Source organism: Ranitomeya variabilis, chromosome 1, assembly GCF_051348905.1.
Source record: "Ranitomeya variabilis isolate aRanVar5 chromosome 1, aRanVar5.hap1, whole genome shotgun sequence".
NCBI lineage: Eukaryota > Metazoa > Chordata > Amphibia > Anura > Dendrobatidae > Ranitomeya > Ranitomeya variabilis.
This window is the reverse complement of record NC_135232.1, coordinates 728,387,719-728,531,897: the sequence shown is the minus strand read 5'-3', so window position 1 is coordinate 728,531,897 and position 144,179 is coordinate 728,387,719. Positions and strand designations below refer to the sequence as shown.

General features: G+C 46.4%; 1 pseudogene across 1 annotated transcript; it reads left to right on the top strand.

The window, feature by feature from the left end:
* Nucleotides 1-2,652: 2,652 nt before the first annotated feature.
* LOC143798639 (alpha-1-antiproteinase 2-like) lies at nucleotides 2,653-3,952 on the top strand (annotated as a pseudogene). The gene is made up of 2 exons (XR_013220529.1): nucleotides 2,653-3,346; nucleotides 3,619-3,952. The product of XR_013220529.1 is annotated as an alpha-1-antiproteinase 2-like (transcript).
* Nucleotides 3,953-144,179: the final 140,227 nt, after the last annotated feature.

The window sequence follows — 144,179 nt, the reverse complement described above, 5'->3', positions numbered from 1 at the left end:
ACTCTCAGGTCCTGGCAATAAACAAATGATACCATGTAAACACAAATTACAGCAGACCTGGTCAGATAGCAAAATATCATAGATACCTATTGGGGATGTGAAACAAGATCATAAAAATTCCCCAGGGGAATCTATAGCAGCAGGTGGGAGAATCCCACCATGATGGCACCAGGAGACCGCTGGTCTATACTCCTCAGACCCCTCATTATGAATGCATGACACATGTCTCCTAGGCGGCACTTACCAGCGCATGAATTCCACTTGCTATGGTACATGTTGGCTGCTGCCAATTTGTGACATTTACCCAGTAATGGAGCATGCATAACATGATGTCACAGCTGGTTACTGCATTCTGCCGACCGGAAGTGCTCAATTGTACTTCAACGGTGCATAGGTTTAAACGCGGCAATCTATCTAAAACAGCATAATGCCTGAATTTACTGCGTATTGGTCTGAGGAGTATAGACCAGCGGTCTCCTGGTACCATCATGGTGGCATTATCCCACCTGCTACTATAGACTCCCCTGAGGAATTTTTATGAAAAGAAACACGTTGGGAGCAGCGCTCTTTATCTTGTTTCACATCCCCAATGGACAAAACCGTGACAACACATGTTACCTGAGCGGGTGAGAGAGTTCCATGTTATGTCTCTGTCTTACGCATGGTCTCATTAATAGGGATTGTTTCATGACTGCTGGGTCAGATTGCTTACTATCTGATGAATAATTCTGATTGAATGGATCTATGATAGCAATATATCTGACCAGGTCTACTGGAATTTGTGTTTACATGGTGTCATTTGTTTATTGCCAGGACCTGAAAGTCCTATATATTGGTCAATATATTGGTCAATGTTGATGACACTACATGTTTGAGCGATTGCTGTTCATAGAATGCACTATTTTCTGTACTTTTTAGTCCAGCTGGATTATACTTATGGAATGCCCTTTTTTAGCTTTTTTGAAGTTAAGTTTTATTTCCCTCTAATTGCTACCTTACAGAGAACAAAACCTTCACAATAGGAAAAAGCCGAAGTCCTATACAAAATCATCTGTGACACTGAAGCCACCTGCAAAGTCTGGAGGATCTGGAAACACTGAGAATAGAAAGATGGTTTACATAATGGATGTTTTTCCCATTTGCAACATTGTCGACTCTGAAGAATTTTCTCGTGTTTTTCTTCTATTTTCTGTCTCTATGATAAGAATCATTGAATCCAATGGTTTTCTGATGACCCATATCTGTCTACTCTACCTTAGTGTCAGGTGAAGATATAGCAGAGCTTAATATGTCTTTAACCTGCATTTAGAACTAGGTGACATGTATTTTATGATGTCCACAATATTTAAAGGGGATTTCTTCTTTGAACAGTGCATATTGTTAGAAGGATGAAACAATGGGGGACTTAAGGTATTACATTGGGGTCTATGGAAACATTTAGGCTGTCCTAAAAATGCACTGATGGACAAAGTAATTAAAGCACCCAAATCCACATGTCATATCCTGCAATTACTGGAGATATCTGGGACTATAAACAATGTGCCTAATCACCAACAGGCATGTAGTAGCTAACAGAGGCAACTACTTGCATGTTGTACCCAGTGCCAGTCATTGACCACTCCTGCGAGAGATACAGCTTGCTCCCTATCAACAGAGCAGTGCGTTCTCTTCCTGTTGCCAGGGCAGGACTACTCTTCTCATGCTGATTGACAGCCAGCTTCCCCCAATTAAGCAGCGGGGAACCGGCTGTCAATCAACATACCAGTAGTCCGGTCTTGTTAACAGGAAAATAAACTGCAGCTCTGTTGACATGCCATCAGCTGAAGTCTGTGATGGTGGAAAACGGCGCGGGGAACAACATGCAAGTGAGTAGCAACTAGAGATGAGCGAACCTGAATAGTGAAGGGGTAATTACATCTCAGTGGACACCAGTTGTATAATTATTTTTTTTACCTCCACACCTACAATGGCCCGTACGTCTTATGTTACTTCTCAGCAGGATCATGCAGAAGCGCAAACCCCGAGCACAAAGGGCCTAATTTATTATTGCATATGCACTTTTTTAACTACATTTTGGTGTTTTTCACCTGTTTTTCATTTATACTTTAATTCTTCTGTCAATTTGCACCTTTTTTGCAAGTCTTTTTTTGTATTTGCTCACCTGTTTTTCTTTTGTTCGTTATCATTGGCATGATTTGGGGTTTATAGCTTTTTTTAAAAAAAAATCACAATACTTTTGAGCAATCATGCGCCAGCCCCATCCTCATCCAGTGATATTATGCACGTCAGAATTTTTTTCGCAAATTTGTTACATTTTAGTGGAAAATACAACTTTTTGAGCTTGAAAGTTGGAAAAAAGTTTACAGTCCAATATATGGAAAAAAAAAATTATTTTTCCTAAAACTCATAAACCGCATGCCCCATTTTGAAGAATTTAACAAAAAAAAGTCAAGAAATATCAGAAGGCAAACAGAAAAAAGTTAAAATAAAAAAATGCAAATGATGAATCGGGCTCAATTTGTTCCAACAGCCAAAACAAAAATGTCTAAATAATACAATAATATACCCCATTGCTAAGTGATTAATGCCAGGTGATATGGATGGCATGTAGATGACATTTTTGATATTTATTATAATCCGGCTAATAGTGAAATGTTCTTTCAAAAACATGAGGTTCTCGCTGTTTTGGGAGTGGCTCTACCTTTCACACTGGCTTTTGCTGATCATCATGATAGCGATCATAAACATAACAATGACCACCATGATCACAAAGATGGCCATATTGAGAAAAGGGAAAACCAAGGCAAGGAGCACCATCAACACCATAACAAATCCATGCTTAGCCACAAGGTATTTCAATACTATTCAAAATTTTCTTTTGACCTGTATCAGCAGGTGGCTCTAGATCATCCTTCTGAGAACACTTTCTGCTTCCCTGTCAGTGTTTCTATTGAGTTTGCTGTTCTGTCTTCTAGTGTTAATGCTCAGACTCACTCACAGATCATTGAAGGGCTCAATTTCAACATTTTGGAGACCTTAGAACAAGAAATCCATGAAGGTTTCCACCATCTTCTAGATCTCCTTAATAATGCACATAGTGAGTTAAAGCTAAGTGGTGAGAACGCACTCTTCATCTCCAAGGAACAAAAGATTCTCCAGACATTCTTAGATGAGGCCAAGAAGCTCTACTACTCTGAGGCGTTCTCTACTGACTACAAAACTGAAGAAGCAAAAAATCAGATCAACAGTTATGTGGAGAAGAACACCCATGGCATGATCACCAAGCTGCTGGACAGCGTAGACCAGGACGCCATTAAGGTCCTCATCAACTACATTTATTTCAGAGGTAATTATAATGTAACACATCAGCCACCACACACTCAGAAGGGCCCATGTTGGAGACTTCCTCTAAGAGGGAAATGTTGAAACAAGAACCTTTTCAGCATTAGTAAACCATAATGTGCTATCAATGGGTCGTTACACTAACAATTGGGTAAAGTTTTATTATACGCCACAGTTAGACAATTCTTTGATTTTAAGTAATACCTGCAACATAATATCAAAGCCACCATCATCCCAAACAGTAATATAATCCGTTATCTTTTTATTTCTTCATAGGGAAATGGAAATAACCATTTGAAGAAGACTGTGCAGAAGAGGGAGGTTTTCATGTCAGTGAAAACACAACTGTGAAAGTGCCATTTATGACCAGAATAGGATCTTACGATGTGGTTTTTACTGATGAGGCCACAGTGGTCTCCATACCTTATGAAGGAGATGTCAATGCCTTATTCATCCTGCTGAAGATGGGAAAGTTACCTGAAACAGAGCAGAAATTTAATAAAGAAACAATTCTAAAGTTGAAGAAATCGATGAACAGGTGGTAGGGAAAAAAGTGTCCACCTGTCTTTTATCTTGTTGGCATATGCAACAGATTAGGACTTATTATAAGTGAAAGGAGGACTTTATACTAACCAGACAGCAGATGGCGATAGTGTGTAAAGTTATATACTTGCTGTAATGTGGGGAGGGAAACTCTCAGTTGTTGGTTGTTTTTCTTACTTCCTGATTCTTCCTGTATATTCTTTCTTCTTCTTGAATGTATTATATGCCTCAGTGCACGGATTGTGTGACACTGAATTGTATCTCATGCTTACCAGTATGAAGTAAATACTGTTTACTCAAGATATCTTGCTGATTGAAGCTCTCATAACTACAGCGGTGACTGCAAGAAGACGCACTCTGCAACATATCTCACATGTTTCTACAGTGTTTACATATTTCTCTATCACATACTGAGTTTTGCCCATTTAGAGATAGCATTAGTATGTAATTTAAAGCTGATTTTCTAACTAAAAGGAGTTGTAAATGACAAAATACTGACTGGCACTTCCAAGCTAATGTGAACAGGTGCATACTAGGAGCAGCCTTCTCCATATACAATAAACAAAAAAATTTCACTGTAGTGCTAAAGCATGTCAACATGAAATATATGAATAAACCTACAAACACCTACAAACACAAGGCTTAAATTAAAGGAACTTTCCAAATTAGTAATAAATCCAAACAGAGCAAGGAAGTAAATGCCAAAAAAAGTAAAATAAAATCATCTTTATTAACAAAAAATCTAAAATAGAGTAAAAATAGAGATACAAATACAAAAGAGTTTCTGCCTAACAGTGTAGTACACCCATATGTAACTTGACTAGTGTCATCATAGAAGGCCTATCTGTATACTTTAGTTACCATATCAATACAAGCCTGTCTGTAAGCTTTAATTACCGTATTAATGCCACAGGAGTAATCCAAATAGCCCTTACACAAGGTTAAACTACAGGGTTGGCCATATATATGGATACACCTAAAAAAATAGGAATGGTTGATGATATCAACTTCCTGTTTGTGGCACATTAGCAGGGCCGCCATTACTGCCCTGACTGGCGTATGGGGCCAGGTGGGCAGAGGGGGCCCGCATCGGGCCCCGTCTCATCTGCCCATAGAGCCCGGACCCGGGCCCCAGCAGCAGGCTTCTGACGGTACACTGAATCTGCATCTAAGACGCAGGTTCAGTGTCCTCTTTTGCCTTGCAGGCCTGCAAGGCAGTAGTTGAGCCGCCAGCCAATCGGAGGCTAGCAGCTGACGTCAGCGCGCACATTGCCGGCGTATGATGTCATTGTCATTCACCGGCGAGTCCGCGCTGAAATGCCTGGACTGGACATCGGCGCTGGACAGCGGACAGGTAAGAAGAAAGGTGTTATTTTATTTTTACTGAATGCGGCAAGCCCGGGGCATGATAAAGACAAGAGGGCAGGATTCGAGACAGGGGCTTGATAAAGGCCCTTAGGGCCGAAACGTTGCTGTTGTATGGCAAAATAAAAACTTCTTTTTTATACTACACACCTGGATGGAGCGCTGTTCTTCTATTGCTTGAAATTTCTATGGTCCTGGATGGTTCCCTGGACTTGGACGGGCGCCCCAGCTAGTGAGTGCTTTCAGCCTTCTGTTTATTTCAGGGGCTTGATGGAGACACGGGGGCAGGAATGAAAACAACACTGGGGGCAGCTATGAAAACAACACAGGGGGCAGAATGTGAGGCACAGGGCAGGAATGGAAACAACACAGGGTGCAGAATGTGAGGCACGGAGTAGGAATGGAAACAACACAGGTGGCAGGAATAGAAACAAGACAAGAGGCAGGAATGGAAACAATTATATACCACAGTAACACTGGCGCTCGGCACCAGTGCCCACCACGTGAGTGGGACTAACTACTATAATCACCCAGCTGCTGGTATACTCAGAAACTGTGCCACTTTCTGTATGAAACAATAAATATGCTGATAAATGATACCGCGCTAGGGTGAGTATGGTGACCTCTCCCTGACTACAGGGATACGATATACCTAAATGCCCTAATAAATGGTAAACAGAACACGCTACAGATGGTGGTATAACCAATGGTAAGCTAGTGGTGTATATGTACGCTACCAGCGGTGTGTCCTAGTGTGAACCAGAGGATAATATGGTCCCCCACGAGACAGACATAAACAATTGTGGCAAGTGCAGTCAGCGCATAAAGAATAAGTGCTGTGTACGGCTCTTACCAAGTGCTGCGCTAGGTGTCCGCTAAGCTGTTCCTGGTGCATTGCTCCGTGAGTAGTAGTGGCAGATGTAGGGGCAACTGGCTTCCAGGGAGTAGCGGGCAGGTGGGCGCGTGTACTCTGATACCGCGACCCGTGCGAGGTATCGCTGCTGAGTGTAGAGCCAGGGACCGTTCCGGCCGGAGACGTCCCTGGTTGCACTAGGAAAAAAAAAGATGGCCGCCGCTGTCAAACAGCGTGTGACGTCACAGGCCTATGGAGCCTCGCTAGGACCAAAAAGCAAACCGACGCGTTTCGAAGGGTAAATGCCCTTCTTCATCAAGGAATGGAAACAACACAGGGACAGAATGTGAGACACGGGGTAAGAATGGAAACAACACAGGCGGTAGGAATGGAAACAACACAGTGGGCAGGAATGGAAACAACACAGGAGCAGAATGTGAGACACGGGGCAGGAATGGAGACAACACAGGGGGCAGAATGTGAGACACATGGGGCAGGAATGGAAAAACAAAGGGCAGGAATGGAAACAACACCGGGCAGAATGTGAGGCACGGGGCAGGAATGGAAACAACACGGGGTCAGAATGTGAGACACAGGGGGCAGGAATGGAAACAACACAGGGGCAGGAATGGAAACAACACAGCGGGCAGAAATGGAAGCAACACAAGGGGCATGAATGGAAACAACACAGGGGGTAGGAATGGAAACAACACAAGGGGCAGGAATGGAAACAACATGGGGTAGGAATGGAAACAACACAAATGGCAGGAATGGAAACAACAAAGGGGGCAGAATGTGTGAAATGGGGCAGAATGTGAGACATGGGGCAAAATGTGAGACACAGGGGGCAGAATGTGAGACACAGGGGGCAGAATGTGAGATACGGGGCAGGACGTGAGACACGGGGCAGAATGTGAGATGGGGTAGGATGTTAGGTGGGGCAGAATGTGAGACACAGGGGGCAGGATGTGAGATATGGGGCAGGCTGGGAGACTGGGCAGGATGGAGACAAATGGGGCAGGAACATGGGGCAGGAAGGAGACAGATGGGGCAGGAATATGGGGCAGAATGGAGGCAGATGGGGCTGGATGGAGACAGATGGGGCAGGATCATGGTGCAGGATGGAGACATGGTACAGGATCATGGGGCAGGATGGATACGATGGAGACAGATGGGGCAGCAGGATCATGGGACAGATGGGGCGGCAGGATCATGGGACAGATAGGGCAGGATGGGGAGATCATATGGGGGCAGAATGGATACTCATGAGGGCAGGATGTGAGAACATATGGCTGGAGCCAGGAATGAGATACACCTTGTCCAGGATGGGGATATTATTACCATAGGGGCTAATTAAGGGATATTATTACTGCAGTGATGTATTTATTTTATTTTTTGAGGATACTGCTTTAAATGGGGGGGCTGTCCTATTACTGTACAGAGCGACACTGTCGCCTTCTTTTCTTCATCTGGTGTAGTGTTGACGTTGGGAAAAAATTAAGCAATGTGTTCTGCAAGCGGAGCTCTAGATAACTGTTTTATTTCCTGCAGAGACGAGCCCTGGCTGGAAGACATGATGGTGGTCTGTGCTGGATGAAGATAGAAAGCGAGGCTGAAGGACTTCATCTAGAGATATCACTGGTGAGTCAGTGTGTTACCTGTACACAGACACTGCATACTAAGTACAGATCCCCTGTGTATAATGGCACTTATGGTGATAGTTGTGTTTCTTTTTATTAATGATCAGTATTGCAGTATTCCATCACTATGTGTTAGGGGTCGAATTCCCTCCTCTGCACAGGGGGAATCTCGGTCCATCTCCGCTGCGGTCTCCTATTCTTCTCCTGCCGCAGTGGAGCCTGCTCAGCGGAGACGTCGGTCCCAGCGTCTCACTCAGTCTCACTCTGTGCTAAGAGTTACTGCTGCCTTTCCTGCTTCTGCCATTGAAGTCGGTGCTGGGTAGCGGCGAGCAGACACTTCTGGGTCTAAGTCCTGCTTTGCTCGTTCTGAGCATGCCCAGAGTAAGATCTCTCAGTGGAGATCGAGGGTCACATGATCTGATACTGCAGCTAAGGTCATTGGATCCTTCAGGAAGGTCCTGTAGGTGCTCACGCTCTGGTATAGCTTCTCATTGGTCCTTCTAGGAAGGTCCTGTATGTGCTGCAGCTTTTTATGGTTCGCATGACCGCACGGCCATGCGCTTGTATTGTTCTTTGTTAAGTGCTTTGCGCCAGTGTGGTCACGAGAGTATGTGTTCAGGGACCCGGCTGAAATAAGCCCCTAGAATGCTGGCACCTCCGGCGAGGAGTTTGTGTTTGAATGTGTTCAGGGACCCGGCTGAAATAAGCCCCTAGAATGCTGGCACCTCCGGCGAGGAGTTTGTGTTTGAATGTGTTCAGGGCCCGGCTGAAATAAGGCCCTAGAATGCTGGCACCTCCGGCAAGGAGTTTTGTGTGCATGCGTGACCACTGACTTCTCTCTGTGTGGGCAGTTAGCCTGTGCCTCTGTGAAGTCTAACAGGGCACAGTGCTTTTCTTTCACAACTACTCGGTGAAGTAACTGAGTTAGTCCATACCGCCATATCGTGCCGCCGTTGCTAGCAGCAGGTACTCCTGCACAGTGGACCCCGGGCTGCGAACGCACCAATATCAATAAAAACATCTCTATTTATTCGGTGCGTTCCGCTAGCCGTAACACTATGTGGCGGTAATATGTGATCTGGACATGGTGTGATGATGTTTGTCCCTTGTATGTGCTATTATTCGGTCACTGTGATGGTAATATGTGATCTGGACATGGTGCGGTGGTATTTGCCCCTTGTATGTGATATTATTGGTAATTTTAAAAATTGAAAAATAAATAAAAATATTCCGAAATTGTATTGCATATTTTAACAAATTTTTTAATAGGTTAGCGTAGAATAGGGCCCGGCTGAAAGAGTCTATCTTGTTGTGGTGGCAGATTAGAAAAATCTTTTGGCCAAAACAAAAGCTGCTGGCTATATGTGTGATCTGGTGATGGGAACTGTTAATGTGTGATTGGTGAGAAGTGGAGTTTTTCCAAGAGAGAGCCGTGGGACTGTGAATAGTTCAAGGGCTGGAAGCAGAGCTGGGGTGAAGACTAAGTGGAGTCTCAATGGGGCCCCGAAATTCCTAGTGGCAGCCCTGATCACGTCCATAGCTAGCACATAACTAGTTATATCATGTCCATAGCTGCCACATAACTAGTTACAGGGATGCCACTAGGAATTTCAGGGCCACATACTGGCAAAAATTTTGGGCCCCCTTGAGACTCTGCCCAGGCTTCACCCAAGCCCCGCCTTCACCCCTCAAACCTTCCATAGTCCCACCACCCACTCTTTTGAAATGTAAAAAAAATTATATCTGGTTTTCTAAATATTTCAGAAATATTAATCTGATTTTTTTTTCATTTGTATTCAGCTCCCCTGAATAAGTACATTGTAGGACCACCTGTCTTTGCTGTAGTCTTTTGGGGTCTGTCTCTCCATATTTTTCTTCTGCAGTCTTTTGGGGTCTGTTTCTCCCAGCCTTCTCTGCTGCAGTCAATTTGGGTCTGCCTCCCAGGTATGTCTGCAGTCTTTTGGGGTCTGTCTCTCTATCTTTCTCTGCTGCTGTCTTTTGGGGTCTGTTTCTCCCAGCCTTCTCTGCAGCAGCCTTTTGGGGTCTGTCTCTCCCAGCTTTCTCTGCAGTCTTTTGGGGTCTGTCTCTCCAGCCTTCTGTGTTGCAGTCTTTTGGGGTCTGTCTCTCCCAGCTTTCTCTGCAGTCTTTTGAGTTCTGTCTCTCCAGCTTTCTTTGCTGCAGTTTTTTGGGGTCTGTCTCTCCCACTTTTCTCCGCTGCATTCTTTTGGGGTCTTTCCCCAACTTTCTCTGCTGCAGTCTTTTAGGGTCTGTCTCTCCAGCTTACTTTGCTGCATTCTTTTGGGGTCTCTCTCTCCCCACCTTTCTCTGCTGCAGTCTTTTAGGATTTGTCTCTCCAGCTTCCTCTGCTCCATTCTTATGGGGTCTGTCTCTCCAGGTTTGCACATCTACAGTACTGTAGCTCACAGTCCTGGAGTCTCTGCATTTGCCCAAACCTCAGAATGCTGCTCATTGTAATATTAAAACAATGCATAAGCGAAATATATACAATCATTAGTTGTTGAGGACTGATATTGATACCACAGGTGTGTTACAGACTTTTATACCATTGGGGCATTGGGGAGTGAAGAAAAACTAATTTACATTTTTACCACCACGATTGTGTGTTAGCCCCAAGTTTTATATTTTCACACTGGGAAATGAGAAAAAAATGGCGCCAGAATTTGTCCCACAATTTCTGCTGAATGTAGAAATACCCCATATGTGGCTGTACAGTACTACTTGCTCAACCCCTGCTTCTGGAGACACGCACCGGTAAAATAGGCAGGCTCTCATCACTACAGAAATGCCAAACATATGGGTACTAAATGTTGTTTAGACACACTGGGGCTCAGAAGAAAGGAGGGGCATTTGGATTTGGGAGCAGAGAATTTGCTGAATTTCTTTTTTTGGGCGAGGAGCCATTTAGCCTTTCCAGAGCCTTTGTGCTACCAGTAACAGTAACATGGAAGCCCCCTATATTTCTGTTAACAGATGGCAGACCTTAGTGGGCACTTGCTTTTTTTGTGGATTGAGTTGAAGCTTTTATTGGAAACATTTTACATAACATTTGGGATCGCATTTATCCTGCTTTCTATGTTGAGCACTTACTTTAGGGTTTCCACCTAAATCTCTGAGTGACGTGATTCAGATGAAACCACCAAGGGATCCATTCACTATAATGAGGCAGCAGGTTTACTCTGGACTCCAACTGGCCTCTGTTTAGTGGTGTCCTTTTTAGAAGTGCACAAAGCTGTGGCCGATGACACTTTTATACAATCCTAAAAAAATGGACACTGCTGGATCACAGGTGCTATGGTATCCACATTGCTTCCATCTGCCTCATTATAGGGAATCTTCCACCAGGGGTTCTGTCTGTATCACATATTTCAGAGATTTACACGGAAACCTCGGTGTAAGCGCTCAGTGCAGAGCACAGGATAAATGTGCGTCAAACCTTACTGTGATCTTTGGGATGCAGAATGAAATAATCAACAGCATGTGAAGAATTGGCTTTGTTTATTTTTTACATCGTTCCTTATGTGGTATAAGTGATTAGGCAACTTTATTCTTCGGATCAGTGCGATTAAAGCGATACCAGATTTATAAGGGGTTTTTATGTTTGGCTTCTGTCACATACTAAACGATGCTTTTCATTGCGAAAAATAGTTTTTGCATCACCATACTTGGAGAGTTATAATTTTTCCATATATTGGCCGACAGTCATGTGAGTGCTTGCTGTTTGCGGGATGAGCTGACATTTTTATTGGTATCATTTTAGGGTACATGACATTCAGTGGGGGAAATAAGCATTTGATCCCTTGCTGATTTTGTAAGTATGCCCACTGACAAAGATATGAACGGCCTATAATTTTAAGGGTAGGTTAACTTTAACATTGATATAATATCAAAAATAAAATCCAGAAAATCACATTCTATAAATTACATAAATTTATTTGCATTTTGTAGTGAGAAATAAGTATTTGATTCCTCTGGCAAACAAGACTTAATACTTGGTGGCAAAACCCTTGTTGGCAAGCACAGCAGTTACAAATTTTTTGTAGTTGATTATGAGGTTTGCGCACATGTCAGGAGTAATTTTGATCCACTCCTCCTTGCAGATCATATCTAAATCATTAAGATTTTGAGGCTGTTGCTTAGCAACTCAGAGCTTCAACTCCCACCATAAGTTTTTTAAGGTCTGGATACTGGCTAGGCCACTCCATGATCTTAATGTGCTTCTTTTTGAGTCACTCCTTTGTTTCCTTGGCTGTATGTTTTGGATCATTGTCTTGCTGGAAGACCCAGCCACAACCCATTTTTAATTTCCTGGAGGAGGGAAGGAGGTTGCCACTTTTGAATTTTACGGTACATGGCTCCATCCATTCTCCCATTGGTGCAGTGAAGTAGTCCTGTGCCATTAGCAGAGAAACACCCCCAAAGCATAATGTTGCCACCTCTATGCTTGACAGTGGGTTTTGCATAGTTTGGTCACAGAAGAAACTTGTGAGAAGATTATATGGGGTAATTCAACTTTTATCTTCACAGAACATGAGATACATGCATCAGCTTCTTAATACAGCATAACAGGAAGTCTGAAGGATGTTTTATCAGAGAGAAAGTGAAACCAAAGTACAACAAGTATATGCATTACACTCAACTAAGCATATAACAGTAACAACATCGTCATCTACTGTCAGAAAAGTGTAGACTCCTCCTGCACACAAATAAGTCTGTATCTGTTGCATATCTGCCAACACACTTTCTCAACAGGACTTATTTGGTTAAGCCTAATTTTTTCATCAGTCTCTGATGTCTTTCAGCATTCAATGCCTTTGTGAAAATATCTGATGTCGTATCTTCACTTGGGCAGTGCTCTAAATTTAGGATTCCTTGTTCCTGGTGATCTCTCAAGAAGTGAAACTTCACATAAATGTGTTTAGTTTTTGGATTAACTCTTTTAATCTGAGCAAGAACTAGACATCCTTGATTGTACCTAGGAATGCAGATAGAAAGAGAAGATGAGTTTCCTTCTTAATCAAAATCACATGATTCAAGACATAATCGAAACATTTGGATTGAAAGATGCAAAACCAGCAAAAGTCTCCAATGGAAATCAGCTATCTGAAGGAAATAAATAGTGAACAGAATCTAGTACCGAATAATGAACAACACAGAAAGGCAATCTGAAAATTATTATATCTTGCGACTGTTACAAGGCCAGACATTGCAGCAGCAGTAGGAATTTTGAGCAGGAAGGTGTCAAAGCCAAACAAAATGGATTGGAATGCAGTGAAGAGAGTAATCCTTTATTTGAAAGGGACTAGCAGTCTGAAACTGAAACTACCTGCAAGTGAGAAATGCATTTTAACCGGATACGTTTATGCAGACTGGGCTGGAGAGCCAGTTGACAGGAAATCTACCAGTGGCTATCTTTTCTTGCTCTCAGGTGGACCAATTACAGTTATATGAAAAAGTTTGGGCACCCCTATTAATCTTAAGCTTAATGTTTTATAAAAATTGTTTTTTTTGCAACAGCTATTTCAGTTTCATATATCTAATAACTGTTGGACACAGTAATGTTTCTGCCTTGAAATGAGTTTTATTGTACTAACAGAAAATGTGCAATCTGCATATAAACAAAATTTGACAGGTGCATAAGTATGGGCACCCTTATCATTTTCTTGTTTAAAATACTCCTACCTACTTTTTACTGACTTACTAAAGCACTTTTTTTGGTTTTGTAACCTCATTGAGCTTTGAACTTTATAGCCAGGTGTATGCAATCATGAGAAAAGCTACTTAAAGTGTCCACTTGCAAGTTGTTCTCCTGTTTGAATCTCCTCTGAAGAGTAGCATCATGGGCTCCTCAAAACAACTGTCAAATGATCTGAAAACAAAGATTATTCAACATAGCTGTTCAGGGGAAGGATACAAAAAGCTGTCTAAGAGATTTAACCTGTCAATTTCCACTGTGAGGAACATAGTAAGGAAATGGAAGAACACAGGTACAGTTCTTGTTAAGGCCAGAAGTGGCAGGCCAAGAAAAACATCAGAAAGGCAGAGAAGAAGAATGGTGAGATCAGTCAAGGACAATCCTCACACCACCTCCAGAGAGCTGCAGCATCAACTTGCTGCAGATGGTGTCACTGTGCATCGGTCAACTATACAACGCACTGTGTTTTTTGCCACCATGCATAACGCCTTTTTGTATGACCAAACAACTCAATCTTGGTTTCATCAGTCCACAGGACCATCTTCCAAAAAGAAATTGGCTTCTCCAAATGTGCTTTTGCATACCTCAGCTGACTCTGTTTGTGGCGTGCTTGCAGAAACGGCTTCTTTCACATCACTCTCCCATACAGCTTCTCCTTGTGCAAAGTGTGTTGTATAGTTGACCGATGCACAGTGACACCATCTGCAGCAAGTTGATGCTGCAGCTCTCTGGAGGTGGTCTGAGGATTGTCCTTGACTGATCTCACCATTCTTCTTCTCTGCCTTTCTGATGTTTTTCTTGGCCTGCCACTTCTGGCCTTAACAAGAACTGTACCTGTGTTCTTCCATTTCCTTACTATGTTCCTCACAGTAGAAATTGACAGGTTAAATCTCTGAGACAGCTTTTTGTATCCTTCCCCTGAACGACTATGTTGAATAATCTTTGTTTTCAGATCATTTGACAGTTGTTTTGAGGAGCCCATGATGCCACTCTTCAGAGGAGATTCAAACAGGAGAACGCCTTGCAAGTGGCCACTTTAAGTAGCTTTTCTCATGATTGCATACACCTGGCTGTGAAGTTCAAAGCTCAATGAGGTTACAAAACCAAAACAAGTGCTTTAGTAAGTCAGTAAAAAGTAGGTAGCAGTATTTAAAACAAGAAAATGATAAGGGTGCCCATACTTATGCACCTGTCAAATTTTGTTTGAATGCAGATTGCACATTTTCTGTTAGTACAATAAAACTCATTTCAAGGCAGAAACATTACTGTGTCCAACAGTTATTAGATATATGAAACTGAAATAGCTGTTGCAAAAAAAACAATTTTTATAAAACATTAAGCTTAAGATTAATAGGGGTGCCCAAACTTTTTCATATAACTGTAGTTGTACTAGTAAGAAACAATCTATAGTAACACTGTTGTCAACAGAAGCTGAATATGTCGCCGCAGCACATGCCAGTCAAGTTCTATGGTTAAGTCAACTGCGAACAGACTTAGGACAACAACTATTCAGACCAACAAAGTTGTATATACCTGCTGAAGCAGGCCCAAACCATGATGCTGCCACCACCATGTTTGACAGTTGGGATGGTGTGTTCAGGGTGATAAGCTGTGTTGCCTTTACGCCAAACATATCGTTTGGCATTGTTGCCAAAACGTTTGATTTTGGTTTCATCTGACCAGAGCACCTTCTTCCACATGTTTGGTGTATTTCCCAGGTGTTGCAAACCTTAAGCAACACTTTTTATGGATATCTTTGAGAAATGGCTTTCTTCTTGCCACTCTTCCATAAAGGCCAGATTTGTGCAGTGTGCGACTGATTGTTGTCCTATGGACAGACTGTCCCACCTCAGCTGTAGATCTCTGCCGTTCATCCATAGTGATAATGGGCCTCTTGGCTGCATCTCTGATCAGTCTTCTCTTTGTTTGAGATGAAAGTTTAGAGCGACGGCTGGGTCTTGGTAGATTTGTAGTGGTATGATACTCCTTTCATTTTAATATGATCGCTTGCACAGTGCTCCTTGGGATGTTTAAAGTTTTGGAAATCATTTTGTATCCAAATCCGGCTTTAAACTTCTACAGTATCACAGACATGCCTGTTGTGTTCCTTGGTCTTCATGATGCTCTCTGTGCTTCAAACAGAACCCTGAGACTATCACAGACCAGATGCATTTATACGGAGACTTGATTACACACAGGTGGATTATATTTATCATCATTAGGCATTTAGGACAACATTGGATCATTCAGAGATCCACAATGAACTTCTGGAGCGAGTTTGCTGCACTGAAAGTAAAGGTGCCGAATAATATTGCACGCCCCACTTTTCAGTTTTTGAATTTCCACAAAAATTTAAAATAACCAATAAAATTTGTTCAACTTTACAATTGTGTTCCACTTGTTGATTCTTCACCAAAAATTTACATTTGGTCTCTTTATGTTTGAAGCATGATATGTGGGAAAAGGTTGAAAAGTTCCAGCTAGCCGAATACTTTGGCAAGGCACTGTAAGTAGCTGTCATTGCTGCTTCACCCCAGTATTTCTCTGGTAGTTTGGAGTCTGTTAACATACATCTTTTTTCAGTCAGAGTTCTATTTTTCCTTTCTGCTACCCTGTTCTGTTCAGGTGGGTATGGAACAGTCTTTTGATGCTCTATTCCATTCTGTCTTAAGCAGTTTTCTATTTGATGTCCTGTAAATTCACCTCCATTATCACTTCTGATGATGATTGGCTTCCTCTGAAACTTGTTATTTGACTTTGTCACATAGTCTTCTAATATTTCAAAAACTTCACTTTTGTTCTTTATCAGGACATGACTGTTTATCTTGAGTAGTCATCTATGAAGGTCACCATATATCTAATCAACCTGCAAAGAAAGGGCAAGGCAGTGGATAGGTAGATAATGTCAGGGCAATATACTGCCGTTCACAAATTCGTTGTGTACAAAATCCATGCCAAAATAGGGGTTAATAATTAAGTATAACAAATTTTATTTCAAAAGATAAATATTCACATAGACAAAATAAACAGTGGATGAGTGATAGCAACTAAAATATACCCGGTGTACCTAGATGTTACAAAGATAATGTACGTAAGTCCGCAAGGACAGGGTCCTCTCCCCTCTGTACCAGTCTGACACTGTAAACGGGTTTACTATAAACTATATCTGTAACTCTGTATGTAACCCTCTCATGTACAGCACCATGGAATTAATGGTGCTATATATATATAAATAAATAAATAATAATAATAATAATAAACAGAATTATCCTGCTGCAACACTTGCAATGCACTAAGCTAAATCATCGTAGATGGAGTAGTCGTATGCAGAGAGGACATACTAAGGAAATTACTTGGCTACATAGCCTACCGATAATCCACTTATTTATTTATCCTGACAGCACGCCTGCACTTTTCTGCTAAGATGTCCCAAGGTATGAATACTTAGCCATTATCGGCACAGATTGATGATTGACTACTTTGGACTATAGCCATTATTAGTTGCACTAGTGGACTATCGGTAGGCTATGTAGCCAAGTAATTTCCTTAGTATGCCCTCTCTGCATACGACTACTCCATCTACGATGATTTAGCTTAGTGCATTGCAGGTGTTGCAGCAGGATAATTCTGTTTATTACCTGTGTACCGATATTATCCTTGTAACATCAAGGTACACCGGGTATATTTTAGTTTCTATCACTCATCCACTGTTTATTTTGTCTATGTGAATATTTATCGTTTGAAAAAAAATTTGTTATACTTAATTATTAACCCCTATACTGGCATGGATTTTGTACACAATGAATTTGTGAACGGCGGTATATTACCCTGACTATCTACCTATCCACTGCCTTGCCCTTTCTTTGCGGGTTGAATAGTTATGGCCTAGGGGCTTTCTTTCCTCTGTTGGCCTATAGGTATTCTTTTTGTAGGTGTAACACCATATATCTATTACCTCCTGATGTGATCACTTTCATGGGTCCACATACATCAGTGTATACCAATTCTTGTGATCATGTGTACATAACTTCATCTGTTCCTTTAATGTGTTTAGATGATATAATTGTTCACCTGCTTTGACATTAATTATTACCTTATTTTTACAGTAAGTCCTTTGGTTGTCAGACGCTTTACGGATAACAATCCCCTTCTAGTCCTGGAACATATAATACATCCTTTACTAATAATTTTAAATTATGCCCAAATTTATCAGGACAGATTAACTTTCCTTGTCCAATACCTTCTGCGGTTATTTTACTTCTATCTGCAAGATAAATTGCTTCCTTCAAGTTCAGTAAAGAAGTTTTTATCACCATTCATGTGACTTGTTGCTCCCGAGTCAATAAACCAGCCTGACGATGACTCTTTATCAGTTACTTTAAATGTGCCATTCAGTGATCTGCATGTGGGTTATAAATTGTGCTTTTTGCTTGCTGTTTATTCTCCTTTTGGTGTAATTTCTGTTGTTCTGCTTTCCATATAGTACAATATTTCTTTAAATGTCCCTTTTTCTTACATCTGAAACATTCTCTTGTCTCTGTATTATGGGACTTCTTGTTTGTCGCTTTAAGAGCATTTTCACTATCCATTTCAGTGTAATCGTTTGTTTGCTCTTTCCATTTATGATATTCATCTATAAGTCTGGTCTTTACAAACTCTAGTGTAATGTCTGCTTCAGGTCTTGTCTCTAGTGCATTTATCAGAGCAGTGTATGAATCTGGTAAACTGCACAATAATATTGCTGCTGTATTGTTTTCCTTAATATCTTTACCGACTGATCTCAGCTTTGTTACCACCTCCATCATGGAGTTTATATGCTCTTGCATGTCTATTTTAACCAAAAAAATTCCGGCCTAGTGAAATGCACTTCCAATTGCACAATTCCTACAAAAAAGGGAAGCATATGCCAAGATAGAAAAAACTAAAATATATTTTTATTAAACATAGATGTACAATATATTTAAGAGTAAAAGGGATACAATACAAAATAACTGCACTCACAGTGCATTGCACTCCAAATAAATGAACGGTTATTGATAATTAAACACCAGTACACAAAATGTAATTTATATTCAAGGCTTAATAGTTAAGGATATTCTAAGAGAATAATATAAACTAAGTGGCTTTTGCACAGAATCAGAACAGAAAGCCTGATGGTATCCAACCTAGTGATCATATAAATGCCAAGAGAGACAAGTCAATTCGTGGGCACTAAGCCAACCCCATTAAAGTGTCTAGTGCTTGAAACAGGTGAAGAAAATTCATTCTACCAAATGTTTAGCACTAAGACTAGGTAACACATATCAAATGATATCAATGGTGAGATTAATTAACCCTAGTTAAGAAACACTGCAGATGGCTGCCCTATATCTAATAAAGGCAAAAATGAATGCACAGTGCTGATTTGTAACAAGATTAGTAACTAGCTGCCATATACAGGAGCTCATACAAATAAGTAGAACAAAATTATGAAAGTGACAAGTGACTCATAATTAGTGATGAGCATTCCGATACCGCAAGTATCGGGTATCGGCCGATATTCGATACTTGCGGCATAGGAATTCCGATACCGAGTTCCGATATTTTCAGTATATCGGATACCCGAATCGGAAGTTCCCACAATTCAAAGTGCCCGAATTCAGCCAATGAGGAATGATTAGAAGTGTGGTCACATCCTGTTCTGCATGGTGGGCATGGAAGTACTGGCATGGTTGTGATTGGCTGCTGAAATTATGTCATGATGCACTATAAAAATCGCTGCCGCCATTTAGGGCTCACTCTGCTGTGAATTCAGTTAGGGACAGGACGCTGTGTTCTGACTGAGGGCCAGTTTAGAGATAGCGATTTGCTTCATTGTGCTTTACCAAGGCTAATTTAGCAACTGCTGTGTGAGATCCTTGCTTTTGCCTTGCAGCGCTGTTCACAGCTGTCTGCAAGGTCTCTGTGTGTGTGAGTGCACATCGCTCTGTAGTCTGTCGGCAGCCACAGCCGGTTGGAGTCAGCTCAGAGTGCATCACTGCCTCATATTGTTCTATCCATTGTCCTTTTTTGCAATTAGTGCAGCCTGCTGCACATTTTTTCAAATATTTCCTATTAGTGGCTTTCCATCTGTATCCAGCAAAATTGTGGAAAAACACTACATAGGATTATATAGAGCAGCTTTTTTTGGCCTTGCAGTGCCGTTTACAGCTGTCTGCATGGTCTCTGTGTGAGTGCACATCGCTCTGTAGTCTGTTGGCAGCCACAGCCGGTTGCAGTCAGCTCAAGGTGCGTGACTGCCTCATACCGTTCAATCCATTGTCCTTTTTTGCAATTAGTGCAGCCTGCTGCACATTTTTTCAAATATTTCCTATTAGTGGCTTTCCATCCGTATCCAGCAAAATTGTGGAAAAACACTACATAGGATTACATAGAGCAGCTTTTTTTGGCCTTGCAGCGCCGTGTACGGCTGTCTGCACGGTCTCTGTGTGAGTGCACATGGCTCTGTAGTCTGTCTGCAGCCACAGCCGGTTGTAGTCAGCTCAGGGTGAGTGACTGCCTCATACCGTTCCATTGTCTGTTTCTCAATTAGTGCAGCCTGCTGCACATTTTTTCAAATGTATCCTATTAGTGGCTTTCCCTCCGTATCCTGCTAGATTGTGGAAAAACACTATATAGGATTACATAGAGGAGCTTGTTTTGGCCTTGCAGCGCCGTTCACGGCTGTCTGCACGGTCTGTGTTCAGCTCACTCTGTAGTCAGTTCTGCAAAAAAAATTTTGAAAAAGTTCACCAAACACACCACTTTACAGTTGTGTAGGCCACATTAGCTCATATTAAAGTCTAGTCCACACTTTAGAAAATTAGTGTTTCTTATACCTGTTAGGAGCTGTTCAGGAATAAGCACACTAAGCCCTTAGTACTTTTCTGCTTATCTTTATCAGTCAACCAAGATGAAGAAGGCAGGGAGTAAGGCACATGGTCATGGGTGCGGAGCAGGGAGAGGACGTGGGGATTCTGTGCCTGCTGCGGGCACCGGTGACTCATCATCACCCAGTTTCAGCAGGGAACAGTCCTTCATGCGCAGCTTTGCAGGAGATCGCCGTACGCCGCTGCTGAGTGAAGAACAAATTGAAGCCGTTGTCGGATGGATGGCAGCTAACACATCGACTTCAATTAGTACCACATCCTCTCAGGCATAGAGCACTGGAGAGCACCCATCTGTCTCTTCACCACCTGCCAAATTGCCCAGGCAGTCAGAGAGACCAGGACATGATCCATCTCTACTTCTGTTCTCTGAATCTCTTGGCTTGGAAACAGGGGGCCAGCCAAGTAGCATTGGAGAAATGGAATAAGAGGCAGTATGCAGCGATGCCCAACAGCTTTGTCTCTCTGACTCTGAAGAGATGGGTGGGCCAGTGCCTCCGGTCACCACACCGCAGTACGCATCTGATGATGAGACTCAGGTGCCACTTTCTGGTGCGTACTGTGCTGCCGAGACTACCCAGGATAAGCAGTTGGTGGCAGAGGGTAGTGTAGATGATGAGGTCCTTGACCCATCGTGGCGTGAAGTACAGGAAGGTGGTGGGAGCAGCTCTGAGGAAGAGATTCCCCGAACGGGCCAAAGAGGGAGAGGGAGGGGGAAGACTGCGGTTCCTGTAGCCTCCACTTCAGCACCCGTTAGGAGCATGCCTCTTCCAAAAGCCAAAACAGGCACTCCAAAGACTTGCAGTGCCTGGTCCTTTTTTGATACAGTTGCAGATGACATTTGCTTTGTCAAATGCAAGGTGTGTCATCAGAAAGTCAAAACAGGAAAAAATGTCAGCAACCTCAATACCACAAATATGTGGAAACCTGTCATGAATCCCAATGGCTAGGGATAGCACAGGACAAGCAAAGTACAAATAAATAACGGACGAGCTCTAGGGTGATGGAACCTGGGCTGACCGCTGCCCTACGCCTGACAAACGCAACTAGAGATAGCCAGGGAGCGTGCCTACGTTGGTTCTAGACACCACGCACCAGCCTAAGAGCTAACTAGCACTGCAGAGAAAATAAAGACCTCACTTGCCTCCAGAGGAATGAACCCCAAAAGGTATAGTTGCCCCCCACATGTATTGACGGTGAAATGAGAGGAAGGCACACACATAGAGATGATATATATAGGTTTAGCAAATTGAGGCCCGCTGTAAACTAGAAAGCAGAACGATACAAAAGGGGTCTGAGCGGTCAGCAAAAAACCCTAATCAAAAAACCATCCTGAGATTACAAGAACCCATGTGCCAACTCATGGCACATGGGGAGAACCTCAGTCCACTAGAGCTACCAGCTAGCATAGAGATATAATAAGCAAGCTGGACAAAAAAACCAAACAACTGAAAATCAGCACTTAGCTTATCCTGAAAGATCTGGGAGCAGGTAGGCAGGAACCAAACAGAGCACATCTGAATACATTGATAGCCGGCAAGGGAAAGACAGAAAGGCCAGGTAAAATAGGAAACACCCAGCCTCTGATGGACAGGTGGAAACCAGAGGCCGCAACCCACCAGTCACCCAGTACCAGCCGTAACCACCAGAGGGAGCCCACAAACAGAATCCACAACAGTACCCCCCCCTTGAGGAGGGGTCACCGAACCCTCACGAGAACCCCCAGGGCGATCAGGGTGAGCTCTATGGAAGGCGCGGACCAAATCAGTCGCATGAACATCGTAGGCGACCTCCCAGGAATTATCCTCCTGACCATAACCCTTCCACTTAACCAAATACTGGAGTTTGCGTCTGGAAACACGAGAATCCAAGATCTTCTCAACAACATACTCCAATTCTCCCTCCACCAGCACCGGAGCAGGAGGCTCAACCGAAGGAACAATGGGCACCTCATACCACCGCAACAACGACCGATGGAACACATTATGAATAGCAAACGATGCTGGGAGATCCAAACGAAAAGATACAGGGTTAAGAATCTCCGAGATCCTATAAGGACCGATGAACCGAGGCTTGAACTTAGGAGAAGAGACCTTCATAGGGACAAAACGAGAAGACAACCACACCAAATCCCCAACAAGAAGTCGGGGACCCACGCGGCGACGGCGATTAGCAAACTGCTGAGTCTTCTCCTGAGATAACTTCAAATTGTCCACCACCTGATTCCAAATCTGATGTAGCCTGTCCACCACCACGTCCACTCCAGGACAATCCGAAGACTCCACCTGACCAGAGGAAAAACGAGGATGAAACCCCGAATTACAAAAAAAAGGAGAGACCAACGTGGCAGAACTAGCCCGATTATTAAGAGCAAATTCGGCCAGTGGCAAAAAAGCAACCCAGTCATCTTGATCAGCAGAAACAAAACACCTCAAATAAGTTTCCAAGGTCTGATTAGTTCGCTCCGTCTGGCCATTCGTCTGAGGATGGAATGCAGACGAGAAAGACATATCAATGCCCATCTTGGCACAAAACGTCCGCCAAAATCTAGACACAAACTGGGATCCCCTGTCAGAAACGATATTCTCCGGAATCCCATGCAAACGAACCACGTTCTGAAAAAATAAAGGGACCAACTCAGATGAGGAAGGCAACTTAGGCAAGGGCACCAAATGAACCATCTTAGAAAAGCGGTCACACACAACCCAGATAACGGACATTTTCTGTGAAACCGGGAGATCAGAAATAAAATCCATGGAAATGTGCGTCCAAGGCCTCTTCGGGATGGGCAAGGATAACAACAACCCACTGGCCCGAGAACAGCAAGGCTTAGCTCGAGCACACACTTCACAAGACTGCACAAAGGTGCGCACATCCCTAGACAAGGAAGGCCACCAAAAAGACCTGGCCACCAAGTCTCTAGTACCAAATATTCCAGGATGACCAGCCAACACAGAAGAATGGACCTCGGAGATGACTCTACTGGTCCAATCATCCGGAACAAACAGTCTTTCTGGTGGACAAGGATCAGGTTTATCCACCTGAAACTCCTGCAATGCACGTCGCAAGTCTGGGGATACGGCGGACAATATTACCCCATCGCTAAGGATACCAGTAGGCCCAGAGTCTCCAGGAGAGTCAGGCACAAAACTCCTGGAAAGAGCATGCTGATATAACATGAGCTGAATCACCACAATAAAAACACAATCCATTTTTCCGCCTATAATTTTGCCGTTCACTTCTGGACTGAATTCTATCACATTGCATAGTCTCAGGTGCCTGTTCAGAAGACACCGCCAACTGGTGCACGGGTTTGCGCTCCCGTAAACGCCGATCAATCTGAATGGCCATAGCCATAGACTCATTCAGACCTGTAGGCATAGGGAACCCCACCATAATATCCTTAATGGCATCAGAAAGACCATTTCTGAAGTTTGCAGCCAGGGCGCACTCATTCCACTGAGTAAGCACCGACCATTTCCGAAATTTTTGACAATATATTTCCGCTTCATCATGCCCCTGAGAGAGGGCTAGTAAAGCCTTTTCAGCCTGAATCTCCAGGTTAGGTTCCTCATAGAGCAATCCCAATGCCAGAAAAAACGCATCCACACTAAGCAATGCAGGATCCCCTGGTGCCAATGCAAATGCCCAATTCTGAGGGTCGCCCCGCAGGAAAGATATTACAATCTTGACCTGTTGAGCAGGGTCTCCAGAGGAGCGAGATCTTAAAGAAAGAAAAATTTACAATTGTTCCTGAAATTCAGGAAGGTAGATCTATCTCCAGAAAAGAACTCTGGAATAGGAATTCTAGGTTCAGACATGGGAGTGTGAACAACAAAATCCTGTATGTTTTGAACTTTTGCCGCGAGATTACTCAGGCTGGAAGCCAAACTCTGGACATCCATGTTAAACAGCTAAGATCAGAGCCATTCAAGGGTTAAGAGGAGGTAAGAAGCAGCTAGACAGCAATTAAGGGCTAGGCAGCAAAACTCTGAAGGGAAAAAAAAAAAAATTTCCCTTAAACACTTCTTTTTCTCCTGCTTCAGCCTAAACAATTAACACTTTGTGGGCCGGCTATACAGTCATGAATCCCAATGGCTAGGGATAGCACAGGACAAGCAAAGTACAAATAAATAACGGACGAGCTCTAGGGTGATGGAACCTGGGCTGACCGCTGCCCTACGCCTGACAAACGCAACTAGAGATAGCCAGGGAGCGTGCCTACGTTGGTTCTAGACGCCACGCACCAGCCTAAGAGCTAACTAGCACTGCAGAGAAAATAAAGACCTCACTTGCCTCCAGAGGAATGAACCCCAAAAGGTATAGTTGCCCCCCACATGTATTGACGGTGAAATGAGAGGAAGGCACACACATAGAGATGATATATATAGGTTTAGCAAATTGAGGCCCGCTGTAAACTAGAAAGCAGAACGATACAAAAGGGGTCTGAGCGGTCAGCAAAAAACCCTAATCAAAAAACCATCCTGAGATTACAAGAACCCATGTGCCAACTCATGGCACATGGGGAGAACCTCAGTCCACTAGAGCTACCAGCTAGCATAGAGACATAATAAGCAAGCTGGACAAAAAAACCAAACAACTGAAAATCAGCACTTAGCTTATCCTGAAAGATCTGGGAGCAGGTAGGCAGGAACCAAACAGAGCACATCTGAATACATTGATAGCCGGCAAGGGAAAGACAGAAAGGCCAGGTAAAATAGGAAACACCCAGCCTCTGATGGACAGGTGGAAACCAGAGGCCGCAACCCACCAGTCACCCAGTACCAGCCGTAACCACCAGAGGGAGCCCACAAACAGAATCCACAACAGTACCCCCCCCTTGAGGAGGGGTCACCGAACCCTCACGAGAACCCCCAGGGCGATCAGGGTGAGCTCTATGGAAGGCGCGGACCAAATCAGTCGCATGAACATCGTAGGCGACCTCCCAGGAATTATCCTCCTGACCATAACCCTTCCACTTAACCAAATACTGGAGTTTGCGTCTGGAAACACGAGAATCCAAGATCTTCTCAACAACATACTCCAATTCTCCCTCCACCAGCACCGGAGCAGGAGGCTCAACCGAAGGAACAATGGGCACCTCATACCACCGCAACAACGACCGATGGAACACATTATGAATAGCAAACGATGCTGGGAGATCCAAACGAAAAGATACAGGGTTAAGAATCTCCGAGATCCTATAAGGACCGATGAACCGAGGCTTAAACTTAGGAGAAGAGACCTTCATAGGGACAAAACGAGAAGACAACCACACCAAATCCCCAACAAGAAGTCGGGGACCCACGCGGCGACGGCGATTAGCAAACTGCTGAGTCTTCTCCTGAGATAACTTCAAATTGTCCACCACCTGATTCCAAATCTGATGTAGCCTGTCCACCACCACGTCCACTCCAGGACAATCCGAAGACTCCACCTGACCAGAGGAAAAACGAGGATGAAACCCCGAATTACAAAAAAAAGGAGAGACCAACGTGGCAGAACTAGCCCGATTATTAAGAGCAAATTCGGCCAGTGGCAAAAAAGCAACCCAGTCATCTTGATCAGCAGAAACAAAACACCTCAAATAAGTTTCCAAGGTCTGATTAGTTCGCTCCGTCTGGCCATTCGTCTGAGGATGGAATGCAGACGAGAAAGACATATCAATGCCCATCTTGGCACAAAACGTCCGCCAAAATCTAGACACAAACTGGGATCCCCTGTCAGAAACGATATTCTCCGGAATCCCATGCAAACGAACCACGTTCTGAAAAAATAAAGGGACCAACTCAGATGAGGAAGGCAACTTAGGCAAGGGCACCAAATGAACCATCTTAGAAAAGCGGTCACACACAACCCAGATAACGGACATTTTCTGTGAAACCGGGAGATCAGAAATAAAATCCATGGAAATGTGCGTCCAAGGCCTCTTCGGGATGGGCAAGGATAACAACAACCCACTGGCCCGAGAACAGCAAGGCTTAGCTCGAGCACACACTTCACAAGACTGCACAAAGGTGCGCACATCCCTAGACAAGGAAGGCCACCAAAAAGACCTGGCCACCAAGTCTCTAGTACCAAATATTCCAGGATGACCAGCCAACACAGAAGAATGGACCTCGGAGATGACTCTACTGGTCCAATCATCCGGAACAAACAGTCTTTCTGGTGGACAAGGATCAGGTTTATCCACCTGAAACTCCTGCAATGCACGTCGCAAGTCTGGGGATACGGCGGACAATATTACCCCATCGCTAAGGATACCAGTAGGCCCAGAGTCTCCAGGAGAGTCAGGCACAAAACTCCTGGAAAGAGCATGCTGATATAACATGAGCTGAATCACCACAATAAAAACACAATCCATTTTTCCGCCTATAATTTTGCCGTTCACTTCTGGACTGAATTCTATCACATTGCATAGTCTCAGGTGCCTGTTCAGAAGACACCGCCAACTGGTGCACGGGTTTGCGCTCCCGTAAACGCCGATCAATCTGAATGGCCATAGCCATAGACTCATTCAGACCTGTAGGCATAGGGAACCCCACCATAATATCCTTAATGGCATCAGAAAGACCATTTCTGAAGTTTGCAGCCAGGGCGCACTCATTCCACTGAGTAAGCACCGACCATTTCCGAAATTTTTGACAATATATTTCCGCTTCATCATGCCCCTGAGAGAGGGCTAGTAAAGCCTTTTCAGCCTGAATCTCCAGGTTAGGTTCCTCATAGAGCAATCCCAATGCCAGAAAAAACGCATCCACACTAAGCAATGCAGGATCCCCTGGTGCCAATGCAAATGCCCAATTCTGAGGGTCGCCCCGCAGGAAAGATATTACAATCTTGACCTGTTGAGCAGGGTCTCCAGAGGAGCGAGATCTTAAAGAAAGAAAAATTTACAATTGTTCCTGAAATTCAGGAAGGTAGATCTATCTCCAGAAAAGAACTCTGGAATAGGAATTCTAGGTTCAGACATGGGAGTGTGAACAACAAAATCCTGTATGTTTTGAACTTTTGCCGCGAGATTACTCAGGCTGGAAGCCAAACTCTGGACATCCATGTTAAACAGCTAAGATCAGAGCCATTCAAGGGTTAAGAGGAGGTAAGAAGCAGCTAGACAGCAATTAAGGGCTAGGCAGCAAAACTCTGAAGGGAAAAAAAAAAAAAATTTCCCTTAAACACTTCTTTTTCTCCTGCTTCAGCCCAAACAATTAACACTTTGTGGGCCGGCTATACAGTCATGAATCCCAATGGCTAGGGATAGCACAGGACAAGCAAAGTACAAATAAATAACGGACGAGCTCTAGGGTGATGGAACCTGGGCTGACCGCTGCCCTACGCCTGACAAACGCAACTAGAGATAGCCAGGGAGCGTGCCTACGTTGGTTCTAGACACCACGCACCAGCCTAAGAGCTAACTAGCACTGCAGAGAAAATAAAGACCTCACTTGCCTCCAGAGGAATGAACCCCAAAAGGTATAGTTGCCCCCCACATGTATTGACGGTGAAATAAGAGGAAGGCACACACATAGAGATGATATATATAGGTTTAGCAAATTGAGGCCCGCTGTAAACTAGAAAGCAGAACGATACAAAAGGGGTCTGAGCGGTCAGCAAAAAACCCTAATCAAAAAACCATCCTGAGATTACAAGAACCCATGTGCCAACTCATGGCACATGGGGAGAACCTCAGTCCACTAGAGCTACCAGCTAGCATAGAGACATAATAAGCAAGCTGGACAAAAAAACCAAACAACTGAAAATCAGCACTTAGCTTATCCTGAAAGATCTGGGAGCAGGTAGGCAGGAACCAAACAGAGCACATCTGAATACATTGATAGCCGGCAAGGGAATGACAGAAAGGCCAGGTAAAATAGGAAACACCCAGCCTCTGATGGACAGGTGGAAACCAGAGGCCGCAACCCACCAAAGTCACCCAGTACCAGCCGTAACCACCAGAGGGAGCCCACAAACAGAATCCACAACAGAAACCTGTGCGGACCAAGCATGCGGTGGAGTTACAAAAACACACCGAAGACCTAGGCCAACCAAAAGCGGCACCTACCACCTCTTCAGCTCGTGTTGTTGCCTCTTCCTCCAGCTCACACACAGCTGATTCGGCTTCTTCACAGGATCGCCATAGAAGAACCTCTGGCACTGTTGTCCACAGACCCAGTGTAATTCCACCCACAGCACCACGTTCCCAGTCATCCTCACACTCCCAGCCCAGTCTACAGCCATCGGTAGCACAGACATGGGAGAAAAGGTGGCCTTTCTCGGCACACCACCCTCGAGCACAGGCTCTGAATGCTGGCATTGCAAAACTACTGTCCCTTGAAATGCTGTCATTCAGGCTGGTGGAGACTGACAGCTTCCGTAACTTGATGGCATTGGCAGTCCCACAATACAATGTGCCCAGTCGCTTTTATTTCAGCAGGCAAGCCGTCCCTGCCCTGCACAAGCATGTGGAGGGACACATAAAACACGCGCTACTGAACGCCGTCAGTAGCAAGGTCCACCTCACCACCGATGCGTGGACCAGTCACCATGGACAGGGGTGATACCTTTCCCTCACTGCCCATTGGGTTAATGTTGTTGAGCCTGGTACAGATCATGCGAGTGGCGCAGGACGTGTTCTGCCAACTCCAAGGATTGCAGGAATCCAGTCTGTACGCATTGACTCCTCATACACAAGTTCCTCAGAATCATCGCTGCAGGAGCCGTCACAGTCCACCTCCACATGGACCCGTGAACGTTTACCTGTTACGACCGACATGAGCACAGCCGTGGCCAAACGTCAACAGGCCGTCTTGAAATTAATTTCTTTGGGCAATCGTAGCCACACAGCGCAGGAGCTCTGGAATGCCATCAAGCAGGAGAGCGATGTGTGGTTTGTGCCAGCGAATCTCCAGCCAGGCATGGTAGTGTGTGATAATGGCCGAAATCTGGTGGCAGCTCTGGGCCTCGGCAACCTCACTCACATTCCATGTCTGGCACATGTGCTGAACTTGGTCGTGCAGAGTTTTTTGAGGGACTATCCGGATCTTGATGCACTGCGGCACAAGGTCCGCCTAGAGTGTGCTCACTTGCAGCGTTCCAGCATGGCAAGATCGCGTATTGCAGCTCTGCAGCGCCGATTCCGCCTTCCGGAACATCGCATCTTATGTGACCTACCCACCAGGTGGAATTCCACGTTACATATGTTGGAGCGGTTGTGTGAGCAGCAGCCAGCAGTAATGGAGTACCAGCTGCATCAGGCGCAAAGAAATTGCACTCCGCGCTGTTCAGACTTCACAATTACTGAGTGGGCCACTATGAAGGACGTCTGCCAGGGTTGCGTTCCTTCGATGATTCCTCGCGTATGGCGAGTGCAGATGATGCACTAGTCAGCATGACTGTCCCCCTTATCTGTCTGCTTCAACAAACACTGCAAGCGCTAAGGGATGATGTTGTGGAAGAGGTGGAGGATGAGGATTCACCAATTCCATCAGCTTCTGGACAGTCAGCGCTACGTGGTTCCTCACAAAGCCCTAGGCAGGGGACAGTTTGTGAGGAGGATGAGGAGGAGTCAATGGAGGAGGAAGACATCGGTCCAGAGGAGTGAGTTACACAATTCTCCAGTAGTCAGTGTGTAGAGAGAGGGTGGGGTGATGCAGAGCAGGCAGAGATCACGCCTCAAGCAGGGGACAGCGTTTTTTGGCCATTTGGCAGTCTGCAGCACATGGCTGATTACATGCTGCAGTGCCTGAGAAATGACCGCCGCATTGCCCACATTCTCAACACTGCTGATTATCGGGTGTACACCCTCCTAGATCCTTGCTACTGGGACAACTTACAAAGCCTCATAACACCGTTGAACCGGGAGCGTAAAATGCGGGAGTACCAAGACACACTGGTGAATTCCATCATCTTCTCCAGTCCAACTGAGAGCAGTGCTGCTAGTGCTTTGCAAAGCAGCTCAGTGCGTCGAGGCAGTGGAGGAAGCTCTGCACAAAGAGGGAGCAGAAGCAGTGCCTCAGCACAAGGCAAGACCAGTATGGACCAACTTTGGCACAGTTTTGTGTGCCCGCCACACATGTCTACACCATCACAGACGGCTCCAGTCAGCAGGAGGTAACGGTTCCGTCAGATGGTGACAGACTACATGTCTTGCCCTCTTGCTGTACTCCCAGACGGCTCTTCCCCTTTCAAGTTTTGGGTCTCAAAGCTGGATACATGGCCAGAGCTAAGCCAGTATGCATTGGAGGTGCTGGCTTGCCCTGCGGCTAGTGTATTATCAGAACGCGTCTTTAGTGCTGCAGGTGGTGTACTAACTGACCGTCGCATGCGACTATCCTCCGATAACGTTGACCGGCTTACTTTTCTGAAAATGAATAAGGCCTGGATCTCGCAGGAATTGGCCACTCCTCTTCCAGATTAAATAATTGGTTGGCTACAGTATCCAGGTCTCCTGTTGCGTTCATGTTTCTACCACCTGAACTGTAATCCCTGGGCTCCAACACCGCCAGTTGATGCTCAGAAGTGCCGTCTGCACAGTCAACACTTGCTGCCGTGTTATTGGGGTTCAGTAACGTCAGCTGATCCCCAGCTGTGTATCCAGCAATGTGTCCTGCGACCGCCACGCTGACACAACAACTGAAATGTATGGGAACCTGTCCCCCCCCAGGCGTTTGTTACTGAAAGAGCCACCTTGTGCAGCAGTAATGCTGCACAAGGAAAAGGTAGCGCTTTTAGTTTTGCTCCTTGCACACGCTGAACTTAACACTTATAAAATGTGTTCCCTGATACCGTAAAACCGTCCCGGAGGTGGGACTTTCCTTCGTAATGTGACGCAGCACAGCCATCATCCCTACCCCCTTGGCGCTGTGCGCCGCCTCCTTAGCGTTGTTTGAATCTGTCCCGTAGCCTGCGCTGTTTTGTTCGACCTTGGCCATGCGCAGTTAGCGCATCCCATCTTATGACATCATTTGGTGTCAGGCAGACTGGGCCTGTGTGGCCGCGCTGCCCTAGATCCCGCCTCGCAGTCTCTTCTGATTTAAACATACTGCGGGCCTGGGATCCATGGGCATGCGCAGTGCATATCTTCACCTCAGGCTCTCACTCATCTCCCTCCGCCTTCTTCAGACTGTGCGCCGTCAGCTGATCCCTACTAGCATGCCACGGCCGTGACGCCGCACAGTCTGAAGAAGCCGAAAGGAGGTGAGTGAGAGGCGAAGATATGCACTGCGCATGCCCATGGATCCCAGGCCTGTAGTGTGATTACATTAGACGACACTGCAAGGCGGGATCTCTGGCAGCGCGGCCGCACAGGCCCAGTCCGCCTGACACCAAATGATGTCAGAAGACGGGCAGCGCAAACTGCGCAAGGCCAAGGTTGAACAAAACAGCGCAGGCTACGTGAAAGATTCAAACAACGCTAAGGAGGCAGCGCACAGTGCCAAGTGGGTAGGAATAATGGCTGTGCTGCGTCCCATTATGAAGGAAAGTCCCACCTCCGGGATGGTTTCACTGTATCAGGGGACACATTTTATGAGTGTTTAGTTCTGCGTTTGCAAGGAGCATAATTAAAAGAGACACCTTTTCCTTTTGCAGCATTAGTGCTGCACAAGTTGGCTTTTTCAGTTACAAACGCCTGGGGGGGGTTAAAGGTTACCTTTCAACTTGATCCAATTAGGCCTCAGCCTACACTCTGCTCCTCCTGCTATCCCTGGGCTCTAACACCACCAGTTGGTGCTCGGAAGTGCTGTCTGCACAGTTAACAGTTGCTCCTCTGTTATTGGGGTTCAGTAACGCCAGCTGCTCACCTGCTGTGTTGCGGCAATAACTCTAGCCTGCTCCTCCTGCATTCCCTGGGCTCAAACACCGCCAGTTGCTGTCTGGAAGTGCTGTCTGCACAGTCAACAGTTGCTCCTCTGTTATTGGGGTTCAGCAACGCCAGCTGCTCCCCTGCTGTGTTGCGGCAATAAATCTAGCCTGCTCCTCTTGCATTCCCTGGGCTCCAACACCGCCAGTTGCTGTCCGGAAGTGCTGTCTGCACAGTCAACAGTTGCTCCTCTGTTATTGGGGTTCAGTAACGCCAGCTGCTCCCCTGTTGTGTTGCGGCAATAACTCTAGCCTGCTCCTCCTGCATTCCCTGGGCTCTAACACCGCCAATTGGTGCTCGGAAGTGCTGTCTGCACAGTTAACAGTTGCTCCTCTGTTATTGGGGTTCAGTAATGCCAGTTGCTCCCCTGCTGTGTTGCGGCAATAACTCTAGCCTGCTCGTCCTGCATTCCCTGGGCTCCAACACCGCCAGTTGCTGTCCAGAAGTGCTGTCTGCACAGTAAACAGTTGCTCCTCTGTTATTGGGGTTCAGTAACACCAGCTGCTCCCCTGCTGTGTTGCGGCAATGTGTCCTGCGAACGCCATGCTGACACCACAACTGAAATTTAAGGGATCCTGTCCCCCCCCCCAGGCGTTTGTTACTGAAAGAGCCACCTTGTGCAGCAGTAATGCTGCACAAGGAAAAGGTGCCTCTTTTTGTTGTGCTCCTTGCATATGCTGAACCTAACACTTATGAATTGTGTCCCCTCACACCGTGAAACCATCCCGGAGGTGGGACTTTCCTTCGTAATGGGAAGCAGCACAGCCGTCATTCCTACCCCCTTGGTGCCGTGCGCCGCCTCCTCAGTGTTGTTTGATTCTGTCCCGTAGCCTGCGCTGTTATGTTCAACCTTGGCCATGCGCATTTAGAGCTGCCCGTCTTCTGACATCATTTGTTGTCAGGCTGCCTGCGCCTGTGCGGCCGCGCTGCCCGAGATCCCGCCTCGCAGTCTCTTCTGATTTAGTCACACTGCGGGCCTGGGATCCATGGGCATGCGCAGTGCATATCTTCACCTCAGGCTCTCACTCATCTCCCTCTGCCTTCTTCAGACTGTGCGCCGTCAGCTGATCCCTAATAGCATGCCAAGGCCATGATGCCACACAGTCTGAAGAAGCCGGAAGGAGGGGAGTGAGAGGCAAAGATATGCACTGCACATGCCCAGGGATCCCAGGCCCGCAGTGTGATTACATTAGACGACACTGCCAGGCGGGATCTCGGGCAGCACGTCTGCACAGGCACAGCCAGCCTGACACCAAATGATGTCAGAAGACGGGCTGCGCTAACTGCGCATGGCCAAGGTTGAACATAACAGCGCAGGCTAGGGGACAGATTCAAACAACGCTGAGGAGGCGGTGCACGGCGCCAAGGGGGTAGGAATGACAGCTGTGCTGCATCCCATTTTGAAGGACAGTCCCACCTCCGGGATGGTTTCACGGTATCATGGGACACATTTTATAAGTGTTTAGTTCTGCGTTTGCAAGGAGCATAATTAAAAGACCTTTTCCTTTTGCATCCTTTGTAGCTGAAATAGCCATCTTGTGCAGCACTAACGCCTTGGGGGGAGTTAAAGGTTCCCTTTCAACTTCCTCCAATCAGGCTTCGGCCTACACTCTGTTCCTCCTTGATTCCCTGGGCTCTAACACCGCCAGTTGGTGCTCGGAAGTGCTGGCTGCACAGAGAAAAACACTCGCCACTGTGTCAGTGGGGTTCAGTAACGTCAGCTGTTCCCCTGCTGTGTAGCCGGCAATGTGTCCTGCAAACGCCACGCAGACACAGCAGACAATAAGCTGCCTCCAGTGCAGGCTTCGGCCTACACTCTGCTCCTCCTGCTGACCCTGGGCTACAACACCGCTAGTTGCTGCTCGGAAGTGCTGGCTGCACAGAGAAAAACACTCGCCACTGTGTCAGTGGGGTTCAGTAACGTCAGCTGTTCCCCTGCTGTGTATCCGGCAACGTGTCCTACAAACGCAACGCAGACACAACAGACAGTAAGCTGCCTCCAGTGCAGGCTTTGGCCTACACTCTACTCCTCTGCTCCTCCTTGATTCCCTGGGCTCTAACACCGCCAGTTGGTGCTTGGAAGTGCTGGCTGCACAGAGAAAAACACTCGCCACTGTGTCAGTGGGGTTCAGTAATGCCAGCTGTTCCCCTGCTGTGTAGCCGGCAATGTGTCCTGCAAATGCCACGCAGACACAACAGACAATAAGCTGCCTCCAGTGCAGGCTTCGGCCTACACTCTGCTCCTCCTGCTGACCCTGGGCTACAACACTGCTAGTTGCTGCTCAGAAGTGCTGGCTGCACAGAGAAAAACACTCGCCACTGTGTCAGTGGGGTTCAGTAACGCCAGCTGTTCCCCTGCGGTGTAGCCGGCAACGTGTCCTGCAAACGCCAGGAAGACACAACAGACAGTAAGCTGCCTCCAGTGCAGGCTTCGGCCTACACTCTGCTCCTCCTTGATTCCCTGGGCTCTAACACCACCAGTTGGTGCCCGGAAGTGCTGGCTGCACAGAGAAAAACACTCGCCACTGTGTCAGTGGGGTTCAGTAACGTCAGCTGTTCCCCTGCTGTGTAGCCAGCAACGTGTCCTGCAAACGCCACACAGACACAACAGACACTAAGCTGCCTCCAGTGCAGGCTTCGGCCTACACTCTGCTCCCCATGCTGACCCTTGGCTCCAACACCGCTAGTTGGGGCTCTAGGAAGACAATCTTGAATAGGTCCCCCTGGTTCCAGTACCATCAGCTGGTTCTGGGCAGAGCCTTTGGCTTACGTGCCTCCTTCTGGGTATCTGAGTTCCACTAACGTCAGGTGGTCCTTGGTAGTGCTTTTTGGCACGGGTACCTCCTGCTTAGTAACCGGGTTCCAGTAACGTCAGCTGGTCCTCGGTAGTTCCATTGGCTCTTGTACCTTCGGCTACCCATCCGGGTTCCAGTACCGTCAGTTGGTTCTCGGCAGTGTCTTTTGCTCTTGTACCTTCTTGTTGTGAATTCCGTCCTTGGGCTCCCTCCTGTGGTTGTGAATGGTACTTTTGTGAGTTCTGCCCTTGGGCTCCCTCTGGTGGGTTCGAGTGGAACTGCTGCTCCTTTAGTTTAGCTGTAGCAGCTGCTTTCACTGATCGTCTCTCCTGGCTTTGCTATTTAACCTGGCTCTGGTCTTCAGTTCATGCCAGCTGCCAAAGTTTCTGGTTTGGGATTCAGATCTCTCCTTGGATTTCTCTGATGGCCTGTCCATTTCAGCAAAAGATAAGTTTTTGCTAGTTCTTTGTTGTCCATTTGCTTTGGACTTTATTGCTCAGCTCATGTTATGTTTCCTTTTGTCCAGCTTGTCATGATGATATATTCAGGCTAGCTGGAAGCTCTGGCGAAGCAGATTTGCCCTCCACACCGTGAGTCGGTGTGGAGATCATTTTTGTAAACTCTGCGTGGATTTTTAGTTTTTAATACTGACCGCACAGTATCCTTTCCTATTCTGTCTATTTAGATTAGTATTGGCCTCCTTTGCTAAAATCTGTTTTCATTTCTGTGTATGTTATTTCCCTCTCCACTCACAGTCAATATTTGTGGGGGGCTATCTTTCCTTTTGGGAATTTCTCTGAGGCAAGATAGCTTTCTGTTTCCATCTTTAGGGGTAGTTAGTTCTCAGGCTGTGACGAGGTGTCTAGGGAGAGACAGGAACACTCCACGGCTATTTCTACTGTTGGTGTTAGGATTAGGAACTGTGGTCAGTAAAGATACCACCTTTTCAGAGCTTGTCCCATGTTGCTCTTTAACCACCAGGTCATATCAGTGTTGCTCCTTAACCACCAGGTTATAACACCTTCTGCTCCCCATCCTGGTTCCAGTACAGTCAGCTGGTTCCGGGCAGAGCCTTAGGCTTAGGTGCCTCCTTCTGGGTATCCGAGTTCCACCAACGTCAGGTGGCCCTTGCTAGTGCTTTCTGGCCCCGGTACCTCTTGCTTAGTAACCGGGTTCCAGTAATGTCAGCTGGTCCTCGGTAGTTCCATTGGCTCTTGTACCTTCGGCTACCCATCCGGGTTCCAGTACCATCAGCTGGTTCTCGACAGTGTCTTTTGCTCTTGTACCTTCTGCTCCCCATCCTGGTTCCAGTACCGTCAGCTGGTTCCGGGCAGAGCCTTTGGCTTAGGTGCCTCCTTCTGGGTATCTGAGTTCCACCAACGTTAGGTGGTCCTTGGTAGTGCTTTCTGGCACGGGAACCTCCTGCTTAGTAACTAGGTTCCAGTAACGTCAGCTGGTCCTTGGTAGTTCTATTGGCTCTTGTACCTTCGGCTACCCATCCGGGTTACAGTTCCATCAGCTGGTTCTCGGCATTTTCTCAGCCTTCTTGTACCTTCTGCTACATTTCCAAGTTCAAGACCCTAAAGACGACGACCCGGAAGACCGAGAAGCAGAAGAACAAGAGGCTGCAGAACAAAGAGCAGAAGAACATTAAGCATAAGACTAAACATCAGAGCAAAATATATTATCTAAATTATGAGCAGAAGAAGACTAAGCAGTGTATGGGGGTGAGTCCGTTCCTCCTCGTGGTGCCCCTGGAAAAAGCCTGCTGCTGCAGGCCTAACTGAACGCGGACAAATCCTGTTGTAACTCTTTTGTGACAGGCAGAACGTAAGGTGTAATCTTCAAACTGTTATAGATAACAACTACAGGAATGCCTGTCACAAATAAGAATATGAAGAAGAAGTAGAATATGAAGAAGAATAGTAGTTTAATAAAAAGAATATGAAGAATGTAACAAAAAAAAAATATAGGTAGAAGATAAAGAAGAAGAATAGAAGATGAATAAGGTGAAGAAGAAGTTGATGTCAAAGATGCTGCTGCTGAGGATGATGAAGAAGAAAATGTCGAAGAAGTAAAAAAGAAGGTGAAGGGCATGGAAGTAGTGAAACATCAATATATGACAAAATAAAAAAAAATCTTAACATAGCCAATATCTTTGTAATTCCGAACGTCTTTAAAAAAAAAAAAGAAAATTCCTGCTATTCTATTTGATTGGGCTAAACCTCTATGCCTTTAATGTCTCCGCCATCTCCCCCAATACATCCTACATTATTCTTAGTTGTTTTCCTTCATGTAGAATGAACTTACAAGGAAAGAAAGGGTTTATTTTAATTCCAATATTTTGGTCCCATTGACTTGCATTGGTATCGGGTATTGGTATCGGCGATATCCGATATTTTTGGAATATCGGCTGATCCAATCCGATATCGATACTTTCCGATATCGGAAGGTATCGCTCAACACTACTCATAATACCAAACTGATAAGAGGCAACAATAAAGTATAATATTAAATCATAATTTAAAGTTATAACACAGTGCCCCACGGTAAATACATAGCTGCATAGTGCAGAAATAAAAGGGTCAGCAGGGTCAGTATTACAGAGTTAAAGTGCCAAGTGACAAATAGCAGCAATTAAATACAGAGTGCAAGAATGCAAACAAAAGGAGGCTAGAGATGGAGGCAGTACATGACCTGTGATAGCAGTGCAGATCCCCAACGCTCGTTTCACATATGCTTCTTCCTTAGGGGGTTATCGTATGAAGGAAAGATGGATAGAGAGTCCTTATATACCTTTAACTTCAGTGGTGGCAACGGCATGTCTGCAGCTCTTCCGTCGGAGGGAAGATCCATCCACATCCAAATGGAGGGAAGATCCATCCACATTCAGGCTACAGGTGATTAATCTATCTGATATAAATTTAACCGAAGCACAATTAGAAGTATTAAGTCTAGGCCTGAGCTTCTCACCTACTGCCTCATTTGATTTTTTCCTTGGATTGAAAGACTTAAACCTGTTTGCACGAAAATTGGTTTTAAAAAAGCTCCATGAAAATCCCCAATTTGGGAGAAGTTTGGACAGAGTAAGAATTAGAAGCAGGAACGTAACTACCGCGGTCGCAGCGGTCGCCGCTGCGACCGGGCCCGGCGGGTCAGGGGCCCGGCAGGTCAGAGCAGTGCCGTATCCGGGGGGGCAGCTGGGGCTTGTGCCCTGGGCTGTTGTGAATTCTGCTTTTGGGCTCCCTCCGGTGGTTGTAGGTGGTAATGCAGTAGCCCCTGAGTTGCAGCCCTGGTCAGGTGTATCTGCTGATTGCAGTTCTGACTGGGGTATTTAGGCGTGCAGGATTCATTTGTCCTTGCCAGTTGTCAATTGTTCTTGGGAGGTTATGGACCTCTGCCTGGTTCCTCCTGCCTTTCTGCCAAATCAGCAAAGATAAGTGTCTGGGGTTTTTTCTGTGGCACACATGCTGTGTGCTTCACAATTCAGTGCTATTCTTTGTGTTTTCTTGTCCAGCTTAGATTGTGTCAGTATTTTCTCAGTCTTGTTGGATTCTCTGGAGTGGCAGATATACATTCCATGTCTTTAGCTAGATTGTGGAACTTTTTGTATTATCTGCTGTGGATATTTTTGGAAGGGTTTTAATACTGACCGCCTAGTAATCTGTCCTATCCTTTCCTATTTAGCTAGAGTGGCCTCTTTTGCTAAATCCTGTTTTCTACCTGCGTGTGTCTATTCTTCTCCTACTCAAAGTCATTATTCGTGGGGGGCTGCCTATCCTTTGGGGGTCTGCTCTGAGGCAAGATAGCATTCCTATTTCCATCTATAGGGGTATTTAGTCCTCCGGCTGTGTCGAGGTGTCTAGGTTCGTGTTAGGCACACCCCACGGCTACTTCTAGTTGCGGTGTTAGTTCAGGATTTGCGGTCAGTATAGGTTCCACCAACTCCAGAGAAAGTTTCATGCGGCTCCAAGGTCACCGGATCATAACAGTACAACTGGCCAATAATGAGTTAAATGCATCTCAGAAGAAGGGAAGAAAGGTGATGAGCAATTTTTTTTTCTGTAGTCTGTTTTTGTTTTTTTTCCCCTCTTTATCTATGGGTGGCTGAGGAGTCTTGTGCCAGCATGGATGTTCAGGAATTAGCTTCTCGTGTAGACCAGCTTGCTGCTAGGGTACAGGGTATTTCTGATTATATTGTTCAGACTCCTGCTTTAGAGCCGAAGATTCCTACTCCTGATTTTTTTTTTGGTGATAGGTCCAAATTTTTGGGTTTTAAAAACAATTGTAAACTGTTTTTTGCTCTGAGACCGAGATCCTCCGGTGATTCTATTCAGCAGGTTAAAATTGTCATCTCCCTGCTACGTGGCGATCCTCAGGATTGGGCATTTTCCCTGGAATCTGGGAATCCTGCCTTGCTTAATGTAGATTCCTTTTTTCAGGCTTTAGGATTATTATATAATGAACCGAATTCTGTGGATCAAGTGGAGAAAACCTTGTTGGCCCTGTCTCAGGGTCAAGAGGCGGCAGAATTGTATTGTCAGAAATTTAGAAAATGGTCTGTGTTGACTAAATGGAATGATGATGCTTTGGTGGCAATTTTCAGAAAGGGTCTTTCTGAATCCGTTAAAGATGTTATGGTGGGGTTTCCCACGCCTTCCGGTCTGAGTGATTCTATGTCTCTGGCCATTCAGATTGATCGGCGCTTGCGGGAGCGTCAAACTGCACGCGCTGTGGCGTCGTCCTTAGAGCAAAGTCATTGTGGCGATGCTTCTCATGTCATTTCAGTCTGCCCTAAGCGGACAAAAAAAATCGCTAGTTCATTTACTATCAGTACTGTACAACCTAAATTTCTGTTATCGGTGTCCCTGATCTGCTCATTATCTTCATTTTCTGTCATGGCATTTGTGGATTCAGGCGCCGCCTTGAACTTAATGGATTTTGAGTTTGCCAGGCGTTGTGGTTTTCCCTTGCAGCCTTTGCAGAACCCTATCCCTTTAAGGGGGATTGATGCTACACCTTTGGCTAAAAATAAGCCCCAGTTTTGGACACAGGTGACCATGCACATGGCGCCAGCCCATCAGGAAGATTGTCGATTTCTGGTGTTGCATAATTTGCATGATGTTATCGTGCTGGGTTTCCCATGGTTGCAGGTACATAATCCTGTGTTGGATTGGAAATCTATGTCTGTGACTAGTTGGGGTTGTCAGGGGGTTCATAATGATGTTCCGTTGATGTCAATCTCCTCTTCTTCCTCTTCTGAAATTCCAGAGTTTTTGTCTGATTTTCAGTATGTATTTGATGAGCCCAAGTCCAGTTCCCTTCCATCGCACAGGGACTGTGATTGTGCGATAGACTTGATTCCTGGCAGTAAGTTTCCTAAGGGCCGACTTTTCAACCTGTCTGTGCCTGAACATACCGCCATGCGGAGTTATGTTAAGGAGTCTTTGGAGAAAGGGCATATTCGGCCATCTTCTTCACCGTTGGGAGCAGGTTTTTTCTTTTTTCTTTGTTGCTAAGAAGGATGGCTCCTTGAGACCTTGTATTGATTATCGCCTCTTGAATAAGATCACGGTCAAGTTTCAATACCCTTTACCTTTGCTTTCCGATTTGTTTGTTTACGAAGATTGACCTTCGGGGGGCATATAATCTTGTTCGTATTAAGCAGGGTGATGAATGGAAAACTGCGTTTAATACGCCCGAAGGCCATTTTGAATACCTTGTGATTAGTGTTGAGCGATACCGTCCGATACTTGAAAGTATCGGTATCGGAAAGTATCGGCCGATATCGGCAAAGTATCGGATCTGATCCGATACCGATACCCGATACCAACAACTAGTATCGGAAGGTATCCCTGATGGTTCCCAGGGTCTGAAGGAGAGGAAACTCTCCTTCAGGCCCTGGGATCCATATTAATGTGTAAAATAAAGAATTAAAATAAAAAATATTGATATACTCACCTCTCCGACGCAGCCTGGACCTTACCGCTGTGAACCGGCAACCTTCTTTGCTTAAAATGAGCGCGTTCAGTACCTTCCATGACGTCATGGCTTCTGATTGGTTGCGTGCCGCTCATGTGACCGCCACGCGACCAATCAGAAGGGAATTTAGGACCTGAGGGATGACGTCGCGGCTTGTGATTGGTCGCGTGGCGGTCACATGAGCGGCACGCGACCAATCAGAAGCCGTGACGTCATGGAAGGTGCTGAACGCACTCATTTTAAGCAAAGAAGGCTGCCGGTTACTACCAGGGCGCGTCCGAGGGTGAGTATATCCCTATTTTTTATTTTAATTCTTTCTTTTTTACATGGATATGGATCCCAGGGCCTGAAGGAGAATTTTCTCTCCTTCAGACCCTGGGAACCATACACTGGGAACTTCCGATTCCGATTCCCGATACCACAAAAGTATCGGATCTCGGTATCGGAATTCCGATACAGCAAATATCGGCCGATACCCGATACTTGCGGTATCGGAATGCTCAACACTACTTGTGATGCCATTCGGGCTCACTAACGCTCCATCTGTTTTTCAGTCCTTCATGCATGATATCTTCCGGACTTATATTGATAAATTCTTGATTGTATATTTGGACGATATTTTGATTTTCTCTGATGATTGGAAGTCTCATGTGGAACAGGTCAGGATGGTATTTCAGATCCTTCGTGACAATGCTTTGTTTGTGAAGGGGTCTAAGTGTCTCTTTGGGGTGCAGAAGGTTTCTTTTTTGGGCTTTATTTTTTCTCCCTCATCTATGGAGATGGATCCTGTTAAGGTTCAGGCTATTCATGATTGGATTCAACCTACATCCGTGAAGAGCCTTCAGAAATTTTTGGGTTTTGCAAATTTATTTTTATCGCCGTTTCATTGCTAACTTCTCCAGCGTGGTTAAACCCTTGACTGATTTGACGAAAAAAGGCGCTGATGTGACGAATTGGTCCTCTGCGGCTGTCTCTGCCTTTCAGGAGCTTAAACGCCGATTTACTTCTGCTCCGGTGTTGCACCAACAAGATGTTTCTCTTCCGTTTCAGGTTGAGGTTGACGCTTCTGAGATTGGGGCAGGGGCCGTTTTATCTCAGAGGGATTCTGTTGGTTCTTTGATGAAACCATGTGCCTTTTTCTCCCGCAAGTTTTCGCCTGCTGAACGCAATTATGATGTCGGCAATCGGGAGTTGTTGGCTATGAAGTGGGCGTTTGAGGAGTGGCGACATTGGCTTGAGGGAACTAAGCACCGTATTGTGGTCCTGACCGATCATAAGAATTTGATTTACCTCGAGTCTGCCAAACGGCTGAGTCCTAGAGAGGCTCGATGGTCCTTGTTTTTTTCCCGTTTTGATTTCGTGGTTTCGTATCTTCCGGGTTCTAAGAATATTAAGGCTGTTGCCCTTTCTAGGAGTTTTTTGCCTGATTCTCCTGAGGTCCTTGAACCGGTCGGCATTCTGAAAGAAGGGGTGGTCCTTTCTGCCATTTCCCCTGTTTTACGGCGGGTTATTCAGGAATTTCAGGCTGATAGACCTGACCGCTGTCCTGTGGGGAAATTGTTTGTTCCTGACAGATGGACTAGTAGAGTGATTTCTGAGGTTCACTGTTCTGTGTTGGCTGGTCATCCTGGTATTTTTGGTACCAGAGATTTGGTTGGTAGGTCCTTTTGGTGGCCTTCGTTGTCACGTGATGTGCGTTCTTTTGTGCAGTCCTGTGGGACTTGTGCGCGGGCCAAGCCTTGTTGTTCCCGTGCTAGTGGGTTGCTTTTGCCTTTGCCGATCCCTGAGAGGCCCTGGACGCATATTTCTATGGATTTTATTTCAGATCTTCCGGTTTCCCAGAGGATGTCGGTTATCTGGGTGGTTTGTGACCGGTTTTCTAAGATGGTTCATTTGGTACCTTTGCCTAAATTGCCTTCCTCTTCTGATTTGGTTCCGTTGTTTTTTTCAGCATGTGGTTCGTTTGCATGGCTTTCCGGAGAATATTGTGTCCGACAGAGGTTCCCAGTTTGTTTCTAGGTTTTGGCGGGCCTTTTGTGCTAGGCTGTGCATTGATTTGTCTTTTTCTTCTGCATTTCATCCTCAGACAAATGGCCAGACCAAGCGAACTAATCAGACTTTGGAGACTTATTTGAGATGCTTTGTGTCTGCCGATCAGGATGATTGGGTGGCCTTTTTGCCATTGGCCGAGTTTGCCCTTAATAATCGGGCTAGTTCGGCTACTTTGGTTTCACCTTTTTTTTGTAATTTTGGTTTTCATCCTCGTTTTTCTTCTGGGCAGGTTGAGCCTTCCGACTGTCCTGGTGTGGATTCTGTGGTTGACAGGTTGCAGCAGATTTGGGCTCATGTGGTGGACAATTTGGTGTTGTCTCAGGAGGAGGCTCAACGTTTTGCTAACCGTCGTCGGTGTGTTGGTTCCCCGCTTCGGGTTGGGGATTTGGTTTGGTTGTCTTCCCGTCATGTTCCTATGAAGGTCTCTTCCCCTAAGTTTAAGCCTCGGTTTATTGGTCCTTATAGGATTTCTGAGATTATTAATCCGGTGTCTTTTCGATTGGCGCTTCCGGCCTCTTTTGCTATCCATAATGTCTTCCATAGATCTTTATTGCGGAAATATGTGGTGCCCGTTGTTCCCTCCGGCCCCTGTTTTGGTTGATGGGGAGTTGGAGTATGTGGTTGAGAAGATTTTGGATTCTCGTTTTTCGAGGCGGAGGCTTCAGTACCTTGTCAAATGGAAGGGTTATGGCCAGGAGGATAATTCTTGGGTTTTTGCTTCTGATGTCCATGCTGCTGATTTGGTCCGTGCCTTTCATCTGGCTCGTCCTGATCGGCCTGGGGGCGCTAGTGAAGGTTCGGTGATCCCTCCTCAAGGGGGGTACTGTTGTGAATTCTGCTTTTGGGCTCCCTCCGGTGGTTGTAGGTGGTGATGCAGTTGCCCCTGAGTTGCAGCCCTGGTCAGGTGTATCTGCTGATTGCAGTTCTGACTGGGGTATTTAGGCGTGCAGGATTCATTTGTCCTTGCCAGTTGTCAATTGTTCTTGGGAGGTTATGGACCTCTGCCTGGTTCCTCCTGCCTTTCTGCCAAATCAGCAAAGATAAGTGTCTGGGTTTTTTTTCTGTGGCACACATGCTGTGTGCTTCACAATTCAGTGCTATTCTTTGTGTTTTCTTGTCCAGCTTAGATTGTGTCAGTATTTTCTCAGTCTTGTTGGATTCTCTGGAGTGGCAGATATACATTCCATGTCTTTAGTTAGATTGTGGAACTTTTTGTATTATCTGCTGTGGATATTTTTGGAAGGGTTTTAATACTGACCGCCTAGTAATCTGTCCTATCCTTTCCTATTTAGCTAGAGTGGCCTCTTTTGCTAAATCCTGTTTTCTACCTGCGTGTGTCTATTCTTCTCCTACTTACAGTCATTGTTCGTGGGGGGCTGCCTATCCTTTGGGGGTCTGCTCTGAGGCAAGATAGCATTCCTATTTCCATCTATAGGGGTATTTAGTCCTCCGGCTGTGTCGAGGTGTCTAGGTTCGTGTTAGGCACACCCCACGGCTACTTCTAGTTGCGGTGTTAGTTCAGGATTTGCGGTCAGTATAGGTTCCACCAACTCCAGAGAAAGTTTCATGCGGCTCCAAGGTCACCGGATCATAACAGTACAACTGGCCAATAATGAGTTAAATGCATCTCAGAAGAAGGGAAGAAAGGTGATAAGCCATTTTTTTTTCTGTAGTCTGTTTTTGTTTTTTTTCCCCTCTTTATCTATGGGTGGCTGAGGAGTCTTGTGCCAGCATGGATGTTCAGGAATTAGCTTCTCGTGTAGACCAGCTTGCTGCTAGGGTACAGGGTATTTCTGATTATATTGTTCAGACTCCTGCTTTAGAGCCGAAGATTCCTACTCCTGATTTTTTTTTTGGTGATAGGTCCAAATTTTTGGGTTTTAAAAACAATTGTAAACTGTTTTTTGCTCTGAGACCGCGATCCTCCGGTGATTCTATTCAGCAGGTTAAAATTGTCATCTCCCTGCTGCGTGGCGATCCTCCGGATTGGGCATTTTCCCTGGAATCTGGGAATCCTGCCTTGCTTAATGTAGATTCCTTTTTTCAGGCTTTAGGATTATTATATGATGAACCGAATTCTGTGGATCAAGTGGAGAAAACCTTGATGGCCCTGTCTCAGGGTCAAGAGGCGGCAGAATTGTATTGTCAGAAATTTAGAAAATGGTCTGTGTTGACTAAATGGAATGATGATGCTTCGGCGGCAATTTTCAGAAAGGGTCTTTCTGAATCCGTTAAAGATGTTATGGTGGGGTTTCCCACGCCTTCCGGTCTGAGTGATTCTATGTCTCTGGCCATTCAGATTGATCGGCGCTTGCGGGAGCGTCAAACTGCACGCGCTGTGGCATCGTCCTTAGAGCAAAGTCATTGTGGCGGCGCTTCTCATGTCATTTCAGTCTGCCTTAAGCGGACAAAAAGGATCGCTAGTTCATTTACTATCAGTACTGTACAACCTAAATTTCTGTTATCGGTGTCCCTGATCTGCTCATTATCTTCATTTTCTGTCATGGCGTTTGTGGATTCAGGCGCCGCCTTGAACTTAATGGATTTTGAGTTTGCCAGGCGTTGTGGTTTTCCCTTGCAGCCTTTGCAGAACCCTATCCCTTTAAGGGGGATTGATGCTACACCTTTGGCTAAAAATAAGCCCCAGTTTTGGACACAGGTGACCATGCACATGGCGCCAGCCCATCAGGAAGATTGTCGATTTCTGGTGTTGCATAATTTGCATGATGTTATCGTGCTGGGTTTCCCGTGGTTGCAGGTACATAATCCTGTGTTGAATTGGAAATCTATGTCTGTGACTAGTTGGGGTTGTCAGGGGGTTCATAATGATGTTCCATTGATGTCAATCTCCTCTTCTTCCTCTTCTGAAATTCCAGAGTTTTTGTCTGATTTTCAGGATGTATTTGATGAGCCCAAGTCCAGTTCCCTTCCACCGCACAGGGACTGTGATTGTGCGATAGACTTGATTCCTGTCAGTAAGTTTCCTAAGGGCCGACTTTTCAACCTGTCTGTGCCTGAACATACCGCCATGCGGAGTTATGTTAAGGAGTCTTTGGAGAAAGGGCATATTCGGCCATCTTCTTCACTGTTGGGAGCAGGTTTTTTCTTTGTTGCTAAGAAGGATGGCTCCTTGAGACCTTGTATTGATTATCGCCTCTTGAATAAGATCACGGTCAAGTTTCAATACCCTTTACCTTTGCTTTCCGATTTGTTTGTTTACGAAGATTGACCTTCGGGGGGCATATAATCTTGTTCGTATTAAGCAGGGTGATGAATGGAAAACTGCGTTTAATACGCCCGAAGGCCATTTTGAATACCTTGTGATTAGTGTTGAGCGATACCGTCCGATACTTGAAAGTATCGGTATCGGAAAGTATCGGCTGATACCGGCAAAGTTTCGGATCTGATCCAATACCGATACCCAATACCAATACAAGTGAATGGGACTCAAGTATCGGAAGGTATCCCTGATGGTTCCCAGGGTCTGAAGGAGAGGAAACTCTCCTTCAGGCCCTGGGATCCATATTAATGTGTAAAATAAAGAATTAAAATAAAAAATATTGATATACTCACCTCTCCGACGCAGCCTGGACCTTACCGCTGTGAACCGGCAGCCTTCTTTGCTTAAAATGAGCGCGTTCAGTACCTTCCATGACGTCACGGCTTCTGATTGGTCGCGTGCCGCTCATGTGACCGCCACGCGACCAATCACAAGCCGTGACGTCATCCCTCAGGTCCTAAATTCCTAGAATTCCGTTTCAGGTTGAGGTTGACGCTTCTGAGATTGGGGCAGGGGCCGTTTTGTCTCAGAGGGATTCTGTTGGTTCTTTGATGAAACCGTGTGCCTTCTTCTCCCGCAAGTTTTCACCTGCTGATCGCAATTATGATGTCGGCAATCGGGAGTTGTTGGCTATGAAGTGGGCGTTTGAGGAGTGGCGACATTGGCTTGAGGGAGCTAAGCACCGTATTGTGGTCCTGACCGATCATAAGAATTTGATTTACCTCGAGTCTGCCAAACGGCTAAGTCCTAGAGAGGTTCGATGGTCCTTGTTTTTTTCCCGTTTTGATTTCATGGTTTCGTATCTTCCGGGTTCTAAGAATATTAAGGCTGTTGCCCTTTCTAGGATTTTTTTGCCTGATTCTCCTGAGGTCCTTGAACCGGTCGGCATTCTGAAAGAAGGGGTGGTCCTTTCTGCCATTTCCCCTGATTTACGGCGGGTTCTTCAGGAATTTCAGGCTGATAGACCTGACCGCTGTCCTGTGGGGAAATTGTTTGTTCCTGACAGATGGACTAGTAGAGTGATTTCTGAGGTTCACTGTTCTGTGTTGGCTGGTCATCCTGGTATTTTTGGTACCAGAGATTTGGTTGGTAGGTCCTTTTGGTGGCCTTCGTTGTCACGTGATGTCCGTTCTTTTGTGCAGTCCTGTGGGACTTGTGCGCGGGCCAAGCCTTGTTGTTCCCGTGCTAGTGGGTTGCTTTTGCCTTTGCCGATCCCTGAGAGGCCCTGGACGCATATTTCTATGGATTTTATTTAAGATCTTCCGGTTTCCCAGAGGATGTCGGTTATCTGGGTGGTTTGTGACCGGTTTTCTAAGATGGTTCATTTGGTACCTTTGCCTAAATTGCCTTCCTCTTCTGATTTGGTTCCATTGTTTTTTTCAGCATGTGGTTCGTTTGCATGGCATTCCGGAGAATATTGTGTCCGACAGAGGTTCCCAGTTTGTTTCTAGGTTTTGGCGGGCCTTTTGTGCTAGGCTGTGCATTGATTTGTCTTTTTCTTCTGCATTTCATCCTCAGACAAATGGCCAGACCAAGCGAACTAATCAGACTTTGGAGACTTATTTGAGATGCTTTGTGTCTGCCGATCAGGATGATTGGGTGGCCTTTTTGCCATTGGCCGAGTTTGCCCTTAATAATCGGGCTAGTTCGGCTACTTTGGTTTCACCTTTTTTTTGTAATTTTGGTTTTCATCCTCGTTTTTCTTCTGGGCAGGTTGAGCCTTCCCACTGTCCTGGTGTGGATTCTGTGGTTGACAGGTTGCAGCAGATTTGGGCTCATGTGGTGGACAATTTAGTGTTGTCTCAGGAGGAGGCTCAACGTTTTGCTAACCGTCGTCGGTGTGTTGGTTCCCGGCTTCGGGTTGGGGATTTGGTTTGGTTGTCTTCCCGTCATGTTCCTATGAAGGTCTCTTCCCCTAAGTTTAAGCCTCGGTTTATTGGTCCTTATAGGATTTCTGAGATTATTAATCCGGTGTCTTTTCGATTGGCGCTTCCGGCCTCTTTTGCTATCCATAATGTCTTCCATAGATCTTTATTGCGGAAATATGTGGTGCCCGTTGTTCCCTCCGGCCCCTGTTTTGGTTGATGGGGAGTTGGAGTATGTGGTTGAGAAGATTTTGGATTCTCGTTTTTCGAGGCGGAGGCTTCAGTACCTTGTCAAATGGAAGGGTTATGGCCAGGAGGATAATTCTTGGGTTTTTGCTTCTGATGTCCATGCTGCTGATTTGGTCCGTGCCTTTCATCTGGCTCATCCTGATCGGCCTGGGGGCGCTAGTGAGGGTTCGGTGATCCCTCCTCAAGGGGGGGTACTGTTGTGAATTCTGCTTTTGGGCTCCCCCCGGTGGTTGTAGGTGGTAATGCAGTTGCCCCTGAGTTGCAGCCCTGGTCAGGTGTATCTGCTGATTGCAGTTCTGACTGGGGTATTTAGGCGTGCAGGATTCATTTGTCCTTGCCAGTTGTCAATTGTTCTTGGGAGGTTATGGACCTCTGCCTGGTTCCTCCTGCCTTTCTGCCAAATCAGCAAAGATAAGTGTCTGGGGTTTTTTTCTGTGGCACACATGCTGTGTGCTTCACAATTCAGTGCTATTCTTTGTGTTTTCTTGTCCAGCTTAGATTGTGTCAGTATTTTCTCAGTCTTGTTGGATTCTCTGGAGTGGCAGATATATATTCCATGTCTTTAGTTAGATTGTGGAACTTTTTGTATTATCTGCTGTGGATATTTTTGGAAGGGTTTTAATACTGACCGCCTAGTAATCTGTCCTATCCTTTCCTATTTTACCTATATGGGGGCCATAATGTTTGTGCAGCACTATATGGGGGCCATAACGTTTGTGCAGCACTATATGGGGGTCATAATGTTTGTGCAGCACTACATGGGGGCCATAACGTTTGTGCAGCACTATATGGGGGGACCATAACATTTGTGCGGGCCATAACATTTGTGCAACACTATATTGGGGCCATAACATTTGTGCAGCACTATATGGGGCCATAACGTTTGTGCTGCACTATATGGGGGGCATAATGTTTGTGCAGCACTATATGGGGGCCATAATGTTTGTGCAGCACTGTATGGGGGCAATAACGTTTGTGCAGCACTATATGGGGGCCATAATGTTTGTGCAGCACTATATGGGGGCCATAACGTTTGTGCAGCACTATATGGGGGCCATAATATTTGTGCGGGCCATAACGTTTGTGCAGCACTATATGGGGGCCATAACGTTTGTGCAGCACTATATGGGGCCATAACGTTTGTGCAGCACTATATGGGGGCCATAACATTTGTGCAGCACTATAATGGGGCAAGTGTCTGTATGGAGCATCTATGGGGCCATAACATTTGTGCAGCACTATATGGGGCAAGTGTCCATATGGAGCATCTTATGGGGCCATAATCAACGTTTCTGCAGCATTATATTGGGCAAATGTGTCTATGGGGCGTCTTATGGGGCCATTATTAACCTTTATGCAGCATTATATGGGGCATATTTTAATATGGAGCTTCTTATAGGCCCATCATGAACTGTATGGAGCATTATATGGGGCTCCTGATTCAATATGGATATTCAAAAACACTTAACCTACTGATGTCTCAATTAATTTTACTTTTATTGGTGTCTATTTTAACATTATGGAGATTCAGGAATGTACCTTGGCTTGGTCATTCAGTTTCAATAGAGTTAAGGTTCAAATGGGGGAGGTTTTGGGGAAGGGGGAGGTTTTTTTGGGGGGGCGCCAAACTGATCCTTTGCCCCGGGTGCAGGAAAGACTAGATACACCTCTGGGTCAGAGGCACCCAACACCATGTTGCAGTGCCGGAGATTCCTCCTGCACGGCAACAGTGCGAGGCGTATCTAGGGGGAGGGGGCAGCCGGGGTATGTGAGAGATAGGAAGCAGCTCCAGTCAGCACGGTGAGACAGCTTCTCAAGCTCTGCAGCTCCGGGACAGAAGGCGAGAGCAGGGGGAGGTGCGGGACAGAGCTGCTGTAAGCAGGAAAAGTTGAGGAGCTGCAGGTTTATATCAGCATCCCCTGTACCAGAGAGGAGTGTGAGATGTGTATATGAGCTGGTATCTGGTGTGTGTGTGTCTGATATCTGTAGTATGTGTGTGTGTGTGTGTGTGTGTGTGATATCTGTAGTATGTGTGTGTGTGTGATATCTGTAGTGTGTGTGTGTGATATCTGTAGTATGTGTGTGTGATATCTGTAGTGTGTGTGTGTGTGTGTGATATCTGTAGTGTGTGTGTGATATCTGTAGTGTGTGTGATATCTGTAGTATGTGTGTGTGTGTAATATCTGTTGTGTGTGTGTAAGGCAGGAACGTAACTACCACGGTCGCAGCGGTCGCCGCTGCAAGCGGCTCTGGCAGGTCAGGGGACCATGTGTCCCCTTGAGCTTGTCTCCTTGTCCCCTTATGCTTGTGTCCCTTGTCCCCGTGTGCCAGTCTCCCTTGCCCATTAGTCCCTGTGTGTCCCCATGTGCCTGTCTCCTTTGTCCCCTTCTGCTTGTGTCAGTCTCCTTTGTCCCCTTCTGCTTGTGTCAGTCTCCTTTGTCCCCTTGTGCTTGTGTCAGTCTCCCTTGCCCACTAGTCCCTGTGTGTCAGTCTCCCTTTCCCACTTGTCCCTGTGTGTCCCCTTGTGCTTGTATCCCTTGTCCCCATGTACCCCTTGTGTCAAGCTCCCTTGCCCACTAGTCCCAGTGTGTCCCCTTGTGTCAGTCTCCCTTGTCCCCTTGTGTCAGTCTCCCTTGCCCACTAGTCCCCTTGTAACCTTCCCCCCTGCCTCTTAGCCCCCATGTTACCCTTGTGCCTGTCTCCCCTAGCCCCCTTGTACCCTCTCCCCTGCCCCCTCGTCACCATTTGCTCTTGTCTTTCTCACTGCCCCTGTATGGAGGGGCTGCATTATACTATGAGGGGGGCTGCATTATATCCTATGGGGGTTACATTGAATTGTATGGCAGGGCTGCAGTATAATCTGTGGGGTGGCTGCATTATCCTCTGTGGGGTGGCTGCATTATACTCTGGGGTGGCTGCATTATACTATGTGTGGGCTGCATTATACTGAATCGAGGACTATGGGGAATATATTATACTATATGAAGAACTATGGGGTGCATTATACTGTGGGAAGTGAATTGTGCGACATGGATGACGATGGCGGTGCATTATACTATATGGAGCTCTATGAGGAGTGTATTATACTATATGGAGGACTGAGCAGTGTATTTTAATATATGGAGGACTATGTGGAGTGTATAATACTAAATGGAGGACTGAGGAGTGTATTATACTGTATGGAGGACTATGAGGGTGCATTATACTATATGGAGCACTATGAGCAGTGTATTATACTATATGGAGGACTGAGGAGTGTATTATACTATATAGAGGACTGAGCAGTGTATTATACTATATGGAGGACTGAGCAGTGTATTATACTATATGGAGCACTATGAGGAGTGTATTATGCTATATGGAGCACTATGAGGAGTGTATTTTAATATATGGAGGACTATGAGGAGTGTATTGTACTATATGGAGGACTGAGGAGTGTACAATACTATATGGAGGACTATGGGGAGTGTATTATACTATAAGGAGGACTATGGGGAGTGTATTATACTATAAGGAGGACTATGGGGAGTGCATTATACTATAAGGAGGACTATGGGGGTGCATTATACTTCTTATATGGATCCCCATGACTTCTATGTTAGCCCCTGATGAGTATAATGGTTTATTTTCTTTTATACATTACATAACAATGGTAGTACAGGGGAAAAATATATCCCAGGATGGGGCATCGGATAGTTATTCAACTGAGTTCACACTATACAACTTTGCAATAAGGCTATAGTGTGCAAAATTAAAAGGGAAAATATGAATTTGGGAGGAAAATATATTTTTTTTTTGGGGGGGTGGCGTTTGAAAGTTCGCATCGGGGCCCATAACTTTGTAGTTACGCCACTGATTAGAAGCCATCTCTACTCTTGAGGAATTGAGCAGTGAACAGGAACTGGCAGTGAGTACTAGTAAATTTATACCTCCAACCCCTAAAAAATTCCCCCCATGAACCTTTATCCTAATATTGAGCTCTTTGTCAAAATGGTAACCAGTGAGCTTCCAAAAATTCGACCAAAAATGAATAATGACAATCTATCATCATGTCAAAGGAAGGCCCTTAAAGAATTGAGGGATCTAAGGGAAATTATAATAAAACCAGCAGATAAAGGGGGAAATGTGGTAGAGTGGCCTGTCGGACTATATGAAAAAGAATCATTGAGGCAACTGAGGGATCCAGTTCATTACAAGAGACTTGCTTTTAATTCAACTTTAAATTTTCTTAGTGATTTGCAGGAAATCCTTGAGGAGGCATAATTTTTGCTAACGCTGGTAACGCTGAAAATGTAATCTTGTCCTGCAAAAACAAGAGCTCATACAACTCCATCAGCGGAAAAGTAGAAAAGTTATTTTTCTCAGAATAAAGCGATGGAAAAATAACTATTTTTTCTATAAAATAGTTTTTATTATATAAAAGTGCCAAAACATAAAAAAATATATAAATGCGGTAGCTCTGTAATTCTACTGACCCAGAGAATAAAACTGCCTTATCAATTTTAACACACACGGAACGGTATAAACGCCCCCCCACAAAGAAATTCATGATTTGCTGGTTTTTGCTCATTCTGGCTCCCAAAAATCGGAATAGAAAGCGATCAAAAAATGTCATGTGCCCGAAAATGGTACCAATAAAAATGTCAGCTCGTCCTGCAAAAAAACAAGACCTCACATGACTCTGTAGGCCAAATATGGAAAATTATAGCTCTCAAAATATGATGATGCAAAAACTATTTTTTGCAATAAAAAGCGTCTATTAGCGTGTGACGGCAGCCAAACATAAAAAGCCGCTGTAAGGCCTCTTTCAAGGGTCCTGATATTTCTGGTACCGGAGATGTCAGTGTCTGTGTGTGTAATACTTGCGGCACACGGGTGGCATGCGTGTGTCGCATCAGTACCACACTGATGGGCGCCAGGGAAGAAGCAGTACAGTAAGCGCTGTTCCACCTCGCCGGGTGCTGAACACGGCTCTCATTATTCTCTCCTGCTCTGCCGGCGATCGGTGAGCTATATTTAAGCAATAAAAGAGACAGCCGGCGGCGGCTGATGGGTCTATTATTCCTATCAGTCTATCGCTGCTGCTGCTGCTAATAACAGTGACAGCAGGAGCAGCGGATGGGCGTATTCATATGCTGCCCCTGCGCTGTAAATAAATAAAATAAAAAAAAATGGCATGGGCTCCCCCCTATTTTTGATAACCAGTCAGACAAAACTCTTATCTGGTGGCTGCAATCCACAGCTGTCAGCTTCATCAAGGATGGTTATCAACAATAGAGGGGTCCCCATGCTGTTTTTTTAATTATTTAAATAAATAATTAAAAAAAAACGGCATGGGGTCCCCCCCCCCTTTTTGACAACCAGCCTTGCTAAAGCTCACAGCTAGGGGGTTGGTATTCTCACACTGATAAGGGGCCATGGATATTGACCCCCCCTCCAGCCCAAAAATAGCAGCCTGCAGCTGCCCAGAAAAGGCACATCTATTAGATGCAACTTTTCTGGTGCTTTGCCCTGCTCTTCCCACTTGCCCTCTTCCAGGTGACATCAAGCACACGGCTTAGTAATGGAGAGGCGTCTATAAGACAGCCATCCATTACTAATCCTATAGTTATATTGTTTGTAAATAAATACACAGCCAGAATAAAGTCCTTCATTTGAAAAAAAAAATGACAGATTTCTTTTCAATCTCAATTAAAGCATACTTACAACCACGCCTAATCCAAGCAAAGCCCTCGATCTCCTGTAATAAAAATAAAATAAAAAAGCATATATACCATACCTGTCTGTCATAGTGTCCCATGCTGTAATCCATATCTGGGGGATATACAGACCACTGGTGAATGAGCTGCTGTGAATGTAGTGTCAGTGACCGGGGGTGACATCATAGAGGTTACCTTCAGTCACTGAGCTCAATTCCCAGTTGCGATCAGATCACGGTGCTAACAGGGATCTCACCAAAGTCACCGCAGCTCAGCCCGGCTGGGAACGGAGCCCAGTGACCGGAGGTTACCTCTATGACATCACCCTCGGTTACTGACGCACCTGGCGCCGGGGAACAGCACTTACTGTAACACTTCTTCCCTGACACCGATGTGTGTTACATGGATGATATCAAGGTGTGTTATGTGTATGCACGTGTGTGGGACGTTTTATGGCCCGTGCTGACATTAAAATATGGACACATCAGCGTCTTTTGCCAATGGACACACGGTCTGTGGAAATACACTGACGTGCATAGATCCATTCACTTGAATAGGCAAATAGCCCTCCATTACTCGCGAGTCTCTCCGCATGGCTAAGTAGCACTGTACAGTTACGTTCAGCAGAAATTGTGGGACAAATTTTATTGCCATTTTTACCCACTTGTGTGAAAATTTAAAATCTTTGTTTAAAACTAAATTTTGGTGGTAAAAATGCAGTTATTTTATCCTCACTGCCCAATGGAATAAAATTCTGTGACACACCCATGGTGTCAATATGATCACTGCACCCCTAGATAAATTCATTGAGAGGTGTAGCTTGTAAAATGGGGTCACTTATGGGGAGTTCGGCTTTTTTGGCACCTCATGGGCTCTCAAAGTGGGTCATGGCACCTGCAAACCATAACAGTAAAATCTGGCACTTCTTCTCTTCCGAGCTCTGCCATGCGCCCTGTAACGCCCACAGGGTGTTCAAGGTATAGTGGACTCACTAGACCATTGATGGTGCAGTGGCGGCTGTATACCTGATACTCAAGACAGAGTGGATCTCATAAACCAAAAGATATTTATTAACAAGGTAAAAACAAAAAGGAAAAAGGTGTCAGAGGGAAAGAACCTCTGGATCACAACACAATACCACGTAGTGGAGCACCGGGCATTCCCCTGTCACAACACCAGGTGGCCTGAATGCCACGAATCCAATAATGGCCACATTATGCTCCATACTGTATAATGGCCACACATGATGCTCCATACTGTATATTGGCCACACAGTGCCCCATACTGTATAATGGCCACACATGATGCTCCATACTGTATAATGGCTCCACATGATGCTCCATACTGTATATTGGCAACACAGTGCTCCATACTGTATAATGGCCACATATGATGCTCCATACTGTATAATGGCCACACATGATGCTCCATACTGTATAATGGCCACACATGATGCTCCATACTGTATAATGGCCACATGATGCTCCATACTGTATAATGGCCACATGATGCTCCATACTGTATAATGGCCACACATGATGCTCCATACTGTATAATGGCCACACATGATGCTCCATACTGTATAATGGCCACACATGATGCTCCATACTGTATAATGGCCACACATGATGCTCCATACAGTATAATGGCCACACATCATGCTCCTTACTTTATAATGGCTCCACATGATGCTCCATACTGTATAATTACCACACAGTGCCCCATACTGTATAATGGCCACACATAATGCTCCATACTGTATAATGGCCACATTATGCTCCATACTGTATAATGGCCCCACATGATGCTGCGTACAGTATACTTGCCACATGTGATGGTCCATACAGTATAATGGCCCTACATGATGCTTTGTACAGTATAATGGCCCCACACGATGCTGGGTACAGTATAATGGCCACACATAATGCTGGGTACAGTATAATGGCCCCTCACGATGCTCCATACAGTATAATGGCCCCACACAATGCTGGGTGCAGTATAATGGCCACACATGGTTACCCCACCCCCATCATCGCCTTCTCCATCACTACACACACACCTTTCACCGTGCTCCCTCGCAGCAGCCGGCAGCTTCCACTCCCACGGCGCTGAATGGTGTCATCCAGCTGCGCCGCTGACTGCTCATGTCGCTGCAGCTGTGATACGCCACTGATAAAGACCTCCTGTGTCTCCTGTGCCAGTTAGTGTCAGAGTGAGGAGCAATATCTGCTATGATCCGACACAGCCAGCGTCCGCTCCGTACACCTCGTACACATGCGACTCCGCTCCATACACCTCGTACACACACGACTCCGCTCCATACACCTTGCACATGCGGCTCCGCTCTGTACACCTTGTACACACACGGCTCTGCTCCGTACACCTCATACACACACGGCTCCACCTCGTACACACACGGCTCCACTCCATACACTTCGTACACACACGGCTCCTCTCCATACACCTTATACACACGGCTCCGCTCCGTACACCTCATTACACACACGGCTCCTCACCATACATCTCATACACACACGGCTCCACTCCGTACACCTCGTACACACATGGCTCCGCTCCATACACCTCGTACACACACGACTGCGCTCCATACACCTTGCACATGCGGCTCTGCTCCGTACACTTCGTACACACACAGCTCCACTCCGTACACCTCATACACACATGGCTCCACTCCGCACACCTCGCACACACACGGCTCCACTCCATACACCTCGTACACACACGGCTCCGCTCCGTACACCTCATAAAACACACGGCTCCTCTCCATACATCTTGTACACACACGGCTCCGCTCCATACACCTCGTACACACACGGCTCTGCTCCATACACCTCGTACACACACGGCTCCGCTCCATACACATTGCACATGCTGCTCCACTCCGTATACCTTGTACACACATGGCTCTGCTCCACACACCTCGTACACACATGGCTCTGCTCTGTACACCTCGTACACATGTGGCTCCGCTCTGGACACGTCTTACACACACGACTCTGCTCCATACACCTTTTACACACTGCTCCGCTCCGTACACCTTTTACACACATGACTCCGCTCCATACACGTTTCACACGCTGCTCTGATCCATACACCTCGTACACACACGGCTATGCTACATCCACACTGTAAACACCTCCTGACCTCACACATACGCTTACCTTCCTCCAGCGCCATGACAACCAGCAGAGTCCTGTACACGGAGGTCCTCCCGATCATGTGACCCCTGACTCCTCCCATCCTGTGACTTCATCACAGGTCCTGTGCGCACAGAGCAGCCAATATGCTGCTCTGTGGGTGCAGGGACTCAGGGAGCTGACCGGGTGATATACACACTTCCCAACCAGTGCGGGACAACTAATGTCCCGGCCGGGATCGCGGGGCTGACTGTCAAAATCGGGACAGTCCCGCTGGATCCGGGATGGTTGGGAGGTATGTCTAATCCAGTTAATAGTTTAGGGCCTAGGAGCAATGTCTGCATGTCAGCAGAGTAGCCCGCCTGTGAAACTAACTATACTGCCTGTATATTTCAATTTTTACTGCATCTAATCCAGTTAATAGTTTTGGGCCTGGGAGCAGTGTCTGCACGTCAGCAGAGTAGCCTGCCTGTGAAACAAACTATACCGCCTGTGTATCTCAATTTTTACTGCATCTAATCCAGTTAATAGTTTTGGGCCTAGGAGCAGTGTCTGCACGTCAGCAGAGTAGCCCACCAGTGAAACAAACTAAACCGCCTGTGTATTTCAATTTTTACTGCATCTAATCCAGTTAATAGTTTAGGGCCTAGGAGCAGTGTCTGCACGTCAGCAGAGTAGCCAGCCTGTGAAACAAACTATACCGCCTGTGTATCTCAATTTTTACTGCATCTAATCCAGTTAATAGTTTAGGGCCTAGGAGCAGTGTCTGCACGTCAGCAGAGTAGCCCGCCTGTGAGACTAACTATACCGCCTGTGTGTCTCTATTTTTACTGCATCTAATCCAGTTAATAGTTTTGGGCCTAGGAGCAGTGTCTGCACTGTCCGACGAGCCCTGGTGCAATACATTATGTCGTATAGCCTGGGCCAACGAGCTCAAAAGGTGGGGCAAATCACGCTGCAGGAGTGATCTCAGATCAGGGACCTATGCACCCTTCTGCACAGTTTTGAAATAGCAACGAAGATGTTTAGTGCTGATGAAGCCATTATCAGCATGACCATTCCGGTGATTTACATGTTGGAGCACACCTTACACACTTTTCGGAGTCAGGTAGTGGAACAAGAGGAGGATGAGGAACAGGAGGAGTCGTATGCGGAAGGGATCATATCTCCAAGGTCAAGAAGGTTGACAGCACCAAGGCGGCTGGCATTGGAGGCTGGGGGAGAGGGATTACCGAGGGCGCATGGTAGCAGCCAAACTGTTGGGGAAGGTGCAGGAGGTGAGGAAGAAGTGGAGGAAGAACTGGCGCTGGGCATGGAAGACTCATCAGATGAGGGAGACCTTGATCAAATTTCTGTTGTGCGAGGTTGGGGGGAGAGGGCAGACGAAGGAAGCATGATTCTCACCTCGCCACTGCCAAGACAACAAGGACTTGGTCCTCCTGGATGCGCAAGACACATGAGTGCCTTGTTGCTGCACTACCTGCAACATGACCCTCGGATTGTCAGAATCCGAAGTAATGCCGACTACTGGGTTGCCACACTCTTAGATCCCCGGTACAAAAGCAAATTTGGCGAAATAATTCCTGCCATAGAAAGGGATTCACGCATGCAGGAGTATCAGCAGAGACTGTTACAGAATCTAACATCTGCTTTTCCACAAAACACCAGTGGTGCACGTAGTCAATCTCTGAGTTCTAACTTGCCAACCGTGGGACTATCGAGTCATCACTCTAACCATAACAGTAACATCGTATCTGGTGGTAACAGCAATTTTCTCCAATCATTTCAAGATTTTTTTAGACCATCCTTTGCAAGGCCACAGGAGACAAGAAGTCTGACGCACAGCCAACGCCTAGAGAGGATGGTACAAGAGTATCTCCAAGTTAACATTGATGCCATGACTGTGGAACTGGACCCTTGCTCATTTTGGGCTTCCAATCTTGAAAAATGGCCTGAGCTCGCCACTCACGCCTTGGAGATCTTGTCATGCCCCGCAGCCAGCATTCTCTCTGAACGTGTGTTCAGCGCTGCTGGTGGTGTGCTGACAGATAAGCGCACGTGGCTGTCCAGTGACAATGTAGACAGACTAACGTTCATCAAGATGAACAAATCCTGGATCCGCAAGGACTTTTCTACCCCTGTGTCATCTTGAGGAGACTGAAAGCTTGATGATTTTTGAAAATCACCTCACCAACTGTTTTAAAAAACTCTGGCGAAATTGATGCCACTTAAGTGGTGTCTGTGGCCGAATTTTTTGAAAAAAGGGAGACTCTTTTATTTAGTCCCCTTGCTGAGTTTTACATGACGTTGCCATCATCAATTCCAGGTGGGTGGGGTCATCTGCAGAGTTGTTTACTCATACTATGGCCTGGGATTCAGAGGTCTGCTCCAAAGCTTCAGTGTCTGCTAGTCAGCAGAGTAGCCCAGCCACCCACCGCCTGTTTACCTAAGTACTATTTTTAACGGCATCTGGCCCAGGAAATTCTTTTGGGCCTAGTAGAATTTAGTGCTACTCAGCAGCATACCCCACCCATGAAGCAAGCTACACCGCATGTTTACCTAACTACTATTTTGTAACGGCATCTAGTCCAGGAAATCCTTTTGGGCCTAGTAGAATTTGGTGCTACTCAGCAGCGTACCCCACCCATGAAGCAAGCTACACCACCTGTTTACCTAAGTACTATTCTGTAACGGCATCTAGCCCAGGAAATCCTTTTTGGGCCTAGTAGAATTTGGTGCTACTCAGCAGCGTACTTCACCCATGAAGCAAGCTACACCGCTTGTTTACCTAACTACTATTTTGTAACGGCATCTAGCCCGGGAAATCCTTTTGGGCCTAGTAGAATTTAGTGCTACTCAGCAGCGTACTTTACCCATGAAGCAAGCTACACCCCCTGTTTACCTAAGTACTATTTTGTAACGGCATCTAGCCCAGGAAATCCTTTTGGGCCTAGTAGAATTTGGTGCAACTCAGCAGCGTACTTCACCCATGAAGCAAGCTACACCGCCTGTTTACCTAAGTACTATTTTTAATGGCATCTGGCCCAGGAAATCCTTTTGGGCCTAGTAGACTTTGGTGCTACTCAGCAGCGTACCCCACCCATGAAGCAAGCTACACCGTCTGTTTACCTAAGTACTATTTTTTAACGGCATCTAGCCCTGGAAATCATTTTGGGCATAGTAGAATGTAGTGCTACTCAGCAGCATACCCCACCCATGAAGCAAGCTACACCGCTTGTTTACCTACTATTTTGTAACGGCATCTGGCCCAGGAAATCCTTTTGGGCCTAGTAGCAATTTCTGCTACTCAGCAGAGTACCCCACCCATGAAGCAAGCTACACCACCTTTTTTCTTTCTCAATCTAACCCCTCGGCTCTGGGGTGTCCACTCTCCCTCCAGATCTCTCCTAATCACAGGTGGACTACCGCGTGTTTTCACACTGTGGCGAATCTTTTGGGCCCAGGCATAAGAAGTCGTCGAGGTAATGGATAATATGTGCCACCTTACAAACGTCCATGACTACACATTCGAGGAAGCAACTAAACGCCTCAAATAGTGAGCAGGATATGGAGCACCCCATGGGCAAACGGCGATCTATGTAGTATGCTCCTTCACAGAAGCAGCCCAACGGGAGGACACTATTCGGAGGCACAGGTAGTAACACCCCCTCAATGTCTGTTTTGGCCATTAGGGTGCCCCTTCCCAACTTCTTGACCTGCCTGATTGCCTCGTCAAAGGAGGAACAGTACATAGTACTGTACTTGGTTCCGCGTCGATGTTGTCGCTTACTGACCAGCCCCTTGGATATGACAAATGGTGGATTAGTCTAAATGTATTGGGTTCATTTTTTCAAGTGTTCTGAATGGACCCGCCGCCATTCTACCTAAAGATTTTTTTTTTTTTTTTTGTCAAGACGTCTGGGTGTTGGTAGTGAGTTTAGATTTTTATTCCAGCCTTTCTTGATTTTAGAAGGGCATGACATGCCTATATCTATGTCTCCTCCTCCTTTTACTCCTCCACCTCTTTTCTTTTCGCATGACTATATGTAGTTGGAAAATATGTCACGATTCACACCGTGACCGTCACCCCTATGTCACGGATCGGGGTGACTTTAGGCCAACAGACGGCTATCACATGTGCAGAGGCTTATCTTAGTTATCCCTCCACTCCACAATGTGATGAAAAAACACACACAAGGATATTGACCTCTTAGTTAACAGCAGGGGCTTATTCTAGGTATCCCACTGCTCTTCAATATACCACGAACTGCAGGGATTTATGTACTGTATATCCCGCTTACAGTTCCACTTAAAACTTGCAGCTCTCTGGCACCCCCCATACTCTCAGGTCAGATTAGGTACTGCACCTTGGGTAATTAGTCGCCAGAAAGGCTGCCTGCTTTGTACTGGCTATTGGGCATGCTGCAGCGACGCGATAAACTACTCCCACTCAGGCAGGAACAATAATTATCAACGCCGCCGTCGCTACAACAACACCCAAAGGCCTGCACGGTATGCTGCCACCAGCTTCGATTAAACGGGTCCGAAGCTAACCCAACACAGTAGCGTAATTCCCTTCAGGAGACAGGGTACGTTTTAGAACAGGAAGAACGAACTAGTATTAAATATTATACTCCATAAAGTATAATGTATGTAGTTGTATATGTAGTTGTGACTTTTCTATGTGTTTGTTGTGTCTTCTGAGCAGTTTGTCAGCTTTTGGACACCTTTTAAGGAATTTTCTATGTGTTTTCCATGTGTTTGTATGTGTTTGTGTTTGCCTGCCATTGGTTTCAATGGGGTTCGACGGTGTTCGTCGAACACGTCCCTGTTCGACGAACCGAACCCGAACACTAGGGAGGTGGCTCATCTCTAATACTGAGCAAAGGGTCTGAATAATTATGACCATGTGATATTTCAGTTTTCTTTTTTAATAAATTTGTAAAAATAGCTACATTTCTGTTTTTTTCCCGTCAAGATGGGGTGCAGAGTGTACATTAATAAGAAAAAAATGAACTTTTTGAATTTACCAAATGGCTGCAATGAAACAAAGAGTGACAAATTTAAAGGGGTCTGAATACTTTCCGTACCCACTGTATGTAGAAGTTGGTAAAGATACCTATCTAATGTTCGCTATCTAATGTGTATGGATCAAAGAGTTGTACCAAAAAACAGGTTTATTACCCCTGTTTTGGTACAATATTGTATTGAGTTTGCCCAGTTTTTGATTTTTTAATCAGTATTTAGTGTATCAATGGATCAAAGAATATAGCAAATAAGGGCAGCACAGAGTTTGTTGAACGTGGAGACATCTCAAAAACAAATAATTTTAATTGACTTTGGCAAAGATGATCTCGCAGTATGCAGAATTCACAGTTAATGATTGGAGAACAAAACTTTCACAATAGGATGAAGCTGTTTTCCTATATAAAGTCATCTGTGACATTGAGGCCTGCAAAGTCTGGAGGATCTGTAAACACTTTGAATACAAAGAGGGTTTATATAATGGAAGTTTTCCTATTGCAACATTTTCGATTTTGAAGAATTCTCTCGTGTTTTTCTACTCTATTTTGCCTCTATAATAAGAATTATTAAATCCAATGGTTTTCTGATGTCCCAGATCTGTGTACCCTACCTTAGTGCCAGGTGCAGATATAGCAGAGCTTAATATGCATTTAATCTGCATTTAGAACTAGGTGATATGTATTTTATGATGTCCACAATATTTAAAGGGGATTTCCTTTTTGAACAGTGCATATTGTTGAAGGATGAAACAATGGGGGGCTTAAGGTATTACACTGGGGTCTATGGAAACCTTTAGGCTGTCCTAAAGGCCCCGTCTCACTAAGCGATTTACCAACGATCACGACCAGCGATATGACCTGGCCGTGATCGTTGGTAAGTCGCTGTGTGGTCGCTGGGGAGCTGTCACACAGACAGCTCTCCCCAGCGACCAACGATCAGGGGAACGACTTCGGCATCGTTGAAACTGTCTTCAACGATGCCGAAGTCCCCCTGCAGCACCCGGGTAACCAGGGTAAACATCGGGTTACTAAGCGCAGGGCCGCGCTTAGTAACCCGATGTTTACCCTGGTTACCAAAAAAAACAAACACTACATACTCGCCTTTCGGTGTCCAGGTCCCTTGCCGTCTGCTTCCTGCTCTCACTGATTGCCGCCGTACACTGAGAGCAGAGCGCAGCGGTGACGTCACTGCTGTGCTCTCACTTCTCACTGTACGGCCGGCAGTCAGTGAGAGCAGGAAGCAGCCGGCAAGGGACCTGACGGACATCAGAAGGCGAGTATGTACTGTTTGTTTTTTTTTACATTTATGCTGGTAACCAGGGTAAACATCGGGTTACTAAGCGCGGCCCTGCGCTTAGTAACCCGATGTTTACCCTGGTTACCAGTGAAGACATCGCTGGATCGGTGTCACACACACCGATTCAGCAATGTCAGCGGGGCCTCAACGACCAAAAAAAGGTCCAGGCCATTCCGACACGACCAGCGATCTCGCAGCAGGGGCCTGATCGCTGGTACGTGTCACACATAGCGAGATCGCTATGGAGGTCGCTGTTGCGTCACAAAACTTGTGACTCAGCAGCGATCTCGCTAGCGATCTCGCTATGTGAGACGGGGCCTTAAAAATGCACCGATGGCCAAAGTAATTAAAGCACCCAAATCCACATGTCTTATCTTGCATTTATAGGAGATATCTGGGAGTTTAAAACAATGTGCCTAATCACCAGCAGGCATGTAGCAACTAACAGAGGCAACCTTTGCATGTTGCCCCGGCGCTAGTGATTGCCAACTCCTGACCTAGATACAGCTTGCTCCCTGTCAACAGAGCAGTGGTTTCTCTTCCTGTTGACAGGGTGGGACTACTGTTGTCATGCTGATTGACAGCCGGATTCCCGCAATTAGGTAGCTGGGAGCCGGCCATCAATCAGCATGATACCAGTAGTCCGGTTTGTTAACAGGAAAAGAAACTGCAGCTCTTTTGATGTGCCATCAGCTGAAGTCTGTGATGACAGAGAATGACGTGGGGAACAACAAGCAAATGAGTAGCTACTAGAGATGAGCGAACCTGAGCAGTTAAGGGTAATAACCTCTAAGTGGAGCACCAGTTGTATAATTATTTGTTTTTACCTTCACACCTACAATGGCCCGTACTTCTTATGTTGCATCTCAGTAAGATCATGCAGGAGCACAAACCCCAAGCACAAACGGACAGATTTATTATTGCATATGCACCTTTTTCTAACTACATTTTGGTGTTTTTCACCTGTTTTTCATTTATACCTTAATTCTTCTGTCAATTTGCATCTTTTTTAAGTCTTTTTTTGTAGACCAGGGTGCCATTATGGACCTCATAAACTACATTTATTTCAGAGGTAATTAATGTAACACGTCGGCCACCACACATGGTCATATTAATGCTGCTTTCACCCTCCATCCACACTCAGTAGGGCCCATGTTGGAGACTTCATCTAAGAGGGAAATGTTGAAACAAGAACCTTTTCGGCACTAGTAAACCATCCTGTACTATCACTGGGCGTTACACTAACAATAGGGTAAAATTTTATTATACACCACAGACAGACATTTCTTTGATTTTACATAATACCTAACAAAGAATATCACAGCCACCATCCCATACAGTAATATAATCAGCAATCTTTATATTTCTTTATAGGGAAATGGAAAATAACAGTTGAAAAAGACTGGACAGAAGTGGGAGAATTTCATGTCTGTGAAAACATAAAGGTGATGGTGCTGTTTAGGACTAGAAAAGGAGCTTACAATGTGGTTTTTACAAGAGACGAGCAAATATTTCAATTCAACGATCACCGAATTTGCAATATTCGCCGAATATAGCTGAACATACAAGGCACAAAACACCGGCGTAGTGCTTCTGAACGGCGGTGAAGTCATCCCCACTGGTCAGAGAGCCATGGTTCCCATGCTGTCAAAAGACAGCGTGAGAGCTCAGCTGTGATTGGAGGTGTCAAGTTTACCTACATTCTCTGGTGTCAGCTGATGGGACTACTGCTCCTATCATCCGAAACCTGCTGCCACAAATAACAGTGAGAGCAGGAGCGGATGATGGGCGTATTCATCAGCCGCTCCTGCACTGTACATAAATAATTTAAAAAACCCACCTGCGTGGTTCTCCTGTATTTTTGATAACCAGCCAGGTAAAACCCACAGCTGCGGCTGCAACCCTCAGCTGTCAGCTTCAGAAAGGCTGGTTATCAAGAGTAGAGGGATCCCCACTCTATATTTTTTAATTATTTAAATAAATAATTTTTAAAAAATGGCATGCGGTCCCCCCATTTTTGACAACCAGCCTTGCTAATGCAAACAGCTGGGGGCTGGTATTCTCAGGCTGGTAACATGCCATGGATATTACCCCCCCCCAGCCTAAAAACAGCAGCCCGCAACCACCCAGAAAAGGCGCATCTATTAGATGCACCAATTCTGGCACTTTGCCCGGCTCTTCCCACTTGTCCTGTAGTGGTGGCAAGTGGGCAGGGCCGGCCTTTGCCCTGTGCGACCTGTGCGGCCACACAGGGCGCCAAGGCTCGTTAGCATACAAGGGGCGCATCTGCCAGCGTTCCGGTTACCACGCCCCCGGTCATCGGGCCCCCCCTGGCAGTGGCGTAGGAAGGGGGGGGCGGGCCGCCCCGGGCGGCACAATGCGGGGGGCGGCACAATGCGGGGGGGCGGGTCGCCGGCGGCGCAGAATTTACCTGGCTGTTCGCTTCTCGGCTTCAGAAAAATGGCCGCCGCGATCTCCATCTGCGCATGCGCGGCATCTCGCGGCCATTTTCCTGAAGCCCCGGGCAGCAGAGCACTCCACCTGTGCACGCGCGGCCTCAGGAAGATGGCCGCCCCCACCGATAAGCAGATAGAGCAGGATCGCGGTCAGGTAAGAAGAACTTGTTTTTTTTTTTTAATTATTATTGAGAGCTGCGATCGGGAGGGGGGGGGCAGGGCAGAAAGCTGGACACAGGGAGGCAGAACGCTGGACACTGGGGCAGAAAGCTGGACACTGGGGCAGAAAGCTGGACACTGGGGCAGAAAGCTGGACACTGGGGCAGAAAGCTGGAGACGGGGCAGAAAGCTGGACACAGGGGGGGCAGAGCGCTGGACACTGGGGCAGAACGCTGGACACTGGGGCAGAACGCTGGACAATGGGGCAGAACGCTGGACACTGGGGCAGAGCGCTGGACACTGGGGCAGAACGCTGGACACTGGGGCAGAACGCTGGACACTGGGGCAGAAAGCTGGACACTGGGGCAGAAAGCTGGACACTGGGGCAGAAAGATGGACACTGGGGCAGAAAGCTGGACACGGGGGCAGAACGCTGGACACTGGGGCAGAACGCTGGACACTGGGGCAGAAAGCTGGACACTGGGGCAGAAAGCTGGACACTGGGGCAGAAAGCTGGACACTGGGGCAGAAAGCTGGACACGGGGGCAGAACGCTGGACATTGGGGCAGAACGCTGGACACTGATGCAGAACGCTGGACACTGGGGCAGAAAGCTGGACACGGGGGCAGAAAGCTGGACACGGGGGCAGAACGCTGGACACGGGGGCAGAAAGCTGGACACTGGGGCAGAAAGCTGGACACGGGGGCAGAAAGCTGGACACTGGGGCAGAAAGCTGGACACTGGGGCAGAAAGCTGGACACTGGGGCAGAAAGCTGGACACAGGGGCAGAACGCTGGACACAGGGGCAGAACGCTGGACATTGGGGCAGAACGCTGGACACTGATGCAGAACGCTGGACACTGGGGCAGAAAGCTGGACACTGGGGCAGAACGCTGGACACTGGGGCAGAAAGCTGGACACTGGGGCAGAAAGCTGGACACTGGGGCAGAAAGCTGGACACAGGGGGCAGAAAGCTGGACACAGGGGCAGAAAGCTGGACACTGGTGCAGAATGCTGGACACTGGTGCAGAATGCTGGACACTGGTGCAGAATGCTGGACACGGGCAGAATGCTTGACACAGGGGCAGAATGGAGACACGGGGCAGGATGACAGACATGGCGTCATGACTGGAGACACTGGAGGCAGGATTGGAGACAGATGGGGCAGGATGGATACGATGGAGACAGATGGGGCAGGATGGGAAGATCATATGGGGCAGGATAGATACTCATTAGGGCAGGATGGGAGAATATATGGCTGACGCCAGGAATGAGACACACGGGGGCCAGGATGGCGAATATTATTACCATAGGGGCTAATTAAGGGATATTATTACTGCAGTGATGTATTTATTTTATTTTTTGAGTATACTGTTTTAAATGGAGGGGCGGTCCTATTACTGTGTAGAGTGACACTATGTCGCCTTCTTCATGTGGTGTAATGTAGAAGTTGGGAAAATTAAGTAATGTGTTCTGCAAGTGGAACTCGAGATAACTGTGTTATTTCCTGCAGAGACGAGTCCTGGCTCGATGAAGTGATGGCGGTCTGTGCGGGATGAAAGATGAAGGACTTCACCTAGAGATGTCACTGGTGAGTCAGTGTGTTACCTATACACTGACACTATACACTGTATACTATATACTGAGGTCCTGTGTATGTCACCGGTGATCACTGTATTACCTATACACAGACGCTGCATACTAAGTACAGATCTCCTGTGTATAATGGCACTTATGGTGATAGTATTGTGGTTTTTTTTATTATTGATCAGTATTGTAGTATTCAGTCACTATGTGGTGGTAATATGTGGTCTGGTCATGATGTTGTGGTATTCGTTCCTTGTATTTGATATTATTCGATCACTGTGGTGGTAATATGTCATCTGGTCATGGTGTGGCGGTATTTGTGCCTTGTAGATAGTATTATAGGTCACTGTGGTGATATGGTGTCTGGTCTGTCTATTGAACTGGGCGTGGCTTATTAGTATGGGCGGGGTTATTGAAAATGGGCGTGGCCAAAATTCCGGCCGCCGCGACTTAGAGGACCTGTTGTTAAAAATTTGAATCCCACCCCTGATCACAATGTAGACGCTTAATGGCCTGAGGGCGCCCGCACCTCTTGTGGCGCCCCCCGCCGCGCCATTTGCGCTATCTGTATCTGCTGCTCGCCTGCTCCTGCCCAGTGCCGCCCGCCCGGCGCCCGCCCTGTCGCTCGGCTCTCTGCGTGTGACGTAGGCTGGACTGCACTTCAGATTCTGTGCACCATCCCGATTTCTGTGGCCTCAGGAGAGCGCAGTTTTTCAAAACTTAAGCTCATTAAGACATATTTAAGGTCCACTATGACAGAGAGCAGGTTATCCTCACTTGCAGTCTTGTCAATTGAAAATGATGTGTTGGCATCTCTAGACTTAAATGAAACTATTGATGAGTTTGCCAAAGTAAAAGCACGGAAAGTTGCTTTTTAAATCAGTTTATGTAGCACGTTATTATGTTCTTGTTGTTGCTGGATTACAGTATAGTGCACTTTATTTTTATTTTTTTGTCTTGAAGGTTGAAAATTGTGCACATATTTAATGACAGTTTTTCTCATGTATGTTGCATATTTATTATATTATTTATATTTGATATTTTAAGATATTTTATTTAGTATTAAGGTGGATCAAAAGTCATAGAATGACTCTTGGTCCGCACGGCACCCGACCTGCTGCCACCCGTCCGGAACTCTTCTCCATGCTGGCCATCATCTCTGCACTCCGATTGGCTGTCAGCGTTGGGCTGACAGCCAATCAGAGTGCAGGGCGGTGTTTGGCCTTGCAGGCCGCCGCTCTGCACTCTGATTGGCTGTCAGCCCATATGGCTTTGGACCAAGCGTCATTTTTTCCTTTTGGTCCGCTTTAAAGCACTTTATAATTCCCGTTATTGCAATATTAGTGTTTCTTCAAGTGTTTTGCAGGGAAACACAAGTTTTCTAAGTAAACGTGTTGTTGTGAATATTAAAGAGTTATTGTTTTCTTTCAAAGTTTGGAGGGGGGGGGGCGCCGTCCTGCAGTCTCGCACAGGGCGCCTTTTGGGCTAAGTCCGGCCCTGCAAGTGGGGTTCATATTTGATTGGTTAATGTCACCTTTGTATTGTCCGGTGACATCAAACCCACGGCTTAGTAATGGAGAGGCAACTATAAGTCACCCATCCATTACTAATCCTATACTTACATCTCTGGCAAAAATTAAGAGATCATCACATCAAAACCCTGTCATGGGCAGCCCAATCTCCAGACCTGAACCCCTGTGTGAAAGACTTGTGGAAATCATGCCAAGGTGCATGAAAGCTGTGATTAAAAATCATGGTTCCACAAAATTACAAAATTTTGATTTCTGAACTCTTCACACACATAACTTAACACATTAGTATTGTTGTTTCTAAATGATTATGAACTTTTTTTCTTTGCATTACGTGACCGCCACGCGACCAATCACAAGCCGAGACGTTATCTAAGGTCTTTCAAGCGCTCATTCTTAGGAACGGAAGATGCCGGTTACATCGGTAAGGTCCAGGCTGCGTCGGAGAGGTGAGTATATCAATATTTTTTTTTTTTATTCTTTATTTTACACATTAATATCGATCCCGATATCACAAAAGTATCGGATCTCGGTATCGGAATTCCGATACAGCAAATATTGGCCAATACCCGATACTTGCGGTATCGGAATGCTCAACACTACTGGTGTCTGAGCTGCTGCGAGCGCAGCGTCAGTGACCAGAAGTAACCTCATTGATGTCATAGGAGCAGTGTTATAGTAGTTATATTTTTGTGTATAAGAGCAGTATTGTAGTAGTTATATTCTTGCACATAGGAAGAAGTATTATAGTAGCTATACTCTTGTATGTAGGGGCAGTATTGGAGTAGTTATAATTTTGTGCATAGGAGCAGTATTATAGAAGTTATATTCTTAAACATATGGGCAATATTGTAGTAGTTATATTCTTATACATATTGGCACAGTATTATTGTAGTTATATTCTTGTACTGTAGTAGTTATATTCTTGTACGTAAGGGCAGTATTATTGTAGTGATATTCTTGTACATAGGGGCCGTATTATAGTAGTTATATTCTTTCACATATGAGCAGCATTGTAGTAGTTATATTCTTATAGTATAGTAGTTATATTCTTGTGTGACACCCCAGGGTCCTGGTTGTCACACTGACATTGCTTTCCTCATGGGGAGAGTAATGGCAAGCTTGGAAGCGAAGGAAGATCTCTTTTATTAGGTAACCACAAAGCACACAGCATGATCACACTCCAGGCCAGAAGGTGGAGCTCTGAACCTGGTTTTCAGGGGAACTCCCCTATTGATATATTCTGGCTTGGAGGGAAAAGCAGTCAGTCGGTCCAGGGAGACCAAGAGAGAAGGAATAACAGCTTATAATGCATATCTGCATATTGCACAATGTCATAATATTATAGACAGATACCCGTACATGGAGAGGACTGTGTGACCTATCATCACTATCGTTTACAAAACCAACACACAAAAAAAGATGACTGACGAAGGTGCTTCTCTGAAACGCGCATTGGGGTGGAGGCGCACCCCCAGGACATCTTGATCACATCTATTATAAGGTGACTATACTGATTATTTGTATTTATTCATATATGCCTCAGGAATATCAACAACTCCGAGGAGTGATCATGGTGGGCAGAGGATTATTTATATATAGGCTGGCTCTGTGTATTTTGTTGTAACAGTATTATATACTAGAGAGGCCTGTCATTACTACATGCCCACTACTAGATTCCCAGGGAGACGCGCCTCAATCTTTGCACAGCAGTTCTGTAGGGTTATGGTTTTGTGTTCCATTCCCTTTCACTTGTGTCTGTAATTTTTTTTAAAAATAAGGTTTGTTATATTTTGAGTAATTTGGACCAAAATATCATCTTTTTTTGTGTGTTGGTTTTGCAAGAGAGAAGGACGTCTGTCAGAGGGACAGAGCAGAGAGAGAAGGCCAGACAGCAGACTGGAGCAGTCTGAGGCTGAGAGGAGAGTTGGGGAAGGCCAGAGAGGAGCTTGTCACAGAACTTCAGCTGAGGTGGAGTTGGTACGATAGGAGAATAGCAGAGCAGACATGGGGGTCTGCAGTTCATGGCGGGAAGAGGAAAGAAGAGAGACTTGTGAGGGGCCGTGCAGCCAGAGGTGCTGCAGCTCCTGGACAGGGAAACAGAGAAGGAAGAACAGCATAAAGTGAGTATGCAGGAGAGTGACACCAGAGGAGGACAGCAGCATATGGGCTATCTCCCTGTGGAGCGCAGATTCCCGGTAGCCGGAAGACCGAGGTTGTGTCAGACTGTAAGAGGCAGAGCAGAAACCGGCAGGACAGCTGGATTATTACACGTAACCTGTCTGCCCTAATACCCAGGAAACCCAGTGACACATAGAGCCCGGGTCATGATAGAGACCCTGTGAAAAAGCTCGAGTCACCTTTCATACGGGTTTGTGTCCTAACCTTCATTGAGGACAGAGAGAACTATGAGGACAGAAGCCATAGGCATTGACGGGCTACAACATCACCACGCTAGTAAGAAGGCTTCTAACTCCACCTGGTAAAGGGGACTCTGAACTTGCTTCCAAGCCGGCCGGACCCTGCCTGTACCTGTAATCTGGTGCCCTGGACTGTGGTTGCCTGAAGCCTTCAGTAAACTAGGAAAAGAGACTGCAAACCTGTGTTCTCTGTTTCTTACCGCACCACTCACCATCTTCACCTACACACCGGGAGCCCTGGGGACCTACTTCACCTGTGGGAAGTTATGCCACAGGTGGTCTCCCTGGACCGATTGACTGCTTTTCCCTCCAAGCCAGAATATATCAATAGGGGAGTTCCCCTGAAAACCAGGTTCAGAGCTCCCACTTCTGGCCTTGAGTGTGAACATGTTGTGTGCTTTGTGGTTACCTATTAAAAGAGATCTTCCTTCGCTTCCCAGCGTGACATCACTCTCCCCATGAGAAAAGCAATGCCACTGTGACAAGCAGGACCCTGGGGTGTATCCAGTACTCCCAGACTGGGAAAAGAAAACAACAGTACAAGTTAATAAAAAGACATACAAAATTTTTAAATGCATGTAAACAGGTTAAACAGATTAATTCATGTAAACTTTGGCTTCCCTTTATGGGAGGAATTAATACTTGAATGTTGCTGGAACATATATACATAAATATATAAATAACTTTAAAAAAAAAAGAACTTTTTGTCATGCCATTCTGTCTGTTTCTGGTTCTCGGCATAACAATGCATATGTTTGCTTTAACCCTTTACTCTTTTCCCCCTAATTTGAGCCGGGATACTGTTGGCTGTTACCTGGATGGAGCCTTCTCAGTTCCCTGCTCTGCTGCGCAGCCGTACATGGTGGTTAGGTCTTTTCTGCTGTAGGACCATCCACATGTGCGGTCCCTGGTTGCTGCTGTGAAGCTGTCCGCGGGTTGTGAGGTCATTTGCAGCTGGTGCATGACTTTCCACGTGGGTCAGTGCATGCAGTTTCAGTCAGGTGCCCTGAGCCTCAGATCCTGCACTGATTGTGCTGTAATGGTTTCTGTTTGTGCTTAGGGCATGCACGGCCACACCTCCCCTGCTTTTATCAGGGTTAGGGTGGGTACTTGAAATGCTGTCCCCAGCCAATTGCTGAGGGGCAGCTCCTATATAAAGTTCCCCTGCCCTATGGGCGGGGCCTGAGCTACTAGTGATGGGCAGTCTGGCTCTTTTTGGTGATCCGGCTCTCATGGCTCCGCTCACCAAAAAGAGACGGCTCTTTCGGCTCACAAAACGGCTCTTTTTGGATCCTAAATGGATCCCTATTGAATATTTGTTCAGGCGTCTGAAACTCCGCCCACCTACAGCAGAAACCCCGCCCACTTCTTATAGCCAATTAAATTGAAGAGTGGGCGGGGTTTTGCTCAGGTGGGCGGAGTTACGCCTCCCAAAGTCCGGGATTTTACGCCCAGTGAGAGCCATTCAGGAATTTTAGTGGCTCTCACTGGTGTGCCGGCTCCCATCATTCACAGCAGGGAGCCGGCTCTTTGCGTCGGCTCGTTCGCGAACGACACATCACTATGAGCTACTCACAAAGCTCTTGAACTTTGCTATGTGTGTTTGTGTTCCTGCACCTCTCCTGTCTATGTTTGGGTACCAAAGTCCTTGCCTTGAATCCTGTTTTGTCCTGTTCTGGTGCCTGTCCTGGAGGCGGTATATCCAGGCCCGAATCCTTGATCCTGATCCTGTACCTGTCCTGTACCTGAACCTGTCTGAACTGTGTCTGCTGTGATTATGTTCCTGGAATCCCTCTGCATCTGGAGCCTCACTCCCAGTGACTTTGAGTCTCTTGAAACCGGTGTTTCTGCTGAGCATCTACTACTCTGTGCTCTGACTACCATGCGGTGTTAACCCCATCTGGCTCATGTCCAGTACAGCGGTGCTTGCACCATCACGCTTGAGTTCTTTCCTAGGTCCGATGCCCGGAGCCTGATGACCGCAGTCTGGAACCTGATGACAGCTGTCTGGAGCTTGGAGCCTGATGACTCTGGTGGTGCCTGTAGGTCATGTCGGATGTCTGGAACCGAACGACTCCTGTCTGATGTCTACCCGTGACCCTGGGTCCAGATGTCCTGATGTCCTGTCTGTACCCTGATGTCCTGCCTGTGTCTTGATGACATCATGGACCCTGATGTCCTGATATCCTGTCTGTTCCCTGATGTCCTGATGTCCTCCCTGTGTCTGATATCCTGATGTAACTGATGCCCTGGGCTGCCACGCCAGTGTCCCAGCCGATGACCTGGGCTGCCAGGTCAGTGTCCCAGATGTCTATCCGGTATTCCTGATGTTCTGATGTCTTACCTGCATCCTGATGACCTCATGTTCCCTGATGTCCTGATGTCCTTCCTGTGTTCTATGTCCTGATGTATCTGATGACCTGAGCTGCCACAGAACCCCGGTTTCTGCCCTCCCCTAGTTCGGGTAGGCCCGGGTCCCCCTCTGCGGTTTAAAGGGTCCATATTGCGTCCCCAGGGGACGCGCGCCCCATGCCTTCTAAGGTTGGTCGGCTTTGGGGGCGTCTATGGGCTGGGCCGCATTGGCAGTCACAGCTGACTGTGACACTTTTACTATGAAACGGCGACTACCCTTCCGGGTATACTACTTTAAGGCTTTCTATATTCATAGTGCAAAACATCAGCTTTATTGTCATTTGCTAAGTCTTACTATATTTCTCTGCATATAATACTATCACTTATTATACTAGTTCACTAATCACTTTCCTAACGTGCAACAAATCTTAACAGTTAAAGGTGCAAACAATTTTCAAGTCATTCAATATTTTAACAGCAGCAATGAAGCGAGGGACCCGTCATAAACCCCCAACGTAGGCCTCTGAGTGGGCTTCAAGGCGTATATCCAGATCCGGTGTTCAGCCACGCTAGATGGTTTTGCTCTTCAGGTCTCAGGAACAAACAAGGCCCTGCTGGCAATGAGGGTAGAACCAAGAATGCAGCTTGAAGGTGCTAACTACTTACAGGAAATTTTGTGGACCATTCACTGTCCATGGCCTCAGTGTCTTTTCAAATAATCAAACTTTCAATGCAGAAACCTTGCCAAGTTAACTTTTAACTATTCAAAGTCACTTTAACATTCAGAAATTCTCTATTTTCTCTTATGCTTGCCAGGCCAGGAATTGCTGTCTCTCCTGCTCCTCCCGACGTCTGCAGTGCTCCCGCCAGATGATCATGGGGATCTCCCCCTGGAGTGCAATTATATCCTCCTCTGCGGGTCACTCCGCGAACACCATGAGTTCCAGGAAGCTAGCTAGGGGTCCACTAGTTGTAATTAGTGGAGCCGTTATCTGAATCAAACCGCTGTCATCCCGGGGTAGCCGGTAATGTACCCTTCTGGGCTTCGGAGTCGGTGGGATTGGAAGGGGGCCCAGCGAGGTGTTATTGAACCCAGGGGTTGCTGCAGCACTTCAGCGTATGGTGGTATTTCATTGAGGGCCTCAAAACCCTGATCGGGTGTATATAGCAGTCGGAAATGTCTGTCGGGTCTTCCGCCGCCTAGGTCGTCATGGTCGTGCCCCTTACCTCTGTCTTCGGAGGGCCAGAACTTCTTTCCTGCTCTGGACCAGATGAGGCTGCCGACGGTCGTCCAGTAAAGCTCCCAATGAAGGCCTCCCTCCACTCGGTCACGGTCTCCTGTTGCCTCTTCAAGAGCTGCCGGGTGAGTTCCTCTACCTCTCTCCACAGGAGGTCTGGATCCATCATCAGTGATGAATACAGCTCTTGCAGGTCTGAGCTGGGGGAGTCCTCCTGCTCCACCCCACGCTCCGGTGTCCGCTCACCTCCCTCTGCCATGTTGCTTTCCGGCACTACCTCCTCAGTCTTGTTTCCCATGGTTTCTCTGCACCACACCCGTCTTCATGGGCAGTTCTTCCTCTTTTCCCTGCCATCCCAGACTAGGAGGCGGACCTCTCTTGTTGATGGGCATATTTCTCTCACATAGTAATACTGATGAGGAGTGGCCATGGTTTTCGAGCCGTTCCTCCAGGTACCACCAACAACAACACGCCCTTTTCCTCCTGCATGCCACATGGTGCTATAATGGCAGTGGTTTTCGCAGCAATTCACAGTTCAGAGTCCCACAAAAAAATCACAGTCTCTTAGGCGCACACAACCCGATTCACTTGGTCGGTCCATCCTGTTCGTGACGCCAAAGTTAAGTCACCTGCCAGGGCCGTAGGGTACTCGGTGCTGGGTCCAGTACTTAAAGGGGATGTCACGGTGGCTGCGACCTGGTCCGTGGCCCTGGGTGCCCAAATAAAGGGAAAGGTGTTTTAAAGGGATTTGAAGTGAAGTTTGTGTTCGTGACGCCACCTGTGGCATTCGGTCAAAGGGGACTGACACTGCTTAAGACCAAGAGAGAAGGAAGTCTGTCAGAGGGACAGAGCAGAGAGAGAAGGGCAGATATCAGACTGGAGCAGTCTGAGGCTAAGAGGAGAGTTGGGGGAAGGCCAGAGAGGAGTGGAGCGCCCCGTCAGGGCAGTTGGGTACTCGGTACTGGGTCCTGCGGTTCACAGAAGGGATGTCTCGGTGGCTGACGCGGTCCGTGGCCCTGGGACGTCTGTATAACAGGGAAAGGTCTTTAAAGGGATAAAGTTTATGTTCGTGACGCCACCTGTGGTATTCGTTTAGTGGGGACTGACGCTGCTTTAAGGGGTCCGCTGGGGTGATGTTATGGCAGCTTTTCTCTGGAAAACAAAGCAGTTCTCACAACAATGTTGGAAGCGGTCTCTTTAAAAGCTCCTTTGTGAAACCAGTAGGAAGCACCTTTAAGAAAGTGCAAACTATTTACAAGTGAAAGTTTTTGATCATGCACAGTTCATGATTCACAGTTCTTTAATGCAACTTGTGCAAAACATAGGATCCCTTGAAACAGGGGACCCCTTTAAGAAGAAACCCTAATAGGGTTTGTGAACTTTTAAACGGTAGCAGCAAAGGGTTAAATTAACTATGTACAGTCAATTTCACATTTGTTTTACTTAGGCTGGGGCAGTTTCCACGGCAGTATATGTGGATTTGGACGATCCCCACGTAGTACATATAGAGAGTCCACGCTCTGGATAAGCGTTTGGGTGCCCACTGATGTCTGCCTGATGGTAGTCTGTGTGGCCTTTGTGCACATGCTGACCAGTGTATGGGTCACCTGGCCAGGTGGGGGCGATGCTGGGGAACATGGTGCCGCTGGTGGTAGTGGCTCCAGGCCGCGAGGTGGCGATTTCGGCTCATTTAGCTCACATTTGTGAACATGGAGGGGGTACCACCCCTTGTCTCCCCAATGTCTGGTGTAGGTGACGCGGTCTCCAGGATAGAGGTCCCTGTCCGGGTGTCCCTCCATTAGGTGCGCCTCTACGCCTCGCCTAGTCACAAAGACTTTGGGGTAAAGATCTGGCTCCTTGATGAAACCCCAGCCAGAACTGAGGCGGAATGTGACTACTGTACCACACCTCTGCGGGCCCCGGTCCTCACGACCCACCTTCTGGGCCCGGGCTTTGGCCAGTAGGTCCCGATCAGGTCGGTACTGGTATGGGTCCATTTGAAGGTCACCCACTCCCCCTGGATGTCCACAGTCCTATTGATGGGCTGCAGCAGGGCATCGGAAGTCTCTAAGGTCTCCCAGGGCCGGTCCCATACTGGACGACTACACACCCGTCCGGGTGGTGGTGGTGGAAGGAATCAATGGCCACTAACAGGGTGGTGTACTCGGCTACCGGGGCAGGGGCTGTGTTATTACCTGCCGCCACGGCTTCTCCGGTGCCGGTCTCCTCCACTGCAGGCTGGGGCTCCGATGGCTGCGCTGCCACTCCTGGATGCTGGCGGCTGCGCGGTGCCACGACTTCCAGAGCTGGCGACACAGCTCCTCGACCTCCGCGCCAAGAACCTTTGGGTTCATAAGTGATGACGGGGCCTTCTCTTACTCCGATTGGTGCGAGGTGCTTCGGGCTTTCTCCCCCTCCTCCAGGTGACCTCCGCTTGCCATCTTGCCAACCAGGTCTGTGTCGGCATCTTCCTGTTGTTTCGGCTCCTCCTCTCCTGGAGGGCGGTTCCTTCTTCTCCCTCCACCATTCCAGACTAGGAAGCGGATCCCTTTTGTTGATGGGCATATCTTTCTGACATAGTAGTATTTGTGAGGGACGGCTTCCACTTTCGCGCCGTTTTTCCAGGCTACGCCCATGACGTTACGCCCCACTCCTCCTGCACGCCACATGGTGCTGTAATGGCAGCGGTTTTGGCGGTCTTTTGCGATAAGCAGTCCCACAATAAAGTATGGTTCAGGCACAGTCATTATAGGCGCACATGACCCGATTTTCTGAATCAGTCCATCCTGTTCGTGATGCCAAGTTTGGAGCGCCCGGTCAGGGCAGTGGGGTACTCGGTACCAGGTCCTGCGGTTCACAGAGGGGATGTCATGGTGGCTGACCCGGTCCGTGGCCCTGGGACGTCCGTATTAAAGGTAAAGGTCTTTAAAGGGATAAAGTTTATGTTCGTGATGCCACCTGTGGTATTCGGTCAGTGAGGACCGAGGCTGCTTTAAGGGGTCCACTGGGGTGATGTTATGGCAGCTAGATTGTATACCTTCCCACAGTTGAAGTATATCCCAAGGGCTTCCCAGTGTATAGATAGTGAATGGTGAGTGGCGCAGAGAAGAATGAGGACATAGGCAGGCAGAGTCTGGCCAGTTTGGAGGCAAGTCCAGAGTCCCCTTGTCTAGGTGGAGAATAAAAGCCTTTCCTCTAGCACCATGGTGGTGCAGTTCCTTACTGCTAAGCTTCTCATAAGGTCCTCACAGATGTTATCTCTCTCTGTCCCCCGGATTGGATAGGACATACCCGAATGACTGGTGACTTGAGGTGGTTTATAGGGACTCTAGCATGCCCCAGCCTCTAAGGTTGTCACCGTGCCTCCTGGATGTTAGGTCAGACAGGTAACGTAGAGTTCAGCTGTCCTGCCGGTCTCTGATTTAAGTCATAGAGGTCCTTACAACCTCGGTGTTCCGGCTATCGGTCTCTGCATCTCAGAAGGAGCCAGCCTGCTCGGGGTTGGTCCCCTTCTGATATCCTCTCCTGTGCTTCCTCTCCTGCACGCTTGCTGCAAACAAGTTGGCCTTCAAATGTCTCTTTCTGGGAGCTGCAGCTCTGTGGGCATGCACAGCTCCGTGGACCCTCTGTCCTCCTCAGACGGATGTCTGGAACTGACTCCTGTCTGGAACCAACTAACTTTCCCTACAGACTAACAGTTATATATATATGGGGAGTCACCTAGTAAATAGAATCAAAAGCTCCCCCTGGTGGCCTGGAGTGTGAAGTGTTGCATGTTTGTGGTACCTGGTGCAGTTCTCCTTCATTTCCTCCAAATGTAGCAACACTCTCCATGGGAGGAAAGCAATACCACTGTGACGACCAGGACCCTGGGGCGCCACACGAGCTTATCACGGAACTTCAGCTGAGGCGGAGCTGGTACGATAGGAGAATAGCTGAGCAGACGTGGGGATCTGCAGCTCCTGGCGGGAAGAGGAAAGAAGAGAGACGTGTGAGGGCCATGCAGCCAGATGGGCTGCAGCTCCTGGACAGGGAAACAGAGAAGGAAGAACAGTGAGCAGGAGAGTGACACCAGGGGAGGACAGCAGCGTACGGCCTATCTCCCTGTGGAGCGCAGATTCCCGGTAGCCGGAAGATCAAGGTTGCGTCAGACTCTAAGAGGCTCAGCAGAAACCGGCAGGACAGCTGAATTATTACACATAACCTGTCCGCCCTAATACCCAGGAGACCCAGTGACACATAGAGCCTGGGACGTGATAGAGACCCTGTGAAAAGGCTCGAGTCACCTTTCATATGGGTTTGTGTCCTAACCTTCATGGAGGACAGAGAGAACTGTGAGGACCTTGCCAGAAGCCATAGGCAGTAAGGGGCTACAACATCACTGCGCTAATAGGAAGGCTTCTAACTCCACCTGGTGAAGGGGACTCTGAACTTGCTTCCAAGCCGGCCGGACCCTGCCTGTAACTGTGATCTGGTGCCCTGGTCTGCGGTTGCCTGAAGCCTTCAGTAAATCAGGTAAAGAGACTGCAAACCTGTGTTTTCCGTTTCTTACTGCACCACTCACCATCTTCACCTACACACCAGGAGTCCTGGGGACCTACTTCACCTGTGGGAAGTTATACTATGTAGCTGCCATAACATCACCCCAGAGGACCCCTTTAAGCAGCGTCGGTCCCCATTGACCGAATACCACAGGTGGCGTCACAAACACAAACTTTACTTCAAATCCCCTTAAAATACCTTTCCCTTTATTTGGGTGCCCAGGGCCACTGACGGGGTCGCAGCCACCGTGACATCCACTTTAAGTTCTGGACCCGGGACCAAGTACCCCACGGCCCTGGGGGGAGACTCACTTGTGCATTTTCAGTAAATGACATTGTACTATTGCTTTTAGGCTATGTTCACACGCTGCGGGTTTTGCTTTTTCCATGTAGGTTACAGTACAATGTAACCTAATGGAAAACAAAACCCGCTGTGCCGACGATCCTTTTTTTCTGTGGAAAATCCGCGCGGATTTTCTGCAGAAAAAAAGAAGGACCATGTCACTTCTTGGTGCAGAATCGCAGCGATTCTGCACCCATAGGAATGCATTGAACCGCTAACTTCCCGCACGGGGCTGTTGCGGGAAGTTAAGCGGATAATGTGCCGATGGTACCCGGGGTGGAGGAGAGGAGACTCTCCTCCAGGCCCTGGGAACCATATTTGGGTGTAAAAAAAAGAATTAAAATAAAAAATCATGCTATACTCACCTCTCAGCGCTGCCCGCGGCGTCCGGTCTCAGTTGCTGTGCCGAACAGGACCTGTGGTGACGTCGCGGTCACATGACCGTGATGACGCCGCGGTCACATGACCGTGACGTCACGAAGGTCCTTGTTGGCACAGCCGCTTGCAGCGCCGGGGAGATCGCGACGTCAGAGGGTGAGTATAGCTAATTTTTATTATTTTTTACATTACTATTGATGCTGCATATTGCTGCATATGCAGCATCAATAGTACAGCAGTAATCCCGCAGCGGAAACCGTGGAACAAACCGCGATAAATCTGCAGGGATAACCGCAGCGGTTTTGCCCTGCAGATTTTCAATTCCGCTGCGGGATTAACCCGCAGAGGAACCCGCAGCGTGTGAACGTGGCCTAACTCGTCTGCAACAAAGTGTCTTTTTTAAGGAAGAGGAATAATGTTAAAATATATGGTGTACTGCTTCTCTGTGCTGCACAGACTTGCTTTAGATCTCTGTTAATAACAGGAGGCATACATTGCCCAAGGGTTAAAAAACAGACCACGTCCCGTTCTGCTTTGGAGTGATAATGGACACAGCATCGGGAGGACTTCTATATTGGAGCATATGATTAGAGATCTGCCAGTTAAGTGTGTCCTGGGGACAGCGTCTTGGAACATTGTGAGTTTTTTTTAGGTTAATCATCTGTCCTAGTTAATATTATTCATCTTCCAGCATTATGCAAACATCTGACCAAACTGTCTGCACCTATGGGCCAGTCTCACGACCTGATTATTTGGCTTTGATGTTTGCAGAACTTTTCTGATATTGACCCCATAAAATTCATGAAATTGCATCATTTCCTACATCTACTATAATTTTACACCTCTCACCCACTTATTTTCACAGAATCTCAGCACTGCTGTGACTACAAGTCTCTTCACAATTGGAGTTCATTCTGTTCTTAATGTAGGCACAACCAATACTCTGATATATTGGGTATGAAACCCACAGACGACATTAACCCCTTAAGCCCCGAGGGTGGTTTGCACATTAATGACCGGGCCAATTTTTACAATTCTGACCACTGTCCTTTTATGAGGTTATAACTCTGGAACGCTTCAACGGATCCCGGTGATTCTGACATTGTTTTCTAGAGACATATTGTACTTCATGATAGTAGTAAAATTTGTTTGATATTACCTGCATTTATTTGTGAAAAAACGGAAATTTGGCGAAAATTTGGAAAATTTCGCAATTTTCCAACTTTGAATTTTTATGCCCTTAAATCACAGAGATATGTCACACAAAATACTTAATAAGTAACATTTCCCATGTCTACTTTACATCAGCACAATTTTGGAAACAATACTTTTTTTTCGTTAAGGAGTTATAAGGGTTAAAAGCTGACCAGCAATTTCTCATTTTTACAGCACCATTTTTTTAGGGACCACATCACATTTTAAATCACTTTGAGGGATCTATATGATAGAAAATAACCAAGTGTGACACCATTCTAAAAACTGCACCCCTCAAGGTGCTCAAAACCCCATTCAAGAAGTTTATTGTCCTTCTGGTACTTCACAGGAATTTTTGGAATGTTTAAAAAAAAATGAACATTTAAATTTTTTTCACAAAAAAATTATTCAGCTCCAATTTGTTTTATTTTACCAAGGGTAACAGGAGAAAATGGACCCCAAAAATTGTTGTACAATTTGTCGTGAGTACCCCGATACCCCATATGTGGGGGTAAACCACTGTTTGGGCGCATGGCAGAGCTCGGAAGGGAAGGAGCGCCATTTGACTTTTCAATGCAAAATTGGCTGGAATTGAGATGGGACGCCATGTTGTGTTTGGAGAGCCACTAATGTGCCTAAACATTGAAACCCCCCACAAGTGACACCATTTTGGAAAGTAGACCCCCTAAGGAACTTATCTAGATGTGTGGTGAGCACTTTGACCCACCAAGTGTTTCGAAGAAGTTTATAATGTAGAGCCGTAAAAGTAAAAAATATTATTTTTTCACAAAAATGAACTTTTCGCCCCCAATTTTTTATTTTCCCAAGGAATTGTACCCTAAGGATCTTATCTAGATGTGTTGTGAGAGCTTTGAACCCCCAAGTGTTTCACTACAGTTTATGACGCAGAGCCGTGAAAATAAAAATTATTTTTTTGTCCACAAAAATTATTTTTTAGCCCCCAGTTTTGTATTTTCCCAAGGGTAACAGGAGAAATTGGTCCCCAAAAGTTGTTGTTCAATTTCTTCTGAGTATGCTGATACCCCATATGTGGGGGGAACCACCGTTTGGGCGCATGGCAGAGCTCGGAAGGGAAGGAGTGCCATTTGGAATGCAGACTTAGATGGATTGGTCTGCAGGCGTCACGTTGCATTTGCGGAGCTCCTGATGTACCTAAACAGTAGAAAATCCCCACAACTGACCCCATATTGAAACCTAGATCCCCCAAGGAACTTATCTAGATGTGTTGTGAGAACTTTGAACCCCCAAGTATTTCACTAGTTTATAACGCAGAGCCGGGAAAATAAAAAATCATTTTTTTCCTACAAAAATTTTTTTAGGCCCCCAAATTTTTATTTTCCCAAGGGTAACAAGAGAAATTGGACCCCAGAAGTTGTTGTCCAATTTCTCCTGAGTCCGCTGATACCCCATATGTTGGGGTAAACACCCTGTTTGGGGGCATGAGAGAGCTCGGAAGGGAAGGAGCACTGTTTTACTTTTTCATGTCAAGTTTGGAGAGCCCTAGTGTGCCTAAACAGTGGAAACCCCCAATTCTAACTGAAACCCTAACCCAAACACACCCCTAACCCTAATCCCAACCACACCCCTAACCCCAACACACCCCTAATCCTAATCCCAACCATAACCCTAACCACACCCCTAACCCTGACACACCCCTAACCCTAATCCCAACCAAAAATGTAATCCAAACCCTAACATTAACCCTAGCCCCAACCCTAACCCTAACCCTAGCCCTTACCCTAGCCCTAACCCTAACCCTAAACCTAGCCCTAGCGGGAAAATGGAAATAAATACATTTTTTTTTATTTTTTTCATTTTTCCCTAACTAAGGGGGTGATGAAGGGGGGATTGATTTACTTTTATAGCGGGTTTTCTAGTGGATTTTTATGACTGGCAGCTGTCACACACTAAAAGACGCTATTTATTGCACAAAATATTTTTTTGCGTTACCACATTTTGAGAGCTATAATTTTTCCATATTTTGATCCACAGAGTCATGTGAGGTCTTGTTTGTTGCGGGACGAGTTGACGTTTTTATTGGTAACATTTTAGGGCACGTTACATTTTTTGATCACTTTTTATTCCGATTTTTGTGAGGCAGTATGACCAAAAAACAGCTATTCATGAATTTCTTTTGGTGGGGGGGCATTTATACCATTCCGCGTTTGGTAAAATGGATAAAGCAGTTTTATACTTTGGGTCAGTACGATTACTGCTATACCTCATTTATATTTTTTTTATGTTTTGGCGCTTTTATACGATAAAGCCTACTTTATAGAAAAAATAATTATTTTTGCATCGCTTTATTCTGAGGACTATAACTTTTTTACTTTTTCGCTGATGATGCTGCATGGCAGTTCATTTTTTGCGGGACAAGATGACATTTTCAGTGGTACCATGGTTATTTATATCCGTCTTTTTGATCGCGTACTATTCCACTTTTTGTTCGGCGTATGATAATAAAGCGTTGTTTTTTGCCTCGTTTTTTTTTTTACGGTGTTCACTGAAGGGGTTAACTAGTGGGACAATTTTATAGGTTGGGTCGTTACGGACACGGCAATACTAAATATGTGTACTTTTATTGTTTTTTTTATTTAGATAAAGAAATGTATTTGTGGGAACAATATTTTTATTTCTTTATTTAGGATCTTTTTTTTTTTTGCACATCTAAATATTTTTTTTTTACTTTATAACATTGCCCCGGGGGGAAGGGGGGGGGCATCATGTTATAAGGTCAGATCGCTGATCTGACACTTTGCAGAGCCCTGTGTCAGATCAGCGATCTGACATGCAGGGCTGCAGGCTTACCAGCTCCTGCTCTGAGGAGGCGCTGGTAAGCCACCCCCCTGCAGGACCCGGAAGCAGCCCTGTTGCCATCTTGGATCCAGGGCCTGCAGGGAGAAGGAGGTAGGAGACCCTCGGAGCAACGCGAGCACATCGCATTGCTCCGAGGGTCTGAGGGAAGCACGCAGGGAGCCCCCTCCCTGTGCGATGCTGCCCTATACCGCCAGAACGCTGCGATCATCTTTGATCACGGTGTTCTGGGGGTTAATGTGCCAGGGACATCCCCCGTGATGGAATGCATGGGAACGTAGAAAAGATGGAATGCATGGGAATGTAGCTACCTAGACTTGCAGTGCTGCGCCCCCTGCTGGCATAAACTCATATCAACTCGAGCATGGAAAAACATTCTCAAAAATTCCCATGCTCGAGTTCATATGAGGTTATGCCAGCAGGAGACGCAGCACCGCAAGTCTAGGTAGCTACGTTCCCCTGCATTTCCATTCATTCCCCAGTTTTTACAGCCAGGAGCGACAGCTGCATTAGCAGGCTCGTGGTTGTAAAATTATTTAACCCCTCCTGATGGATTTACATGGTGGGACATGACTGTACCCCGGACAGGTATGGGATATTGTGGTTTTTTTTTTTTTCCTTTTTTACAGAAGACAAGGGTAGTCATTTGGATTGAGCGTGTAATAAAGCTATTACAACACCATGTGTATTTATTTCATTAAAATACTTTTTTCATAATGTGTGTGTGGTTTTTTTAACCCTTTATTAATATTGGATTAATAATCGATAGGTGTATTAGTGACACCTCTCCATTATTAACCTGGTTTAATGTCACCTTACATTAGCAAGGTGACATTAACCCTCTATTACCCCATATCACACCGCTACAGGGGAGTGGGTAGAGAGAGGCTAAGTGCCAGAATAGGTGCATCTTACAGATGTGCCTTTTCTGGGGTGGCTGGGAGCAGATGTTTTTAGCCGGGGGGGGGGGACAATAACCATGGTAACTCTCTAGGATATTAATATCTGCTCTCAGTCACCGGCTTTCCCACTCTGGCAAAGAAAATTGTGCTGGAGCCCACGCCAGTTTTTTCCGTGATTTAACCCTTTATTTTAACACCTAGAGCTCCCAAACTTTGCACACTTACACTTGTGACATTATTAGTGAGGAATTTCTAAACAATAAGGTATATGTAATGGTTTACTGTATGTAAACCATGTATCATATCCTGTTGGGTTTGATAAGGAGATAGTAAAAGCCGGCAATTGAATTACCGGTCTTTATGCTACCTAGCTCTGTTTTAAATATATATACAGCATATAAATATATATGTGTCTAACTGATATATATACCGCATATTTATATATATATATATATATATATATATATATATATATATATACATATGGACTGTATATATGTTTTCACGAATATTTGAACCCATGGATCCATTCTATGTCCATTTTGCAAGCCGGCAAGAAAATCTCGCCGTACGGATGCCATACGGATGACACACGGATAATTTTGAGAAAAAAAAATTGCATCCTTGCGTTGAATACGGGATCACTGTTCAGGAACTTTTCTGCGTATTACGCCTGTAAAAAACGGACTGTATTTCCCTACACTAAGTGTGACGCCGGCCTTTCACTGTATTTTTTCATTGGATTTGGTTGAGAACCAGTGTTTCAACTTTATACTCTTAAAAAACCTATATAGTTCCATCTCCAACTTAAACCAATTGATATGGCTTTTAGGGGTGAAAGAAAGACCCTTATTTAAGATGGATAGATCACAATCAGTAAATTTTTTAGATGACAAATTTACCACAAGATTCATTTCCTTGTCGCTGCCTGTTTCGGGGGTAATGTCCGTCCCTTGTTTTTTTTTTTTACTCTCTTTTGTCTTCTGTGATGTTTTCTTCCACTTCTTCTGGTCTTTTTAGGTCTTGTGTGGATCGACTCCTCCTTTCATCTAAAAAAATTGCATTGTCAGTATTCACAATACAGGGCAACATTTTTTTTAATTTTTGTGTAGAAAACACTTGTACCATATTTTGATTGTATTTCTGGTATAGGTTTTGACCCATCCTTTTGCCAGTTGTAAAAATTACCCAAACGATAATTAAGTCTTCCACATCTTCTCTGTTTTTTTAACCTTAATGTGACCATGTCCTTAAATTTTTGCCAATCATCCGTCTACAATAAATATTGTAATTTCATCTCAGTCTCATCTGTGTCCTTTTGTAGCTTATGAACCTCTTGTTGTTAAAACTCCATATTCAGGAGGAGAATATCCATAGCATATTTGTTGGACAGTGAGACAAATTTGTCACAGAAGACTGAATTGTTAAAAAACAAGATGGATGCGGATATTTGACCTTATACCCCTAGGGATACTCTTAATCTTGTAATATTCCTTCAAAGTCATTAAATGCAGCTGTAGAGTAATTCAATGTTTGTTATCAAGATTATACAGTACTTGTGCTTAAAGGGAACCTGTCACCTGAATTTGGCGGGACCAGTTTTGGGTCATATGGGCGGGGTTTTCGGGTGTTTGATTCACCCTTTCCTTACCCGCTGGCTGCATGCTGGCCGCAATATTGGATTGAAGTTCATTCTCTGTCCTCCGGAGTACACGCCTGCGCAAGGCAATCTTGCATTGCGCAGGCGTGTACTCCGGAAGACAGAGAATGAACTTCAATCCAATATTGCGGCCAGCATGCAGCCAGCGGGTAAGGAAAGGGTGAATCAAACACCCGAAAACCCCGCCCATATGACCCAAAACTGGTCCCGCCAAATTCAGGTGACAGGTTCCCTTTAAGATCGACTTGAGATGGTGTACACAGCAAAGTTGCATCTCCATTAACTCTGCTCAGGATCCTCTTCTCATCCTCCATGGTGTTGAAAAAAACATTGGGCAAAGCGGTATTTCCATCTGCAGATGCCATCCCCAAATAGCCGTGCTCGCTTCACTGGGTAATATATAAAGAAAAGAAAGTGAAAAAACAGAACAGGCAGATAGCGTTCCTGAGTGCCGTGCCTCCAAGGCAATGACCAAACCTCCATATACAGACAAAAAACAAAGGCACCACACCAGTTCAGGGTGAAAAAATGTGGCTATTTAATTGCACAAAATGGTGATGTTTCAACTCAGGATTATGAGCCTTTCTCAAGCAACAAACAAGTGGCAGTGTTTGTAAGGAGGTGGCGGATGACCTCCTTGTCTCCTATCTCTCCTATGTGCTGGTCTCGCGCACTTCATGTGGTACCCTGAGGGTGTGCATGTGCAAGCTCAGATTGGCCCACAGGGTAACAGGGCAATCCCCCGGTGGGCCCTTATGCAGATCAGAGCCCCCAATCCCTCTATATGGGCAGTACTTGGCATAATTCACTTGATTCACTCTGTACAGAAAAAAGCAGCATCTCATCATTCATTAACTAAACTACCCTCTATTAGATAGAGATATAGGTAAATTTGTGAACGAGGGTAGTGTAATATTGGTATGCAGATGAAAAGTGGCCCCCCCTTAAAGTCAATGTTACTGGTGGGCCCTTGGCACCCCAGTCCAACACTGATCAGATATACATTATAATGTGAGGTCCTGCAGCCTGGTCAGTGCATATAACACTGTATATGTGCACATAGCAAAGTGCATAACACCACCCAGTGCACAAATTAGTATACGGCTTGTATATAATTGACCTGGGCAAAGTGGTGAAATTGGACTGGGCTATCTGAGATAGCCAAACGGCTAAAAACACTGGTCCACAGGCTGCACCATACGGCCGACCTGCATCGAGATTTTGCTGCCATCTGCATCTTCAGGATGCAAATAGTGGTGAATATAATGGAGGAGAGAACCACCGACTCCTTCCACCAGTCACACTGTGTGCGACTGTGACAGCAGATGTGATGACATCTGCTCTGAGTCAGTGCACAGAGGAAAGACTGGAGCAGAGCACCGGGGGAATAGACAGGAGTGAATTTAGTGTGTGATTTTTTTTTCTTTTTAATGTGTGTGTGTGATTTTTGTGTACATCGATGAATATATGATGGCTGACACTGTATATAGGGGGCTATGTGGGAAATCATGATGTATATATTGATGCTCTGTGAGTGCTCCTGCTGTATATAGGGGGCTCTGTGAGTGCTCCTGCTGTATATAGGAGACTGTGTGAGGGCTCCTGCTATATATAAGGGGCTTTTGGGGGGCTCCTGCTGTATATAGCAGGCTACGTGGGGGCACATATTGTATATAGGGAGAGCTGTGTGGGGGCTCTTCCTGTAGTATGTCTTTTACAGGATACTGTTGCATGGAATAGTGCAGTCTACCACACTATTCCATACCTTTATTTGTAGTACTAGCTGTTTCCAGCCAGCTAACGCTCGGCACGCTCATTGCTATCTAATAGTGTTGAGCGATACCGTCCGATACTTGAAAGTATCGGTATCGGATAGTATCGGCCGATACCTGAAAAATATCGGATATCGCCGATACCGATACCCAATACCAATGCATTTCAATGGGACGCAAAGTATCGGAATGGTTCCCAGGGTCTGAAGGAGAGGAAACTCTCCTTCAGGCCCTGGGATCCATATTCATGTGTAAAATAAAGAATTAAAATAAAAAATATGGATATACTCACCTCTCCGGTGGCCCCTGGATCTTACCGCTGTAACCGGGAGCCTCCGTTCCTAAGAATGAGCGCGTGAAGGGCCTTCGATGACGTCGCGGCTTCTGACTGGTCGCGTGACCGCTCATGTGACCGCTCATGCGACCAATCAGAAGCCGCGACGTCAGCCGCGACATCATCGAAGGTCCTTCACGGGCTCATTCTTAGGAACGAAGGCTCCCGGTTACAGCGGTAAGGTCCAGGGGCCGCCAGAGAGGTGAGTATATGGATATATATGGATATACTCACCTCTCCGGCGGCCCCTGGACCTTACCGCTGTAACCGGGAGCCTCCGTTCCTAAGAATGAGCCCGTGAAGGACCTTCGGTGATGTCGCGGCTGACGTCGCGGCTTCTGATTGGTCGCGTGAGCGGTCACATGAGCGGTCACGCGACCAATCAGAAGCCGCGACGTCATCGAAGGCCCTTCACGCGCTCATTCTTAGGAACGGAGGCTCCCGGTTACAGCGGTAAGATCCAGGGGCCACCGGAGAGGTGAGTATATCCATATTTTTTTTTTTAATTCTTTATTTTACACATGAATATGGTTCCGATACCGATTCCCGATACCACAAAAGTATTGGAACTCGGTATCGGAATTCCGATACCGCAAGTATCGGCCGATACCCGATACTTGCGGTATCGGAATGCTCAACACTACTATCTAATTAACACTGCTGGTGATTAAACTAAAGTACATAATGACAACATTCAATAGCGCTTACGCAGGTGGTAAATTAACTTAAAATTAAGTTAATAACAATAATAATCATAACATTTTTTGCCTCATTCATATCTTCAGTTAACCATGCTTGAAACTGCTGAGGATATTCATTTACTTCACGTAAGTGTACAGTACCACTTCCGCAGCACGACTCAAAATTTGCACTGTGTAATTTTTCTTTCCAAAAGTGAGATGCACCGCAATCACTACACATAACGTCTTGCTTTCCCACGTAGTGTTCACTAGGTATATTCTCTGGATTTCTTGCTTCATACCTCGAAGGTGGTGGCAGTCTACGTCGACGGGCATTGTTGTTTTCAACTTCCGCAGGTGTCAAATTCCTTCTTCGTTGACGCTGGTTATATACAGTATATCAGCTTCCCTTCTTTCTGTCACTCGGTTGATATAAACCTTGTTATATCTCTCTCTGTCCTTATCAATCTGCTCAGGTGTTCGATGTTGATAACCAATCCTATGATTTAGTCGATATTGTTGTTGTCGATCAGCTACTGCATCGTTATCCGGATTTTCCTGCGGCCTGTGAGATGGACCTGGCAACTCTTCTTGGCTCATTTTGTTTGGGAGAATGCGGATGCAATTAAATATACGTTTAGCTTGGCTGAAGTGGTTGAATTACATAGAAAGGAAGTGCTGCATGTGGTAATGTGGGGGGGTGGAGCCTCGTGTGGTAATGTGTGGGGATGGAGCCTCGTGTGGTAATCTGTGGGGACGCAGCCTCGTGTGGTAATGTGTGAGGACGGAGCCTCGAGTGGTAATGTGTGGGGATGGAGCCTCGTGTGGTATTGGGTGGGGGCGAAGCCTCGTGTGGTAATGTGTGGGGACGGAGCCTCGTGTGGTAATGTGTGAGGACCGAGCCTCCTGTGTTAATGTGTGGGGACGGAGCCTTGTGAGTTAATGTATTGGGACAGAGCCTCGTGTGGTAATGTGTGGGGAAGCAGCCTCGTGTGGTAATGTGTGGGGACGGAGCCTTGTGTGTTAATGTATTGCGAGAGAGCCTCGTGTGGTAATGTGTGGGGAAGCAGCCTCGTGTGATAATGTGTGAGGACGGAGCCTCATGTGGTAATGTGTGGGGATGGAGCCTCATGTGGTAATGTGTGGGGACGAAGCCTCATGTGGTAATGTGGAGGGATGGAGCCTAGTGTGGTAATGTGGAGGGATGGAGCCTTGTGTGGTAATGTGTGGGGATGGAGCCTCGTGTTAATGTGGTTGGGGGTGGGATTATGTATGGTGATGTGGTGGGGGCAGGATTATGTGTGGTGATGTGGTGGGGGGTGGTTATATGTGTGGTAATGTGGTGGAGGGGCAGTATTATGTGTGGTAATGTGGTGGGGGGGCAGTATTATCAGTGGTAATGTGGTGGGGTGGGATTATGTGTGGTGATGTGGTGGGGGGTGGGATTATGTGTGGTAATGTGGTGGGGGGGCGGGATTATTTGTGGTAATGTGATGGGGCGGGATTATCTGTGGTAATGTGGTGGGGGGTGAGATTATGTGTGGTAATGTGGTGGGGGGTGAGATTATGTGTGGTAATGTGGTGGGGGGGTGGGATTATGTGTGGTGTTGTGGTGGGGGCCGGATTATGTGTGGTGATGTGGTGGGTGGCGGTATTATGTGTGGTAATGTGGTGGGGGGCGGTATTATGTGTGGTAATGTGGTGGGGGGTGGGATTATGTGTGGTAATGTGGTGGGGGGCGGGATTATGTGTGGTAATTTGGTGGGGGGCGGGATTATGTGTGGTAATGTGGTGGGAGGCGGGATTATGTGTGATAATTTGATAGGGAAGCGGGATTATCTGTGGTACTGTGGTGGGGCGGGATTATGTGTGGTAATGTGGTGGGGGGCAAGATTATGTGTGGTAATGTGGTGGGGGCGGGATTAACTGTGGTAATGTGGTGGGGGCTGGATTATGTGTGGTGATGTGTGGTAATGTGGTGGGGGGCGGGATTATGTGTGATAATGTGGTGGGGGCAGGATTATGTGTGGTGATGTGGTGGGGGTGGGATTATGTGTGGTAATGTGGTGGGGGGGGCAAGGTTATGTGTGGTAATGTGGTGGGGGCGGTATTATGTGTGGTAATGTGGTGGGGGGCAGGATTATGTGTGGTAATGTGTTGGGGGGCAGGATTATGTGTGGTAATGTGGTGGGAGGCGGGATTATGTGTGATAATTTGATAGGGAAGCGGGATTATCTGTGGTACTGTGGTGGGGGTGGGATTATGTGTGGTAATGTGGTGGGGGCAAGATTATGTGTGGTAATGTGGTGGGGGGCGGGAATAACTGTGGTAATGTGGTGGGGCGGGATTATGTGTGGTGATGTGTGGTGATGTGGTGGGGGATGGGATTATGTGTGGTGATGTGGTGGGGGGGCAGGATTATGTGTGGTAATGGGGTGGGGAGCGAGATTGTGTGGTGATGTGTTGGGGGGCGGGATTATGTGTGGTGATGTGATGGGGGCGGGATTATGAGTGGTGATGTGGTGGGGGGGCGGGATTATGTGTGGTGATGTGGTGGGGGGGCGGGATTATGTGTGGTGATGTGGTGGGGGGGCAGGATTATGTGTGGTGATGTGGTGGGCGGGCGGGATTATGTGTGGTGATGTGGTGGGGGGCGGGATTGTGTGTGGTCATGTGGTGGGGGGGCAGGATTATGTGTGGTAATGGGGTGGGGGGCGGGATTGTGTGGTGATGTGTTGGGGGGTGGGATTATGTGTGGTGATGTGATGGGGGCGGGATTATGAGTGGTGATGTGGTGGGGGGGCTGGATTATGTGTGGTGATGTGGTGGGGGGGCAGGATTATGTGTGGTGATGTGGTGGGGGGGCCGGATTATGTGTGGTGATGTGGTGGGCGGGCGGGATTATGTGTGGTGATGTGGTGGGGGGCGGGATTGTGTGTGGTCATGTGGTGTGGATTGTGTGTGGTAATGTGGTGGGGGCGTAGATACTGTGCAGGGGGTGGGATTAGCAAGTAATTATGATGCCACTTTTTCGGAATTCCGATACAGAGTTCCGATATTTTTGCAATTTTACAGTTCCCATAGTGCAATAATGCACTATAATGGAGTGTGGGTGGTGCGTTTGCGGAGACTGTGTGTCTCTGTGCGGGCGGGATCTGTGTGTGCCTGCCGGGGCTCTATGCGGGCTGCCGGGGGGGTCTGTGCGGCCTGCCGGCAGTCTATGTGACCTCTCGGGGGTCTGTGCCGCCTGCCGGGGGGTCTGTGTGGCCTGCCGGGGGGGTCTGTGCGGCCTGCTGGGGTGGTCTGTGCAGCCTCTCGGGGGTCTGTGCGGCCTCTCGGGGGTCTGTGCGGCCTGCCAGGGAGTCTTTGTGCCTGTGCAGGCTTCGTCCGATGGGACTACAAGTCCCATCGGACAATGCCTGCTACAATGACAGTGATTGACACATTAGCCAATGATGGGACAGTACTAGTCCCATCATCCGGCTAATGTGTTAAATGTAAAAAAAAATACTACATACATACATACATACATACATACAACATACTACGTATATACTACATACATACATACTACATACCACATACATACTACATACTACATACAACATACTACATACATACATACATACATACATACATACATACATACTACATACATACATACATACTACATACATACTACATAAATACTACATACATACTACATACAATACATTCATACATTACATACAATACATACAGTACATTAAACATAGATTACATACTCACCATTATTTGTCACTTTGTTCCCCAAAGCCAGTGTCATCTGTAAAAAAGATTAAAATAACAAACAACCAATATACTCCCTGTCCGCAGAAATCCACGAGTGTCCCACGACGATCTCCCGTGGAGAACAGCAGCATCAGCTCATGCGACTGCTCTCCAGGGGCTCCAAGAACACAATGACGGGAGGAATGTATCCTTCCGCACTGTATTCCTCCGCCGCTGTAAAAAAATTGTCCCTAGTCTCCCTTTATGCCATTGCTGTGTAAGAAATTTTCCCACGCAGCAATTGCAATAAAGTGAGACTCAGAGGTTACTATAGTTCAGTGATGCACTGCAGGAGCCATTGTCTTCAGTCAGTGTGTCACTGAGGGTCCTATAGAGCAGTGACATCACCAGATGTCACTGTTCTATAGGGGAGATCATCGTGGGACACTCGTAATTAATTGGACTACGGCGGACAGGTAGTATACGGTTTATTATTTTACGTTTTTTGCAGGCTCTGAAGTATGGTAAGTATGGTGAAGTCAAGAATATTAAAATACTATTTTCCTAATGTGTGTGTGTTTTATTAACCCTTTACTAGCATTAGATTAATAATGGATAGGCGTTTTATTGACGCCTCTCGGTTATTAACCCGGCTTAATGTCACCTTACGATAGCAAGGTGACATTAATCCCTTATTACCCCATATCCCCCCGCTACACGGGAGTGGGAAGAGAGAGGTTAAGTGCCAGAATTGGCGCATCTCACAGATGCACCATTTCCGGGGTGGCTGCGGACTGGTATTTGTAGCCAGGGGGAGGCAATAGCCATGGTCCCTCTCTAGGCTATGAATATCAGCCCGCAGCTGTCTGCGTAGCCTTTCTGGCTATATAATATAAGTGGACCCCACGTCTTTTTTTGGGGGTACCCCTATTTTAATAGCCAGTAAAGGCTACGCAGACAGCTGCGGGCTGATATTCATAGCAGGCTACAAATATTGGCCCCCAGTGTCGGCTTTCCCCCTCTGGCGCAGCAAATTGCACGGGAGTCCACGCCGTTTTTTTCTGTTTTTTTTTTTAAATCCAACGCTCATTAAGTCCTCTTTCATACTTGTGATGGTACGGGTCCGTCGCTATGCGTCGGGCCGACGTACTGATGCACGTTGTGCAGCGGATGCATTGTTTCAACGCATCCGCTGCCCATTCTGAAGTCCGGGGAGGAGGGGGCGGAGTTTCTACCACGCATGCGTGGTAGAAAATGGCGGACGCAACGGACAAAAAAACGTTCACTGAAACTTTTTTTTGTGCCGACGGTCCGCTAAAACATGACTGATCTGTTGCACGACGGACGCGACGTGTGGCCATCTGTCGTGATCCGTCGCTAGTACAAGTCTATGGGTAAAAAAATGCATCCTGCGAGCACATTTGCAGGATCCGTTTTTTTCCGCCGGATCTGTTTTTTTCCGCCGGATCCGTTTTGTGCTCATATTGTATTAGCGCCAGATTTAGCCTGATGGCCACACGTTTCATCCATTTTTTGCAGGATCCATCAAAAAAGCTGTTTCCACCGGATGGAAAACACATACAGAGGAACATTTTTTCTGTTCGGTGAAAAAATGCACAGCGACGGATCCGGCAAAAAACGTATGAAACTGAGATATCAAATGAGGAACCCGGCCTCCGAATCCATTTTTTCATGCATATTTCCATTCAAATCATGCACATTTTCCATTTATTTATTTATTTCCAAAAACTGCATCAAAACTGCGCAAAAACCGCACCAAAAACTGCATCAAAACTGCATCAAAAACTGCATCATAACTACACCAAAAACTGCAACAAAAACCACATAAAAACCGCACCAAAAACCTGCATCAAAAACTGCATCATAACTACACCAAAAACTGCATCAAAAACCACACAAAAACCGCACCAAAAACATGCATCAAAAACAGCATCATAACCACACCAAAAACCTGCACCAAAAACCTGCACCAAAAACTGCATCAAAAACAGCATCAAAAACTGCATCAAAACGGCACCGGTTTTTGATGCAGGTTTTGATGCAGTTTTTGGTGCCGTTTTGATGCATTTTTGATGCAGTTTTGATGCAGTTTTTGGTGCGATTTTTGATGCTGTTTTTGGTGCGGTTTTTGATGCTGTTTTTGGTGCAGTTTTTGGTGCAAGTTTTTGGTGCGGCCTTTGATGCGGTTTTTGATGCAGTTTTTGGTGCAGTTTTGATGCAGGTTTTGGTGCGGTTTTTGATGCTGGTTTTTGGTGCGGTTTTTATGCAGTTTTTGGTGCAGTTTTTTATGTAGGTTTTGATGCTGTTTTTGGTGCGGTTTTTTATGCTGTTTTTGATGCAGTTTTTGGTGCAAGTTTTTGTTGCGGCTTTTGATGCAGTTTTCGGTGCAGTTTTGATGTGGTTTTTGATGCTGTTTTTGATGCAGTTTTTGGTGCGGTTTTTGATGCAGTTTTTGGTGCAGTTTTTTATGCAGGTTTTGATGCAGTTTTTGGTGTGGTTTTTGATGCTGTTTTTGATGCAATTTTTGACACAGTTTTTGGTGCGTTTTTTATGCGATTTTAGATGCACTTTTTGGTGCAGTTTTGATGCAGTGTTTGGTGCAGTTATGATGCAGTTTTTGATGCAGTTTGGTGCAGCTTTGATGCGGTTTTTGGTGTGGTTTTTGCGCGGTTTTGATGCAGTTTTTGGAAATAAATAAATAAACGGAAAATGTGCATGATTTGAATGGAAACGTGCATGAAAAAATGGATTTGGATGCCGGATTCATCATTTCACATCTCAGTTTCATACGTTTTTTCATCCGTCGATGTGAGTTTTTTCGTATGTGTTTTCCATCCGGCGGAAACATCTTTTTTGATGGATCCTGCAAAAAATGGATAAAACGTGTGGCCATCAGGCGCAATCCGGCGCTAATACAACTCTATGAGAAAAAAATGGATCCGGCGGAAAAAAATGGATTCTGCAAATGTTCTCGCAGGATGCATTTTTTACCCATAGACTTGTACTAGCGACGGATCCCGACGGATGGCCACACGTCGCGTCTGTTGTGCAACAGATCCGTCGTGTTTCGGCGGACCGTCGGCACGAAAAAACGTTCAAGTGAACATTTTTTGTCCGTCGCATCCGCAGACAAAACTCCGCCCCCTCCTCCCCGGACATCAGAATGGGCAGCGGATGCTTGAAAAACTGCATCCGCTGCCCACGTCGTGCACAAATTTCACAACGTGCGTAGGTACGTCGGCCCGATGCATAGCGACAGACCCGTACCGACACAAGTATGAATGAGGCCTTAATGAGCGTTGAATTAAAAAAAAAAAAAAACGGCGTGGGCTCCCATGCAATTTTCTGCGCCAGAGGGGAAAGCCAACGGCCGAGGGCCAATTTTTGTAGCCTGCTATGAATATCAGCCCACAGCTGTCTACGTAGCCTTTACTGGCTATTAAAATAGGGGGACCCCCCAAAAATGACGGGGGGTCCCCCTATATTTTATAGCCAGAAAGGCTACGCAGACAGCTGCGGGCTGATATTCATAACCTAGAGAGGGGCTATGGATTTTGCCCCCCAACTACAAATATCAGTCCGCAGCCGCCCCAGAAATGGCACATCTGTAAGATGCGCCAATTCCGGCAATTAGCCTCTCTCTTCCCACTCCCGTGTAGCGGTGGGATATGGGGTAATAAGGGGTTAATGTCACCTTGCTATTGTAAGGTGACATTAAGCCGGGTTAATAATGGAGAGGCGTCAATAAGACGCCTATCCATTATTAATCCAATACTAGTAAAGGGTTAATAAAACACACACACACATTAGAGAAAAGGTATTTTAATATTCTTCATTTAACCATACTTACCATACTTCAGCGCCTGCAAAAAACATAAAATAATAAACCGTATACTACCTGTCCGTCATAGTCCAATTAATAACGAGTGTCCCACGACGATCTCCCCTATAGAACAGTGACATCTGGTGATGTCACTGCTCTATAGGACCTTTAGTGACACACTGACAGGAGACAATGGCTCCTGCAGTGCATCACTGAACTATAGTAACCTCTGAGTCTCACTTTATTGCAATTGCTGTGTGGGAAAATTTTTCACACAGCAATGGCATAAAGTGAGACTAGGGACTATTTTTTTTACAGCGGCGGAGGAATATAGTGCGGAAGGATACCTTCCTCCCGTCATTGTGTTCCTGGAGCCCCTGGAGAGCGGTCACATGAGCTGATGCTGCTATTCTCCATGAGAGATCATCATGAAACACTCGTGGATTTCTGCGGGCAGGGAGTATATTGGTTGTTTGTTATTTTAATCTTTTTTACAGATGACACTGGCTTCGGGGAACAAAGTGACAAGTAATGGTGAGTATGTAATTTATGTTTAATGTACTGTATGTCTGTCTGTATGTATGTAATGTATGAATGTATTGTATGTAATGTATGAATGTATTGTATGTAATATGTATGTAGTATGTTGTATGTAGTATGTATGTATGTAGTATGTACTGTATGTGTTATGTAGTATGTATGTATGTAGTATGTATGTATCTATGTATGTAGTATGTATGTATGTAGTATGTATGTATGTATGTAGTATTTTTTTTACATTTAACACATTAGCCGGATGATGGGACTACTACTGTCCCGTCATTGGCTAATGTGTCAATGACTGTCACTGTAGCAGGCATCGTCCGATGGGACTTATAGCCCCATTGGACGATGCCTGCACACATGCACAGAGCCCTGGCAGCCCGCACAGAGCCCCGGCAGCCCGCACAGAGCCACGGCAGGCCCGCACAGAGCCTCGGCAGGCCCGCACAGAGCCACGGCAGGCCCGAACAGAGCCCCGGCAGGCCCGCATAGAGCCCCGGCAGGCAGCACAGAGCCCCGGCAGGCATGCTTGCATTGGTATCGGGTATCGATATCGGCGATATCCGATATTTTTTGGATATCGGCCCATCCAATCCGATACCGATACTTCTGGATATCAGAAGGTATCGCTCAACACTAGCAATCACATAACCACAAGGATGCACTTTGCACACTTGCTGTCATGTGCCAAGTAGAGTGTCAGCCACATCTGCAGTGTTCTATTCACCGACATAGCTGACACTAGTTGTCACTTGACTGCAAGTGTCGGGGTCGTAACGACAATATACCCTCATTCACCAGTCATTCCAAATTAGACTATAAGCATGTGGTACCGGGTAAGAATGAGTCAGACAGGTAGCTGGTTCAATCTCAGTGCATGCTCATGTGACTATATGTGTCAGCCACGGTCATAGCAACTGAACTTTATTTTCCAAATACACGGTACTAAAAAGGAATGCAATAGGCAGGGTTTAAGAAGTATACGTCTAGTGCTCAGTCCTTCTGATTCGTCGGACGTCTTCTGGTGGATTCCTCCTCTCCTCCACATTCCTGAGTTTCGATTTCAGAAGAAATGAAACTTTAACCTTTCAGATTCTAAACTGAAGTGAAGAATAAACACTGGCAGCCATCTTTAATACAGTTACATTTGCATTAGCAAGGGAAAACTTATCGTTTCACAGTATAAGTTATATAAAAGTACAAAAGGTATATAAGAAAATATATTTTCACCTTGACAATCCCCCCTAAACACTAAGTTTTTCACTTAAAGAAAGATCCTTCGAGATTGTCCATGTGATGGGAAAAGGGGAGGTGGATTTCTTCATCCAGACGCCTCAGAAACTCTCCCCTAGCGAGAGGCCTCCAGGCAGCTGAACCCTTCACTAACCTCACATGGAGTTCTCCCACTGTCCCTAAACTAAATCTCTTAGCATCATCTGAGAATGGGGGGTTTTGTCTATTCTCTTGAGAGGAATATACTTCGGGATCTCCCCTGGATCAGTACCATTGTACTCTGGTGGATCTATTTCTTGATTGAGGAAGGCGCCAGTCGGAGTTGCTTTGGCAATAACCTTTTTATACAAGGGAATAACACAACAGAGAATTATCGATCCAACTATAAGGAGGGCAATTAGTATCAAACAAACTTATTGAAGGAATCCCTAGATCCCACCTAACCAACTGGAGAAGAAAGATGTGTCTGCTCCAGCATACATGACACGTCGTCTTATTGTCCTAATTTGTTCAACTTCTTTTTGCAACCTTCAGGTCTTTTGGATCTACATTTCGCCATTCAGGTCTGGCTGTCTATATTTCGTCTCGTAAGTCTTTGGTCATACCGTCAATGAATGTATTTACCAATACTCTAACATCAAGTGGGTTTATGGGACTGTACTCCATGTCTTCCCATTTCGGCTGTAACCGTACAAAGTATAGCTCTACACTCTCTCCTTTGTCACATCTGTAGAAAATCTTAATTTGCGTCCTAGCACGTCACCTGTTTTTATGCTCACTAACTACCTAGGCCTGCCTAGGTGCACTTATACGTCCATCATATGATCATTATTTGTCTGTAAAATGAGAAAGGTTGGTTCTCAGGGTCGGCCAAATATTTTGCGTAGCTAGCTAGTCAGAGGGCCTCCAGGGATAATACTCCTGTATCTGTCTTACCCTACCTGATGTGGTTGGTTCTCTGGTGGTAGGGAGTGACATGACATGCTGGTCTACAGCTCCTTCCCAAAAGGATTACTGTCAGCCTACTCCTAAAAGTTAATGTCCCCACTATCCACCAACCACAATCCTGTGTCAGCTTCTTATATCACTACATGTGATCTTGTCTGGACAGGATTCAGTGTAATTCTCTTAGGTCGGGTTGCAGCACGGGTCATACAAGTGTTAGGGCTCAAACCCTCAACTATATCCTGAAAGGCATCTTGGCTAAAATTGACGAACCTTTGTTCCCTGTAATATATATAATTGATCCATTCAACATTTTTATTAATCTGCACCTGTGGGATTATAGAAGCAATGCCGGCATAAATCTGGTTCTGGGCTTTAAACTGGTCAGGCACCCCCCTTGTCACTCCAATGGCATCAATATATACTAGTGGATCTTCTTCAAAACTCATGTGGAGCTGATTGAGACTTCTCCTCTTTCTGGTAGATTCATCAGGTACCTCTGGATCCCAAGGTAAAATCTTGAACTGCATGGCTAGTTTAACAAGGGTGCATTGGCCTATCCAGGCATTAGGCAACCTAGGACAGAGCTTACCGTCTCCACATAACCAATAAATGTCGTACATATATTATGTATGTTTGATTAGCAAATCAGTATCTAGAGGACTGTTCTCTTTGCAGTAACCTGTCTCGGAGATTTCTACTGGTATACCTGTGGTGTCGTGGGAATTATAGCAGGTGTAATTGTCAGCTAATACGGTTACTTCTCCTGGGACCTTTAGTCTGGGTTCCTTATGAATTAGTGGGACATAATCTGGGCAGTCAGTGGACTTCAGACCTTTCAACAGATTCATGACACAGGCAGTGGTGTTGTCATCAGGAAAAAGCAATGCATGTGTGTATAGGTGCGTATTCGCAGCAGCACAAGCAATACATCCTACAGAGATATTCTGGACTCTTACATTGTATCTCACCCATTCTAACAATAGGTTTTTTCCTTGGGGCTGTTTGTGTTTCTATGGAGAAAACTTCTCGCCAACTGAGACCTGGAATGGGTATCACTTCATTAACTACATTTCGCAAACGCTCACTTGGGCCTGTTTTAGCTGTACTGGTAACAGGGGCCTTGGTTGGTCTGAAGCTAATATCCTGGAGCTGTATATGGCCTAAATTCCCATGGTATCCACTACTAAATACATAATTAAAATGCCTTCCTAGTACAAACGTCTGCAGATCAGCAGATTGGGGGTTTTCAAGATTCAGGAGGAGGGGGTGACAGCTTCTACCCCATTTACAGCCTCTAGGTGGTTGCAGAAAAGCTGTTAGATGCATTCTCCCACGGAGACTCCTACCCGTCCCATCCTTAGGGAACGTGGCTTCGCTAGGTTTATATCCCCAATCGTCTCCCGTATTCCAGGCAGCATCTGACCAATAATAACGGTTATTGTTGTCATTTCTGGTAACACACATATAAAACTGGATGATTCCCTCTACCACCCGTTCAGTCTCAGGGCATTTGACTACATCACAGAAATCAAATCGCCAGATATTTACCGGGGCTGTCAGGTTTACCCAGAGAATAGTGGGACCTTAGTATTTTCATTTACATTAGGGGCCGAAAAGGTAGGGGCGAGGATGGCCCCCATTTCCAGGATCAAAAACAACAGCAACATTTCCCTTCAGTCACTACTGTGACTAAACACTGGTTCGGTCTCTTTTACAATATGAGGCGTGGATCCAGGTGCTCTTTCCTTCAAGTTTTACTGCAGTGGGGGTGACCAGGATCACCGTGTGGGGTCCTTCAAATCTTGTCTGGATACAATCTCTGCGCACAAACTTTCACATACACCAGGTCTCCTGGCACAAAGGGATGGTGTCCAGGAACCTTGTCTGGGTCTGGAAGAGAACTGAAGACAGTTAAATGCACTTTGGCAAGGTGTCCATGTAAGGCCTACACATAGCTAGTCAAGTCCTGGTACTTGAGCTGCAACTGTTATGGAAAGAAACATCCAAGATTGGGGCCCCTGCCAAACAGAATCTCATACGGTGACAGTCCTGTCTTCCTGTTTGGGGTATATCTTACTGAAAACAAAGCTAGAGGAAGGCATTCTGTCCATGGTTTACCAGTCTCTGTCATTGCCTTCTGGATTTTAAGCTTAAGAGTTCCATTTAGTCTCTCCACTTTTCCACTGCTCTGTGGATGGTATGGACTATGCAATGCTTGACTTACCCCCAGTGCTGCCATTACCTCTGACATGATCTCTCCAGTAAAATGGGAACTCCGATCACTTTCAATGACTTCAGGAACTCCATACCTGCATATGATCTCAGGCATCAGTTTCTTCGCCGTTGTCTTAGCCGTAGCTTTGGCAACTGGCTAGGCTTCTGGCCAACCTGAAAATAAATCAATGCAGACCAACACATACTCATACGTCCCTACCCTGGGTAACTGAATATAATCAATCTGCAGTCTCTGGAATTGGTTAAAGGGCCGGGGAGTGTGCTTGGATGGGGTTTTCACTGTCCTACTCTGATTATGTGTGGCACATATCATGCAGCTCTGTACCTGCCTTTCTGCGCAGGTGGAAAACCCCGGGGGCAATCCATTGTCTCTGTAGGGTGTCACACATGGCCATCTTCGAGTGGTGCACATTCCCGTGCAGAACCTGTGCCATCATTGGGTACAGTACCTGTGGTAGGCAGACCTTTTCATCCCTCCCCCATAGTCCAGTGACGGTATCAGAGCAAGCCCCTATCTCTGGCCACCTATTTTTCTCCTCCTTACTTGCCTGTTCTTGTAACCGGGCTAAGATGTCTTTCAACACAAGTGGAGATGGTGGGGTGTCTAGGTGATGTACTTTAGAGGCTACAGGAGTGCTTGCTGCTTTCTTGGCAGCCTGGTCTACCAGTGCGTTACCCTTTGTCCATCCATCAGTGCCTTTGGTATGTGCCTTTACCTTTATGATGCCTGCTTGGGTGGGAAGCTGTAGTGCATTCATAAGTTGCTGGACTGCCTCAGCATATTTAAAGGGGTGGCCATTTGCTGTCAGGAAAGCCCTGGCTCTCCAGATAGGCCCATAATCGTGTGCAATGCCAAAAGCATACCTGGAATCAGGGTAGATATTTACAGTCTTACCTTCTGCTAGTTTGCACGCTTCTGTGAGCGCCTTGAGTTCTGCTTCTTGTGCAGACATATGAGCTGGCATTGACTCTGCCTTGATTACCTCATGTTCTGAGACCACAGCATATCTGGTACAGTAGCATCCTCGGTCATCTTGGTGACGGGATCCATCTACAAAAAGCTCAAAATCTGCATTAGAATAGGCACACTAGAGACCAGGCGTTTCCTGAGACATTAATTCTAGACAATCATGTGGTTTGGAAACCTGATCCTGTTCCTCTGGATCCATTCTAGAAAGAAAAAGTGTCCTTGCTCATGTCACCTACTCCTCCCCCCTTTGGATCCAGGGGAACTAGGAGAAGAGTAGCGGGGTTCAGGACAGTGCACCTTTTCAAAGTCACATTAGTAGGCATGAGAATAGCACACCAAAGTCACAGCTGTCCAGCCATGGACATATGGCCAGGTTGTACCTGGTTAAAGATACTATGTACATCGTGTGGGGTATGGACCATCAGTGGGTAATGCAAAACAATATCTGAAGATTTGTGTAGCAACAGCTGGACAGACAACACAGTCCAAACACAGGAGGAACTTCCTCTTGCCACCGTATCCAGGCGGCCACTGTAATAAGCAACAGGTCTCTGTTTGTCTCCATAAAACTGAATCAGCACACCTGTAGCATGTCCTGCATAGGTGAGCTCTGTCTGCAAGGCAGTCTGCAATACTGTACGGCAGTGCTCGGGTGTCTTGTAATCATATACGGGGCCTGCAGTGTGTAACACTATATCACAGGGCAAATTCCCTCTTTGGGTGGACATAGCGTCTCCTGGATGCAAGGGGCCATAAGTGGCAAGGTAGGCCTGAGACTCTTGGGCTATGACTGGGCTTCTCTTTTCTAGCTATCTGTTGGGCCAAACCACCTCTATGTGACAGGGTAGAGTTAGCTGGGTTCACTATAGCTCCTATCTAGTGGGTAATTATGTCCCCATACCCTACTGAGAAAAGAACCTGGGATTCCTGAGGTGTGATGTAGTAGCGTGAATGACAGGGGAACCAAACTTCAGATTCCTGGAAAGTCTGGCCTTGTAAGTGTGAAGGTTTCACGGGAAGAGGAGATGTAGGGGCCTTTCCAGGCTGGGGGGTCTGCCATTTACACCGATTAAAGCAAGCTCTTGGTCTGAAAATTGACATAACGAGACTGGGAATAGAGTGAGATTCCTATACAGGGTTAAAGACATATTGGAATGTGAGGCTGGACTTGCGTGTACGATAGGAGGGGGCAGAAACCGGAGTCTGTTACGTAGACAGTAAGAAGCGCTGCTGACTTAACCCCTTTCCTTTCCTGCTGGGCTAAATTCTTTTGAAAACTCTTTACTATTTTCAATGCATCATCCGGAGTGGAAATCTCAATATCGGGTCTACCACAAAAAGGTATGAATGGGCTTTTTGTTACAGTAAAAATCCCAGATCTTCAAACACTACCATAAGACGCCCATAGAACTTCTCGGCAATCCAGGATATATTGGTGCCTTGACTGTAAGGGGCACAGGGCTTACAGTCGGGAGTAGAGGCTTAATTTCCTGGGGAGGGACCATATTATCCAACAGGGAGCCCCCCTGTTGATATTCAATTTGCTATATATAAGCAGGTAAATCTTTTACCAATCTTTCAATTACTTACAAGTTTTCCTCTAAGACTAAGCACAGGTCTATTTCACTTTCAAATTCCATACAGTACTTATTGCTTTAAACATAAATCTCTCAGCGTGTACTAAACCAAGGACAGAGAAAACTTAGAATGCAATACATGGCCCCCCTTTCTCTAGCCCACAGCACCGAAGGGAGAAATTTCAAGCAGGTCGCGCAGGGGCTCACACGCCCCTCCCCTCTCCTACACAGCACTGATAAAAAACTCTGTATCTTCTACAAAGTAACAAATTGCAGCAGTTTTCAGACTTAATTTCTACAAAACTTTCCTATGATCCTCCATGGTCTGGGCGGAGCCCCAAGGACGGCCCGTACACACACACGCGGCAGGTCTCCACCCAGGTTGGATTCTGCACAACACAAACAGGACACACCTACGCTTCTGGAAAGCTCGTCCCGCCGCCATTACAGGGCAGTGGCTGGGACTGCATTTTCATCATCAGTGGCACGGCGGCCATTTTACAATCTGTAAAATCACAGTTCAAAGGCATTTTATAACCAAACACGGGTTCTACATTGTCTGATCCTCCCTCTCCATCAACCTATTTTCATCCTTTGTTCTTTAAGCTTCGCGCAACTCGCAGATGAGCTTGCGCTTGTTCTAACAATCCTTTATCTTTCGACATGCCCCTTTTATTTTCTATGAGATTGGGCCACATAGCCGGCTGCAATCTCCCTGACGAGGGCAATCCTACATGCTTATACAATCTCTCAACATTCTTGACTGCCTTCTTTCCCTCCCGTGACTCTACTATTGCCTTGACTTCCACAGCATCCTCATCTAACTTGTGGGGCACAGACTTTTTCTGCTTTAAGAGATGCAACATCTTTTCACAGAATACTATGGTTTTCTGCAGTAAACCACTGGCAGCAATGTCAACACTGGTGTTCTATATATATATATATAGTACGGAGCCTCACGTTCGACGTACTAGGAAAAGAGCCTCACGCTCAATGTTTCCTGTCTGTCCCTAACCTGAACAACAGTGATTACAGACTATCCTGCCACGATATTCTAAACCGTTGGGAGGCAGCCTCCTAATGAGACCCCTCCACAAAAATTCTGGTGGTCCCGTACGGAGCGTCTTAATTACCTGTTTCTGGTGGTCCTGTTCCGGGACGTCTTAATTACCTATTTCTGGTGGTTCCGTACGGGGCGTCTTAATTACCTATTTGTACTCAAAATTCTGGTGGTCCCCCACTTGGGACGTCTTAATTACCGGTTAGTACAATATCACAGAGGCTGCGTCTCCTTTCCCTTTCTCTAAGCCGCCCCACACTCTACAACTAGCTCAATCTTTCACTCCACTTCACTACTAGACAATAGTCACGGGTAGGGTGGTTGAACGGAGTACAATGACCGGTGGAGGAGGTGTGGTGTACATGAGGACGCGCCGGATGCGACGTCTCTCAGTTGCTGGTTCAGAGCATGGCACAGGATCGCATTCGATCTCACCACTCGACCGGTCACTCCCCAGACCCAAGGAGACCACAGACAAACCAATAACGGCTGAGACACTAGCAAGTGTGACACATACAGTGTATATGATCGCCACTTACCGTGTTCGGAGGGTGATCAGTCCTCGAGGTCAGCCACTACGGGTATCATCCACAGACATCCAAGCATGGGTCCAGAGGGTCTCGGATCGCTGTCCACGCCCCCCGTTGGGCTCCAAATTGTCGGGGTCATAACGACAATATACCCTCATTCACCAGTAATTCCAAATTAGACTATAAGCATGTGGTGCCGGGTAAGAATGAGTCAGACAGGTAGCTGGTTCAATCTCAGTGCATGCTCATGTTACTATATGTGTCAGCCACGGTCATAGCAACTGAACTTTATTTTCCAAATACACGGTACTAAAAAGGAATGCAATAGGCGGGGTTTAAGCAGTATACGTCTAGTGCTCAGTCCTTCTGATTCGTCGGACGTCTTCTGGTGGATTTCTCCTCTCCTCCACATTCCTGAGTTTCGATTTCAGAAGAAATGAAACTTTAACCTTTCAGATTCTAAACTGAAGTGAAGAATAAACACTGGCAGCCATCTTTAATACAGTTACATTTGCATTAGCAAGGGAAAACTTATTGTTTCACAGTATAAGTTATATAAAAGTACAAAAGGTATATAAGAAAATATATTTTCACCTTGACACAAGTATCACTGCCCTGGAACCTGCAGAACCAAATCTTCACCAGGGCGGTGATAATGAGGGCAATCTGGCTTGTTGCTCAGAGCCTGAGCCTTTGGGGGCCCATGGCCAGATTGCACTCATCATAAGCGTGTGTATGTCTTTGAGTGCCTGCATGTGATTGTGTGTGCATGTCTCTCTGGGTGTGCTTGTACAGTTATATGAAAAAGTTTGGGCACCCCTATTAATCTTAAGCTTAATGTTTTATAAAAATTGTTTTTTTTGCAACAGCTATTTCAGTTTCATATATCTAATAACTGTTGGACACAGTAATGTTTCTGCCTTGAAATGAGGTTTATTGTACTAACAGAAAATGTGCAATCTGCATTCAAACAAAATTTGACAGGTGCATAAGTATGGGCACCTCACCAGAAAAGTGACATTAATATTTAGTAGATCCTCCTTTTGCAAAAATAACAGCCTCTAGTTGCTTCCTGTAGCTTTTAATGAGTTCCTGGATCCTGGATGAAGGTATTTTTGACCATTCCTCTTTACAAAACAATTCCAGTTCAGTTAAGTTTGATGGTCGCCGAGCATGGACAGCCCTCTTCAAATGATCCCACAGATGTTCAATGATATTCAGGTCTGGGGACTGGGATGGCCATTCCAGAACAGTGTAATTGTTCCTCTGCATGAATGCCTGAGTAGATTTGGAGCGGTGTTTTGGATCATTGTCTTGCTGAAAGATCCATCCCCTGCGTAACTTCAACTTTGTCACTGATTCATGAACATTATTGTCAAGAATCTGCTGATACTGAGAGGAATACATGAGTCCCTCAACTTTAACAATATTCCCGGTGCCGGCATTGGCCACACAGCCCCAAAGCATGATGGAACCTCCACCAAATTTTACTGTGGGTAGCAAGTGTTTTTCTTGGAATGCTGTGTTTTTTTGCCGCCATGCATAATGCCTTTTTGTATGACCAAACAACTCAATCTTGGTTTCATCAGTCCACAGGACCTTCTTCCAAAAATAAATTGGCTTCTCCAAATGTGCTTTTGCATACCTCAGCCAACTCTGTTTGTGGCGTGCTTGCAGAAACGGCTTCTTTCGCATCACTCTCCCATACAGCTTCTCCTTGTGCAAAGTGCGTTGTATAGTTGACCGATGCACAGTGACACCATCTGCAGCAAGTTGATGCTGCAGCTCTCTAGAGGTGGTCTGAGGATTGTCCTTGACTGATCTCACCATTCTTCTTCTCTGCCTTTCTGATGTTTTTCTTGGCCTGCCACTTCTGGCCTTAACAAGAACTGTACCTGTGTTCTTCCATTTCCTTACTATGCTCCTCACAGTGGAAATTGACAGGTTAAATCTCTGAGACAGCTTTTTGTATCCTTCCCCTGAACAACTATGTTGAATAATCTTTGTTTTCAGATCATTTGACAGTTGTTTTGAGGAGCCCATGATGCCACTCTTCAGAGGAGATTCAAACAGGAGAACAACTTGCAAGTGGCCACTTTAAGTAGCTTTTCTCATGATTGCATACACCTGACTATGAAGTTCAAAGCTCAATGAGGTTACAAAACCAAAAAAAGTGCTTTAGTAAGTCAGTAAAAAGTAGGTAGGAGTATTTAAAACAAGAAAATGATAAGGGTGCCCATACTTATGCATCTGTCAAATTTTGTTTGAATGCAGATTGCACATTTTCTGTTAGTACAATAAACCTCATTTCAAGGTGGAAACATTACTGTGTCCAACAGTTATTAGATATATGAAACTGAAATAGCTGTTGCAAAAAAAACAATTTTTATAAAACATTAGGCTTAAGATTAATAGGGGTGCCCAAACTTTTTCATATAACTGTATGTGTCTGTGTGCATTTCTCTGTTTGTGTCTTCACACGTGTGTGTGCAAGTGTGTCCACATTTCTGTGTGTGCTTGTCTGAGCATGAATTTCTGTGTGCGCATCGGTATGTGTATGAGCATGACTGTCTGTGTGTTTACATGTGCACTTTTGTGTGTGTGCAAGTGCGATTGCCTGCATGTATACGGAGCGCCTCCGGGGGCCATGGGGTACTCGGTACCGGGTCCGGTCGGCTCAAAGGGGGATGTCACGGTGGCTGACCCAGTCTGTGGCCCTGGGACGTTCATATTAAAGGGAAAGGTCTTTAAAGGGATAAAGTCTGTGTTCATGACGCCACCTATGGTATTCGGTCAGTTTGACCGATGCTGCTTTAAGGGGTCCGCTGGAGTGATGTTATGGCAGCTAGATGGTATACCTTCCCACAGGTGAAGTATGTCCCCAGGGCTTCCCAGTATATAGATGGTGAATGGTGAATGGCGCAGTGAAGAATGAGGACACAAAGTTGCAGTCTCTTTACCTTTACTGAAGACTTCAGCATCCACAGTCCAGAGCACCAGACCACAGGGCAGGCAGAGTCCAGTCGGTTTGGAGGCAAGTCCAGAGTCCCCTTGTCCAGGTGGTAATCAGTAGCCTTCCCTTGCGCTGCAGTGGTGTAGTCCCTTACTGCCTATGGCTTCACATAAGGGTCTCACAGATGCGATGGTTCGCTCTCTCTGTCCCCCGAATAGGATAGGACAAAACCCGTATGACTGGTAACTTGAGCCTGTTTATAGGGTCTCTTAGATAACCTGGCTCTGTGGGTGTCACCGTGCCTCCTGGGTGTATGTGTGGACAGGTAACCTGCAATTAGCTGTCCTGTCGGTCTCTGAAATAAGGCGTAGAGGTCCTTACTCCCTCGGTGTTCCAGCTACTGGGATTCTGCGCCTCAGAAGGAGGCAGCCTGTTCGGGGCTGGTCCCCTTCTGGTATCCTCTCCATTACTTCGACTTCCTTCACGCTCGCTGCAATTCAATTCTGCCTTTCAATGTCTCTTTCTGGGAGCTGCAGCTCTGAGGGCATGCACAGCTCCGTTGACCCTCTGTCCTCCTCAGACGGATGTCTCGAACTGACTGTGTCAGGAACTAACTCCTGTCTGGAACTAACTAACTTTCCCTACAGACTACCAATTATATATAGATGGGGAGTCACCTAGTAAATAGGAGCAGAAGCTCTCCCTGGTGGCCTGGAGTGTGAATGTGTTGCATGTTTGTGATACCTGGATGTAGTTATCCTTTCTTGCCTCCAAGCATAGCAACACTCTCTCCTGGAGGAAAGCAATACCACTGCGATGACCAGGACCCTGGGGCGCCGCACTCCCCCCCGTTAAATCCAGTACTCCCAGACTGGGAAAAGAAAAACAACAGTTACAGATTAGCAAAAGACATGCAATTTTTAAAATGCAATAAACTTATAAAGCAAATTAATATTATAGCTAAAGCTTCCCTTTATGGGAGGTGAGGACACTTGAACGTTGCAATAACTATTTACATGTATGCATACTTTCACGAATAGGAAAATTTAATAAAACAATAACTATGAACTATCTATGAAATACCATGACCCTCAGGGTATTCTATCTTTGTCCAACCCCCGCGGGCTACTTTATTTTCTCCATTTTATTCAAAAGTGCATCAGGATATCAGCTACACACTATTGGCTATATATAAAACACTATTCTAACTAAATTTAAATCTTAGCTTTCATTACTATTAACTATATTAACTCTTTAACCCCTTTCTGCCAGCTTCTGACTGACTTCCTATCCAACCCACCAGTTTTACCCTTGTGTGAGGAGTGGCCTAGTAGATAGTACCTTTGCTCCCCCTGGTGGACTGGAGTGTGAAGTGTAGTGTGTGACTGTGATACCTGGCAAGGTGAGCTCCTTTAGTACCATCAGAAGTAATATCACTCCCCCTGGTGGAAGAGCGACATTACTGCAACGACCAGGACTCTGGGGCGCTGCAGCAGTGTAGGTGCATATCACTCAGGACCGCCACCCGCTTCACTGTGACTTCTCTAGTCGACAGTATGACCAATTGCTGAGTCTCAGGCTCCCAGTGCACACTACACACCTCTATTGCCTTTCTAAAGGCCTCATGCACACACTTACTGGCACATACGTCTCGCATGTCTTCGGGTACCTCTATTATGCTCTTGGAAAGCGGGGTCTCACTCTCTTCATTGACAGACGGCTCCTGCTTTGCCATGGTCCTTTTCAGCAAGACATCTGCCATGACCAGGTGACTGTCTTGTTCCGCTCTTAGCGCACACTCTTCCTCAGTTTTACAATCTAGAATTCCTCTCGCTAAGATGGGCATTTGCAGCTCCGCCTGGTTATCACTCTGGCACGGCTGCTGTAAGTCTCCGCTCTGATCAGCAATTTCTCCTCTTGCAGAGGGCCTTTTAGTGCTTCTCTGAGCACTTCCACATCTTCTCTTAGGGCTTTGGTCACAGTTTTCCACTTTGACAGGTGACCTCTTAGCTCCGCCACCTCTTTCTCCAAGGCACCCACTCGGCAATCAGCAGCCTGTCTCCGAAACTCCTCTTGCTTCAACTGGGTTTCTACCGCCTCCTGGAACCTCCTTAACTTGCTTCTCCCATCCTCTGATTGGATTGAGATTTCATCAGGCGAGAAGGCATCTGCTTCAGGCCCCACACCTTTGGTGGCTTCCTCCACCTATGCACTCTTGGACTAAGCACTGTCACCTTTAGCCCTCTCTTGGGTCTCAGCGGTGACATCCTTAGGTTTGTCCTGTTTCTCTGGGACTTTAAAGTACTTCAGACACTCCAAGTCCTCAGCACCAGGGTTCCTGGAGCCTTCACCATCTTCAGACAAATCTTCCCAAGGTGCAACTGGTTCAGCCCCCTTGCCTTTTTTACGTCTCCGGCGATGGGAGGAAGACTTGCCACTTGTACCTGAGTCAGCCTTACTGCATTCTTTTCCACTAGCGTCATCATCTGAAGAGTCACCACCACCCAATCGGTCATCCTGGAACCGACAGTCCCAACTTAAACAGATAATATTTTCTGGTATGGCTGCCCCTGCCATCCTTGCTTCAGCCTGTGGAACACTGTCGTTCCCCTGTGTCAGTGTTTCTGTCAGCACAACACCGTACTCAGCCCTAGCGGTGACTACTGCCAATGACACATCACAGTCACCCTCAGAGTCTGTGTCACACTCCCCAACATGGTAAACTCTCCAGTTGCTTTCTAACCGGGTGTCAGCTCCACAGATTTTATTTTCCACATCTCTAACAGTCATCTTGGGGTACCCTTCAGGTGACATCAGGTCAGTAAGTTGGGCAGCGCAACCTTTCCTCCGGACACCCTTAAATCTGACCCATCAATTTCGGGAGGCATTACTGCCTTAAGGTATGCAACCCCACCAGCTGAGAGCCCTCAATTCATTTGCCCCGGGCAACAGTCCGTCTGCGGCACCCCTTCAGGACGCTCTCCCCTTTTGGGAAACTACTATTCCCCGGGACTTAACCCCTTTTTGGGACACCATCCCTGTTCAGGTTACCGCCCCCCTTTTGGGACTCCGCCCATTTTGGGGAAACATCCCTGTTTGGGTCAGCGCCCACTTCTAGGGACACCACCCCTTCCCTGGGGTACACCCCGTGGACTTCCCCACGGCACTCCCAGGCCCCAGTTCGCACAGTACACCACTATGTCTCTGGGCTTGCACTGGCCCTTTTAGAGTCTGCATGACCTGGAGCCCTATTTTTTTTTTATGTCACTTCACCAGCTCCTGCTGGTACTGCCACAGCTCCTGCTGCAGTTACAAACCACCAGCACCTCCGGCTGCCGATCACAAGCCGCTGTTGCTGCCACTACAGCTCCGGCTGCTGCGGAACCTCTTGCTGCAGCTACAGTCCCAAAGGCTCTGCACAGCTCCACCGCAGAATTCGTGGACCCACCAATCCACAGCAAGATGCTTGTCAACTTCATGAATACATTGATCCACAGCAAAATGCTTGTCAGCTTCGTGGCCCCGCCGAGCCACAGCAATTAACTCCGCACGTGCTTCCTGGACCACTGCCTGCAGTCTAGCACCATATGTGAGATAGCGCTCACTAGCAGATTGGGGAATACTCGCTTGGCAGCAGGATAACCATAGCCCCTTCACCCCCGGAGCTTTTTTCATTTTTCCGTTTTCGTTTTTTGCTCCCCTCCTTCCCAGTGCCATAACTTTTTTATCTTTCTGTCAATATGGCCATATGAGGGCTTATTTTTTGCGGGACGAGATGTACTGAAAGATACCATTGGTTTTACCATGTCGTGTAACAGAAAAAGGGAAAACAATTCCAAGTGCGATGAAATTGCAAAAAAAGTGCAATCTCACACTTGTTTTTTGTTTGGCTTTTTTGCTAGGTTCACCAAATGCTAAAACTATCCTGCCATTATGATTCTCCAGGTCATTATGAGGTCATAGACACCAAACATGTCTAGGTTCTCTTTTATCTAAGTGGTAAAAAAAATTCCAAAGTTTGCTAAAAAAAAAAAAAAAAAATTGTGCCATTTTCCGATACCTGTAGCGCCTCCAATTTTCGTGATCTGGGGTCGGGTGAAGGCTTATTTTTTTGCGTGCTGAGCTGGCATTTTTAGTGATACCATATTGGTGCAGATACGTTCTTTTGATCGCCCGTTATTGCATTTTAATGCAATGTCGCGGCGACCAAAAAAACGTAATTTTGGAGTTTTGATTTTTTTATCGCTACGACATTTATCGATCAAGTTAATCCTTTGTTTTTATTAATAGATCGGGCGATTCTGAACTCGGCAATACCAAATATGTGTAGGTTTGATTTTTTTTTATTGTTTTATTTTGATTGGGGCAAAAGGGGGGTGATTTGAACTTTTATATACATATATATTTTTTTATATTTTTAAACACTTTTTTTTTTTTAATTTTGGCATGCTTAAATAGCCTCCATAGGAGGCTAGAAGCATGCACTACACGATCGGCTCTGCTACATAGAGGTGAAGCACAGATCACCTCTATGTAGCAGAAATGCAGGGTTGCTTTGAACGCCGACCACAGGGTGGCGCTCAAAGCAATCGGCCATCAACAACCATAGAGGTCTCAAGGAGACCTCTGGTTGTTATGGCAATGCACCGATGACCCCCGATCATGTGACGGGGGTCAGCGGTGCGAGCACTCCCGGCCGCACGGCCGGGAGCGCTACATAAATGCCGCTGTCAGCGTTTGACGGCGGCATTTAACTAGTTAATGGGCGCGGGCGGATCGCGATTCCGCTCGCGCTCATTGAGCGCACATGTCAGCTGTACAAAACAGCTGACATGTTGCGGCTTTGAGGTGGGCTCACCGCCGGAGGCAACCTCAAAGCGGGGGATCTGCCAGCTGACGTACTATTCCGTCAGCTGGCAGAAAGGGGATAGACAGGCACGGTTTTTCACATAAACAGTCCATGTGGTTTATTATCCACAGCATAAACCACTGTAGGCCATGTTACACATCAAGGACCTCACATAATACTTAGCACTTCATAGTATTCCGTTTTTTTAGCACAGTCAGTAAACAGATGGACCTTAATTCTCCAGTTGCCATGGGTGAGCGCATGCCGCACAGTTCATATAACTGTCCTTTATCAGGGCACATAGTCCTTTCCCCATACCCAGGGCTACCTCTCAGGAGCTCCTGCTCCACAGGCTGACACCTCCTCAGTCCAAGGTCCTCTCCACAGGTGACCTGTCCGGGTGCTATTCAGGATGTCAGTCCCCGGGTGGGACCGTCCAACACCCCAGGCCACCAGTACCAGAGTCCCACCACGTGCTCTACAGGGAGACAACACTCCCAACACTTAGGCTTCCAGGACCTTCCAGTACAGAACTGCAGCGCCCCAGAGACCTGGTCGTTGCAGTAACATCGCTCTGCCACTAAGGGGAGTGATGGTACGTCTGATGGCACCAAAGGAGTTCACCTGACCAGGTATCACAGGCACCAATACACTTCACCGTCTGGCCTCCAGGGGGAGCTAAGGGTGCATTAGGCCACTCCTCACAATCTGGTAAAACTGGGGGTTGGATAGAAAGTGAGAGAAGAAGCTGACTGGGTTTTTCCCAGGCAACACCTAGTGAGAGAAGGGGTTGCTTGAGAAGATTCAGGGGGGTCCCTGTCAGGGGTGGGATCCTGACAGAGGCCTAGCAAACAGACAGAACGTTACGGAACCGCGCCTGCACTGATTTGCGGCGGTGTCTTAAGAAAGGACAAGAAGCGAGGTTTATTGTGAAGCAGTGAGAAACGAGATCGCAGCAAAAAGGAGATAAAGCCAGTAGGAGTCATGCCGTAAGATCGAGGCAACATCCTACAGAGGCGCGTCGCCGGTGGCCGGAACGCCGAGGAAATATTGGGCTCCAAGCATTACTTCAAACAGCGGCAGGACAGTTAATTATAGGTTGGCTGTCTCACCTAAATCACCTAAGCAGACACAGGGGGCAACTGTGGGAGAGGGGCGTCACTAGTAATGAGTGATTCACTGCTAAAATGTAAGAGGGGACTGGATGCCTTTCTTGAAAAGTATAATGTTACAGGGTATATACACTAGATTCCTTGATAGGGCATTGATCCAGGGAACTAGTCTGACTGCCGTATGTGGAGTCGGGAAGGAATTTTTTTCCCCAATGTGGAGCTTACTCTTTGCCACATGGTTTTTTTTTGCCTTCCTCTGGATCAACATGTTAGGGCATGTTAGGTTAGGCTATGGGTTGAACTAGATGGATTAAAGTCTTCCTTCAACCTTAATAACTATGTAACTATGTAACTATGTAACTAGGGTCCCGGAAGAACTCCAGGCCTACCCGTCATACGGGTGCGTCCTAGCCATATCATCTGGGGACGGAGAAGAACATCAGAAAAGATACGAGTTCTGGGAAAGAACATCAGAATAAGATACAACAGTTGTGAGGACTATCCCGTGGTGCTCAGCAGGGAAGTACTACAACACACAGGCGCTAGTAGGGAGGCACTGATTTCCACCTGTGAAGGGAACTCTGGAGGTGCCTTCGGACTGGCCAGTCTCAGCCAGCCCTGTTAGCAGTGCTCCTGATTGCGGATCATGAAGCCTACAGTAAAGAGGTAAAGAGACTGCAACCCTGTGTCCTCGTTATTTCCTCGCACCACGCACCACCACCTTTAATTGGACGCCCCTTAGCAGGGTCATGGACCGGGTCAGGCCACCGTGACAACCCCAAGACCGAGACTGAGAGGCCCGGTACCGAGTACCCCGCAGCCCTGCGTCTGGGGGTGCTCCAGAACCATTCAGGTCCACACTCAGAGAGCATACAGGAACATGTGACCCACACCCTGGTCACATTATGTACCTTGTAACCACACCCACCAGTGAGGTATGGATCACATGGGCTGGTGACGTGATCCTGACATCACTGCAGGTCCTCAAACACCTGCACTTCCCACAGAAAAAAGGGGTACAGTGAGCACCCTCCCCCAGTGGTGAGGTATGTGGGTAGTCAGACCCTCACATCTCTCATAGCCACCCGCAACCCGGACCCAGATGCACTAAACAACATTTTAGTGCTCATGTGCACCAAAGACAAAATACTCTGGGTTGCATCACAGGGAGCAGCTCCCCATATAAAGTGAAACTTACAGCGCAGAAGGCCCCCTCCTCTGCGACACATACTGGCCGTTCACCAACCACAATGCCGGATACTGTCTCACTATCCCCATTACACCTCCATGCGTGTCCTGGGAAGCACATACAGCGCCCCCTAGCTGTAACAGGGGTCACTGCATCACAGTATACTATATATTACCACTAGGGTTGAGCGAAACGGGTCGGCCATTTTCAGAAGTCGCCGACTTTTGGCAAAGTCGGGTTTCATGAAACCCGACCCAACCCCTGTGTGGGGTCGGCCATGAGGTCGGCGATCTTCTGAATCTGGTATCAGAATTCCGATACCGAATTCCGATATGTTTGCGATATCAGAAATCGGTATCGGAATCCACATTTAAGTGTAAAATAAAGAATGAAAATAAAAAATATTGATATACTCACCTCTCCGGAGGCCCCTGGACATCACCGCTGGTAACCGGCAGCCTTCTTTGCTTAAAATGAGCGCGTTCAGGGCCTTCCATGATGTCACGGCTTCTGATTGGTCGCGGCCGCCCATGTGACCACCACGTGACCAATCACAAGCCGTGACGTAATTCTCAGGTCCTAAATTCCTAATTCTAGGAACTTAGGACCTGAGAATTACGTCACGGCTTGTGATTGGTCGCGTGGCGGTCACATGGGTGGCCACGACCAATCACAAGCCGTGACGTCATCTAAGGCCCTGAACGTGCTCATTCTTAAGAAGGAAGGCTGCCGGAAAGAAGAAGGGCGCGTCCGAGGGTGAGTATATACCTAATAGGAATATACTCACCCTCGGCTTCTTTCCGGCAGCCTTCCTTCCTAAGAATGAGCGCGTTCAGGGCCTTAGATGACGTCACGGCTTGTGATTGGTCGCGGCCGCCCATGTGACCGCCACGCGACCAATCACAAGCCGTGACGTAATTCTCAGGTCCTAAATTCCTAGAATTAGGAATTTAGGACCTGAGAATTACGTCACGGCTTGTGATTGGTCGCATGGCGGTCACATGGGTGGCCGCGACCAATCAGAAGCCGTGACATCATGGAAGGCCCTGAACGCGCTCATTTTAAGCAAAGAAGGCTGCCGGTTACCAGCGGTAAGGTCCACGCTGCGTCGGAGAGGTGAGTATATCAATATTTTTTATTTTAATTCTTTATTTTACACATTAATATGGATCCCAGGGCCTGAAGGAGAGTTTCCTCTCCTTCAGACCCTGGGAACCATAGTATCCCATTGCACTGCATTGGGTTTCGTGTTTCGGCCAACCCCGACTTTTTTATAGGATCGGCCGATTTCACTCGACCCGACTTTTGAGAAAGTCGGGTTTCGTGAAACCCGACCCGATCCTATAAAAATAAAAGTCGCTCAACCCTAATTACCACAATCAATTGAATATCATATATGTTTTATGAGATGTTCCTTAGTTGTTTTATAACTCACATATCAAGTATGTAAATGTAACACTGCCACTTGTTTGTTGCTTGAGAAAGGCTCACAATCCTGAGCTAAAACATCACCATTTGGGGAAATTAAATAGCCACATTTTTTCGCAATGAACTGGTGTGCTGCCTTTGTTTTTTGTCTGTATACGGAGGTTTGGTCATTACTGGAGATGAGCAATATTGATCGGAAAATGATTGCCAAACATAAATTCAGCACGAATTTGGCACGTTCGGATTCGTGATTGGAAAGCTGAGCAAAATTTTATAAAATCGATAGCATTGGGTAAAATTGCGGGAAATTATTTGTGTTGTATCATGACAGTTTGGCACTTGTTTGATGAGGGGAGGGGGTTTGCAGAGCTCAGATGCGCAGCGCTCTTGGAATCGCAGCACAGCAGTCATTTTTTTCCATTCCTAACTTTATGTGTGCACATTTCGGCTAGCCAATCAGGGTGCAGGAAACACCCACAATGTCCTGCTCACGTCGCCATTTGGGCAATTAAATAGCCACATTTTTCACAGTGAACTGGTGTGCTGCCTTCATTTTTTGTCTGTATTATAGTAGTTACTAGATGTTTCCAGCCAGCTAACGCTCGGCACGCTCATTGCTATCTAATTAATGCTGCTGGTGATTAAACTAAAGTAAATAATGACAACATTCAATAGCACTTACGCAGGTGGTAAATTAACTTAAAATGAAGTTAATAACAATAGTGTGGTGATGTGTTGGGGGTGGGATTATCTGTGGTGATGTGGTGGGGTGGGATTACGTGTGGTAATGGGGCGGGGGGCAGGATTATGTGTGGTAATGGGGTGAGGGGCGGGATTATGTGTGGTGATGTGTTGGGGGTGGGATTATGTGTGGTGATGTGGTGAAGGGTGGGATTTTGTGTAGTAATGGGGTGGGGGGCGGGATTATGTGTGGTGATGTGTTGGGGGGCGGGATTATGTGTGGTGGGGGGTGGGATTGTGTCGTGATGTGGTGGGGGGTGTGATTATGTGTGATAATGTGGTGGGGGGCGGTATTATGTGTGGTAATTTGGTGGGGGTGGGATTATGAGTGGTAATGTCGTGGAGGGTGGGATTATGTGTACTAATGTGGTGGGGGGCGGGATCATGTGTGGTGATGTGGTGGGGGCGGGATCTATGTGGGGTGAGAAGGCGGGATTATGTGTGGTGATGAGGTGGGGGGTGGGATGATGTGTGGTGATGGGGTGTGGGGCGGGATTATGTGTGGTGATGTGTTGGGGGCGGGATTATGTGTGGTGGGGGGTGGGATTGTGTCGTGATGTGGTGGGGGGCGTGATTATGTGTGATAACGTGGTGGGGGGCGGTATTATGTGTGGTAATTTGGTGGGGGCGGGATTATGAGTGGTAATGTCGTGGAGGGTGGGATTATGTGTACTAATGTGGTGGGGGCGGGATCATGTGTGGTGATGTGGTGGGGGGCGGGATCTATGTGGGGTGAGAAGGCGGGATTATGTGTGGTGATGAGGTGGGGGGTGGGATTATGTGTGGTGATGGGGTGTGGGGCGGGATTATGTGTGGTGATGTGTTGGGGGGCGGGATTATGTGTGGTGGGGGGTGGGATTGTGTCGTGATGTGGTGGGGGGCGTGATTATGTGTGATAATGTGGTGGGGGGGTATTATGTGTGGTAATTTGGTGGGGGCGGGATTATGAGTGGTAATGTCATCGAGGGTGGGATTATGTGTACTAATGTGGTGGGGGGCGGGATCATGTGTGGTGATGTGGTGGGGGGCGGGATCTATGTGGGGTGAGAAGGCGGGATTATGTGTGGTGATGAGGTGGGAGGTGGGATTATGTGTGGTGATGGGGTGTGGGGCGGGATTATGTGTGGTGATGTGTTGGGGGGCAGGATTATGTGTGGTGGTGATGTGTTGGGGCGCAGGATTATGTGTGATGTGGTGAAGGGCGAGATTATGTGTGCTGATGTGGTGAAGGGCAGGATGATGTGTGATGATGTGGTGGCAGGCGGGATTATGCGTGGTGATGTGGTGAGGGGGCAGGATTATGTGTGGTAATGTGGTGGGGGGCTGGATTATGTGTGGTAATGTGGTGGGGGGCGGGTGTCATGTCGGACGCTATTCACACTAGGGCGTCCGACAGACAGCGCTAAGTCCACATTCATCCACTATACGCTCAGTGGCGCCGGCTAGACTTTATCCAGGTTGTCCGGGGTTAATTTAGCTGGTAATCGGGTTGGAGGCTGGGTCACGCCCATAGCCTTTAAATAGTCATTCTGGACTTTGGGCGTCGCCGATTATAGCTTGTGTCTTGTGCCTGGTGATCTCGGTCTGGAGTGGTGGTCTAGGAGAAGAAATATCGTATCTGGTGGTGTATTATCCTTTGTCATATTTCTCCTTCCTATATTTGTATTGGTTTTGCCCTGTGCACATTATAGTGTTTTCCTGTGTGTCTGCGGCGTGGTGCATTTTTAGTTTTCCCTGTCTGTGCTTTCTGTAGGGGTTGGTGTGTGGTCTTATCACTGGGTGGCGGGTGGAGGTTTCAGCATAGGACTGAAACAGGAGTCAGGGTCAGGCCTGGCGGCCCAGACAAGCACACCATCAGTCTAAATTCTGTGAGAGGGACAGACAGGGTTTTCCCTAGTCTGAGGGATATTGCAGGGGCCCAGGTAATCAGCTGTAGTCTACCCAGTACCCGCGTGACATTATAATCGGCCTAAATAAATTTTGGATGCCATGGATCCCATGACTTCCATAACCCGCCAGTTGGAGGCGCTGTCCTTACAGGTCACTGAGTTGAAGGGGGAAGTACAGCTACAGGGTCTTGTAGTATCTAATGTGCAAGCTGAAACTGCAGGTAGAGTTGCAGAGCCAAAGATTCCTTTACCTGAGAGGTTTGCTGGGGAACGCAGTAAATTTGTTGTTTTTCGTGAAGCTTGCAAATTATATTTTCGTATGCGCGTGGTTTCCTCAGGTAATGAGGCTCAGCGTGTGGGCCTGGTATTGTCAATTACTGAATGGAGACCCCCAAGCACGGGCAATTTCATTACCATCTGATTCAGCTGCATTTAACTCAGTGGAGTTTTTTTTTCTGCTCTTGGGCTCATATATGATGATCCTGACAGATTAGCTCTAGCAGAATCTAAATCCTTTGGCTGAGTTTGCCATTAATAATCACCGCCAGGAATCGTCTGGGGAGTCCCCGTTCTTTTGTGTTTACGGGTACCATCCTCAATTTTGTACTCTGCGTCAGGGTGGCTCTGCTGGCGTTCCGGAGGCGGACCAGCTAGGAGCACAACTGTCATCCGTTTGGAGGAGAGTGAAACAGCACTTGCTGAGCGTGGGTGCAAGGTACAAACGAGTGGCTGACAGTAGACGTGTGCCAGGTCCGGACCTGAGTGTGGGTGATTGGGTGTGGTTGTCCACAAAAAACATAAAACTCAAAGTACCATCCCTGAAATTGGGTCCAAGGTTTATTGGTCCATTTAGGGTCGCCGCCATCATTAACCCGGTAGCCTACCGTTTGGAGTTTCCTACGGTATATAAAATACACAACGTGTTTCACAGATCTCTTTTAAAGAAGGTGGTGGGTTCCGTGGACGTGGCGCCGATGCCACCTCCATTCTTGGTGGATGGCAATTTGGAGTTTGAAGTCTCCAAGGTGGTTGACTCTCGTATAGTGCACCGCACATTAAAGTACCTGGTACACTGGCATGGTTATGGGCCGGAGGAGAGGTCTTGGGTACCAGCTTCGGACATACAGTACATGCAGACCAGCTGGTCAGTATGTTTCACCGCTGCCATCCGGACAAGCCAGGTCCTATAAGTCGTGAGGGCCCTGGGGTCCCTCGTAGAAGACGGGGTACTGTCATGTCAGACGCTATTCACACTAGGGCGTCCGACAGACAGTGGTAATTCCACATTCATCCACTATACGCTCAGTGGCGCTGGCTAGACTTTATCCAGGTTGTCCGGGGTTAATCTAGCTGGTAATCGGGTTGGAGGCTGGGTCATGCCCATGGCTTTTAAATAGTCATTCTGGGCTTTGGGCGTCGCCGATTATAGCTTGTGTCTTGTGCCTGGTGATCTCGGTCTGGAGTGGTGGTCTAGGAGAAGAAATATCGTATCTGGTGGTGTATTATCCTTTGTCATATTTCTCCTTCCTATATTTGTATTTGTTTTGCCCTGTGCACATTATAGTGTTTTCCTGTGTGTCTGCGGCATGGTGCATTTTTAGTTTTCCCTGTCTGTGCTTTCTGTAGGGGTTGGTGTGTGGTCTTATCACTGGGTGGCGGGTGGAGGTTTCAGCATAGGACTGAAACAGGAGTCAGGGTCAGGCCTGGCAGCCCAGACAAGCACGCCATCAGTGTAAATTCTGGGAGAGGGACAGACAGGGTTTTCCCTAGTCTGAGAGATATCGCAGGGGCCCGGGTAATCAGCTGTAGTCTAGCCAGTACCCGCGTGACAGCGGAATTATCTGTAGTAATGTGGTGGGGGGCGGGATTATGTGTGGTAATGTGGTGGGGGGCGGGATTATGTGTGGTAATGTGGGGGGCGGGACTATGCGTGGTAATGTGGTAGGGGGCAGGATTATCTGTAGTAATGTGATGGGGGGGCGGAATTATGTGTGGTAATGTGGTGGGGAGGAGGGATTATGTGTGGTAATGTGGTGGGGGGCGGGATTATGTGTGGTAATGTGGTGGGGGACGGGATTATCTGTGGTAATGTGGGGGTGGGATTATGTGTGGTAATGGGGTGGAGAGGTGGTATTATGTGTGGTGATGTGTTGGGTGGCGGGATTATGTGTGGTGATAGGTTGGGGGGCAGGATTATGTGTGGTGATGTGGTGGGGGGCAGGATTATGTGTGGTGAAGTGGTGGGGGTGGGATTATGTGTTGGGGGCACAGGATTATGTGTGGTGATGTGGTGGGGGGCGAAATTATGTGTGGTGATGTGGTGGGCGGGCTGGATTATGTGTGGTGATGTGGGGGGACGGGATTATGTGTCGTAATGTGGTGGGTGGGATTATGTGTGGTAATGTGGTGGGGGCGGGATTTTGTGTGGTAATGTGGTGGGGGTGGGCTTATCTGTAGTAATGTGGTGGGGGGTGGGATTATTTGTGTTAATGTGGTGGCGGGCGGGATTATGTGTGGTAATGTGGTGGGGGGGTGGGATTTTGTGTGGTAATGTGGTTGGAGGGCGGGATTATGTGTGGTAATGTGGGGTGGCGGGATTATGTGGGGTAATGTGGTGGGAAAGCGGGATTATCTTTGGTAACGTGGTGGGGGCGGGATTATCTGTGGTAATGTGGTGGGGGGTAGGATTATGTGTAGTAATGTGGTGGGTGGCGGTATTATGTGTGGAGATGTGGTGGGGGAGGGATTATGCGTGGTAATGTGGTGGGGGGCGGGATTATCTGTAGTAATGTGGTGGGGGGTGGGATTATGTGTGGTAATATAGTTGGGGGCGGGATTATGTGTGGTAATGTGGTGGGGGGGTGGGATTATCTGTGGTAATGTGGTGGGGGCGGGATTATGTGTAGTTATGTGGTGGGGTGGCGGGATTATGTGTGGTGATGTGGTGGGGTGGCGGGATTATGTGTGGTGATGTGGTCGGGGCGGGATTATGTGTGGTAATGTGGTGGGGGGTGGGATTATCTGTAGTAATCTGGTGGGGGAGTGGGATTATGTGTGGTAATGTGGTGGGGGCGGGATTGTGTGGTAATGTGGGGGGAATTATTATCTGTGGTAATGTGTTGCGGGGCGGGATTAAGCGTGGTAATGTGGTAGGGGGTAGGATTATCTGTAATAATGTGGTGGGGGGGCGGAATTATGTGTGGTAATGTGGTGGGGGGATTATATGTGGTAATGTGGTGGGGGGTGGGATTATGTGTGGTAATGTGGGGGGCGGGATTATCTGTGGTGATGTGTCGGGGGGCGGGATTATGTGTGGTAATGTGTTGGGGGCAGGATTATGTGTGGTGATGTGGTGGGGGGAGGGATTATGTGTGGTGATGTGGTGGGGGGCGGGATTGTGTGTGGTGATGTGGTGGGGGGCGGTATTATGTGTGGTGATGTGGTGGGGGGGCGGGATTATGTGTGGTGATGTGGTGGGCTGGCTGGATTATGTGTGGTGATGTGGGGAGGCAGGATTATGTGTGGTAATATGGTGGGGGGTGGGATTATGTGTGGTAATGTGGTAGGGGGTGGGATTATGTGTGGTAATGTGGTGGGGGCGGGATTATCTGTAGTAATGTGGTGGGGGGTGGGATTATGTGAGGTAATGTGGTGGGGGGGCGGGATTATGTGTGGTAATGTGGTGGGGGTATGTTATTTTGTTTGGTAACGTGGTTGGAGGGCGGGATTATGTGTAGTAATGTGGGGGGTGGGATTATGTGTGGTAATGTCGTGGGAAAGCGGGATTATCTGTGGTAGCGTGGTGGGGGGGCGGGATTATCCATGGTAATGTGGTGGGGGGCGGGATTATGTGTAGTAATGTGGTGGGGTGGTGGTATTATGTGTGATGATGTGGTGGGGGGAGGCATTATGCGTGGTAATGTGGTGGAGGGGCGGGATTATCTGTAGTAATGTGGTAGGGTGGTGTTATGTGTGGTAATGTGGGTGGCGGGATTATGTGTGGTAATGTGGTGGGGCGGGATTATCTGTGGTAATGTGGTGGGGGCGGTATTATGTGTAGTTTTGTGGTGGGGTGGCGGGATTATGTGTGGTGATGTGGTGGGGGGCGGGATTATGTATGGTAATGTGGTGGGGGGCGGGATTATGTGTGGTAATGTGGTGGGGGGGCAGGATTATGTGTGGTAATGTGGTGGGGGGTGGGATTATGTGTGGTAATGTGGTGGGGGGGCAGGATTATCTGTGGTAATGTGGTGGGGGGCGGGATTATGTGTGGTAATGGGGTGGAGGGGTGAGATTATGTGTGGTGATGTGGTGGTGGGCGGGATTATGTGTGGTGATGTGGTGGGGGCGGGATTGTGTGTGGTGATGTGTTGCGGATTGTGTGTGGTAATGTGGTGGGGGCGGGATTGTGTGTGGTATTGGGGTGGGGGGCAGGATTATGTGTGGTGATGTGGTGGGGGGCAGAGCTACTGTGCAGGGGGCAGGATTAGTGAGTAATCACGATGCCTCATATATATAGATATTATTGTACAAAGGAGCTGTGTTATACTAGTTGTATTCTTGTACATACGAGCAGTATTATAGTAGTTATATTCTTGTATATAGGAACATTATTATAGTAGTTATATTCTTGTACATAGGAGCAGTACTATAGCAGTAATATTCTTGTACATAGTGGTAAAATTATAGTAGTTATATTCTTGTACATAGGAGCAGTATTATAGTAGTTATATTCTTGTACATAGGGGGCAGTATTATAGTAGTTTTATTCTTGTACATAGGGAGCAGTATTATAGTAGTCATATTCTACTACATAGGAACTGGATTATAGTAGTTATATTCTTGTACATAGGAGCAGTATTATAGTAGTTATATTCTTGTACATAGGGAGCAGTATTATAGTAGTTATATTTCACTGCATAGGAACTGTATTATAGTAGTCATATTCTTGTACGTAGGGGCAGTATTATATTTGTTGTATTCTTTTAGGTGGGGGCAGTATTATAGTAGTTATATTCTTGTACATAGGTGCAGTATTATAGTACATTCTTGTACAAAGGGGGCAGTATTATTGTAGTTATTCTTTTACATATGTGCAGTATTATAGTATATTCTTGTACATAGGGGCAGTATTACAGTGGTTACTTTCTTGTACATAGGAGCAGTGTTATAGTAGTTATATTCTTGTACTTAGGGGCAGCATTATAGTAGTTATATTCTTGTACATAGGGAGCAGTATTATAGTAGTTATATTTTACTACATAGGAACTGTATTATAGTAGCCATAATCTTGTACGTAGGGGGCAGGGAGTATAATATTAGTTGTATTCTTTTAGGTGGGGGCAGTATTATAGTAGTTATATTCTTGTGCATAGGTGCAGTATTATAGTAGATACATTCTTGTACAAAGGGGGCAGTATTATTGTAGTTATATTCTTGTACATAAGGGGCAGTATTATATTAGTTATTCTTGTACATAGGGGCAGTATTACAGTGGTTATTTTCTTGTGCGTAGGAGCAGTGTTAAAGTAGTTATATTCTTGTACAAAGGGGGCAGTATTATAGTAGTTATATTCTTGTACACAGGGGCAGTATTATATTAGTGATATTCTTGTACATAGGGGGCTGTATTATAATAGTTATAGTCTCTCTTCAATGTAGAACAATATAATAGATTTTTTTTCACTGGATCTTTTCCAACAAGAAATACTGGCAGTAACTTAAATCATTGAGTGTCCCCCTCTACAACAAAACCTATCGCAACATATTTTTCTTTTCTTGGGTAATAATCAGCACTATTTCCTTTGATTTGAATGTCCCTTAAACTCAGACAGTATATTTCAAACATGGGAATTTCATATCATGAGTCACAAAGAGAACTTTTTTCTAATTCTTAAAATTTATAGTAAATGACATATTGTACTATTCTTTATAAGATTTTACTTGTCTGCTATAAAGCGTCTTTTTTAAGGAAGAGGAATAATGGTACAATATATGGTGGACTGCTTCTCTGTGCTGCACAGACTTGCTTTAGATCTCTGTTACTAACAGGAGGGATACATTGCCCAAGGGTAAAAAACAGCAGACCAAGTCTTGTTGCTGCATGTGGGGGGATAATGGACACAGCACTGGGAGGACTTCTATATTGTAGCATATGATTATAGATCTGTCAGTTAAGTGTGTCCTGGGGACAGCGTCCTGGAAAATTCTGAGTTTTATTAGGTTAATCATCTGTCCTAGTTAATATTATTTATCTTCCAGCATTATGCAAATGGAGCGCCCCCAGTAAGGCAGTGGGGTACTCGGTGCCGGGTCCTTCGGTTCTCAAGTGGGATGTCACGGTGGCTGACCTGGTCCGTGGCCCTAGGGTCGTCAGTTGTAAAAGGGGGAAAGGTCTTTAAAGGGATAATGTTCATGACACCACCTGTGGTATTCGGTCAGGGTGACCGACGCTGCTGTGAGGGGTCCACTGGGGTGATGTTATGGCAGCTAGATGGTATACCTTCCCACAGGTGAAGTGTATCCCCAGGGCTTCCCAGAGTGTAGATGGTGGATGGTGTGAGGCGCAGTGAAGGGCGAGGACACAAGGTTGCAGTCTCTTTACCTTTTTACTGATGGCTTCAGCATCCTCAGTCCAGAGCACCGGATCACAGGGCAGGCAGAGTCCGGCCGGTGTGAAGGCAAATCCAGAGTCCCCTTATCCAGGGGGAAATCAGTAGCCTTCCTCTAGCGCCTGGATGTTGTAGGACCTCCCTGCTGAGCGTCTCGGTAAGGTCCTCACAACTGTTGTAGGTGTTCTAGATGTTATGTCTCTCTCTGTCCCCCTTGACGGTAAGGATAGGACAAACCCGTATGACTGATGGCCTGAGGCTTTTTACAGGGACTCTAGCACGCCCCGGCCCCCACAAGTTGCCACTGTGTCTCCTGGGTATGGGTCGGGCAGATAATATGGAATTAGCTGTCCTGCCGGTCTCTGGAGCAAGAAAGAAGAAGTCTCGCACTCAACTTAAGTATATTTGCAGATTTTATTTGGTGCTGATGTAGCACTGGGGAAACGTTTCAGCCTCAAATAGGCTTTCGTCAGTCACTCTGATAGGCTGGCCCGGGTAGAGGGAGACATGTGCCGGAGGTGACCGGCTGAAGGATCCATAGGCTGTGGAGATGCCATTGTAGAATAGACCTGATCCTAGCCAGACAAGCGGCGGATACCGCGTCTGCTAGGATCAGGTCTATTCTACAACGGCATCTCCACAGCCTACGGATCCTTCAGCCGGTCACCTCCGGCACATGTCTCCCTCTACCCGGGCCAGCCTATCAGAGTGACTGACGAAAGCCTATTTGAGGCTGAAACGTTTCCCCAGTGCTACATCAGCACCAAATAAAATCTGCAAATATACTTAAGTTGAGTGCGAGACTTCTTCTTTCTATCTATAAAAGGATTTGGGTACCTAGTCTCTGCACCTATTATAGCAGTGCACACGGTGTTTTCTCTACATGGTCTCTGGAGCAAGGCTTGGAGACATTACTCCCTCGGTGTCCTTGCTACAGGATCCTGCACCTCAGAAAGGAGGCACTCCTTCTGGTTTCCTCTCCTCTTGCTATGACTTCGTTTCTCACCCTCTACAATACAATTCACAGTTCGTGTCTCTTTCTTAGGATGCTGCCGCACGTCGGGCAGGCGCAGCTCCGTGGCCTTCTGTCTATGCCTCTTACAGGATGCCACCCCTGTCAGGGACCACTACCTGAGCGGAGCTCAGATAGCAGCTCACTGGGTGAAGCCAAGCTTGCTTCTTCCTCACTTCCTATCCAGTCCACCAGTTTTACCTAATTGTGAGGAGTGCCCTACTAAATAGGAGCATAGCGCTCCCTGGTGGACTGGAGTGTGAAGTGTGATGTATGGTTTGTGATACCTGGTAAAGAGATCTCCTTTATTGCATTCAGACATAACACCACTCCCCCTGGTAGAAGAATAACATTACTGCAACGACCAGGACCCTGGGGCGCTGCACTCCCCCCTCCCGTTAATTCCAGTACTCCCAGACTGGGAAAAGAAAACAACAATACATCAGCAAAAAGACATGCAAATTTTGAAAATGCTATAAAACAAATTAATTTATTTATGCTTCCCTTTATGGGAGGTGAGAACACTTGAACGTTACAAACAAGAACATATTTACATTGCTGACTTGCTTCTTTATCTGGCCAATAAAAGATGTACTAACTGACTATGAAATATAACTACCCTTAGGGTACCGTCTCACATTGGCACTTTGAACGCTACGATGGCACGATCCGTGACGTTCCAGCGATATCCATACGATATCGCTGTGTCTGACACGCAGCAGCGATCAGGGACCCTGCTGAGAATCGTACGTCGTAGCAGATCGTTTGAAACTTTATTTCGTCGCTGGATCTCTGTTATGATCCTTAGTGGTTGAGGATCACAAATTACTCCAGCTAAGTAACAAACATAGGACAAGCTCTAGGGAGGTGGCAAACTGGACTGACCGCAAATCTGAACCTATCCAAACACACTAGAAGTAGCCGGTGAACGTGCCTAAAAATCCTAGACGTCTCGAGCCAGCCTGAGGAACTAACTACCCCTAGAGAGAAAGAAAGACCTCTCTTGCCTCCAGAGAAATAATCCCCAAAGATATAGAAGCCCCCAACAAATAATAACGGTGAGGTAAGAGGAAGGCACATACACAGGGGTGAAAGCAGATTCAGCAAATGAGGCCCACTAATACTAGATAGCAGAAAATAGAAAAGGGAATCTATGCGGTCAGTAAAAAACCCTTACAAAATATCCACTCTGAGATTTCAACAACCCCCACACCAACTAACGGTGTGGGGGGAGAAACTCAGTCCCCTAGAGCAACCAGCAAGCGAGGAAATCACATTTTAGCGAGCTGGACTAAAAACATAATGAACACTGATAATCAAAAAATGATCAAACAAAAACTTAGCTTGTCTTGGAGAGACTGGGAGCAAGGTAGCCACAAGGAATCTGAAGAGCACTGAATACATTGATAGCAGGCAAGGAACTGAGTATCCAGGTGAGCTAAATAGGAAACCAACCAAGGATAACGAACCAGCTGATGCTGCAACCTGCAGAAAGACAACACTACACAGTACCGCTTGTGACCACTAGAGGGAGCCCAAAAATAGAGTTCACAACAGTACCCCCCCCTTGAGGAGGGGTCACCGAACCCTCATCAAGACCCCCAGGGCGATCAGGATGAGCCGCGTGGAAGGCACGAACCAAATCGGCCGCATGAACATCAGAGGCGACAACCCAGGAATTATCCTCCTGACCATAGCCCTTCCACTTAACCAAATACTGAAGCCTCCGTCTAGAGATACGAGAATCCAAAATCTTCTCCACCACGTACTCCAATTCGCCCTCAACCAGCACCGGAGCAGGAGGCTCAACAGAAGGAACCACAGGTACCACATACCTCCGCAACAAAGACCTATGGAACACATTATGAATGGCAAACGATGCTGGGAGATCCAAACGAAAAGACACCGGGTTAAGGATTTCCAAGATCTTATAAGGACCGATGAAGCGAGGCTTGAATTTAGGAGAGGAGACCTTCATAGGAACATACCGAGAAGACAGCCACACCAAATTCCCAACACGAAGTCGGGGACCCACACCGCGGCGGCGGTTGGCAAAGCGCTGAGCCTTCTCCTGTGACAACCTCAAATTGTCCACCACATGGTTCCAAATCTGCTGCAACCTATCCACCACAGAATCCACCCCAGGACAGTCAGAAGGCTCAACCTGACCCGAGGAAAAACGAGGATGGAAACCAGAATTGCAGAAAAAAGGCGAAACCAAAGTAGCAGAACTAGCCCGATTATTAGGCCAGAGACACACTGGTGCGAGATACGGCCGAGTCTCGCTGGTTAAAAGCAAGCTGTGGCACCGGCACTCCGGAGCGGAGCGTGCGGCTCCATGTATTGCTATGCAGCTGCACGCTCCGCTCCGGAGTGCAGGTGCCACAGCTTGCTTTTAACCAGCGAGACTCGGCCGTATCTCGCACCAGTGTGTCTCCGGCCTTAAGGGCAAACTTGGCCAAAGGCAAAAAAGTCACGCAATCATCCTGATCAGCAGAAACAAAACATCTCAAATAAGTTTCCAACGTCTGATTAGTTCGCTCGGTTTGGCCATTCGTCTGAGGATGGAAGGCCGACGAAAAAGACAAATCATTGCCCATCTTAGCACAAAAAGTCCGCCAAAACCTGGACACAAACTGGGATCCTCTATCAGACACAATATTTTCAGGAATGCCGTGCAAGCGAACCACATTCTGAAAAAATAGAGGAACCAAATCGGAGGAAGAAGGCAACTTAGGCAAGGGCACCAAATGGACCATCTTAGAAAAATGATCACACACCACCCAGATGACAGACATTTTCTGAGATACTGGAAGATCCAAAATAAAATCCATGGAAATGTGCATCCAAGGCCTTTTCGGAACAGGCAAAGGCAAAAGCAAACCGCTGGCACGAGAACAGCAAGGCTTAGCCCGAGCACAAATCCCACAAGACTGCACAAAGGAACGCACATCCCGCGACAAGGAAGGCCACCAGAAGGACCTAGCCACCAAATCTCTGGTACCAAAAATCCCAGGATGACCCGCCAACACCGAAGAATGAACCTTGGAAATAACTGTGCTGGTCCATCTATCCGGGACAAACAGTCTCTCTGGTGGACAACGGTCAGGTCTATCCGCCTGAAATTTCTGCAGCACTCGTCGCAAATCTGGGGAAATGGCAGACAAAATCACTCCCTCTCTGAGAATACCAGCCGGCTCAGAAACTCCCGGAGAGTCAGGCACAAAACTCCTAGAAAGTGCATCAGCTTTCACGTTCTTCGAACCAGGCAGGTATGAGACCACGAAGTTGAAACGGGAGAAAAACAACGACCATCGAGCCTGTCTAGGATTCAGGCGCTTGACAGATTCAAGGTAAATCAGATTTTTGTGATCAGTCAAGACCACCACACGATGTTTAGCTCCTTCGAGCCAATGTCGCCACTCCTCAAATGCCCACTTCATAGCCAACAACTCCCGATTACCAACATCATAATTCCGCTCGGCAGGCGAAAACTTTCTTGAAAAGAAAGCACATGGCTTCATCACAGAGCCATCAGAGCTTCTCTGCGACAAAACAGCCCCTGCTCCAATCTCAGAAGCATCAACCTCGACCTGGAAGGGGAGAGAGACATCTGGCTGACATAAGACTGGAGCTGAAGAAAACCGGTGCTTCAGCTCCCGAAAGGCCTCCACGGCCGCAGGAGACCAATTAGTCACATCAGAACCCTTCTTGGTCAAATCCGTCAAAGGTTTAACCACGCTAGAAAAATTAGTGATGAAACGACGGTAAAAATTAGCAAAACCCAAGAACTTCTGAAGACTCTTAACAGACATGGGCTGAGTCCAGTCATGAATAGCCTGGACCTTGACTGGGTCCATCTCCACAGTAGAAGGAGAAAAAATAAAACCCAAAAAGGAGACCTTCTGTACTCCGAAGAGGCATTTTGAGCCCTTCACAAATAAAGCATTAGCACGCAGGACCTGAAACACCATCCTGACCTGCTTCACATGGGACTCCCAATCATCAGAAAAGACCAAAATGTCATCCAGATAAACAATCATAAATTTATCCAGATATTCTCGGAAGATGTCATGCATGAAGGACTGAAACACAGAAGGAGCATTAGAGAGTCCAAAAGGCATCACTAAGTACTCAAAATGGCCTTCGGGCGTATTAAATGCTGTTTTCCATTCATCTCCCTGCTTAATGCGCACAAGGTTATACGCACCACGGAGATCTATCTTGGTAAACCAACTGGCACCCTTAATCCGAGCAATCAAATCAGACAATAGTGGCAAAGGATACTGAAATTTGACTGTAATTTTATTCAGAAGACGATAATCTATACAAGGTCTCAAAGAACCGTCCTTCTTGGCCACAAAAAAAAATCCTGCACCAAAAGGGGAAGAGGATGGGCGAATATGTCCCTTCTCCAAAGACTCCTGTATATAACTCCGCATCGCGGCATGCTCTGGTATAGACAAATTAAAAAGTCGTCCCTTAGGGAATTTACTACCAGGAATTAAATTTATAGCACAGTCACAATCCCTATGAGGGGGCAGGGCACTGGACCTGGGCTCATCAAATACATCCTGGTAATCAGACAAAAACTCAGGGACCTCAGAAGGAGTGGAAGAAGCCATAGACACCAACGGAGTATCGCCATGAATTCCCTGACAACCCCAACTTGACACAGACATAGCTTTCCAATCTAAAACTGGATTATGAGCTTGCAGCCATGGCAGACCCAAAACGACAACATCATGCAAATTATGCAGAACAAGAAAGCGAATCACCTCCTGATGTACGGGAGTCATGCACATGGTCATTTGCGTCCAATACTCAGGCTTATTCTCAGCCAATGGCGTAGCATCAATTCCCCTCAGAGGAATAGGAAATTCCAAAGGCTCCAGGACAAAACCACAGCACCTGGCAAACGACAAATCCATCAGATTCAGGGCAGCACCCGAATCCACAAAAGCCATAACCGGGTAGGACGACAAAGAACAAATCAAAGTAACAGACAAAATAAATTTAGGTTGTATAGTACCAATGGTGACAGGTTTAGCGATTTTTTTTAAGCGTTTAGAGCATGCTGAGATAACATGAGTAGAATCACCACAGTAAAAGCACAACCCATTTTGACGTCTATGACTTTGTCGCTCAATTCTGGTCAGAGTTCGGTCACATTGCATAGACTCAGGTCTCTGTCCAGAAAATACCGCCGAAGGATGAGCAGATTTGCGCTCCCGCAAACGCCGATCAACCTGAATGGCTAAAGCCTTAGAATCACTCAGACTTGTAGGGGTGGGAAACCCCACCATAACATTCTTAACGGCCTCAGAAAGACCTTCTCTGAAATTTGCAGCCAGGGCACACTCATTCCATTGAGTAAGCACCGACCATTTCCGAAATTTTTGACAATACACCTCTGCTTCATCCTGACCTTGAGAGATAGCCAGCAACGCTTTTTCTGCTTGATTCTCAAGATTAGGCTCCTCATAAAGCAGTCCAAGAGCCAGAAAAAATGCATCTACATTAAGCAATGCAGGATCTCCTGGCGCCAGAGAGAAAGCCCAATCTTGAGGGTCGCCACGCAACAAGGAGATAACAATTTTAACTTGCTGAGCGGAATCACCAGAGGAACGAGGTCTCAGCGATAGAAATAACTTACAATTATTCTTAAAATTTAGAAACCCAGATCTATCTCCAGAAAACAACTCAGGAATGGGTATCTTTGGTTCTGACATAGGGCTACGAACAACAAAATCCTGAATACTTTGCACCCATGCAGTAAGATGATCCACACTAGAAGTCAGAGTCTGAACATTCATGTCTGCAGCTGAGCTAAAAACCACCCAGAGTTCAAGGGGATGAAAGAAGCTAAACAGACTGCAGCAAAGGAAAAGCGAGAGGAAAAAAAAAAAATGTACTCAGGTCTTCTTTTTATCCCACTTCTGCGATGCATTAAACACTTTTTGGCCTTCTATACTGTTATGATCCTTAGTGGTTGAGGATCACAAATTATTCCAGCTAAGTAACAAACATAGGACAAGCTCTAGGGAGGTGGCAAACTGGACTGACCGCAAATCTGAACCTATCCAAACACACTAGAAGTAGCCGGTGAACGTGCCTAAAAATCCTAGACGTCTCGAGCCAGCCTGAGGAACTAACTACCACTAGAGAGAAAGAAAGACCTCTCTTGCCTCCAGAGAAATAATCCCCAAAGATATAGAAGCCCCCAACAAATAATAACGGTGAGGTAAGAGAAAGGCACATACACAGGGGTGAAAGCAGATTCAGCAAATGAGGCCCACTAATACTAGATAGCAGAAAATAGAAAAGGGAATCTATGCGGTCAGCAAAAAACCCTTACAAAATATCCACTCTGAGATTTCAAGAACCCCCACACCAACTAACGGTGTGGGGGGAGAAACTCAGTCCCCTAGAGCAACCAGCAAGCGAGGAAATCACATTTTAGCGAGCTGGACTAAAAACATAATGAACGCTGATAATCAAAAAATGATCAAACAAAAACTTAGCTTGTCTTGGAGAGACTGGGAGCAAGGTAGCCACAAGGAATCTGAAGAGCACTGAATACATTGATAGCAGGCAAGGAACTGAGTATCCAGGTGAGCTAAATAGGAAACCAACCAAGGATAACGAACCAGCTGATGCTGCAACCTGCAGAAAGACAACACTACACAGTACCGCTTGTGACCACTAGAGGGAGCCCAAAAATAGAGTTCACAACAGATCTCCCGCTGTCATCGCTGGATCGGTGTGTGTGACACCGATCCAGCGATGCATTCGCTTGTAACCAGGGTAAACATCGGGTTACTAAGCGCAGGGCCGCGCTTAGTAACCCGATGTTTACCCTGGTTACCATCATAAATGTAAAAAAAAAAAAACAGTACATACTTACATTCCGGTGTCCGTCAGGTCCCTGGCCGTCTGCTTCCCTGCACTGACTGTGAGCGCCGGCCGTAAAGTGAAAGCTGAGCACATCGGTGACGTCACCGCTCTGCTTTGGCCGGCGCTTACACAGGATGCAGGAGGAGTGCAGGGAAGCGGACGCCGGGCACCGGAATGTGAGTATGTGTTTTTTTTTATTTTACGTTTACGCTGGTAACCAGGGTGAACATCGGGTTACTAAGCGCGGCCCTGCGCTTAGTAACCCGATGTTTACCCTGGTTACCCGGGGACCTCGGCATCGTTGGTCGCTGGAGAGCTGTCTGTGTGACAGCTCTCCAGCGACCACACAACGACTTACCAACGATCACGGCCAGGTCGTATCGCTGGTCGTGATCATTGGTAAATCGTTTTGTGTAACGGTACCCTTACAGGTATACTATTTACTAAGTGCATAAGCAAACATCTTATCTTTATTCAAGTGCAAAAGTCACCCCACGGGCTCACTGCATTTCCCTTCAGTTTATCTAAAGTACATTATCAACTATTTCCTATTATCTAACTTTCTGGCTACATACTACTGACTATGTAAACATTATTACTACCTAAACCTAATTTTTTTACTTAATTTGCTATATTATATAGTTTACATAGTTACATAGTTATTAAGGTTGAAGGAAGACTTTAAGTCCATCTAGTTCAACCCATAGCCTAATCTAACATGCCCTAACATGTTGATCCAGAGGAAGGCAAAAAAAAAACCATGTGGCAAAGAGTAAGCTCCACATTGGGGAAAAAAATTCCTTCCCGACTCCACATACGGCAATCAGACTAATTCCCTGGATCAACACCATATCAAGGAATCTAGTGTATATACCCTGTAACATTATACTTTTCCAGAAAGGTATCCAGTCCTCTCTTAAATTTAAGTAACAAATCACTCATTACAACATCATACGGCAGAGTGTTCCATAGTCTCACTGCTCTTACAGTAAAGAATCCGCGTCTGTTATTATGCTTAAACCTTCTTTCCTCCAGACGTAGAGGAAGCCCCTTGTCCCTGTCTCAGGTCTATGATTAAAAAGATCATCAGAAAGGTCTTTGTACTGTCCCCTCATATATTTATACATTAAAATAAAATCACGCCTTAGTCTCTGCACCTGCTCCAGTTCAGCTATGTCTTTCTTATACACCGGAGACCAGAACTGTGCACAGTATTCTAAGTGTGGTCAAACTAGTGACTTGTATAGAGATAAAATTATGTTCTCCTCATGAGCATCTATGCCTCTTTTAATGCATCCCATTATTTTATTTGCCTTTGTAGCAGCTGCCTGACACTGGCCACTGAATATGAGTTTGTCATCCACCCATACACCCAGGTCTTTTTCATTGACGGTTTTGCCCAGAGTTTTAGAATTAAGCACATAGTTATACATCTTATTACTTCTACCCAAGTGCATGACCTTACACTTATCCCCATTAAAGCTCACTTGCCATTTATCAGCCCAAGCTTCTAGTTTACATAAATCATCCTGTAATATAAAATTGTCCTCCCCTGTATTGATTACCCTGCAGAGTTTAGTGTCATCTGCAAATATTGAAATTCTACTCTGAATGCCCCCGACAAGGACATTAATAAATATGTTAAAAAGAAGAGGGCCCAATACTGACCCCTGTGGTACCCCACTGCTAACCACGACCCAGTCCGAGTGTGCTCCATTAACCCCTTAACGACTGCCGATACGCCTTTTAACGGCGGCAGTTAAGGGTACTTAAACCACAGCGCCGTTAATTAACGGCGCTGTGGAAAAAGTGAATAGCGCCCCCCAGAGTCTGATTTTCTCTGGGGTCTCGGTTGCCGAGGGTAGCCGAGACCCCAGAGAACATGATTCGGGGGGGTTTTACCGACCCCCGAGTTGCGATCGCCGGTAATTAACCGTTTACCGGCGGTCGCAACAAAAAAAAAAACGCAATTTGCCATTTAATTTCTCTGTCCTCCGATGTGATCGCACATCGGAGGACAGAGAAATAGTGTCCCCGATGCCCCCCAATAGCCCCCCAATACTCACCTATCTCCCCCGGTGCTCCTCGTGGCTCCCGATGGGTGCCGCCATCTTTTTTCCGGGAAAAAATGGCGGGCGCATGCGTAGTGCGCCCGCCGCCCGGCACCCGGAAGATCTTTGGGGTCTCGGCTGCCGGGGGTAGTCGAGACCCCAAAGAACATGATCGGGGTCAGTTTTTACCGACCCCTGTTTTGCGATCGCCGGTAATTAACTGTTTACCGATGACTAGTGTTGAGCATTCCGATACCGCAAGTATCGGGTATCGGCCGATACTTGCGGGTATCGGAATTCCGATACCGAGATCCGATACTTTTGTGGTATCGGGAATCGGTATCGGGATTAATATCAATGTGTAAAAGAATAATTAAAATAAAAAATAGGGATATACTCACCTCTCCGACGCAGCCTGGACTTTACCGCCGTAACCGGGAGCCGTTGTACCTAAAAATGCGCGCTTGAAGGGCCTTAGATGACGTCACGGCGCTCTGATTGGTCCGTAGCGGTCACGTGACCGCTACGCGACCAATCACAAAGCAGTGACGTCACCTAAGGTCTTTCAAGCGCTTGAAAGACCTTAGGTGACGTCACTGCTTTGTGATTGGTCGCGTAGCGGTCACGCGACCGCTAAGCGACCAATCAGAAGCTGCGGACGTATTCTAAGGTATTTCAAGCGCTTGAAAGACCTTAGGTGACGTCACTGCTTTGTGATTGGTCGCGTAGCGGTCACGCGACCGCTACGGACCAATCAGAGCGCCGTGACGTCATCTAAGGCCCTTCAAGCGCGCATTCTTAGGTACAACGGCTCCCGGTTATGGCGGTAAAGTCCAGGTTGCGTCGGAGGGTGAGTATATCCCTATTTTTTATTTTAATTCTTTCTTTTACACATTGATATGGATCGCAGGGCCTGAAGGAGAGTTTCCTCTCCTTCAGACCCTGGAAACCATACAGGATACCGTCCGATACTTGGTGTCCCATTGACTTGTATTGGTATCGGGTATCGGTATCGGATTAGATCCGATACTTTCCGATACCGATACTTTCAAGTATCGGATGGTATCGCTCAACACTACCGGCGACCGCAAAAAAAAAAAAAATGTGATTGCACATCAGAGGACAGAGAAATAGGGGGATTCGGGGACCCTATCATACTCACCCGGTGTCCCCGGGTCCTCCTGCGTCTCCTCTTGCCGGCCGGCTTCTTCCTCTGCAAAGAAAATGGCGGGCGCATGCGCAGTGCGCCCGCCATCTGCTGCCATCTGCCGGCCGGCAGGAGAGACGAGTTGGGGCTAAAATTAGGGTTAGGGTTAGGGCTAGGGTTAGGGTTAGGGCTAGGGTTAGGGTTAGGGTTAGGGCTAGGGTTAGGGTGAGGGTTAGGGTTTGGGTTAGGGCTAGGGTTAGGGCTAGTGTTAGGGTTAGGGTTAGGGCTAGGGTTAGGGTTTGGGTTAGGGCTAGGGTTAGGGCTAGGGTTGGGGCTAAATTTAGGGTTATGGTTAGGGTTAGGGTTAGGCTACTTTCACTAGCGTTTTTTGGCTTCCGTCGCAATGCGTCGTTGGAGAAAAAACGCATCCTGCAAAAGTGCTTGCAGGATGCGTTTTTTTCTCCATTGACTTGCATTAGCGACACATTGCGACGGATTGCCACACGTCACATCCGTCGTGCGACAGATGCGTCGTGCTTTGGCAGACCGTCGGCACAAAAAATGCTACATGTAACTTTTTTGTGCGACGTGTCCGCCATTTCCGACCGCGCATGCGCGGCCGGAACTCCGCCCCCGCCTCCCCGCACCTCACAGTGGGGCAGCGGATGCGTTGAAAAAACAGCATCCTCTGCACCCGTTGTGCGGCGCTTACAACGCTAGCATCGGTACGTCGGCCCGACACACTGCGATGGGCCGAGTACGACGCTAGTGTGAAAGTAGCCTTAGGCTTCTTTCACACTTGCGTCGGTAAGGGGCGGTCGCAATGCGTTGGCCCGACGTACCGACGCACGTTGTGAAAATTGTGCACAACGTGGGCAGTGGATGCAGTTTTTCAACGCATCCGCAGCCCAGTCTATGTCTTGGGGAGGAGGGGGCAGAGTTACGGCCACGCATGCGTGGAAATGGCGGACGCTACGTACAAAAAAAAGGTTACATTGAACTTTTTTGTGACGACGGTCCGCCAAAACACAACGGATCCAGTGCACGATGGACGCGACGTGTGGCCATCCGTCGGTAATACAAGTCTATGGGCAAAAAAGGCATCCTGTGGGCACATTTGCAGGATCCGTTTTTTGTCCAAAACGACGGATTGTGACGGATGCCACACGACGCAAGTGTGAAAGTAGCCTTAGGGTTAGGGTTGGGGCTAAACTTAGGGCTAGGGTTAGGGTTAAATTTAGGGTTAGGATTGGTGCTAAAGTTAGGGTTAGGGCTAGGGTTGGGGCTAAAATTAGGGTTAGGGTTAGGGTTGGGGCTAAAGTTAGGGATAGAGTTGGGATTAGGGTTAGGGTTTGGATTAGGGTTGGTATTAGGGTTACGGTTGGGATTAGGGTTACGTTTGGGATTAGGGTTGGGATTAGGGTTAGGGTTGGGATTAGGGTTAAGGTTAGGGTTGGGATTAGGGTTAGGGGTGTATTGGGATTAGGGTAAGGTTTGAGGTTAGGGTTGAGATTAGGGTTAGGGGTGTGTTGGATTTAGGGTTTTGATTAGGGTTATGGTTAGAGTTGAGATTAGGGCTGTTTTGGGGTTAGGGTTGTGATTATCGTTAGGGTTGTGATTAGGATTATGGATCGGGTTGAGATTAGGGTTAGGGGTGTGTTGGAGTTAGGGTTGGAGTTAGAATTGGGGGGTTTCCACTGTTTAGGTACATCAGGGGGTCTCCAAACACGACAGACAATTTTGCGCTAAAAAAGTCAAATGGTGCTCCCTCCCTTCTGAGCTCTGCCGTGCGGCCAAACAGTGGTTTACCCCCACATATGGGGCATCAGCGTACTCGGGATAAATTGGACAACAACTTTTGGAGTCCAATTTCTCCTGTTACCCTTGTGAAAATAAAAACTTGGGGGCTAAAAATCTTTTTTGTGGGAAAAAAATATTTTTTTATTTTCACTACTCTGCATTATAAACTTCTGTGAAGCACTTGAGCATTCAAAGTTCTCACCACATATCTAGATAAGTTCCTTAGCGGGTCTAGTTTCCAAAATTTGGTCACTTGTGGGGGGTTTCTACTGTTTAGGTACATCAGGGGCTCTGCAAACGCAACATAACACCCACAGACAATTCTGTCAAAGTCTGAATTCCAAAATGGCGCTACTTCTCTTCCGAGCTCTGCCGTGTGCCCAAACAGTGGTTTACCCCCACATATGGGGTACCAGCATACTCAGAACAAATTGGAGAACAAATATTGGTGTCCAATTTCTCTTGTTACCCTTGTGAAAATAAAAACTTGGGGGCCAAAAAATCTTTTTTGTGGAAAAAAAAAATATTTTCTATTTTCACTACTCTGCATTATAAACTTCTGTGAAGCACTTGGGCATTCAAAGTTCTCACCACATATCTAGATAAGTTCCTTGAGGGGGTCTAGTTTCCAAAATGGGGTCACTTATGGGGGGTTTCTACTGTTTAGGTATATCAGTGGCTCTCCAAACGCAACATAACGCCCGCAGACCATTCTATCAAAGCCTGCATTCCAAAATGGCGCTCCTTCCCTTCCGAGCTCTGCTGTGCGCCCAAACAGTGGTTTACCCCCACATATTGGGTACCAGCATACTCAGGACAAATAGGACAACAACTTTTGGGGTCCAATTTCTCTTGTTACCCTTGTGAAAATAAAAATTTGGGGGCTAAAAAATCTTTTTTGTGGGAAAAAAATATATTTTTTATTTTCACTACTCTGCATTATAAACTTCTGTGAAGCACTTGGGCATTCAAAGTTCTCACCACATATCTAGATAAGTTCCTTGGGGGGTCTATTTTCCAAAATGGGGTCACTTGTTGGGGGTTTCTACTGTTTAGGTACATTAGGGGTCTGCAAACGCAACATAATGCCAGCAGACAATTCTATCAAAGTCTGCATTCCAAAACGGCGCTCCTTCCCTTCCGAGCTCAGCCATGCGCCCAAACAGTGGTTTACCCCCACATATGGGGTACCAGCATACTCAGGACAAATTGGACAACAACTTTTGGGGTCCAATTTCTCGTTACCCTTGTGAAAATAAAAACTTGGGGGCTAAAAATCTTTTTTGTTAAAAAAAAAATATTTTTTATTTTCACGACTCTGCATTATAAACTTCTGTGATGCATTTGGGCATTCAAAGTTCTCACTACACATCTAGATAAGTTCCATGGGGGGTCTAGTTTCCAAAATGGGGTCACTTTTGGGGGATTTCTACTGTTTAGGCACATCAGGGGCTCTCCAAACGCGACATGGCGTCCGATCTCAATTCCAGTCAATTTTGCATTGAAAAGTCAAATGGCGCTCCTTTGCTTCCGAGCTCAGCCATGTGCCCAAACAGTGGTTTACCCCCACATATGGGGTGTCGGCATACTCAGGACAAATTGTACAACAACTTCTCGGGTCCATTTTCTCCTGTTACCCTTGGTAAAATAAAAATTTGGAGGCAAAAAGATCATTTTTGTAGAAAAAATGCGATTTTTTTATTTTCACGGCTCTACGTTATAAACTTCTGTGAAGCACCTGGGGGTTTAAAGTGCTCACCACTCATCTAGATAAGTTCCTTAAGGGGTCTAGTTTCCAAAATGGTGTCATTTGTGGGGGGTTTCCACTGTTTAGGCACATCAGGGGCTCTCCAAACGTGACATGGCGTCCGATCTCAATTCCAGCCACTTCTACATTGAAAAAGTAAAACGACACTCCTTCTCTTCCAAGCTCTGCGGTGTGCCCAAACAGTGGTTTACCCCCACATATAGGGTATCGACGTACTCAGGAGAAATTGCACAACAACATTTGTGGTCTAATTTCTCCTGTTACCCTTGTAAAAATACAAATTTGGGGGCAAAAAGATCATTTTTGTAGAAAAAGTGCGATTTTTTATTTTCACGGCTCTACGTTATAAACTTCTGTGAAGCACTTGGGGGTTCAAAGTGCTCACCACACATCTAGATAAGTTCCTTAAGGGGTCTAGTTTCCAAAATGGTATCACTTGTGGGGGTTTCCACTGTTTAGGCACATCAGGGGCTCTCCAAACGCGACATGGCATCCGATCTCAATTCCAGCCAATTCTGCATTGAAAAAGTCAAACGGTGCTCCTTCACTTCCAAGCTCTGCGGTGCGCCCAAACAGTGGTTTACCCCCACATATGAGGTATCAACGTACTCAGGAGAAATTGCACAACAACTTTTGTGGTCTAATTTCTCCTGTTACCCTTGTGAAAATTAAAAAAAATGGTTCAGAAGTAAAATGTTTGCAAAAAAAAGTTAAATGTTCATTTTTTTCTTCCACATTGTTTCAGTTCCTGTGAAGTACGTAAAGGGTTAATAAACTTCTTGAATGTGGTTTTGAGCAGCTTGAGGGGTGCAGTTTTTAGAATGGTGTCATACTTGGTTATTTTCTATCATATAGACCCCTCAAAATGACTTCAAAGGTGATGTGGTCCCTAAAAAAAACATGGTGTTGTAAAAATGAGAAATTGCTGGTCAACTTTTAACCCTTATAACTCCCTAACAAAAAAAAAAATTTGTTTCCAAAATTGTGCTGATGTAAAGTGGACATGAGGGAAATGTTATTTATTAACTATTTTTTGTGACATATCTCTCTGATTTAAGGGCATAAAAATACAAAGTTTGAAAATTGCAAAATTTTAAAATTTTTTGCCATATTTCCGTTTTTTTCATAAATAATCACAAGTAATATCGAATAAATGTTAACACTAACTTGAAGTACAATATGTCACGAAAAAACAATCTTAGAATCAGCGGGATCCGATAAAGCGTTCCAGAGTTATAACCTCATAAAGTGACAGTGGTCAGAATTGTAAAAATTGGCTCGGTCATTAAGTACCATATTGACTCTGTCACTAAGGCGTTAATAACCACCCTTTGTTTCCTATCCCTGAGCCAGCTCTCAACCCACTTACACATATTTTCCCCTATCCCCATTATTCTCATTTTATGTATCAACCTTTTGTGTGGCACCGTATGAAAAGCTTTTGAAAAGTCCATATACACTACATCTACTGGGTTCCCTTGGTCCAGTCTGGAACTTACCTCTTCATAGAAGCTGATCAAATTAGTCTGACATGAACGGTCCCTAGTAAACCCATTTTGATACTGGGTCATGAGGTTATTCCTCATCAGATACTCCAGTATAGCATCCCTTACAATGCCCTCCAGGATTTTACCCACAGTAGAGGTTAAGCTTACTGGCCTATAATTTCCGAGTTCAGTTTTTGTCCCCTTTTTGAATATTGGCACCACATTTGCTATACGCCAGTCCTGTGGTACAGACCCTGTTATTATGGACTCTTTAAAGATTAAAAATAATTGTCTATCAATGACTGTACTTAACTCTTGCAGTGCTTGGGGGTGTATCCCATCCGGGCCCGGAGATTTGTCAATTTTAGTGATTTTTAGATGCCGCTGTACTTCCTGCTGGGTTAAGCAGGTGACACTTAATGGGGAATTTTTGTTATCACTGATCATATTGTCTGCCATGGGATTTTCTTTTGTAAATACTGATGAAAAAAAGTCATTTAGCATATTGGCTTTTTCCTCATCCTCATCCACCATTTCACCCAGACTATTTTTA